Source organism: Indicator indicator, chromosome Z (assembly GCF_027791375.1).
Source record: "Indicator indicator isolate 239-I01 chromosome Z, UM_Iind_1.1, whole genome shotgun sequence".
NCBI classification, from domain to species: domain Eukaryota; kingdom Metazoa; phylum Chordata; class Aves; order Piciformes; family Indicatoridae; genus Indicator; species Indicator indicator.
In genome coordinates this window covers 33,772,179-33,909,087 of record NC_072053.1, presented here as the reverse complement: position 1 = coordinate 33,909,087, position 136,909 = coordinate 33,772,179, and the positions used below count along the sequence as shown (strand labels likewise).

The 136,909-nt window shown below is 41.4% G+C and overlaps 2 protein-coding genes and 1 pseudogene across 3 annotated transcripts; 1 reads left to right on the top strand and 2 right to left on the bottom strand.

The window, feature by feature from the left end:
* Positions 1-33,386: 33,386 nt before the first annotated feature.
* SCAMP1 (secretory carrier membrane protein 1) lies at positions 33,387-82,062 on the top strand. Of its 2 annotated transcripts, XM_054397468.1 has the most exons (9): positions 33,387-33,449; positions 41,927-42,004; positions 62,675-62,773; positions 63,039-63,150; positions 69,873-70,001; positions 76,132-76,291; positions 77,988-78,089; positions 79,916-80,033; positions 81,790-82,062. In XM_054397468.1, the coding sequence occupies exons 1-9, from the start codon at positions 33,393-33,395 to the stop codon at positions 81,952-81,954; spliced, it is 1,020 nt and encodes a 339-aa protein (XP_054253443.1). In that variant the 5' UTR covers positions 33,387-33,392; the 3' UTR covers positions 81,955-82,062. The 2 variants fall into 2 exon arrangements, with proteins under 2 accessions (XP_054253443.1, XP_054253444.1); XM_054397469.1 differs by lacking the exon at positions 41,927-42,004.
* A 7,476-nt stretch (positions 82,063-89,538) lies between these two features.
* On the bottom strand, positions 89,539-92,070 carry LOC128979341 (uncharacterized; annotated as a pseudogene).
* Positions 92,071-92,160: 90 nt separating this feature from the next.
* LHFPL2 (LHFPL tetraspan subfamily member 2) lies at positions 92,161-108,652 on the bottom strand. The gene is made up of 2 exons (XM_054398151.1): positions 108,223-108,652; positions 92,161-92,428 (listed from the first exon to the last, which is right to left on the bottom strand). Exons 1-2 carry the CDS (start codon positions 108,650-108,652, stop codon positions 92,172-92,174), a joined length of 687 nt encoding a protein of 228 aa, XP_054254126.1. The 3' UTR covers positions 92,161-92,171.
* Positions 108,653-136,909: the final 28,257 nt, after the last annotated feature.

The window sequence follows — 136,909 nt, the reverse complement described above, 5'->3', positions numbered from 1 at the left end:
TCCTCATTTATACATTACCATACCCATTCCCATTAATCCCCTAACATATAACCACTCTCATCTAACCATTATACCTACCCCCTCTCCACTTACACCATACCCCTTCTCTTTATATCCCCTACCCATACCCATAATACTTTACCCCCTACATTCTATCTATCCCTTAACCCATACCCCTCTCTCATCTATCCTAACCAATACCCTCTAATTTATTCAATCCCATACCCATTATCATCTCCCAAATACCCCCCTCATCTAATCCATACCAACCTTCTCACCTATCATAACCTACACAACCTCCTCATTTACCCCATACCCCTATCATTTATCCATCCCCCCATTTATCCATCCCCACATCCCCCACCCTATTTATCCCCTACCTTTTCTCATTTCCCCATTTACCCCCCACCCTCCCCATTCCACCAACTAATATTCCTCCCTTCTCATTCCATTCTAATTTATCCCTTCATCATTTAAGTTATCCCATCACCCCCCCCCCTCCACTCCTCCCTCTCCATATCCCCTAATTATTATCTTTCCTCCATTACTTATTATCATTCCCTCCCCCTACCCCCCCCCTACCCACCTTCCTCCACCCCCCCAACCCAAAACATTCCAACAAATTACCATCCCATCTAAACCCCCCCCCCACCCACCCCAATTCCACCATCATCCCCCTTTCATCCCCCACCCCCCAATTATTTCACCCACAACCCAATACACACAACCCCCACAATTTTAACAACCACCCACCCCCTCCCACTTATGCCCATTCCTCTGATGTCCCTCGCCTATTCCATGTTGCAGCTCCTCTCCACCATTCGTATGTCGGCTAAGACCCCATTTACCGTGCTATCCGTTTTGTCAGAATTCCCACTTCTATTCCCATCCCATCTATTTCTCTCCAGTTCCGTTTGGAGATTAGATCGCACCCCCCCTCCCGGTACCTAGTATGTCATCCCACTTCTTCCTTATGCGAGTTGCCCTGACCATCATTCTGAGCCACGATACAAAGCTAATGCGCGCGCAGCCACCCCTCTTTCCAACCCTACAATACCAACCTACCGACGTCGACGCCCCCTCCTCTCTTATCTGATGTATCAGTAGACAATGCTAAAAAATTCCGCCACCTGATGTAAGACCTGCAGCACCTCTTGTAAGACCTCCCTCTGTTCCCAACTATGTATGCTGATCAACTGCAGTACCATCGCCTGGTTGCTAGTTATGCTGTCCAACCGAGCCGAACAGAGATACCATGATCCCCCCTCCTCATCGCCACTCTGCTCCCCCCTCCCGCCTGCCACGCGGTCATTACTTCTAAAGTCAATCGCCTGGCGCCCTGTCCCTCAAACCCCCTCGGCAACCTGCATCACCCCTCACTGTCAACGCAATGTGAGATGTGTTACTTAATCTTTATGAATGCCCGTTCACCATATCATCTACACGGACTGTCATAACTCGCACACCTGCATGTCCAGTGAGCACACCCCCCCCCCACAGTCATCTCACATCTATCTCCCTTCATTCCCATTCTCATAATTCCTTAAACTACAAGAAGTTCTGACGCGCAACGTCAGCCAGAGTTAGATGCCCCTGCCTCTGTCTACTAGTACCAATCCCCATTCCCCCCACTCCCATTCGTTGTGTCTTCTTTATTCACTTACATGTCTGTCCCTATGAAGATGTCTGTTCTGTGAATGTGCACTTAGGCTAAGTAGTGCCTGACTATTTTAAGTGTATAACGATTGTTCTCGATTTATTGTGATGATCGACACTTTACGAATAATCGCTCATTCTATTGATTCATTTGTCACTTCATGTTTGGAACCACCTGATTTGTACTTTCGTTGTTCTTAGTACATAAGTGATAGAGATTTTTAAAAATAAAATGTAAACAGTTACTTAGTTGAATAAGAGATATAAAAACAGGATGAGATGTCCCCTCCATCTATCCATTCCTTCTAAACATTTCCCTTCATCGACTAACTGAGATCATGCATACTATGTAGGGTCTGTCATATCAATGAACAGTAACTGACTATAGAGATGCACCCGTATTCTCCACTAATGTTGTTTCTATAGTTGAATAACCAGGATCCCTTATGATGCCCCTTTATCTCATAATAATCCCAACAAGCCGCACGCCTCCCATGCACCGTATGTCTAGCACACCCTCTCTACTCTCAGCTGTCCCTACTATGTCATCGTGTTCTGCAGTCTACTCTCCCCCAACTTTCACATAGCGCGTCATATTTTCCCCATACTATTCCTCCACAACCCCTCCCAATTCTTTCGTCATTTCCACCTTATATATCCCCTTTTATTATGCTTAATTCTCATCTTCCCCAACAAAACATTCTTTATAGTATCCTCACCTAGTAAGATTCAATCCCTTTCCATCTAACCCGTTCTCTTTATTTATTTGACAAATGTAACCATCTCACGGCTTCATTGGTTGCAATCCCCTGCCTCCTCCACTACTACGAGATTCTCAGTCCCAGTCGTCCCTTGAGTAGATACTATGTATTATAGCATCATCGCTCTGTGTACAGATAAGAAAGCATTCCCCTGCTTCTCCAGTCTGTGCGCTCGTAGATAATCCCGTTAGATACGAGTGCCCCGCAACCCTGCTCGACGCTAATAAGATCATGCCCCCAGTTGATCCTCCCCCAAAAGGTGCTCTAAGCCTGTTATGTGATTGATCCATTCACGAATGTATCATTGTGCCTTTTAATGAGACCCTTCTATATTTGCTGTCAGAAGGTCTATTTTATCCCGTCTATAAGATCCCTATGTCGACCTATCGCCCGCTGTGAAAACCAATTCTAATTTGTAGATGCTAACCAACTCTTCACATCCAAGTTAACAATACTTCTAGACCCACCTCCTACTACATCGCCTATATCCCTCTGTCCCGAACCGTCATCCCTAAATGTGTCCTCCGCGTCATTCCCATTGCAGTATGAGTCATGCACCCCACCACCCCTTCACCTGCTCCATTCATCCATAATATCACCCATATTTCCACTGTCTACTGCCACATCCCCCAATTCCAATATTCCAATCATCCCGCCGATGTCTCAAGTTTGGAAAATTATAACATCGCGCGAGACAGACTGATCTAGAGAGAGACCATGCTACACCATAACTTGTAAGCTCCATGTAATATCTTTGATGTGTGATGATGTGTTGATTTCATAATCCCATTTTATAATCCGAATGACACATGAACCCCTTGTGTGAAGTACGCAATCCCCTTTTACCTCTTGCCCTCACAGATCTGTTGAGTATATCACCCCTGTACGTGATATTGAGACTCTTGTTCAGAACCTCTTAGAATCTCAATTTAGTTAATTGTGATTACCATACCCTGCTTGTTTCAGTCTCAACTACTCCTGTTCAGTTATCGTTCGTCCTGTCCTTCCTCGTTGCCCTATCCTTCAAAGTGTCACCGCATATTTATGTATGTCGCCATTTCATTCTTTACCCCCCAGCAAAGATTGTGTCACACTCCCCCTGCCACCCATTTGCACTGTACTCCCGCCATCCACCTCTACGCCATACTGTCTGTCTCGTTCAAGAACGCTGTATTCCTCCATTTTACTCTCCGATATTAACCCATACTCGATCCCTCACACTATATTTAATTCTGTCTACCCAAACCTGTTACTCTCTCACAGTCTAAACATCTCCTGTGACCCCCTCTCTTGTCGCTGAATCCCTGAGTGTCCCTACAGCCGTGCTAATACGACACCCTATGTTCGACCTCACTGTCAAGCTATACTCAATGTCATAATATCCTCCCACCTGTACTCTCTACATTGCCCTACCTCCACTTCTCTAATTGTTCCTATGTCTTGTTTTTCCCTCACCACTAGAATGTTGTCACGCGCACACCCTGTCCCCCTGTTGTCTGAAAGTGATACAACTCAGAAGAGACAATATTATGAGAGGAAGCACACCCCACACGTCCCAGACACCCAAAGAGTGTCCTCGCCCATCGCTCTTTCCCAGTGACCCTATCCGTTATACAGAAAGTCAAAGCTCTTATGTCAGATTAGCACCCATAAAACACCCTGTCACTATGTCCACAGAACCCGTCGGTATTCTCCCTCCTGTAGTGCAAAGACCACTTTCAGAAGTGTCCTCTATATGTCGTCATATAAATTTCCTCGAGTATACCTATATCTGGTCACTGACCAGATTGTCAGATCTTACAACACACGCTTGCCCCCATATATTCCCATGTAGACCGACTCCTGGTACCCTTATGCGTGTATATCGTGTCTGGCAGGTTTCTCTCGCCTCTACCTCGACCACGCATGTACCCGCTGTTGTCTGATGTCTCACTTTCTACGATCGTCATTGGAGCATTCCGCGCATGGAACAGGGGACCATGAGACATATTGAATGGTGCCTTGATATGTTAAGATCTTCCCACTATACCCCTAGACCTCTTACTACGACCACGTACACTCCCTTTACTCACCTCCAATATCAATAATTCTCCAGCTTATGATCTTTGCACTACTCATTACCTATTCCTTAGATTTTTGCGCCTCTCTATCTCCTCACCAGTCCTATGTGACTTCTATCAAATAGTCACTATCCCTTCTCCTTTCACATGTGGGTTATATTCTCCATTAATCATGTGTTCCTCACATCCTATAAATCCATTAACTACTCTTGCATTCTTAATCTCCAATACGAATAATGTAATCGTCATTGTTCATTACGATCCTATCCCTATATTATTGACCTGTGCGATTCCCAATCGTCATGCTAGCTTTTTTTGATACTCATGTCCCTCCTCGCCATATACCTAGTGTCTTGACCATTTGTTCTGTTTTTGGTGTTTGGTCTCAAGGTACATTACAGTGGCATAATAACTTGTATACCCACCCCCACCCAAAAAAAAAAAAAAAGACCACTGATGTTTAAAGAAGTTGTTTCAAAATGTTTTGCATTTACACATTTTCTTTTAATATTAGCTTGTTTAAATTATAATTTATTCTTCATGTGTAACATTAGCCTTTTAAGTCACTTTGTGCATTTATTGCCTTAAAACATTCTTTTAGCAATCTTAAGTAGTATTTAAATAATGACTACTGATATTACATGTTTTTTTCACTTACATTATTAAGATTTGGCATTGAAAAATCTTGTTCTCTTCAACTGGCAAACAGTAAGTTTATTTGGTCGTGGGTCACGTTGTGGTTTTATGTTAGATTGTAATGCATTTTGTTGCCTAACTGCCTTCCTTAAAATTCAGAAAAGTGATCTGCATTGTGATTTCCCTTTTTCTGATGGATGTCTAATGATTCAGTCTAAGGGCCTGACTTGCCTTCCTTTATTTGTGTGAGTACTCATATTGTTTCAGTAGTTCTCCTGTCTTAGTTGAGTATCCATACCAAGTAAGGGACGTTTCGGTTAAGCATGTGTCCCAGGTTACACCCATCCTTGATGGGGGCTGAAAAGAACCCAACCCCGAGGTGCACAAAAGAAACCTGGGCAGAGGGAGAGATTTGGTTTTTCCCCCTCCCAGGAGGAGGGGTCCACTGAGTCAAAGGTCTATTCCACTCTCCCTTCCTGTCCAGGTAGCCCATTTAAAGGCAGACATCTTTTGATTCTCACTCTTTCCACTGCCTTGCCTGCTTGAGAGAGGCCTTCTGCTGCTGCTGCTGCTTCCTCCACTCACCATGTGTCAAGCCTACTTCCAAGCTGCATCCACACCTTCTAAAGAACTGAATCCATTTGCATCAAGGGAATCCAATGCCAGCTGGGCCTGGTTTTGTATATTTTTCTATTTACCCTTTACCTTACACCTTTGTGACCTTCCCTGTTACTGCTATATATATATATTGTTTAAAAATTACCTTTTTTTTTACTTCCAAACCAATTCCAGACCATTTTCTTTCATGATCTTACCTCTCCTTTCTCCTGCTTAATTTGCTTTACCTTACCAGGAAAAGGGAGAGGGGAAGGGAATCCAAATCTGTTTCCAGTTGGGCTTTTGGACTCCAGGAAAAGCTCAAACAATCACAGCATGAAGGGTGTCATTCAGCTTTAATCACTATGCTTGGATTATTATTTTAATTTATGAATATTTGATATCTTAATATATTATTTTTCCTTTGCTCAATCAATTTCAGAAGTTGTAGTTTCATTTCTTTTTTCAAGATATCTGAGGGAAATGTTGCTGAATATACAGCATAATTTTTGTAATGGTCCAAATCAGAACAAAACGGGTCAAACCGAACCAGTGGGTTAACCTGGCTGTTTTCCCAACACAGAAGTGAGGGAAAAGTAACACACAAAAACTCAGGATTGAGACCAAAAAGAAAAAAAAAAGTGAGATAAGAATAATGTTTAATGAGCAAAATCAGAAAAACTAAATGCATACTTACCTTAGCCTATTTGCAGAAAAAGCATGGCGCAAAGCAGCAGCAAGCAGAAGCAAGCAAGCCAAAAGCTCAAGCTAGAAAACTACTCCTCCATCCCTCTTTGTCCCACCTCCATCCCAGCAGAAAAAAACAAAACCCAAGAACCCAGAACCAGAAGAAGCAACCAGAACAGGAAGCCTTCCAGGTTGCAATCTGAACTTCAAGCCCCATCATACTTGGCTCCAACGAGCACTTCCATTTTTTGAAGCTAGCATGACTGCAGCATGGTGTGAATAACAGCAGCAAATTCAACTCGGTCCATGACAGTGTTGCAGTTTTAGTGCAGTATTAAAGCAAATTGTCAAAAAGTCAATTTTAATTATTTCAGTCTGCCACGGAAGAAAAAGAGAGTTTTGTTTACACAGGTCTGACCTCTGATGCATGCCAGACATTGAGAAGTGTGCTATACAAGACCTGAAACAAATGTTCACTCTTCACAAAGTTAGGCATATTCCTCAGAAAGCTTTGAGCAATCACTCTCATCTGTCCATTTCTACATGAACTGGCTTGTTATTGCTATTACATTGGGGGTCTTCCTGGCAAGCAAGAAAAAGACTTTATTACTCAGATCATGAAGTAAGTACTTTGTATTGTAATTCCTGCTTCAAAAATAGAAACTTAAAGAGTAATTTTCAGGCAATATATTGTTTCACTTTCACAAGGCATTCACTTGATACAGTGGAGAAAGTCTCAGTAATTCTTTCTCTCTTTACAGCATTTCATGGCATCTTTGCAAACTTAGTTTACTGTGTCCTTTATTTATCAATAACTCCCCATTCAAGTTAGGGCAGTGTTAGTAACTTTCTCAGCTGGCTGTTCAGAAATGAGTTTGCCTTTGGACTTAAAGAGCTAGTTGGAACTCTTTTACAATTAATACTGCTTTGCTTGTTAGGCTTAGAATGTGAGGTTTTTATTAATCATCACTGGCTTGACCTCTTTTTGCCAACACTTACAAATATTGTGTCAATATTTTACAATATCCTGAAAATTAAACATCTTTCTAAAGCAAGCTTTGTGGGATCTAAATCTTGCTTGCGAGAATCAACCTGGTGAAAACTTAGACTGAGAAATCTAGAGCTTTCTTCCACACCCACCAGCTCATTTCTTCACATGGTCATCTTTGTTGCATAGTCATTCAGACTCTTACTGGCCAAGACCTGCAAATAGTGTAACTCATCCACAGTCATGGAACAGAAATACAATGGAGAGAATCATGAGCTCTAGCATCACTTCCAGTGGTGATCTCTAATGATCTGTCCACTTTGTAGGGTTTGTGTTTTCTATATATGCCTTCATTTAACAACAGATAACAGTGCAGGGAAAGTTGTGTGCCTTCCCTGTATTCTGTTAGATGTGTTCAAATTAAATTGCATAGGATCCTGACTTAGACAAAGAGTCAACAGCACACTGTCTTAACTGGAGAACTAGAAGAACTTTTGCAGCCAGCTTTCACTATTGTTTGTGTTTTGGTTTTGGGTGTTGTATTTGGGGTTTTTTCTTGTTGGTTTGATTGTTTTTTTAATTAGCAATAGAACTCAAGATCTTAAATGAAGAAAGAACATCAAAGGTTTCTCTACCATTGGATGTATTCATAATGCTCCATTTATGCATTTTCTGGTGCCTAACAATGTAGTTTAATTCATGTTGTGAGTTTTCCTCATTTGGGGGGCTAATATGGTATCTCATTTGTACACTTATTCCTTGAAACTTGGAGGAACATGACACTTTTAAGGGGTACTGATGAACAAACATGCACATGCATTAGCTGAATAACAGCAGTTCCTGAGGAAATATTTAAGGCAGAATTCCTATGTCTTTCTGTCAGCTCCCTCAAAGAAACTAGATGATCTTCACCATGAGAGTGGTGAGAGCCTGGAATGGGTTGTCCAGGGAGGTGGTTGAGGCCCCATCCCTGGAGGTGTTTAAGGCCAGGCTGGATGAGGCTCTGGCCAGCCTGATCTTGTGTGAGGTGCCCCTGCCCAGGGCAGGGGGGTTGGAACTAGATGATCCTTGTGGTCCCTTCCAACCCTGACTGATTCTATGATTCTATGATCCTCTAACAAAACTATAAGATTCATCTAAGAAACTAACACTAACAATTTTTTAAAACACTAACAGTTTTTAAATTAGTTTTATTATGTTCCAAATATGCCCAAGCTAGCACATTACACTGATTTCTTGCCTAATACTAGACAAATCTCACTTCATTCCCAACCTGCTTGGTGTACGCATATTAGCACACTAATGTGCTGACTTTTCTTCAGAAGGTCCTGCTTGAGAAGGTCCTGCTTGAGAAGGTCCTACAAAATAAATACTGTGTATACTCAGCAAGTCTAAAATTCCACATAAAGCAACAAATTACTAGAAAAGCAATATCCCTTTATACAGTGCAAACCACAGAGCTACATGAAGAGCAAAGAATCTTGAAGCAATAAAGTGGCTTTTTTTAATTTCATATATTTTCAATATACCAAAACCATACACGTGAAACTCTGGTATTTTCTGCCTAATAGTTGTAGTTGCACTATTAAGATATTACAAGCTAGCTTCAGAGCATATCTGTATTTTAATAGCAATTCAATTAAAATGTCAAAATGCATCAAACCTTTGGCCAGGATTCAAACATATTCAGTATCCAAACATTTTAGTGTGTGCAAGAAGAGCCAGACCTTCCCTGATTCCTCAGCTTTTTCCCAAGCCTAAAGCCTCCACCCCAAGTCAAGCAGGAGTTAACACAGTTTAACAGAATTTTTCAAATATTTCCCTGTAGCTGCTAGAGGCCTGGAAGCTGGCATGCTTCAGAATCTGGAAATTCCTGTTTACTGGATCCAAGAACACAAAAGAAATAGAAGATATTACCTTTTAGTGTAGGTAAATATATGCACTCTGGTCCTGAAATGCAACAATGTGCTTATTACGGTTCTTCATCAAAAAAGCACAGCTTTGATATACAAATGAGGTGAAAACTTCTTAAGATAGAGCAATCTGTAATTCTTGAGGGAGTATTTTTAAAGAAATATTTTTTTCAAAATGTTGGCATTCTGATAAAAGTGATTACAAATAATGTTTACTAAAAATAAACTAAAAGGCGGCTTCTATGCAAGAAAAAATACAAACACAAAATACAGAATTCTAGAGCTACTTCCTACTTTAACTTAGAAGAAGGGAAAGCATTTGAAATCACCGCAGGGCCCTCTGTTATCCAGAATATAGAAGAAAGCTGGTTTGTGGAACACTTTCAGAAGTGAAGTTAAAATAAAGACTCTTCAGTTGTTTGGAAAATAGTTGCAAAAACCAGAAAAAATGATATTATGGAGAAGAAAAACACGTGGACGTTTCTGAGCAGACTTTTTTAGTCATAAAGCCATTTAGGACATTTCAGTGAGGACACAAAAGAAGCTGAAGGGATTTACCTATTTGAAGTAGAAATTAAGATTTTATTATATCCTTTCATGATCTTCATGCAATATACTTAATAAAGTTGGGAAGGATTATAGGAAATAGAGCTTTTTTTTTCAGCAATGAGGATATAAGTTGAAATTCTTTAAGTCACAGATACGATGCTGTAGCTTAAAATAGTAAAGCATGCTAGAATGTATAGATGATAAATTTAGGTATTTTGGCAGCAGTGTTGTGAAGAAGGAGGATCTGTTTCAATGGAATTTGGAATAGCAATTAATTACTCTGATGTAAATGACACTATACTAATGCATGTAAGATGGGAAACAAGGAGTTAAGAGATGTGCACACGCCTACAGAGCTACGACCTTACTGGCATTACAGAGATGTGGTGGGAGGGGTCCTGGGAATGGATGGATACAAGATCTTTAGGAAAGACAGGCAGGGGAGGAGAAGGTGTCACCCTCTACATCAGTGCCCAGATGGAGTCCATGGAACGCCATCAAGGGAAAGATGAGGAACTGTCTGGGTCAGGTTTAAAGAGAAGGCAGGGGCTGATAATATCATAGTGGGGGTCTGCTACGTACCACCTGATCAGGAAGACGAAGCAGATGAGGCCCTCTATAGACCAATAGGAATGGCTTCACATTCACAAGCTCTAGTCCTCATGGGGATTTCAGCCATCTCAGTATCTGTTGGAGGAACAACACAGCAGAGCATCAGCAGTCCAAAAGGTTTCTGGAATGCATTGATAATAATTTCCTCACCAAGTGGTAGACGAGCTGACAACTCATCATCGAGGAGGTGCTGGTGGGCAACATGAAGCTCAATGGCAAATTTGGCTGCAGTGACCATGAAATGGTTTAATTTATGGTCCTTTGGACAAAAAGAAGAGTACATAGCAACAGGTTGGGACTTCAGAAAAGGAGACTTTGAACTCCTCAAGGACCTGCTTAGTTGGGTACCACAAGATAAAGCCCTGGAGGGAAGAGGGGCCCAACAAAGTTGGTTAGTATTCAAGGATTTCCTCCTCTGAGCCCAGAAGCAGTGCATCCAAACGAAGAGAAAGGTAGGCAAGAATGCCAGGAGGCCTGCATGGATGCTCCTGGATGTTATAAGTTGCAAAAAGAAAGCCTGCAGAGGGTGGAAACAGGGACAGACAACTTGGAAGGAATACAAAGAAGCTGTTCAAGCAGACAGGGATCAGTTTAGGAAAGTGAAAGCCCAATAGAATTAAATCTGGCTAGCGGCATTAAGTGTAACGATAAAAGCTTTTAGAAGTATGTCAGTGACAAAAGGAAGAACAGGGGAAACATGGGCCCTCTCCAGAAGGAAATGGGTGACCTGGTCACACAAGATACAGAGAAGGTTGAGGTACCTGACAACTTTTTTTGCCTCAGTCTTTAGTGACAAGGGCTCTAAGTACACCATCCAAGTTGCAGAAGACAAGGACAAGGACTGGAAGAATGAGGATATATCCACTGTAAGGGACAACCATTTTCAAGACCCTCTAACAAACCTTAAACTGCATAAGTCCATTGGACCAGATGAGATCCATCCACAGTTCCTGGGGGAACTAGTGGATGAAGTTGAAAAGCCACTTTCCATCATATTTGAAAAGTCATGGTGGTCTGGTGAAGTTCACACTGACTGGGAAAGGGGAAACATGACCCCCATTTTCAGTAAGAGAGATAAGGAAGATTCAGGGAACTACAGTCAGTCTCACCTCAGTGCCCAGCAAGATAATGGAGCAGATCCTTCTGAAGACTCTGTTAGGGCATATGGGAAATGAGGAGCTCGTTAGTGGCAACTAACATGATTTCACCAAGGGCAAATCCTGCCTGACAAATCTGGTTGTTTATGATGGGGTCATAGCTTTGGTGGATAAGGGAAGAGCAACTGATGTCATCTTCCTGGACTTGTGCAAAGCATTCAACACTGTCCCACATAACATCCTGGTCTCTAAATTGGAAGTACACAGATTTGATGGATGGACCACTTGGTGGATAAGGAATTGGCTAGATGGCCACTCTCAAAGAGCTGCAATCAAAGGTTCAATGTCTAAATGGAGATCTGTGATGAATGGAGTCCATGAGGGAGCTTGGACATGCTGGTTGATGAGGTGCTTGACAGGAGCTGGCAATGTGTGCTTGCAGCCCAGAAGACCAACTGTATCCGGGGCTGCATCAAAAGATCTGTGGCCAGCAGGTCAAGGGAGGTGTTTCTGTCTTCTGCTCTTGTGAAACCCTACTTGGAGTACTGTGTCCAGGCCTGGAGTGCTCAAGAAAACAAAGACGTGTATCTGTTGGAGAGGGTCCAGAGGGGAACCAAAAAGAGGATCAGAAGGCTGGAGCACCTCCCCAAGGGAAGAAGCTGTGAGAGTCGCAGCTGTTCAGCCTGGAGAAGACAGAAACTTATAGTGTCCTTCCAGTACCTGAAGGGGGCCTACAAGAAAGCTGGGGAGGAGGGACTTCTAACAAGGTCATATGATGATAGGACAAGGGGCAATGGTTATAAATGAGAGCAGGGCAGATTTAGATTAGACATTAGAAAGACGTTTATTATGAGAGTGGTGAGACGCTGGAATGAGCTGTCCAGAGAAGTTGTGGATGCCTCATCCCTGGAAGTGTTTAAGACCAGGCTGGATGAAGCTTTGAGTGGCTTGGTCTAGTTGGAGGTCTTCTGCCCATGGCAGAAGCATAGGAACTAGTTAATCTTTAAGGTCTGTTCCAACTCAATCCGTGCTATGATTCCATGTTCTGTGAAATGTGAAAACATTATTACTAGTGAACTCCAGGGTTCTAAATATATATAATTGTACTTTAGTATCCTGTTTTCCCTTATCCCACAGAAGAATCTTAAAGAACTCCATAAAAATAATTAAACAAGTTCAATGGTTAAATTGTAAGTTAACAAGCAAAAGAGAACTGAAACAATGCTGCAGCAGGACAAACCAGGGCAGTGCTGCCACAGAAGTCCTGGAAGAAATGCTTCTTCAGAAACACTGGTAGAACAGAACTTACTGACCTCAATATTGCAGTGCAGTTCTGCCAAAGAACTTCAGTGTAAAAATTCTGGAATTTAAAGCCAAAAGTGGCAGTATACAGAACTTAAGGCAATATGCAAATAGCAACCAGAAGTAAAATCTATGGATGCATACACATACATTTACATATACAAAGAAAGAGGGAAAGGAAAGAGATGTTTTCACTCAGAGACAAATGAAAACTTGCTCTAGTCTTGTATCAAGGGGAGGTATTTATTCATGACATACAACCTTTGATAACAATTTGTAATAGGAAATTTTAAAGGTAGTTCTTTATAAAGAAATCTAAGAAACAAACTGTTAAAACTATTTACCTCGTGAAACTTCACAAGGACATCTGAAATGTGCAAAGGCGATGGAATTTGTTTTCTAGTGCACTATTTCAAGCGTATGTTTTTAAAACACAAAATTCAAAGTCTGTAAATTTATGAAGGGTAGATTGCAAACATGAACCAACAGCAAAAGACTACAATGAGCAAATACTGAACACAACCAGTATCTCAAAATTAACCAGACAGCACAAGTTCAGTGCTATCCATTTCAGAACATTCTGATCTTTATGTAATTAGATAGTTTTCCCAGATAACCAGTATGAAATATAAAATTACACAGGCCCTACCACAGGATGTTATGGAGAAGGGAGGGCTCATGTAGGCTGCAAAACTGATGTGGAAATGAATTTTGGCATTATGGGAAGATATGACCAAGTTAAATCAGTTGGGGAAAGGTTGTTAGAGTAAATGGTATATGAGATGATGAAAACCTTGCTGAAGGTTTTTAGCATCTGTTTGGGCAGATGACAAAGTGGGTCCACTATGACTGCATATTGCTACCATTTTTACTTCAAGTTTAATTAATGCTTGGCAGAACCACAGACCAAACTTATCTTTTGGATGGGACAGCCAAGTAAGATTGCACTACTTTTAAACATTTCTTAAATTGTTACTAAGTGAATAGAGTATTTTTCTCATGTTGTACTTTTCAGATACACGTTCATTCAAATTAAAAGACAAGTATGTTTTGTTGAATGCATTTTCTCAGCATTTCTACAATGCTCCAATAGATGTCCTTTCACAAAAATAAGAACAGTATCATTTAACTACTAAGTATTTCTCAAATACTAAGCATATCTCACAGCAAAGGCATAGGGATGAAATAGAAAATATACTTCTTTATTATGTTACTATGAATATTGCAAATTGAGGAAAAATACATTACAATGCAATTACATTTTTTAACAGAAATTTTGTAAAAACAATATTCTTCACTTGAAATTTTGGTCTTGGTATTCTGTATAACATTCAAGTTCTATATTATTCAAATTTTCACTGATTGTAGATAAAGATTTTCTTCTGATTCATACAGCACACAAAAACTAAGCAATTTCGAGTTATATTCACAGTTTGCATCAAAAATAGAAACTTCTTTGAATCTAAGAATATACTTCTGTATACATTTTCTAAAAGCTAAAACATTGCAAAAGTCTCCATTCTTTGAAAGCTGGTCTAATTAAGTTTGTAATGTAGAAAAGCAATAAATATGGAAGAATATTGCAAAGTCACATTTCACAGTAGGTCCAGACTTTACAGTGCCACTACCAAATGTTTTACACATCCTGTAAGACGGTATATTTCTACGATGTGAATGTGTGCTGGTTTGAGGCCAGACAGATCCTCTCTTGCCCTGAGAGGGACAAAAGAATGACACTCACACAAATGGATTGGAGAGTGATGGAAAGTTTAAATGGAAAAGCAATTGGTGAAACTACAAAAAACTACAAAGCATAGTGCCAAGAACATCCCAAGGTGTACGGAGTCCCTTACATAACACCCAAAGGCTTCCCAGCTCTTCCCTTCTCCCACCTGAGGGTATACCCAAACCCCCAGGGCTCTTTCTTCCTCCCCCCCACTGCTAGGCAAGTCTCAGGCTGGCCAGGTCTGGGACTGCCCCCCCCACACCTCCTTTCTCCTCCTGGCATTAGGCCTAGACAGGCCTAAGAGGCCTTGAGATACTCCCCCACCATTACCTGATAAGAGAGCATCTCCCACAGGAGCAGAGAGGGAGGAAAGAGAGAGAAAATGACTTTGCAGATGGATTTATAGGGGGCAGGATTTATGGATAGCAATACGCCGTTTCCTGTGTCCACCTGATGAGGTTGGACACTCGGAACACCGAAGGTGTAGCTTATGTGGCAGTGACAGGAGGCACCCAGCCTGAACTGACACAGAATGGAATGCTGTTTCTATGGGAATTGAGTTGCAGACTCACCGACGTCACCAAAATACTTATTTCTTTCCTTGCTATTAATTTCTGTGGACAGAATTGGAAGGAAGGGCGGGGAAATAAAAACTGAGAAAAGTGCTTAAGACAAGATTTCTTGTCGTGTTGGTATACCTACATGGAAAAAAACCTGAAAAAACATTGGCTTATTTACAAAAAACTAATGGACCTGCTCCATGTATGAAACTGTTTTTTCAACTAGCTATTTAACATAACAGAGGCAAGGGCCATTCTTCTCAGTGAAAGCAAGCATGAAAACCAGAAAAAAAAAATAGGGTATTTTTGAGGAAAAAAAACTACCTCATCACACACACACCTACTTCAGGAGACACAGAAAACTCAATACATACAGATTGCAATTACTAAACATTGGGGAAAATAGGTGTCAATGTTGTCTCCTTCCTTCCCTAAAACCTTCCTTATCCTAAGATTGCTGAAAACATGCTGCTAAAACTGACACTAAGGTGTCTTTTCTGACTACTGTTTGCACTTTTTTGGGGAGGTATTTTAACAATTTTGAATACACCCTATATGACCTGGCAAAACCTAGACTGCATGTTAAGAGGGTGACATCAAGAATTTATGCTTGAAGCAAAGATGCCAAGCCAGAGTGGGTAGCGCTGGAAGCCTAGGTTAGGTGATGGGATCTCTGGGCTGATCAACTGATGATCTTCCCCAAGTTTTGTCATCAGGGTTGACAACAGGTGTTGCCGACGAGGGGAGGCTTATTTATTAATTACCCTCACAACAATAATTAATAAACAATATGGCAAACAGGTATTAATAAAAATAGTAACCCTTTATTAATGAAATATGCCAAAACCTGTTAAAAGGATCATTGTACGGTTGGAAGATATATTTACAATGGATTATGCAGTCTCAGGGCAAATATAAACTCTGTGCAAATTAGGAGGCAACAACTTGGAAAGAGAAAGCCCCTGAGAGCAGGTAGTGCTCAGTTACAGCAGGGAGGAGGCTCGGTAAGAACCATTAAACCCAAAGGGCAGTGAATTAGTTACTCACAGCTGGTTTCACCCATATAAGGGATGCTGCTGTTGCTGCATTGGCTTTGGGGTGCTCTCGTAGGGTGCGGCACGGCGGATTGCCAGCAAGAAAAGTTTACTGCATGGTCCCAGGCTGGTCTGGCTTCAGCGGATGGCAGGCAGTTAACGATGCTCTTGGCAAGTGGTGCTTGCTTGGTTCCTGGGTAAACTGAGGCATGGCACAATTCTGGTGGCAAGGGGAAGCAGGCTAGGCCACTTCAGCTTCTAGGCTTGTGGCTTCTCTGGCTTGCATGTGTATGGCTCATGGCTTTATTGCAGGCTCTGGACCAGGCACTTGAGGCAGGGCAACTCGAGGCAGCAAGGCTCGAAGCAAGGCTTCAGCAAGGTTGAGCAAGGCAAGGCAAGGGTACCTAGCCACTTGTATATATACAAAATGCCAGAGGTCAGTTGGTCCAATGGGGTACTCAAGCTAACATGTAGCTGCCCAACAGTAAGGCGTTCTGCCAGGCAGAAGCAAAGACCTTGTATCTGGGGGAGCAGTGGTCAGCTTACGTGCTCTCACTCCAGATAAACATCTTGTTTACGAGACAGGCAGGAGTCCTGTCCCGTTTGTTCCTTTTCCCACATTGCCCTGTTTTCCTGCAGGAAGGAGGGGAGAGAAAGGGACTGTCTAGACATGTTAAGGCCTGTCTGGATCTGTACTGGGCCATGTGATGGCCCTTCCACCAAAAAAGGTTGAGGACTGTTCTAGTTCAGAGGGCATCTTGGTGCTCAGGCAGCATGAAGGGTCCTAGTAGGAGTTAAAAAGGATGACTCAAAGCAAGAGAAATAGGTGCCCCCACTGACATTTTAAGCCAGAACATCCATCATTGAAATAAGGAGTTCATCAATGCTCAGCAAGCACAGTATTATAATCGTCAAGGCTGTTTAACAAGGTAATACCATGTTCCAAAGTGAGCTTCTTTACACTGATCAGATCATATACCTTCTGGTGACTTTATTTTTATTGAGCTTAGTGAAGATGCGCTTATCAAATGCCAACATAAAAAGAAAGGGAAGAGGGATTACAGTTTTCAAGGTAAATGTGCTTTGAGAGATAAAATAGAAGTTCATTATCCCATCTTTTTTTGCCACTTAGAGTACTTAAAACATGCTGCTAGTCTGTAGTAGTCCTTAACTATTTGTTTTTAGATAATGTTAAACCTTATCAGTATATAAACATATTTTGTGATGTAATTTTTAATTATCTTATTATCCATATAAAAAGCGTATATGGTCAAGAAAGGCAGTAGATTGGAAGGGAGATTACTGGGCTTTATTCACTATTTCTTCAATTTAATTTAAAGTGCTGCTTTTGAAACTACAGAAAATTCTTAAAATGGGGGATGAGAGGATGTGACCCTAACAAGGAATATCTTATGAATTGTGGACTTTCTTAGCATGTAAGCTCCTGAAAAAATGTAAACTTTTGAGCTAATAACACAGTTTCAATTCACTTTTATGCAATGCTTCAAAGATCCGGGATTTTTTTCAAAGACACCAAGATATGTGGGTTTCCTGTGACTTTTAATACTTTCCAGTGAGGCTTGATTCAGGCATCAAACAAACTAATTTTTGGTAACTGTTAAAACTTGAAAGATTATAATTGCAACACTTTTGTAAACTACAGACCAGGGTCACAATAAAATGGCTAATCTGGTTCCCTTCTCTGTTTCTTTCCAGCAGTTAGATTTAGTGATGTGCCTGCTTTCTTTACCACCCCAGACCCTTTTTATTTTAAAACAAACTCACCCTAATAAGGAATTAGTACAAAATGGAATTAAAGTTGAAACCTTCTACTCCAGAGATCTGAAATGCCTTAAGGAAAAAATACTTTTTCATCTTGAAAGCATGCACTGAGCTACTGTTACAAGAAAAGAAAGAGCAATTAGGACTCTAAATTTTAGGAAAGCAAACGTCCAGCTCTTCAAGGAGTTAGTAAACAGGACCCCATGGGAAACGGCCCTCAGTGACAAGGGAGCGGAACAGAGCTGGCAGATCTTTAAGGATGCTTTCCAGGGAGCACAAGAGATCTCAGTCCGCAAGTGTAAGAAATCAGGCAAGGAAGGCAAGAGACCACCATGGCTGAGTTGAGACCTGGTCAAACTAAAGGGCAAGTTGGGACTACACAGAGAATGGAAGAACAAACACGTATCCTGGGAAAAGTATAAGGACATTGCCCAGCTGTGTAGGGATGAGGTCAGGAAGGCCAAGGTGCAGCTGGAACTGAACTTGGCAAGGCATGTAAAGAAAAACAAGAAAGGCTTCTACAGGTAGGTAAACCAGAAAAGGAAGGTTAAAGAAATCATATACCCTACGATGAGCAACAGTGGGGAACTAGTAACAACAAATGAGAAGGCTGAGATTCTCAACAACTTTTTTTGCCTCAGTCTTCATTGGCAACCCCTCTCCTCGTGACTCTCATGTTGATGGCCCACAAGTTGGAGACCAGGGAGACAAAGTAAGTGAAGACAACGTGCATGACTGTCTGAGGAAACCGAATATATACAAGTCCATGGGACCTGACGAAATGTATCCCAGAGTCCTGAGGGAATTAGCTGATGTCGTTGCCAAGCCACTCTCTGTGACATTTGAAAAGTCCTGGCAGTCAGGTGAAGTCCTTGGGGACTGGAAGAAGGGACACATTACACCCATTTTTAAAAAGGGTATAAAGGAGAACCCTGGAGAAAGGAGAACCCTACCAACCTGTCAGCCTCACCTCCAAGCCAGGGAAAGGTCATGGAACAGATCCTCTTAGATGACATGCTAAGGCACATGGAGGACAGGGAAGTAATTCAAGACAGCCAGCATGGCTTTACTAGGGGCAAATCCTGCCTGACTAACCTAGAAGCTTTCTATGATAAAGTGACTGTCAGTGGACAAGGGAAGACCAGCAGATGTCATCTACCTGGACTTCTGTAAAGCCTTTGATACAGCCCCCCACAACATCCTTCTCTCTATACTTGCAGAGAGATGGATTTCATGGGTGGACTGTTCAGTGGATTAGGAATTGACTGGATGGTTGCATGCAGAGGGTAGTGCACAATGGCTTGAAGTCCAGATGGAGAGTGACAAGTGATGTCCCTCAGGGGCATGTACTGGAACCTGTGCTGTTCAATATTTATATCAAAGACAGACAGCAGGATCAAGTGCACCATCTGCAAGTTTGCAGATGACACCAAGCTGAGTGGTGCTGTTGATATGCCAGAGGCACAGGATGTCATCTGGAGGGACCTGCACAAGCTGGAGGTGATTCTCATGAGGTTCAATGAGAGCAAGTGCAGGGTTCTGTACCTGGGCCAGAACAACCCTCACTATCAATACAGGCTGGGGGATGAGGTGATAGAAAGCAGCCCTGTGGAAAAGGACTTGAGGATGCTGATGGATGAGAAGCTGAAAATGAGCAGGCAGTGTGTGCTTGCTGCCCAGAAGGCAAATCACATCCTGGGCTGCATCAAAAGGTGCATTGCCAGATCCAGAGAGGTGATTCTGCCACTTTACTCTGCTCAGTACTGTGTCTAGCCCCGGAACCCTCAAAACAGGAAGTACATGGAGCTGATGGAATGGGTCCAGAGGAAGGCCATGAAAATGATCAGGGGGTTGGAGCACCTTTGCTATGAAGACAAGCTGAGGGAGCCGGGGTTGTTCAGCCTGGAGAAGAGACAGCTCGAGGCAGACCTAATTACAACCTTCCAGTACCTGAAGAGGGCCTACAAGAAGGATGGAGAGGCACTGTTTACAAAAGCCTGCAGTGATAGGATGACGGGCAATGGCTCCAAACTAGTGAACAAGTTCTTTACTATGAGGGTAGTGGAACACTGGAACAGGTTGCCTGGGGAGTGCCCCATCCCTGGAGATATTCAAAGTGAGGCTCAGCAGGGCTCTGGGCAGCCTGATCTATTTGAGAATGGCCCTACTAACTGCAGAGGGGTTTTGACTAGATGATGTTCAGATGTCCCTTCCAAGTCAGACCATTCTATGAATTACTTAATTTTTAAGATAAAATATCCTTCTTTTCTAATTTTCTTTAAATCTGAAGAGGCACAACTTTAACAAACATTTCATATATGTTTCTTCTTCTTCAGAGGAAGCCTAATCTGTACACTGAACTCTGTAAATTTTCTTATTCATATTTTCATCTTCTGGAAAGGAACCTCTCAAATACTGACTGGGTGGATTTTTTTAGTCCTGCCAAGATGTCTTGCCTTTTAAGGACCAGACTAACAACCTGTTATGAATGTCAAAGGGCAGATTCAAAGGAAGAGTTTTTTATAAAAAGAATGAAAAGTATTTTTACATTAATCCTTGTGCAAAAATAGTCTCTCATCTCAAAGTATGCTGTGCATGAGTAGCAATGTGTAACGTATAGAGCATTTTTCTGTGTCCATCCCCACTGCTTGCCCAGTTTCCTCCTATTTCCTGCACACCTTTCGAACTACCCAGATAAGACCTAAAAGATTTTTTAAAGTCAGCCCTTAAACGGATGTACTTTCCTAAACTCTGTGTACAATTCCCATGAAAACATAAACTCCTGAAAAGAATACAAACTCCACATTATATATGCCACCAGCAATAGACCACCATCTCATTTTTTTATTCTTCTTCTTCACAAAAGTTCCTATGGATTATCTTATAAAGGGAAGACATATAATACAAGATAAATACTCTGCTTTATGTTATGTCCTTACTACATGTAATAGGCCACTGTTTCCAGTTCTGTCATTGCTCTAAAATGTTATCAGGAATAAAATTTGAGCAGACAAACCCAGGAAAAATCCTGTGTGCCATTAAAAAAAATACAGTCCTACATAAAATGAGATATCTAGTTACATAACTTATGGTTTACTGTCATCTTTGCTCCTTCTAATTACTGACATTTCTGGGAATCACTCCTTTTTCTTCTTTATATATGTGGTGAAGGCACCATATGCCCAAAATGATGCCCCCAAATACTGGCAAACTTGTCCCAACACGTTTTGGCAAGTTCCCCTCTTCCACCCTCCTTTCTGGAGAGGGGAACAAAGGCCCAGGTGCTAACCTGTCTCCTAAAGGGTAAACAACTACATGCACCCATCGCATAGCATGCTCATGCTTCTTCCATTTAAGGGCATAATGCTAGCTTCACACTTTCTATATGTTAAAGCAGGTTGTTGACAAGTGTGCCCATTGGCCAGATCGACCCTCAAGAAACTTATAAGTATTACCTCACTTGTTTACAATTTGCTCTCTCCTTTTGATCCCTCGCTTTGCTCAAGCCTTGTAAGCTCGCAGTGCTTAATCTTATTGTCTGTAAGTCTTCTCACTCTCACTTGCATGCATACTAGCAGCCTCTGCAACATGGAGAAGAAGCCAGCACCCCAAGCTGCCCGAGGAACCTGCAAAAGAAATCCATTCGCTGAAGCTACAAAATCCAGCGTAGTAAGCCCAGTTGTACTTCAATGAGGATTGGACTTCCCAGGGTAAGCTTTAGCCCAGAGGGGGAGGGACTAGCCCAAGCCCAGCAGTGCAACATCTGCTACAGCTATAAGCAGCAGACCAAGCAGCCACACGTCCTCTGCGACCCCGCTCTTTGCGGGAGACGAACGGAGCCACTCCGTAGCCCTGTGTCATCAGGGTAATGTAACTCAGGACTTCCTGAGAGAGACATTCTCCTTTGAGTTCAAGCCAAGGACTGCATTGTAACCTTAAATGGGAAGCAGTCGCCAAGAATCGGCATTGTCAGATCACTTTGAACTGAGGGGAACTGCCGCTCTGTGTAGCTGCATCCATTCTCTGAAGCTCATCTCCGGGATCGGAGACAGCCGATCCCGTCCACCGGGAACTGTTGCCCCACCCCACTGTGCGGGCCGACCCCGAAGGACCCGGCTCCTAAGTGCAGGACCACTTCCCAGCACTGGCCCTGCCAGTCCCGGGCTGCCGCAGTCACGCTGTGGGACCACCCTGGAAAGGGAAGCTGCCGGTCGGCGGAAAACTTCGCTCTTCCCGTGGAGGTGGGAGGAGAAAGAAAGTCACCATCTGGAGGAAAGCCCCCCCACGGCCCGCCAGCAACTCAGCCACAGCCTCAGCCCTGGGAGCCTTCCCTCCAGCCCCAGGCCAGCCCTGGGCAGCCAGCCAGCAGCCAGCCAGCATAACCCAGCAACTTGCTTCACTACAAAGACGCAGTGTGTCTTTTCACATGTGCAACACTCACTAAGATTCAGTTCAAAGCACCTGCACCGAGCCACGTGATACTCCAGCTTGAATTGCCTTTGATAACATTGTAAATTTCTCTCTGTACACAGTTAAAGGCACCAAGCATCTCATCAAGGCGCCATCAAGGCAGTGGTGGAACTGCACCCTTCATTCCGTTAATTAGACATTAATTCTGTAAATATTCTAATTGGCTCAAATTGTATACACTAAACCAGTTATGGGATATGTTTTCACAACCATGCATTAGAATCAATATATATTAAATAGTGATTAATCAGTTATTAATATTGTAAAATAATTAATATAAATTAATTTTCATAATTCATATTTCATAATTCATAAATAACCTTTGTCACAACATAAAAAGCAGACATCAACACATAAGAATGCCTACAGAAATTAACCCAAAATCTCCCTTATTTTCCTTAAATACTGTGTCTTTGCTACTTAATGTTTAAATTATAGAGATAAGAATCCTTCTGTTATCTTCATTTCATGTTTGCTATTGCATTCTTCTGAATATCTGCACCACATCATATTTCCCCAGCACTGTGGTAATCTGCAAGACTAATTTTACCAGCTGATCCTTAGATGTAATCTTGGAATTATTTTTTATATCTGACACTAGCTTTAAACTGCAGGTGACTGAGTTAAATTTCCCTGTTTTCTAGAGCTGTGGTTCCATGTTTGCACTTGTGCATTGTCGCACTGCCTTGCAGTACAAGTTTGAGTTAGTTCAGACAGAAGGGCACTGCTGCTTACTTAAATGGTAGAGGTTTTTGGACATTGAGAAGCCTAATGCTCTAACACTTGCATATGCAGCCTTACCTGTGGGGCTCCCAGTGGGCTGGCCTCTTTGGAATAGCTGGCCTTCTGTTTATAGTATCAGAGTTCCCCTATACTAGTAGCCAGAAACAACTGTCATTAAAGCACTGCTTCAATGCCAGAACATCACTCAGACTGCAAAAGCAATATAAAATTTTTGCTTTTGACTCAACACTGACTGCAACAGCAGATGCATGGGTTCTTGACTGATGACAGCTGTGGACGTCCTGATGTAGCTGTATCGAGACCCTCTGTGCCAGGTATAAGCCTTCTTTCCCACAGAAGTGCATGTAGAGATGTAATGACATGAGGTCAGGCTGCCCCAAGCCTAAACATTCTGAGTATTTTGTTGGGCTTTGTGTGAAGATTAGAAACTACTTGCACCTGTGCATCAGAATCAGGAGAGTCAACCTCTAAAGTATGGACTCTGAGCTATTTTATGCAAAATCCTGCATCTGTTCTACTAAACTGTGTACAGTTGCATTGACATGAAGAAACCATCATTCCCTGCACCTTTTGTTCTCAATCTTTTTTTCCTTGTCTTACTTGTTGCACAAAAGAACTGACATTTGGGGACCACAATTTTGAATCACTCCTTATATATAGAGAGAGTCCTCCAATAGTTGTTTTCCAGGTCCCAGAACTGCTGTGCAATTGCTTTCTAGTTGTAATCTAATTGCTTAATAATTGTAACTTAATAATCACTTAATGAAGAAAGTGCAAGTGATTAAAAAGCAATGCAAAACATAAAATAATCAAAATGAAGACAACTCTTAATGTTCGTCTATTTACGCACAGTTTTAAATTGGAAAGGATGAGAGACTCTGGAGTTATTTGCAGGATTATTTGGCTGGAAGGGATCATAGCTTTTTATCCAAGCTGTCACAGCTGTTATGTGAGCCTACCAGGGGTGCAGTCCTGCTCGACTTGCTGTTTACAAATAGAGAAGGACTGGTGGGAGATGTGGTGGTTGGACGCTGCCTGGAGTCCAGTGATCACAAAATAATTGAGTTTTCAATATACGGTGAAACCAGGAGGGGCAGCATCAAAACCTCCACATTGGACTTCCGAAGGGCAGACTTTGACTTATTCAAGGAACTAACTCGGAAAGTTCCTTGAGAAACAGCCCTTAAAAACAAAGGGGTCCAGGAAGGCTGGACTTACTTCAAGAAAGAACTCCTGAAGGCACAGGAACAGGCTGTCCCAATGTGCCGGAAGAGGAGCTGACAAGGGAGATAGCCGGACTGGATGGGCAAGGACCTCCTGAAGGAATTAAGGGAAAAAAAGAGGGTGTATCACCTTTGGAAAAAAGGGGAAGTATCCCAGGAAGAGTGTAAGGATGCTGCTAGGTCTTGTAGGAAAAAAATTAAGGACGCCATTTAGAACTTAGACTGGACACTGCCGTAAAGGAGAATAAAAAATATTTCTGTAAATATATTAATGGCAAAAGAAGAGGCAAGGACAACCTCCACTCCCTATTGGATGCAGAGGGGAATATCGTAACAAAAGATGAGGAAAAGGCAGAAGTACTTAATCTTCAATAGTGGAAAAGATTGTCTTCAGGACAACTGGCCTTCTGAACTGGCAGATGGAGTCAGGGACCAGTATAGTCCCCCTGTAATCCAGGAGGAAGCAGTAAGGGACCTGCTGACCCACTTGGATCCTCAAAAGTCCATGGGATCAGATGGGATCCATCCTAGGGTGCTGAGAGAGCTGGCAGATGAACTTGCCAAGCCGCTCTCCATCGTTTATCAGCAGTCCTGGCTCACAGGTGAGGTTCCTGATGACTGGAAGCTGGTCAGTGTGATGCCCATCCACAAGAAGGGCATGAAGGGGGAACCAGGGAATTACAGACCTGTCAGCCTGACCTCAGTGCCAGGCAAGGTTATGGAACAGGTCATCCTGAGTGAAATCACACAGCACCTACAGGATGGTCAAGGGATCAGGCCCAGGCAGCATGGATTCAGGAGGGGCAGGTCCTGCCTGACCAACCTGATCTGCTTTTATGATCTGGTGAATGTGGGGCAGGCTGTGGATGTAGTCTACCTGGACTTCAGCAAAGCCTTTGACACCATCTGCCACAAGAAGCTCCCGGCAAAGCTGTCAGCTCGTGGCTTGGACAGAGTCACTCTGAAATGGGTCAAGAACGGGCTGGAGGGCCGGGTCCAGAGAGTGGTGGTGAATGGTGCCACATCCAGCTGGCAGCCTGTCACTAGTGGTGTCCCCCAGGGATCAGTGCTGGGCCCCATCCTGTTCACTATCTTTATTGATGATCTGGATGAGGGGATTGAGTCCATCATCAGTAAATTTGCAGATGACACCAAGTTAGGAGTAGGTGTTGATCTGTTGGAGGGTAGAAGGGCCCTGCAGAGGGACCTGGACAGGCTGGATGGGTGGGCGGAGGCTGATGGGATGAGATTTAACAAGGCTAAGTACAGGGTTCTAGACTTTGGCCACAACAATGGCTGGGGACAGAGTGGCTGGAGAGCAGCCAGACAGAAAGGGACCTGGGGGTGCTGGTCGATAGTAGGCTGAACATGAGCCAGCAGTGTGCCCAGGTGGCCAGGAGAGCCAATGGCATCCTGGCCTGTATCAGGAATAAGTTAGCCAGCAGGACAAGGGAGGTTATTCTTCCCCTGTACTCAGCACTGGTCAGGCTACACCTTGAGTACTGTGTCCAGTTCTGGGATCCTCAGTTCAAGAGAGATGTTGAGGTACTGGAACGTGTCCAGAGAAGGGCAACGAAGCTGGTGAGGGGCCTGGAACACAAACCCTATGAGGGGAGGCTGAGGGAGCTGGGGGTGTTTAGCCTGGAGAAGAGGAGGCTCAGAGGTGACCTCACTGCTGTCTACAACTACCTGAAGGGAAGTTGTAGGCAGGTGGGGGTTGGTCTCTTCTCCCAGGCAACCAGCACCAGAACAAGAGGACACAGTCTCAAGTTGTGCCAGGGGAGGTATAGGCTGGATATTAGGAGGAAGTTCTTCACAGAGAGAGTGATTGCCCATTGGAATGGGCTGCCCAGGGAGGTGGTGGAGTTGCCAACCCTGAAGACGTTCAAGAGAAGACTGGATGAGGCACTTGGTGCCATGGTCTAGTTGATTGGATAGGGCTGGGTGATCGGTTGGACTGGATGATCTTGGAGGTCTCTTCCAACCTGGCTGATTCTATGAGTCTATGATTCTTTGACAGCACAAGTCCTGCTACTATCTAGACAAACCCCACTGAAGTCCACAGGTGTACCTCTTCTGAGGGGTACACATATAAGAGCTTGGGGAGGCATAAGAAAAGGGCTGCAGAGGCCATGCATCTATGGTATAGCACAGCAAGGAGAGTGAGAAGGAGACAAATGACAGGAGGAGCCAAATGAGGCATCTCCTCACTGTCTGAACTAGCTCTTCCTCTGAAATTCTGCTCTTCCTTCCACTATTGGATTGATTAAGGAACATATGCAGGCAGCAGAGATTCCTAGTGCAGCATAGCTTCCTTCCACAGCTGCTCAAAGCTCCCAAGTAGCATATATTCATTTTGCTGTATCTTCCCTCATGACTGCAGCTCCCATGGTAGGTTAGCCATCCTCTTAAAGGCAGTATTCGTGGCAGCATGTGGCTTCATCCACAGGTACCATGACACTTTAGACAAAAGGGGGGCAATTTCTACTGTTCTGTTCTCAGCTAGATGGATAGCTAAATCTTCATCCAACGGGAGTAACTGTTTTTACATGATTACATCCTGACTCTTAACCAGATTATGATTACTGGGCTCTGTAAGTGCGCCTATGGGATGGGATGAAGACACCTTGCTGGTGATAGAAGTGCTGTGCCTACAGTTTCCTAAAATATAGGCATACCCTACCATGGAAGAAGGACTCTGCTTCTTGGATGAAGACCAGCAACTGGTCCACAGGGAGAAGAGGCAGAAGAGAAAGAGGGTTTGCTGATGATATACTCTTTGCAGAGTCCCAGAACAGATATAGCCGAATAGGATTAAGGAGAATATGAAGAGCAGCAAAGAATAATGGCTCCACTGGGAACAGCTTTTACTTCTCATATCTAACCTTCATTTCAAAAGACCTGACATTGAGCAACGCCATTCTAGGTCAGTAAAAAAAGACACTTTGCTTGAGACAAGAATGACACAATTTTGTTATCATACAGCATGCCCTTAGAGCAATATGACATTAGTGAAATCAGTTACTCCACGTAGGAAATATGAGATGTTGGTTGAACTGAACTGCTGTGAACTGAAGTTCAGTTCTTATTCCTGTGAGGGACACGAGGAACAGTGGATGGACACTCCTTATGGCAGCATGGGTCTGGGGTAGGGCATACTGGGCAGAATCAGTGAGAGCAGCAGTTGGGTAGAGTATGGTCATGCAGGGCACAAGATCACTGGCAGTACTAAATTGACCTTTGACAAAATGACCACAGCCTGACTGTTACTAATTACCTGTTACCTTCTGCAATCAGCTATTGCCCTGGAAATCCTTTTCCTACCTCAAAAGAAGTGGCTGTCCACAAAGAAGAATCTCAAATCTCCTGCTACAATTCTAGAATACAATTCTAGAATTCTAGAATTCTAAGTGTGGGGCTTCAAAAATTAGTCAAGGTTCTCATAAAAAGAGAAAGACACTCACCAGCCTGTATATATTCACTGTTGCACTAGAGGTCTGGCTTGGTCATGCATTGCCTCTTGTAAGCTGGCTATGTTTCTACTCAGAAAAACTGTGCAAGTGTACTCTCTGACAGTGGAGCTGGCAAATCTGCCCACTCCCAGAAAAAAAGACTAAAGCTACCTCTTCAGACTATTTAGAATAAGTTTATATTGGCTCAACACTTTGTACAATGGAAATACAGAGACTTTGATACAGCAATTAATACACTAAAACTGGATTTATTATCTCGTGGAGTCAGGGCTTCACTAATTTTAAGAAAGAGATTAAATGGGAATCTATGTATAGCAGATATTTGGAGTTCTAAATGTTGTCGTAATTTCTCCCCTTTCTCCTATCTTCTTCACAAATTTTTCTTTTAAATTGAGGTAAAAGACTTTCCTGTGACTGGAGTATCAACGGCTACACACTCTTCAGAGGAGATAGGCTTCACATTTGCAGACCCTTGTCACGTTGGGGACCTTCAATGACCCTGACAACTGCAAGCAATCCAGGAGACTCCTGGGTGCTTTGATGCTAACTTCTTAAGCCAGTAAATAGACAGCCCTACCCAAGGAGATGCAATACTTGACATGATAGCCACAAACACAAGTGAGCTCAGGAGGAAGCCTGGCCTGCAGTGATCTCACAATGGTGGAGGTCACAGTCCTGAAGGTATGAAATGGGCAAGCAATATAGTCTCTGAATGTTAGGAAAGCAAACTTCCATCTTTTCAAGGAGTTAGTCAGCAGGACTGCCTGGGAAATCGTCCTCAGGGACAGGGGAGCAGAACAGAGCTGGCAGACCTTCATGGATGGTTTCTTTAGAGCCCAAGAGCTCTCAATCCCCAGGTGTAAGAAATTAGGCAAGGAGGGGAAGAGACCAGCATGGCTAAGTCAGGAACTGCTGGTGAAAACAAGGAGCGAGAGGGAACTACACAGACAGTGGAAGCAGGAACAAGTAACCTGGGAGGAGTACTGCAACACTACCCAGTTGTGCAGGGATGAGGTCAGGAAGGCCAAGGCACAGCTGGAGTTAAACCTGGCAAGGGATGCAAAGAACAACAAGAAGGGCTGCTGTAAGTACATCAACCAGCAAAAGAAGATTAAAGAAAGTGTACCCCCTCTGATGACACAGAATAGAGAGCTGGTGTCAGGAGATGAGGAGAAGGCTGAGGTATTCAGTATCTGAAGAGGGTGTGTAAGAAAGCTAGGGAGGGACTATTTACAGGGGCATGTTGCAACAGGACAAGGGGAATGGTTTAAAACCAGAGCAGGGTAGATTTACACTGGACATTAGGATTAAGTTCTTCACAACGAGGGTAGTGAAAGAAAAGTGAAAGGGGGGTTGGATAAGATGACCTTTGAGGGTCCTTCCAACCTGATGCATTCTGTGATTCTATGATTATGGGAATGCTGCAGCTCATGACCTTCAAGTATTATACTGAAATGCCTGTTCATCACACTTCTCTTCCCTCTCCTCTACTTTAAAATTTTTCCTCTTCTAATTTAATATCTTTCCAACATTTTGCAACTAAATTGCAACTAACAGAGTTCTTGCTGTTTCAAGTTTTTCAAGAGCTGATACTGAACAATTCTTCAGGTAGTTTTAACTAACAGACTAGGTGTCTTCTGCCTAAACTTTCAGTGTATCTGCACTTGGTCTAATTTGAAGCAGTAACTTGCAGTCACATTATTATAGAGTTCTTGTCCATGTTTCTACTAGATGAGTTTCTAGTTTTGCCCACCTTCTGTAGCAGAGCCTCAGCTACGTGCTCACGCGGCATACTGATATTCCCCAGCCCTGCTTTCTTTTACCAGTTATGCTTGCACCTGACACCGCAGAAAATGCTCCATTTTATGAAAGTAGACACTTATTTACAAGGCTTATCAGAGCTCATTTGTTATTGCTTGGTTTTATTTTTTGAAGTCACACCCTCTGTAAAACTGCTTTTCTTTACTGGGACAGAGAGCTGATCAAGATAAATCACTTGGTTGTCTACTCAGCAGTCAAATTTTTGGATCAAAAAAACCCCAAACTGATGGATTTTCTTCTCAGCTGATCTGAGCAATGAGTTTGGGGTAAACAATTTAAATTTTGCAAGTGATAGAAAATTGAAAGAACCAGGACTTGAAGCAATAGTGTCAAGTCAGTTTCTTACACAAGACTTACTAAACACAGTATACACACAAGCAGTTCAAATCCAGTTTGTTGAAGTTTAAAATTATCTTTCTGAGCAAATGGCCAATTCAGATTATTTTGTTTGCTAAGAAGGCAACTGTTTCAGAATAATTGAAAACCATGGAATGAAATCAGTTCCAGAAGGCTATAGAATTTTCAGTTGAGACATTTACATCTAAATAATGTTACCCATTGTCTACAAGAACTTATTTTTCAATGAACCTACTAACATACTACAAATCAGATGCATGTATTTATGAGTTATATCTTGTACCAGAATTAGAAACAGTTAATTACAAGTAGATAATTCTTAAAATAAAATAAAATAAAATCTGTATTTTGGAAAGCACAGTGTAGAGAAGACTTGTTGAGGGGGAACATCCTTGGCTACTTCTTTGGAAGATGAGGAAAGAATTGACAATGTCAACCCTCAGCATCGGATGATGACCATTTATATTGCCCATGTTGTTACGTATAGTACAAACTAATCAGGTAGTTGGAAGGATAGATTCTCATTTTCTATTAGCTGTCAGTCAGGTGGTGTCTCCTAAAGCTACCACTTCTAGCAGCAAGCAAAAACACATTGTCAAAGTACCATCATTTAAAGACAATAAGTATGTTGTCCTTTCAAAAAATGCCCTAATGCAGTTTTATTATTGTCCTGAAATTCATATGAGGTGACAAATTATTCCCCTTTGTGCACAACTTTTATTATCCATGTCACAATGTCCATGATCTGAAGCGTCAACAACCACAGAGAAAAACATATTCTTTTCATCCAAACCTTCATTCATTTAATTATTCATGCAAGCATTAATGCATTCATGTTCATCCGAAGAGGAGCAAATATACAGGTGCAAGTACACACAGTCTTTGAAATACCAACATATATCATTGAGTTTTGATATGTTGAGCCATGGATGAATACCGGAAAACACTGTGATTTCATTTGGTGTCACCATAAGCAAACTATATGAATGATTGTGACTAATATTGTAACGTACTTTAGCTGATCATACAACAGTTACCATTTTTTGAAATACAAAGTATTTTATACTTCATAGCGACAAAAAAGCTGGTGTTCTGTTGTTTAGAAGATAGGCTTTTATGATTTGTCCTATTTACCATCTTCTCTCTGACAGTCCTTCACAAACAATTGAGAAACTTCTGCATAAATTAGAGCAAGCCTTGAAGCAGTTATTGCTTTCTTCAGTGATCCATGCATAATCCTCACATAGACATAGGATTTTTCCTGACTTCTTGACAAAATACCACCACTGTAATGACTGCCAGTGTCAGGTCAGAGTAATGATATATGTAGAGCTATTAAAATATATAAAAGCTTTTACATTCTGAGTTAACCTTAAAAAAAAAAAAAAACAAACCCAAAAACAAACCAATGGATAGTGTGCCCCACAGTTACCCTAGGATTATCATAGGATAAAAAATCCCTGAAAGTTTAAAGGTCAGTTTTACTATCAAGCAGTTTCTTTCAGTTTGACCTGCCCCAAACCCATTTTTTTCTTTAAGTTATATAAAGAGAGATATAATATAAAGAGAGATATAATATAAAGAGAGATATAATATAGAGATATAATATAGAGAGAGATATAATATAGAGAGAGATATAATATAGAGAGAGATATAATATAAAGAGAGATATAATATAAAGAGAGATATAATATAAAGAGAGATATAATATAAAGAGAGATATAATATAAAGAGAGATATAATATAAAGAGAGATATAATATAGAGATATAATATAGAGATATAATATAGAGATATAATATAGAGATATAATATAGAGAGAGATATAATATAAAGAGAGATATAATATAAAGAGAGATATAATATAAAGAGAGATATAATATAAAGAGAGATATAATATAAAGAGAGATATAATATAAAGAGAGATATAATATAAAGAGAGATATAATATAAAGAGAGATATAATATAAAGAGAGATATAATATAAAGAGAGATATAATATAAAGAGAGATATAATATAAAGAGAGATATAATATAAAGAGAGATATAATATAAAGAGAGATATAATATAAAGAGAGATATAATATAAAGAGAGATATAATATAAAGAGAGATATAATATAAAGAGAGATATAATATAAAGAGAGATATAATATAAAGAGAGATATAATATAAAGAGAGATATAATATAAAGAGAGATATTTCCCACAAAGCATGTTGCATCAGTGTAGACTGTTGGTACCAAATATATGAGATTTCAGATTTAAACCATAGCTCTGAACAAAAGGGTCTTCAGTGCTGTGAACAACTGCTCCCATTTATTTGCATCATTCAGACTGGGTTCTTCAACCCAGTGTATTTCTGAACAAGCATTTGAAAAGTCTTTCAAGATGTTCAAAATGGTTCAATGTTTACAAAAAGCCCTTTGAACACGTCCGCCTGTGGAAGCACAATTTTGTGACCATAGTTCATAGCCATACACGACATACAGCCCTTCTTGAACCTTTGTGCAAGACATCTGAGAAGCCATAAACTTGGCAAGACACTTACCATGCCAACACGACAAGAGAACAAGAGTGTAAAATTCGTGCTCAAACAAATAAGCCTCAAATTGGAAGCCTTGTTACCTTGAATGTGCATGTACTTTTCCCTACGAGACAGCCCATCCTGACCGACTGTGAGTGGGGCGCAGAGGCGGAAGCCACGCACCTCCACCGTTTGGGTTCCGTCCGCACAGTACCGAGTTCCCCCGAGACACAGTTACCAAACGGGGGCGGCCCTCGGAACTGCCCGGCCGGGCACCACTGAGAGAAGGCACCCTGCTCCCGCCATTGCCGTTGGCAACGCCCGCAAGCCCCTTCCAGCTGTCGAGCCGAGCTGACCATTAGGCAGGATGCCCCGAGCTCGCTTGCCCCATGGCTCTTGGCTGGAGCTGAGAGGCGCGGGGACAGAACATGTTACCACGTCACGCTCCATCACTTCAGATGAAAGAGCGACAGCGATAGGCCAACAGCACGTCTTTAACCCTCTCTCGCACGATGAATGGACTCTTTCAGCCGTCGTCTCTCCCCGTCCCTGCTTCGTCCCGCCCCAGAAATGAACACCCCCCCCCAACACCCTTCCAGAGCCGCTCCGCCCCGTAACCTCCCTTCCGGGGCGGCCATTTTGGAAGGTGGGCGCTCCGTGGCTGGGCGGGGGTGGAGTGGGCGGGCTTGAGCCCCGGCCGCAGCGGCTGGTGACAGCGGCGTGGCGGGGGGTGGGGTCCTGCCCGTGAGCCGCCGAGCGTCAGGGGCGCCGCAGGGGAAGAGCCGCTACGCAGTGATCGCAGCGTCCGCCTGCCCCCGCCATGTCGGACTTCGACAGCAACCCGTTCGCTGACCCAGACCTCAACAACCCCTTCAAGGTGAGGCTGGGGGTGGGGAGGGGACAGTGGGCGGCCGTGAGCCGCACTCAGTGTCGCGGCAGAGGGAGAGGCGCCTGCTTGGGGGCGGTTCGCTGACACGGGAGGTGAGGAAAGGCCCACGCTGCGGCGTAGCGCTGGCCTCGGAGTGGGTGGCGAGTCCGGTGTCGCAGGCCAGCAGCGCCGGAGGGAGCTGGACTCTGTCAGGTTTAGGGCATGATGGCTCCGAGAGGCTTTTAAAATAAGCAGCGTTTCGAGAAGCTTTGAAAACACGCACAGCCGTTTCACAAGTTCAGGATTTCGTGCTTGCTTCTCTGCGAAGATGACTCCTATCACCTCTCAGATGCATTATTTGAAGAAAAAAAATTATTTTGGCGGTAACTTTGTGTGTGTATAATACTGCTACTTTTTTTTTTTTTCCTTCCCAGATAGTTAAGGTCTGTGAATTTACTCCTTTGCCCCCCTCTCTACCCTGCTCCCTGCCCCCGTCAAGCTTACTTTCTTCTTAACATATTTCTGAAGTGTACAGGACACTACTGATGGCTAGGCATAAATTTTCTACTGTGCATCTTGAAATGCTGTGTTGTATTCTAAACGTTTTAGGTTTTGCACTATGGACCTGTTATACAGCTGAGAATTGTTCCTCCATCTGTGGTTTTGTTTTTAGCTGTCAGAATGAACTGACCTCTTTGGATGTTTCCTCCCTGTCTTGTCTCTTTCTTCACTATTTGAATCAAGCTCAACTAATTTATTGGGAGCTACTTACTTTAATAATCTTACTGAACTTGTTTTTGCCTTATTTCATTTCATGATGACACTTTAAATCACATATGACAGAGAGTTTAGGATGCCAGCTGATATATTTAAGCCTTTAAAAACTGAACTGTCACATTTCAAGCATGCTTCTGTGCAGGTAGCTGGTGGAAGCATAGTTACTGATATTTATTCATTGGAGTCTGTCAGAATTGTTATATTTGTTTCTATGGGCATAAAATTTAGTTCATAATATTTCTGTGTTTTCACTTGGTGGTGTTCACAGTGCACTGACCTTCCAGATGAACAGCAGCCCTGGAGTTGAGGTTACTGCCAACAATAGTTTGGACTGGCACCAATGGCAGTGAGCACTGTTCTTTTAAATACCTTTTGGCACCAAGTACTGGAAATGTGTCATTGTTCTAGAATGTGTCCTCAGCAACAAAAATACATGATACTTTTTCTCACTTCTTGTAGTAATTATGAAAATAGCATGTAGACTATATTGTGTATAAATACCCAGAGTGGTAGGTGTGTTGGAAGCGGTATAGTTGCCCTTCCTTTGCTCATCAGCCCAGGTAACTTTACCTGCATACTGTTTCTGAGATCTCAGCTAGGGGTCTACGTCAACCTTATTTCCATTATGAAAACACTGCTTAAAGTGCAGAACTTTATTCCAGTTTTCTTTTTAGGGAAAGACTTCCATTGTAGCTGTCAGGTAGAATCCACATTGTACTTTTCATCTGCAGTGCATCACAATGAAAGACAGCTTCTCGGTTACTAGAAGTGCACTGTTAAACATAGTCCTGGATTTCTTCTATTTGCAGAAGTCAGATTAGGAAAGCTGCTCACTTTTTTTTGGAGGTGTTTTTCACTTCAGTCTTTGCAAACTATTGTCATGACCACTGCCCACAAAAGGTAATTTGGCATAACTTTACTCATTCACATGTTTAACTTGAAGGGGCAGAGAGCCTCATATGTAAGACAAACCTTGACTGCCATCTTGTTGGCATAACAGCTTTGAAATCCATATGTATTGTGATACCCACTGCATTTTTACATTTCCTCTATGTTTTAAAATACTTTACACATGGAACTAGTATTTCCAGACAGACTCTAACAACTTAGGTCATGTTATCTGAACACTTTATGCAAATATACTCATATTTTTGTCTTTGCTTGATAATTGTATGTATGATGTGATTAGTTCTTTTCCTTACTTTTGTAAGCATGTCCTGTGCGAATACAAAATCACAAAGTAGTTATGGCAAAGAAAGGAGGGGGTTGCATTACTCTGAAGAGTTGTTACCAAGGTTTAAAGACAGTTCCTTGTTTTTCTTAAATGCTTTGTTTTCACTCATTGTGATCTATTTTTGAGGTTTCCTGTGACCGTTCTCATGCCTTTCAATAATAAAGATTTCAGCAGAGATTATTCTTTGATAGCAGATCAAATAAACTTACTCTCTGCGAGGATAAAGATAGAGTAGAAACATATAGCTTGCTTAGTGGTTTTGGTAGTTAATTCTTTTGGAAACCTAAAATCGAATTATGTTTCTGTTCTGTTATCTACTGGAAGTAAATTTAATTTGGGTAACTGATTATAAAATGTTGATTTTGAGGCAGCGGCTACTTAACTTTTTCTTTTCCTTTTTTAAAAATTCTTTTAAAAATCCCACAAACTTGAACCAAACCCAAAGGCTGGTATACTTTTCAACTCATAGTATTCCTCTGTAAAGTGCTCTGGATGCAGTACCAATAAAACCAAGAGATATTTTAGGTTGAAAGACGTGAGATAGTGCAACAAACATTATTCTAGCATTAAAAACCTGTCAATCACAAATTCTGAAAGTTGTGCAGAAGAAAATGCGTCCATGTCATGCAAATGAAGACATGATAATCCTGCTCTAATTTGATGTATCAGCATTGTGAAGAAATACGCATTTGATATGATCTCAATTATGATTAATGAAAGCAGACTAATAATGAAAGCTATTTAATTTCTTTCACTGAAAAGCACTTGTCATAACTTGTGAGTATGAATTCACACTTGTAAAGTTCTGACTAACAAACGGTGCAGTCTCACATCACTCAGAGTAACTGTGCTCAAGCAAATCTAGCTAGTGCTAGATAAGCCCATAGTAGAGGGGAGGCAAGTCTGACCCAAGCTGGAAAGTCAGGTCTAGGTCATGATCAGGTTCAGTGAAAGCACGGCAATCCTGTGATGACCAGGCAAGTCCTTAGTGATGATGCATGTCTGACTACCTAAGAGGGGTTTGGGCATCCTTAAAGCCCCTGACAATTTATTCTTGAACAGACTAAACAAGTGTGAAGTAAATTTTGTGTGGCAAAACGAAGGCAAATTTCTAATGTATGTCTCCTTGTGCTTTTTTTTTTTCTTGCTAGTTACTTGGAAGAAGGGAGCAACACCTACGTCACTAGTAGTTGCAGAAACTCAGCCTTCTCTTCTGCAGACTAAACAACCCCAGTTCCCTCAGCTACTTATCATAAGACTTATCCTCTAGACCACCAGCTTTTTTGTCCTTCTCAGAACCAGCAACTCAATGTCCTTCTTATAGTGAGGGGACCAAAACTGAACACAGTTTCAGGGTGTTGTCTCACCAGTGCTTCCCTTTTCCTACTGGCCACACTTCCTGATCCAGGCCTGGATGCTTTTGGCTTTCTTGGCCACTGGAGCACACTGCTGGCTCATGGCTCATGTTCAGCCAGCCATCAGCCTGCACCCCAGGTCCTTTTCTGCTGGGCCTCTTTCCAGGCCTCTTTGCATCCACTCTGCCCCAAGCCTCTAGCATTGCATGAGGTTCTTGTGACCGAAGCACAGGATGGAGCAAGTTGTAGACCTCTCTTCTAGGAGGTGATACAGATACAGAGATTCTGAAACAGCAGTTTCCAAAAATCCAATGTCAATTTAATATACTCTGACACAATTCAGCTATTTGTTTACAATAAAAATGTGTTGGTTCTTTGGGGTTTTTGGGAGTTTTTCTCTGGGGCTTTTGGGGAGTTCTTTTGTTTGTGGTTTTTTTTTTTTGCCCCTTTCCTTTTTTTTTTTTTCCATCAGTGAATAATACCGCTACTAAGAAGAAATTTCTCTGGTTTTTTAAGTGGAGCTATGAATTTCACAGACATTTGTGGCTTGGCTGACTGTAAAATATTTGAGGGATGAGTGTTACAGTCATCCAAACACGTGAAATGTTTACTTACGAGCGTGGAATCATGCCTTTAAAAATTGAATTTTGTGATGAATTCTGTTGGGTTGATTCATCTGATGTGTTTAGAGCTTTGAGCAAGTGCAGGTATTTGATACTACAGAAACAGTAGCAGGATTGAAAACTAAGATACATTTCTCTGTAAATGTGAATGGTGACCTTCAGCTAAAAGCCAAACCAATGTGATGTGGATGAAGTGGAGTGATGATGTGGATGAAGTGGAATGATGATGTGGATGTGGATAAAATGTAGTGGCCTATGTATTGTTCAGCTTTAGTATAGAAGGACACAGTTACACTCAAATGTATGTAGTGTTGATCATGTGAGTAGTTTCTTTGGTTGGGATTATGTACCCAAGCTGTGGTTAGCTTTGATTTGTTGCTTCAAAACAACACATATATGTTCTGTCATGACTGCCATTCTTTTATGGATGTCTGAGATGTTCTAAGATATTTACAAATGGCATTAGGAACCTGAATTGCTCTTACTGAAGTCACAGGATTACTTGAGTCACCAGAGCTAAGTATATGTCAGAGCTTAAATTTACTACAGAGGCAGTTCCAGTCATAAGTTTGACATTACACTTAATCGGACTCACATGAGCCCAAATTAACCTTCTGTCTGGTTTAGCAGGAAATACAACCTGGAGATTTGATGCTGAAGCTAATAGTGCAAATGACTGCCTTGTGTCGCAGGAAAATCTGTGCAGTTTACACCTTGGTTTCTCAAGTGAAACTGAAGTAGTAGAAATTTAAAAGAAGAAAGCGAAATCTTAGTTACTTTTGAAGGCTCAAGACCCTAATTACTTAAAGTGTTTCTGCTGTGTTGTGTACCTACATGCATAACAGAGTTTAATTCTTTTGTATGACTATAAAATATACCTAATTAAGTAGTCTGTGTTTAAATTATTAAAGGATATAACATGTGAATATTTTTCTCACTTTAGTACCTGGTTTCCATTAAAGACTTAAAAAAATTAAAGATTTCCCTAGATATTCTATAATTTAGTGTTGAACATTATGGTCTTGGAAGGCTTCTTTAGATGTCCTACTTCGTAGTTAACTTTGAAGAGTACACTTCATCAGTGCTGTAACTGCACTGTAATGTATTAAAACTGAAGTTTTTTAATAGATACTCAGTATCAGTTACAGCTGCATTTTTTTTTCTCCAAATTTTTGGTGAAGTGTTCACATATGTTGCATTCATACTATTGCTGCACTATATATTGAGATTTAACATTAGAAAGAGGACCTTACCACACATTTCAGAGCTAAGGAAGGAGAAAGATTTGAGAGTAGCTGTGAGATAGAGATGATGGTTTGCTAGGATTCCAGCACTCCATTGCAAGACGGAGCTGGTGCGATCTTTAGAGCAAATTTGTCCTTGTGAGATTCCAAAATTCATTTTAGTTTCAAAGGCGGGGAATTTGTCTAGTTCAGTAGCTCAAAACCCTTCATAGCTCTCCTTCCATGAGATAATGTGGCATATAATGGGCACTGTTTGAGAGCTAAGTGAAGAAATCCCAGTTGGCTACTTTTGTGCTATCTTAGTCAATAATTGTGTTAGAGTGCTAAAGTGAAAATTTTGTGAGTGGCTATGAAATAACTTAGATGTTTAAACTTGAATTTGTGAAGAAAAAAACAAAACTTGTAGTCATAACTCAGATTTTTTAATTATTGTTAGAAGTGCAGAAATAGCTTTTATTTTGTCTTTAATTCCTCCAAGTGTTACATGTATAACCTTAGAGGAAAATGCTTTCTTTTAGTACATGATTTTTAACCATTGGTTTAAAATACACTGCTGTAGGTACAATGCAATAAGGCTTTCTTTACATGTAAACTAATGCTGATGTGCTACTAGGATAGTGAAATATAAAATCTCAATTTAATTGCTGTTTTTGTAGTTTCAGGACCTTTGTTTATTCTTGGCTCTGGTGTAGTTAAAAAAATAAAGCATATAGAACCAGCAATGTTTGACACTGCATCAAAACACTGCTAGCTTTCCTAAAACTTAACTTTTCCATGTGCAACTTGTTTGGGCATGAAGACGGAGGAAGTCTGGGGAGTTTAGCTGTTTGAATTATACCATTTACTGAACATGTGCAAACTGCAGTTTCAGAGGCTTAATCTGGATGGATGTAGAGTGTTGTGGGACTGAAAAACACATCCTTCATGGGCAGGCTGTCTTCTTTTCCAAGTGTCAGATCCTTATTTGAAAGTTGAAACCCAACTGTTGAGAGGAAAAAAAGATAAGATGGATTCTTAGAGCTCCAATCTCTTGGACTAACTCACATCTTGAAAATGTCAAATGAAATAACCATATGTGACTTAAATGCACTAATAATGTAGAGTAGGCTTTGGTTGGAAGGAGATAGAGGCAGGAGAGCTGACCCCAGATGACCAAAGAGATAGTCCATGCTGCATCATGCTCAGCAGTAACATTGCTGGAGCTGGCAGTGAGTATTCCAAGGTAACCATTGCTCAGAGGCTGGCTTGGGTATCTGTCTGCTGGTGGAAGGCGGTGAGTGATTGCTTTTGCATCACTGTGGGTTTTTGTTGTTGAGTGTTTTTTTTTTAGTTTGGTTGGTTTTTTTTTCTGTTGTGCGGTTTTGTTTTTTTTTTCTTCTACCTTTCCTCTTATTTTTCCCCACTTACTGAACTGCCTTTTTCTTGACATCTGTAAGTTTTACTTGTTTTTGGAGTGATTCTGTCCCACATCCTGCTAGGAAGGGCATTGAGTGAGCAAGTAGGTGGGGGCTTCGTTGCTGGCTAGGGTGGACCCATCACAGTCAGTTAAAAGTTTTCAGCTGTATACAACTGTCTACCATCCTGTTATTGACATAGAAAATGTCTTCTTTGTATTAATTTTATTTTAAATTAATATTTTTTGATTTTGTACTGACAAGTCTACTGAACTAATGCCTAATTCAAATATCAAATTTAAATATTCCCCTGTTTTTTATTATATTTTTATTCAGTGTTTCAAATGATTGATGGCTGAATTTTGACAACAAACATTCTCCTGCTCACATACGCTTTCACACAGGATCATTAAGGTTCTTGGGATCATCAAGTCCAACCGTTAACCCTACTCTACAAAGTTCACCCCTAAACCATATCCCAAAGCACCACACCTAAATGACCTTTCCTTTGTTTTTATTGCTGTTCATTGTCTTGTATTAGTCCATCAGTTTATGCAAAACCTGATGAGATGTACTTTGAACAGCACATTCAGGTCTGGTGTAGCGACTCAAAATATGGCAGACTTGTAGAGGAGATTGTCACCAAGGTGGCTTTATTGAGATAACTAATTATGGTATAAGAGAAGTATAGGAAAGATAATTTTGAATTGTATGTAATGTTGTGTATATACTTATAGAAAGGGTGATTTTCATTCAGTCACCATTAAAATACTGCTTTGCAGCTAAATGTGTGCTTTAGCCAAAATCAGTATCATTGTGTGTAACCAGAAGGGTAGTTTTTCTGTATGCTTAGGCACATGAATTTTATTAAAACACAACACTTTTTTTTTTTTTTTTTAAAGCAATTATTTTCCTATCTTAATTTTTTTTTAATTGCCTTATATTAATACATTTGTGACTATAATAGGAACAGACTGTTCTCATTTGCTGTCACCTTCAGGATTTGAGAGCTGATACCATAGGTAGTCTGCACCTTTTTTCTATCTTAAGTAAGCTGCCCATGGTCATTAAGAAAATACTATTCCTGCATCAGTAGATTAAGTAACTGCTCTCAGGACTAAGCTAATGCTGTACCAGATGCTGATTCTAAGAATATAGGTTCTGGTTTTCTGTAGTTTTATAGTTTATATATTTACTTAATCATAGATTATGTCACTTACTGTATTTTTCCTTTTAAAAATTAGGAAAATACTTGATATAGAAGTTTTACATGTAGCTGTCTTTAAAGGAAATACGAATGTAAAAGTATATAAATCATGGAATCATAGAATCATTTTGTTGGGAAAAGACATTTAAGATCATCAAGGGCAACCCATTATCTAACTCTACCAAGTTTGTTGTTAAACTATATCCCTTATGACCACACCCATCCTTCTTTAGGGCTAGGGGAAATGGATCCAAGCTAGAGGAGGGGAGATTAGATGTTAGGAAGATGTTCTTCACCATAAGGGTTGTGAGACACTGGAAGTCTTTTTTTCTGTTGTGGTTTTATGTGGTCAGCATAGTGACAGGTTCTACTGTGCAGTTTCCCTTCTCTACTGAGGGTTTTTTTTTCCTTAGAAATCGAATGTATGACAGATGGAGTTATTTGAGACTGTATTAATCGAGGTTTATAAGAAGCTCAGAAGATAATGATGTAATTTTGAAGACAGAGAAAGAGGTGCAGGTTTGCAGGCTTTTTTAGTGAAAACAAACCTTTATTACGTTGAAATAAAAGCTGAGTTTTATATAATATAATAATAAAAGTGTTGTTGCTTATATACACCTGCATACATTTACAGAACTGTTTTGTCTTCTAGGATCCTTCCGTTACACAAGTGACGAGAAATATTCCTCCAGGGCTAGATGAGTACAATCCTTTCTCTGATTCAATAACAGTAAGCACATTTATTTCTTAATCTTTTTAGGCAAAATTTGGAGGTATGCTTTCAAAATTTGGGACTGATGTTGTAAACATGTAACAGGCTAGGCAGAGGTAATGGAAGATGTGAGCATAGATAGTTCCATGAATTACATGAAGGATTCAGTGGGTATACTGGCCTACGTGAGGTTTGACGTGTTAAGAAAGAGTGCCTCTCTGAAAGGGAGTCAAAACAGTAAGACTTCTGGTAGTCTGCCCTTATGCTTTTCTGAATTTTACTTGTTTTAAAAATTGAGTGTGACACATATCCCCGGTGTCTTGCTTTTCATTTCTATTTCAGTTAATGAAAATGCTGCTCAGAATAAGAAAAAAAAAAAAAGAGACCACAGTCTATAAGTAGTTGTGCTGCAGTGAAAGGAATAGTTTATGTGAAACAAATATGACTGGGTTTTACCTCTAATCTGTATGGTTTAGTTTACCGGGGAGGGGACATGTGGCATAAAAGGCATGAAGTAGTGAATTTGTACTGTAACTTCATATTCTAACAGCATTTCTCAGTGGTTACTTCTGATAGTGAAGATCTTGTGCAAGATTAGCCAAATGTCTGGATGATTGCTGTTACTATAATTTGTAAATGTTCAAATACTGTACTTTTCCAAGGTAGGCTTATTTCCTCTAGCAAATCTGGTAATGCTGTTTGGAAATGTTGCTATATGAGTATTTGCAATGCAACAGTAAGATTTCATACAGTGTTAAAATGCTAGACTGAAAGAAGCCTGGTTTTGAATGTGTCTTGGATCAGCAGTATAAGGCAGAATGTTTACAACTAGCAACAGTACTAAATAAGTATCTAGATTTTTTTGTCTGACTCAGAATATCACAAATTATTTGATTAATCTTTCAGATTTTCAAAAATTCTTTGTATCGACCTTATAAATTCTAAAGACAGTAGGTTTTGTTAAAAAAAAAATCTAGATCTACTCTGATTTTTATTTTTTTTAATTTTATTACTTACATGATTATTTTAACATGCAGCTCTGTGGAAAGCTGCATGTATACAGCCACGGTTATCCAGCTTTGCACAGTCTGCAGTACACGAATAAAAAAATTCTACTTGCTCATTGCAGATGTCACTCATAGAAAAAAGTCAGTGGATGGATGAAGTCTTTAAGTTAATGTGCTATATTAATGCACAGTGATTCAATTAATAATCTATGGTATGTGACCAAATTTGTAAATACTCTCTGTTGAATGAGTAGTTCTTACTCTGTCAAGCAACAGAACTTTCACAAGTTTTCTTGCAGAAAGCAAGACTTAAAGAAAAAGGTGTGTATTCAGTGAAGAGTGCAGTAGTAATCAACCTTCAGATGATACTCCCCTTCTTCTCTCTGTATATTGTGCATGCTGAAGTATTTATTCTGTAATTATATGCATTCACAGGAATATGCCCACCTCTCTTTTCCTACCAGCTTTTCATGAAAGAGAAGGACATGCTTTGCCTGTACAAAAAAGCATGTGGCTGGAGTTAGGGAGGAGGCAGCGGAAGTGCATCCCTTTAAAGACTGGATGAACAGAGGGTCTGTGAATTTTAAACTTGGAGAATTACAGTGTTTGTCAGGGTACGGATCGAAATTAATCTGCATTTGTGTGCTGCTCAGAGTAAAAGCATCCAAATAGTTTCTGGAGGCTTTGATTTCCTGAGTCATCTGAAAGAGTTTTTTGCAGGCATCCCACTCCTCACATTTGAAAACCATGATGCTGCTAGTGGGCAAAAAATATAGAAGCTGATGGAAGCAAAATAGGTCCTGGAGGTTTCTGTGCTTTTTAGTTTGAGAATTGCTGGTGTGTAAGACTTAAAATGATGTTTGTTTCATTATGACTAATGGTGCACAGTTGTAGATTTTAAGGTATCCAGGAATGGTATGGTTCAATTAGAAATCCAAATTTCTAGTGGTAGTGGTGAGATGGTATCTTACAGTCTATAGCACTGCATAGCATTAGCCTTCTTTCACTCTTCCCTCCAAATTCAATTTAATAAAACGGGCAGGACTGCAAGAATATTTCTCCATTGCAAATCCAGACAGGGATGTTTCTTCTGGGAAAAAGTGACTTCTAACTCTGAATACTGACATTATGCTCTTAGCTCAGTTGTATTCTCCCTTTACCAAGGGGGATGTTTCCTGTAGTTCCTTCTTGGTTATCAGGACAGAATAGAAAGGGAAAAAAAAAAAAAACAAAAAAAGGAGGAAGAAGAAAAAAAGGTAAATTCTGCCTTTTCTTCTATCTATCTAGATATATAGATATAGAGAGTATTTAAATACATTTACCTTTCATCAGTCAATGTACAGCCTTCACAGCTGCAGTAGAAAATTTGGCAGGAAAACAACGTGAAAGATGTAATGAGGAAAGTGAATGGGCGCTAGAGATTTTAGGTCTCTTGTTACCACCTTGATAACTAACATGGCAGATCAGGAGTCTTCTTTTTTTGCTTCTCAAGACATTTCAAAGCTTGTATTATTTTTCGATTGCTATACCAACAAAATTTTCAGTGCATGGTATAAATGTCAGAATAAATACTGTTATCTGCATCTTCATTAGTGTTGTCTCCAGCTCTAACAGTCACCATGGAGATGGCTGTGTCTTTTGTCATGTTTCGGAAATCAACAAGGAACAGATGAGATTAGACAATTAATATTTCTGCTTTCCCATATAATGAAACTACCGTTAAAGAAGTCCTTTAATCTCCTCTGCTTCTAAAAGTTTTGCTAATGCATATTGAGCTCCTCTGAGCACTCTGAGTGTATATATATATATATATATATATATATATAACATGTATACATGTAACAATAGATATAGCAATTACTTTCAGATTGGTACATTAAAAATTTGGGAAAAATAGTGGAGTTGTGTGGTGGTTTTTTTTTTTGTTTATTTACTTGTTTTTTTGTTTGATGTTGTTGGTTGTTTGTGGGGTTTTTTTGGGTGTGGCTTTTTTGCTTGTTTGTTTTGAGTTTTTTTAAGAGATAAATATAAATGGAATATTTTTTTTCAGTAAATTCCTGGGCAGCCCCCCTTCTGTCTTACATCCAAACATGGTGAAGTGTTTATATGAAACCAGACTGATCACTTACAGCTGACTTCCTGTGGAAGTCTTCCTTCCCCCAGCAAAAAACGTACTTCACCTGCATGGGGAAATGTCTTAAAGAGAGAACTTCTTTGAGGCATTTATCTCCAGCCAACCTCTTCTCTTCAGGAGAGATCATACTTATTTACTTCTTCTCCCAGTGCAGCTGTGACAGCGAAACATGAAATTAAAAGTTCTATCCCAGAAGTACTATTTGGAGTAGGAACAAAAAGGAGTGTTGTAGAGTGTGGTTGGTTCAATTTCAAGATACAAGTACTTTATCTGTGAGGGTCAAAGACCATGGTCCTGTGATGTGAAGTAGAGTTTCTGTAAAAACCATTGGCTTAATTCCCTTGTTCAAACGCAAGTGGTGTATCATGGTATGATATAATCCAGTGATGTCTGGAGCTTAATGTAGTCCTCATAATGCAAGTCTGAGTAATTAGTGTTAAGAGTTGCACCCTTAAAAATACAGAATTGGTGATAATCTATCGTACTGTCAATGTCTTGACAGTTGTATACAGGCTGTAAGTCAGTTGTGTCTCCTATACTCAAATCCCTAAGCTACCAACAGCACTTAGGCAACCAATAAGACAGGCAGGTATGACAATGGAAGTGCCAAGTGGCGGGATACAAGGGATCTCTGGAGGTAATCTTTTCTAGTCCCCCCTAATCAAAGATGGTCACTAATGCTCATTGTTCAGCATCTCATCCTGCGGAGTTTGAAATATGTACAATTAAGATCCTGTGATCTCAATGGACAAACTGTTCCAATGTTTGGCAGTTTTTACAGTAATTTCCTGCCCCCTGCCCCCCAATGTCTTGTGTTCCAGCAGGTAACATGCATCATCTCTTCCCAGCAACCTTGTATGTATGCTCATCCATAAAGGAGTCAAAGTGTATATTTTGCATTGCTTTTACTTAGTAAATTAGGTGTTAATGATGTCAGAACTCCACAGTTTTATCCTGATCTGTGAGTAATCCAGACTTTGGTCCAGTAATTATGAAATTAGAAAATGAAATTTTTGCAGGATGACTGTGACATTCTGTTCAGGTAAGAAACATGGATCAAGCCTTGTTTTCAAACTTTCATTAAGCCTAACATGGGGCCCAGTCTTGCAGGTTCCAGGAGGATGGATTGGACTGTTAACTTTGAGAGAGGAAGCTTGATTTCTGCTGGGCCAAAGACACGTGAGAAGCCATTGGAGACAAAGGAAGGCACAGTAGTTTTTTTGAATATTCTAGTATGGACTGCATAAGATCTTTGTCAAGGTTAGAATTACCTGACACATGCCAGATTCTCTGATTTCCTTCAAAGACACCTGAGCAATTTTTATTCCAAGAAATTCTATGTCAAAAAAAATCCAAGTAACATAAATAAAAGTACACTGGCAGATGGGAATCCCTGGTTTGCTCACTTAATAGTAAAGGATCTCAATGTCTTTATGAAATGTCCGTTAATTCTCAAAAGCTGTTCTGGCAGTTAACTAGTTTGACATCTTCAGAATTTTAGTAGTTACTAATAAGTGTCTCACTCTCTCACTTGCATCTTTTGTGATGCTGAAACTTTTGAGATGATCCTAGAAAAGTGGATGTTTGCATTTGGCTCTAAATAGTGAATCACTGGGCCTTGTAGCTAGCTCTTGTCTTAGTAATAGTATTTCCTCGGTAAGATTTGCATTTACTATGTTCAGGTTTTGGCTGTGTTAAATACATGTCCTGTGCCAGCATTTAAAAAACCTAAATCTGAGCTACTCCTTTACAGAATGCCTCCAACTTTAGACTTCATGCATCTTGTACAGTAGCATTTAGGAATTTCAGACAATTTTTCAAAACAGCAGCTTGCAAATACATACCAGTTTCACAATGTAAGGAGCCTACTGTCTGCTAGCTAATATCCTAATAAATATTTTGCTAGGATTATTTTGCAGCTTTTTTAAAAATGAAGTTAGCTTAATTCTTAATTGAGCTAACTTCAGGCATGGCTTAAAGCAAACCTGTCCTTACTCTATATTTGGAAATTGATGTAAGGCATTAATTTTTAGAATTGTGCTTTGTATTTTTAATAACTGTACAAAGAATTCCTTACTGTTTTTCTATCAAGCCAGTAAATTATTATTTCTTTGACTTTGAGTATGTTTTAATTGCATGAATAAAGCAATGCTTGTTTTGAGTACTTTGTTTGCATTAAGGCTTAGTTTGCATAACCTCTATTCTTTCCAAATCTTGTTTGCTTGCCATGTATACATTTTTATTGAACTTAGAGTTTTTTCCCAGTGATAGCTGAATATTGGGAGATACATTTGTAGGACAGAAGTGGTTTCTGACAAAGTTATCACAAAAAACCTTTTTGTTGTTGTTCTTTTTTCTCTTGTACCCAACCATTTGTTACTATCTATGTCAGTCCAGTAATACATAATCTTGCATGTCAGCTGAACTTTATCTAAGTCTGTGCAGTTCTCCAGATAGGCTACACAATATTAGAGCTTGAAGATTCTCTGATTTGAGTGAAGTACTTCTTGCTTCTAGAAGAATCTCAGACTGTAAATCTATGTTTTGTGGGTTTGGGTTTTTGGTAGCTGCATGATTTTCCAAGCCTCTGGATTCTTGTTTGTCTCATGTTTTCCTAGCTGTGGGGTGTGGGCTGTTTGGTTTGTTGTTTTGGGGTTTTTTGTGTGTTCGTTGTTGTTGTTGTTTTGGTTGGGGTTTTTTTTTTTGTTTGTTTGTTTTTTTTTTAATTCTCAGCTTCGATTAGAGATACAAAATGTAATACTTCAGTTTGATAGCAAGACTTAGTGCAAGCTGAGTTTAAAATGCTTGCATGCTGGTTACTTTTTAAGAGCCATCTGTTAAGAACACTGAAGCAGGCAATTCTGAAGTGTTGGAAGTCAGTCAAGCAAGCCAGAAGGCCAGCTTTGCTGAGCAGGGATCTTTGAGAACTTAGGTGAAAGAGGGAAGTGTTTCGATGTTGGAAGCAAGGGCAGGAAACACAGGACTGCTACAAAGATGTTGTTCACCAGTGTAGGGAGAAAAATCGTGTGGCCAGAGCTCAATTAGAGTTCAAGCTGTCTGGCGCTGTGAAGGATGATAAAAACAGCTTTTTTAATGTGCTAACAGCAAAGGAGATTCAGAGGTAACATTGGTCTGTTACTTGATGAAGTCGTTTACCTCTTGGATAGGGATGCAGGCAAAACAGAAATGTTTAATGCCTTTTTCAGCTTTAACACCAGTGGTGGGCCCTGGGATCCTCAGAGCCCTGAGAATAGAGGCATGATAAAGTCCCAGCTGACTCTGAACTTGTTTGAGACTTGCTTCTCCTCATGGATGCTTGTAAGTCTATGGAGCTGGCCTATGTTAATGCAGAACCTCTCATCTGTTATTTTTTAATGGTCTTGGGACTCTGGAAAGGTCTTTGTTGACTGAAAACTGTCAAATGTTCCAGTTTTCAGCAAGGGTAAAAAGGAAGACCCTGGTAATTTCAGGCCTGTCAGTCTGACTTCATTGACCAGTAAAATTATGGACCAGGTTATTCTGGGAGATATGAAAATAAAACCACTTGAGAGACACTGCAGTCATTGTCTGTAGCTGGCATGACTTCACAAAGGGAAAGTCCCAGAATCACGGAATGTTAGGGATTGGAAGGGATCTCTACAGATCTTCAACCCCTCTGCTAAAGCAGGTTCCCCTAGAACAGGTTGCACAGGAACACATCCAGATGAGCTTTGAAAGCATCCAGGGAAGGAAACCGCCACAACCTCTCCGGACAGCCTGATGCAGTGCTTCATCTGCCCTCGAAGTGTTCAGACTGAACATCCCCTGCTCTAGTTCGTGACTGTTGCCCCTTGCAACAGTCTGTTGCACTGTGGCTGTGCACCTCTAAAAAGAGGCTGGCCCTGTCCTCTTGACCCCCACCCTTTGGATATGTACATGCATGGGTAAGATTCCATTCAGTCTTCTCCACACTCAACAGCCTCAGCTCTCTCAGCCTTTCCTCCTGAGAGCTTCTGCAGTCCCCTAGTATCTTTGTGGCCCTCTGCCTGACTCTCTTGATCTGGGAAGCCCAGAACTGGACACAGGTGTACAGTTAGCATACAGGCATTTCAAAGAGGTAATTGGACATGCAGGTTTCCCTGGAGGTATACAAGAGGATCCATTGTAGTTGTACACACCCTTGAGGTTATTTGCCTTCTGGTTCTCATCTTGGAAGGAAGCAGGGGAACATTTCCTGCTTAAGAAATTTAATTTTGTTTTATGACAAGATCACTGTCTGGTGGAAGCCAGAAGACGTGGTAGTTCTGGATTTTAGCAAAGCTTTTGATACTTAGAAGAGTAAGTGCTGGATTCTGGACCTGGGGTGGTGTAGTCCCGGTTATACATACAAAATGATGGACAAGAGGCTGGAAAGCAGTGCTGCAGGGAGAGATCTGGAGGTCTGAGTTGATGGCAAAGTGAATATGAGTTAGCTTGGTCTGAATATGCTTTGGCAAGAGGGGTTGGATTAGGTGATCTTCAGAGCTCCCTTCCAACCCTTTCAGTGATTCTGTAGCAGTATGATGTGACAGCCAAAAGGGCCAACTGTGTCTTGGGTATGCACCAGTTGAGGGAGGAATCAGTTCCACTCTACACTGCACTAGAAACTCTGTGCAGTTTTGGGTATCTTAGTATAAGCATGACATCAAACTGTTAGCATCTGTCCAGATGAGACCAATCAAGATGGTGAAAGGCCTCAAGAACAAGACTTAAGAGGAGTGGCTGAGGTCACTTGGTTTGCTCAGCTTGGAGAAGGCTGTGAGGTGGCCTTACGACTGCTTCAAGCAGGGCAGGAGCAGAAAAGGTGCTGATCTCTCTCTGGTGACCAGCAGTATAGCACAAGGAAATGAACTGAAGCTGTCATGTGAAGTTCAGGTTGAGCATGGGGAAAAGCTTTGCTGAGAACGTGGTCAGTCTCTGTGACAGGGTCTCCAGTGGAATCATTTAGAACAATTCTTTACCATGAGGGTGGTAGAGCACTGGAATGGGTTGCCCAGGGAGGTGGTTAAGGCTCCATAACTGGAGATATTCAAGGTGAGACTTGACAGGGCTCTGGGCAACCTGATCTAGTTGACAGATGTCCCTGCTTCCTGCAGCATGGGTTGGACTAGATGTTCTTTAGAGCTCGCTTCCAACGCAAACCATTATATTATTCTATGGTTACAACACCAAACCTATCAGAGTTCAAAGAGCATCTAGTTGATATTCTTATTCATATGCTTTAGTTTTAGGAAATCCTGTGAGGAACAAGGAGTTGGACTTGATGATATTTATGGATCTCTTCCAACCTGAGGTATTCTGTGATTAAGATGCTTTCTTCATTAAGTTCTTGATCTCTAGAAGATGATTTATAATAACCTGTGGCTGCTGTTCATTGAATTCTTTGAATAATAATTTGAAAAAAATGAACACATTAAAGCAGTACTGAACTTCTACTATTTGAGGCAGATTTGAGCACTGACACTTTGTTCCTGTGTGCACATATTATGAACCTAAGATATGTAGGTATGAAAACACAGTACTATACAAAACCACGCGTGGCTTTTTCTGTACTTAATGAAGAAACACTACTATATTTCAACAACTGGCTGTATCCTGTGAGTACAATGGCTGGAATACAACTTTTGCTGAGGTTATATTCTTAACACATATATCAACCTAGCAGAAATTCTGGAGCAGTACCCTGCAAAAATTAACACCAGATGTTGAAGTATACACATGATTTTTTTTTTTCTTACCTCTTCTTACTACCTCCAGCTCTCTCACAAACTTTTTTCTGCTTTTTCTACCATCATGCACTAATTCCATCAAGTTATACTAAATAAATCAGAAGTGGTATTAAACACACAGTAACATTCATGATTGGTGTAGATATCCTTATTTTAGCTCATAAATAGCTGCCTTAGATGCTCAGTAAGACAAGACTAATCATGCTGGCTTTTTGTTGCTTTGCCAAATGTGCTCCTGGGGAAAGACAGCCTTTAGAAAAGTGGAGGCAATTTTCAAAGAAAACTTAGGAGCTTAAACTCTGCCAAGCTAAGTATATAGGGAAACTCAAACCTCTGAGGAGAAACTTGCAGAAGCAATTTGGGAAACATTCTTTCCGGGAAACAGGAAGCTTCTGCCGTCTTTAAGGGTATGAGTTCCTACCAATAGAAGATAATGATGTAGGAAAAAGAAAAGGAATTCTTTCTATACCAGGAAAGTGTCTTAAACTTGAATTCTCAATAGAATAGTCTTTAAAGAGGTGTTAGCTTGACAGAAATAGGTAGTATCATGGGTTTGGCCAGTTGAATCTGCTGATGTCATGCCAGCTTTATAATAGAAGTGCTGGCTGGAGCAGTAACTTGTGACACTTCCTGTTTCTGGTGGAAAGGGCAGGCTAAGGCAAAGGATGGTAGGGGTTGTATTTTGGAGTATAACATGGTATATCTCCTGTTCCTGGGACTTTCTTCCAGTTTCTGGTTTGGGATATTGGTATTTTCCCCTTTGCTATCTGTGGGCTTGGGGCTGGTGTAATTTTTTTGCTGGCTTCTGCTTTTGCTTTTCTGTGAAGCAGGCTAAAGTAACTGTGCATTGTATTGTTCCATTAAACTCTCCGTATCAACCCACAGGGCCTTTTGTGTGTTTCTCTCATTTTTGCTGCCAATCTCAGGGGGTAGAGGGGTGGGGAAGAGGACTTCCTTGTTAGAGCAAACTGTCTTAAACCAGGACAGTAGTCTCACTGAGTGTTAAGAAAACTAAGACAAACTACATGGACTGGAGTGTACCTTAGCTGGCTTCACACCAGAGGAAGGAAAGTGACAGCTGTCACACTGATTATAGAAAAAGCTCTTAAAAGGATTCAAGAAATTGAGAGAACAGTAGGGGAATGGGGGTTGTGGAAAAGTCTACTAATCAAAGGGTTTTGTTTGTTCGTTGGGGTTTTTGTTTATTCGGGATTTGGGGTTTTTTGTTTGTTTTTAGCAGACACACAAGATAGAGGCTTTAACCTTCAAAGAGTCATGGAAGTTGTCTTGACTGCTGCATCATTCCTGTGTTAAGTAATGGACTATGGCACACAAATATAACAACATGAGACAAAGGGCAGCTGTTTACTTGCACTGCAGTGCTTGAAATAAACCTTGAGTGTCTTCCTTCATGTTACTACTATTGTGGTACTACTGTATGGTTTTTGAGGGGCTGAAGGAAGATGATAATCTCAGTCATATTATTTCAAAGTGTCCAAAGGTATGCCTGATTCTTAATCGTGTAGCACCCTTGTAAAAGTCATGGTAGTCTTTCATTGCAAACCTCTATTACGGTTCAAATAGTCAAGTCAGTCATACTGACTACTATAAGGAGAGGTAGAGTATGACAGCATCTGTTTCATTAAAGTGATACTTTTTTTTTCCATTTCAAAGGTAGTAGTAAGTAAAAGGGAAAGCAATAAATGGTGGCAGAAACACAAGCCTGATAAATAAATTATAACAGAGAGAAAAAGGAAGACCAAAACTCTTCAGCCGTTGACTTACAGGCTTTGAATAGGATCAGCCTGGACTTTTAAACTGATAATAAGGAAGAAAAAAGATAACCGTGAATATTATGTATAGTTCAGGGGAGCCTATGTGACTATACAGAGTTTATTAAGGACTGTTTGTGGGAATAATCAAAAGATTTGGACTGCTTGGAGGCTGGGAAGGAGCAAGGAAGAGACTAGAGGATGGATTAAAAGGGACTGGTTGCATATAAGATGTTACCAGTCAACACACTTGTATGACAGTGTTCCTAATCACAATAGTTACTATTAAATCTTTTCTTAACTACCTTCCTGGGACATTTCACTTTCTCTCTTACCTGTGAATGTGGCAAAGTCTAGGTCCCAGCAGCTGGAGAGACGAGGGTGAGAGGCTGAGGTGCCAGCAACATGGTCAGACCCCAAGTAGAAGTGGTCCATATGTCTGTGGTGTCAAAATTGAACATCTGGGTGTCAGCATTTGGAGGCATCTGTGTATTTTTTTTCAGTGTTTATATGTGTTAATTCACTAGCAAACTTAAAGGTGGACTAGCTGGCAAATTGGAGGAAAACCTCCCTCTATGAAGACTCAAAGTTTGAGCTGAAAGTGAACAAAGGAGTCTGGGGTCTAGGCATGGATATGTGGCAAGCTGAGAGCTTGTGCTGCTATGTGAGGGAGCTGCGAGTGTAGAGATCGCTTGTGATGTGAGTGTATGAGTGCATGAATCTTTCGAATGTCAAGCTGAGCTAACTGAATCACAGGAGGAAACCCATATAGCAGATAAGAAAGCTGCTGATTCAGGCAGGTACATCAAACAGGCTGTGAGGCCACGGCTTGTATCTGTGGGATCTGCCACTGCTGGTTGCTAGCACATCTAGAGTGAGACATGTGCTTTCAATAGTGAACTTCAGTGCTGATCATCTGGAGAGGAGGAATGGGGTATGAGTTTGTGTACCTGTATTCTGTGTAGTTCTGATAGTGTTATGTGGAGATGTTGCTAAAGGCAGTGCCTCAGCCTCTCTTGTCCTTCTTAGGATTCTAGGATGCACATCCCCTGCTACAAATCACTGCTATGGTCTCACTTCTTCCAGAGAACACAGGCTCTTAGTTAGGCACCAGGTGTTTTACACAATTGTCATTGCATGCCCAGTAGGCAGCAAGTCTAACACTGTATTTATGACCAGCTCACATACAGTGGAAGCTAAACTATGTAGAAATCTGAAGCAGATGCATCTTGTGCATAATTAATATCTTGTATTAATTGTATCATGTATGTTGTGGCTTCATCTTTGAGTATGTAGCTCTCCTAGTGGTTGGTTCCTTTATTCTAAGCATATGTGCATGTTCCAGTTACTAGTAGCACTGCAGGCTGTTTGAACAGAGCATCTTTCAAGGATAAGTATTTTCAATTTGTTAAAATGTTTTCTAGTCTGTCAGTTCACCTTTTCATGCTATTAGAGGTAGTATTACTATTACTTTTTATGGTATTACAGGAGGGCTACTGGAGTCCTTGCCAGACATTGTGAACAGTTAGCTAGAGACTCTGAACAGGCAGCTGCTTATCAGATAGGCTTTCAAAGGTACTGTTATTTCATCCATAGAGCTGCAATAAGCAGACTTCTCTTTCTGGCTTTTGTAGCATTATGCTGAACTACAATGCATAATGCATGGGAGTTTTTGTTCAGTAGCTTTTTGTTACTCTGGTGCAAGTTTTGTAACTTGTATTTGAAGCAGAAGATGATAAGACTTTTGAAGGTTGTCTAGTTTTTGTGCTTCTCATACAGGCCTTTTTCCTTACCACAAAATGGTCCAATGTAAGGAATAGCAGTATTAGCCATCTATAACCAGCTTCATGGAATCATAGAATCATTTATGTTGAAAAGACTCTTAAGATCATTGAGCCCAACTGTTTGCCTAACACTGCCAAGTCCACCACTAAACCCTAAATGCCATGTGTATACCAGAGATGGTTACTCAGTCACTTCCCGGTGGGGGTCCTATTCCAATGCTTGATAACGCTGACAGTGAAGAAGCTTTTTACTGATACCCAATCTAAACCTTTCCTGGTGCAACTTCAGGCTCTTCTTTTTTATACTATCACTTGTTACTAAGGAGAAGAGGCCAGCACCCACATTGTGATAACCTGCTTTCAGATAGGTTGAGAGAGTAATAAGGTCTCCCCTCAGTCTTCTTTTCTTGAAACTGAAAAGCCCCATTTCCCTGAGCTGCTTCTTCTAAGACTTGTTTTTTAGGCTCTTCACCAGCTTTGTTGCCCTTCTTTGATGCACTGCAGGACCCCAGTGTCATTCTTGTAGTGAGTATCTCAAGTTGTGGCCTTGTAAATGCTGAGAATAGGTGGACAGTGACTTCCATGGGCCTGCTTGTCATGCTATTTGTGATCCAGGATTGTGGCCAGGATGCTGTTTGCCTTCTTGGCCACTTGGGCACAATGCTGGCTCACATTCAGCTGGTGTTGTGGTTTAATGAGCGGACAGATTGCTCTGTTGCTGCAAAACGTGTAAAAGAGTAATGCTTACACAACTGGATTGGGTAGTAATGGAAAGTTTAAATGGAAAGGCTGTTCACAAACTACAATGCTACAGTTACGTAGTGGTGAGCATAGCAAAGCATATAAAATACAAAGAAATCCATAGCAAGCCAAAATTTCACACCCAGCCCCCTTTACACCAGGCCAACCAACCCAGGCTTTCATGCCCCCTGCCTACCAAGACCTCTCTGCCCTGCATACCACAAAGGCATTGTGATGCAACATGGAATTCAGCTTGGCAACTCCAGGCCCCAATTAAGCTGCTCCACGCTGAATTGGCAGTGTTGCCAAGGCCAGCCAGGCCATATCTTCCCACCAGGGAGATAAGAACATGCCTGTCCTTCCCAGGAGGAGAGAGATAAAAGGGGAAAAAGGATAACTTTGCAGTCAGTTTTATAGGGATGCAGGATTTATGGGAAGAAATACACTATTTCCTGTTTCCACCCACTGGGCTGGACACTGGAGGTCTCAACTCTGTGGCTTGCTTAAAGGCAAGCAGCACAAACTGCCACAGCTGAGTAGGACTGAATTCACCCCCAGGTCTTCCTCTGCTGGGCAGCTTTCTAGCCACTCTGCCCCAAGACTGTAGCATTGCATGGGCTTGTTGTGGCCCAAGGGAGTCATGAGAGGTCTGGTGGATCCTGGGAGCTAAGATCCAAGACATTGCCAGGAGGGTGGCACAACTCATTAAAAGCACTGACTACTACCCACTCTTACTCTTTTGTGTGGATGTGAATGGTACTGTGAGCCAGAACCTGGGCAGAGTCAAGGAAGATGGTAAAGCATTGGGGGTGCAAGTGGAAGACGGTACCCAAGTTTTCTTGACCATGTAGAGTAAAGGGGGAACCAGAAAAAACAAATAATGAGTATCAACTCCTGGCTATGTGGCTGGTGCCCTTGCAAAAGTTTTGGGGGTTATGACAATTGAATGCTCTTTGGTGACTGTAATCTGTTGAAGAGAGATGGAGTACACCTATCTCGAAAAGGTGAGGGAATCTTTGGCAGCAGGCTGGCCAGCTTGGTGAGGCAGGCTTTAAACTGAAAGACTTGGGGTGGGGGCAGGGTTCAAGATGGCAATGCTCATGCCATCCTATCCAACCAGGGAATAAGCCAAGCCAACAAGAGCAATAGCAAATGTTCCTTAGCTGCCTTCCAGGGGGAAAGCTAGAAGCCAACTAGCTCAAGGGTATGTGTGATTGTGATGGATTCTCTTGCACTGTCTTACTCAACTATCCCTCTGCAATGCCTATAGGTGAACACACACAGCATGGAGAATAAGCAGGAAGAACTAATGCTGTGGGCATGGTCTCAGGGCTATGATGTCATTGCAGTTACAGAGACATTTTGGAATGGCTTGCATGACTGGAATGTTGTCACAGATGGCTATGTACTTTTTAAGAAACAGCAGAAAGGTGAGGTAGTGGAGTTGCTCCTTATGTGAGAGAACAACTAGAATGTATCAAGCTCTGCCTAGAAGGGGAAGAACATGTGGAAAGTGTATGGGTAACAATTAAGGGGCAAGTTAAAGTGGTTAACATTGTAGTGAGTACTTACTGCAGGCCACCTGGTTAGGTGGAGGAGGTTGACGAGGCCTTCTACAGACAGCTAAAAGTAGTTTCATTGCATGCCCTGACTGTCTTGGGGGACTTCAACCATCCTGATATTTGCTGGAAAGACAACACAGTGATGCATACACAGTCCAGGGAATTTGTGATGTGAATTGGTGATAACTTTTTGGCGCAGTTGGTGTCAAAATGAGGAGAGGTTTGATGATGGACCTTAGGCTAAGGAACAAAGAACATCTGGTTGGAAATGTGAAGGCTGGGGGCAGTCTTAGCTGCAGTAACCATGACATGGTGGAGTTCAGGATCATACTAATAAGTAGCAGGGTGGTAAGTAAGATTCCAGCCTAGACTTCAGGAAAGCCAACTTTGACCTCTTCAAAAACCTACTTGGAGAAATTCCGTGGATTACACTCTAGAAGATAGGGGAAGGGCTGAAGAGAGCTGTTTAATATTCAAGCACCACCTCCTCCAATCTCAAGACTGGTGCATCCCCATGAGTAAGAAATCAAGCAAACAAGGCAGAAATCTGCGTGGATGACCAAGGAGCTTCTGGTAAAACTCAAATGAAAGAAAGAATTTTGCAATATGTGGAAAAAAGCTCTTGCCACATGGGAGGAATATAGGCACACTGCCAGAGTATGTAGGGATACAACATGCAAAGCTAGGGCCATCTTGGAAGTATATATGGCAGAGAATGTGAAAGCCAAGAAGACAGGCTTCTTGAAATACATCAGCAAGAAAAGGAACAGCAGGTGAAATGTGGGCTCACCGCTGAATGAGGTGGGGTCCCTGGTGACAGAGTTACTGAATACATCCTTTTCTTCAGTCTTTACTGCTGAGATTGGTCCTCAGGGCTCCCAGTCCTTGAAGGTAAGAGAAAAAGTCATAGAATCATAGAATCAACCAGGTTGGAAGAGACCTCCCAAGATCATCCAGTCCAGCTGATCAACCAGCCCCATCCAATCAAGCAGACCATGGCACTAAGTGCCTCATAAAGTCTTCTCTTTAACATCTCCAGTGATGGCAACTCCACCACCTCCCTGGGCAGCCCATTCCAATGGGCAATCACTCTTTCTGTGAAGAATTTCCTCCTAATATCCAGCCTAAACCTCCCCTGGGACAACTTGAGACTGTGTCCTCTTGCTCTGCTGCTGGTTGCCTGGGAGAAGAGGCCAACCCCCACCTGCCTACAACCTCCCCTCAGGTAGTTGTAGACAGCAATGAGGTCCCCCCTGAGCCTCCTCCTCTCCAGGCTAAACACCCCCAGCTCCCTCAGCCTCTCCTCACAGGGTTTGTGTTCCAGACCCCTCACCAGCTTCGTTGCCCTTCTCTGGACACGTTCCAGTACCTCAACATCTCTCTTGAATTGAGGAGCCCAGAACTGGACACAGTACTCAAGGTGTGGCCTGACCAGGGTACAGGGGAAGAGTAACCTCCCTTGTCCTGCTGGCCATACTATTCCTGATACAGGCCAGGATGCCATTGGCTCTCCTGGCCACCTGGGCACACTGCTGGCTCATGTTCAGCCTACTGTCAATCAGTACCCCCAGGTCCCTTTCTGCCTGGCTGCTCTCCAGCCACTCTGTCCCCAGCTTGTAGCGCTGCTTGGGGTTGTTGTGGCCAAAGTGTAGAATCCTGCACTTAGCCTTGTTAAATCTCATCCCCTTGGCCTCTGCCCACCCATCCAGCCTGTCCAGGTCCCTCTGCAGAGCCCTCTTACCCTCCAACAGATCAACACCTACTCCTAACTTGGTGTCATCTGCAAACTTACTGGTGATGGACTCAATCCCCTCATCCAGATCATCAATAAAGATATCAAATAGGATGGGGCCCAGCACTGATCCCTGGGGGACACCACTAGTGACAGGCTGCCAACTGAATGTGGCACCATTCACCACCACTCTCTGGGCCTGGCCCTCCAGCCCGTTCTTGACCCATTTCAGAGTGAAAGTCTGACTCTCACTTAGTCAATGAGGACTGTGTTGGATGCTGGCAAATCTGTGGTTCCTGATGGAATGCACTGATGAGTGCTGAGGGAGCTGGCTAATGCTATTGCTAAGCCACTCCTTCATTTTTCAAAGGTCATGTAGAATAGGAGAGGTGCCTGAGGACTGGAGGAAAGCCAGTGTCACTCCAGTCTTCAAAAACAGCAAAAAGGATGTCCCAGGAAGCTACAGGACAATCAGCCTCCCCTCCCTACCTGGAAAGGTGACGGAGCAGCTTATTCTGGACATCAACTCTAAGCATCTTGAGGAAAAGAAGATTATCAGGAGTAGTCCACATGGATTCACAAAGGGGAGATCATTCACCATCATGTTCACCAGTCTCATAGACTTCTTTAATGACGTGACCAGCTGGGTAGATGCATGAAGGGAGAGCAGTGGATGTTCTGTCTGCCTCAACTTCAGCAAGGCTTTGACATTTTCTCCCATGACGTGTAATCTTAGGAAGTGTGGGTTAGATGAGTAGACAGTGATGTGGATTGAGAACTGGGTGATTGACAGAGCTCAGAGGGTTGTGATCAATTGTGTAGGATCTCACTGAAGGCCTGTAACTACTGGTGTCCCCTAGGACTGAGTACTGGGTCCAGTCACGTTCAAATTCTTCATCAGTGACCTGGATGAAGGGATGGAGTGTACTCTCAGCAAATTTGCTTATGGTAAAACAGTGGGAAGAGTAGCTGATGCAGCAGAAGGCTGTGCTGCCATTCAGTGAGACCTGGACAGGCTGGAGGGCTGGGTGAAGGGGAACTTTGTGAAATTCAACAAGGACAAGTGTAGACTGCTGCACTTGGAGAGGAATAACTCCGTGCACCAGTACAAGTTAGGGGCTGACCTGCTAGAAAGCAGATGTGGAGAAGTTCACCATGAGCTAGCAATGTGCCCTCATGACAGAGGACCAGTGTTACGAAGGAGCGCATTAAGAAGAGTGTGGCCAAGCAGGCCAAGGGTTCTCCTTCCCCTCTACTCTGTCCTTGTGAGGCCACACCTGCACTATTGTGTCCAGTTCTGGGCTCCTCAGTTCAAGAAAGGAAGGGAACTACTGAAGAGAGTCCCAACAGACAGCCACAAAGTTGATGAGGGGGCTGGAACATCACTCTTATGAGGAGAGGCTGAGAGACCTGGGGCTCTTTAGCATGGAGAAGAGAAGGCTGAAAGGGAATCTTCTAATGCTGATGAATAGCTAAAGGATGGAGGTCAAGAGAACGGGGCTAGGTTCTTTGCAGTGGTGCCCAGTGATAAGACAAGGGGCAATAAGCACAAACTAGAACACAGGGGGTTCCATCTAAATGTGAAGGGAAACTTCTTTACTCTGAGTGTGATGGAGCACTGCAACAAGCTGTCCAGTGAGGTTGTGGGGTCCACTTCTCTGCAGTCTTTCCAAACCCACCTAGACATGACCCTGTGCAGCCTGATCTTGGTGAACTGGGTCTATCTGGGAGGTTGGAATCAACGATTTCCAGAGATCTCTTCCAACACTTGCCATATAGTCATTCTGTTAGAGCTGAAATTATAATGATCATAGAATCATAGAATGATTCTCATTATCCTGTTAGGAGCTGTTAGTATAAGGTGTAAAGGTAATTTTGAAATGCTGCAATCATTTATTGATGAGATAGGCTGCAATATCACACATGGAGGTAGAGTTTACTCAGGCTTGTTCTCTCCTCAGTGTGCTATTGTGTTTCTGCATTTCAAATGTTATTTGGAAAAGATGCAGATAATCTGGGCCAAACAAAAATTTGCCAAATTTAGTTGATTCCTGGATTGTTTTAAGGAACCTTTGTATCGAAAACACCACACATCACCGTATTTTTGTTCTTGGTTTCAGTTTTTCAGTTTTATTAGGAACAAGTAGTTCTCTGTCTTAGAAGACAACAGAATGGGGAAGTCTTTCCTGTTGCAAGCTCTACACAGAGGAGCAATTGTAGTTTTCTTCCAGGCATATTTAAGAACAAAATAGCATCAAAGTAGTGCTGTAATCATGGAATGCACTGGTTTGGAAGGGACCATTAGGGGTCATCTTGGCCAACTCCCTTGCAGTAAGCAGAGACATCCCCAACTAGATCAGGTTGCTCAGAGCCCCATCAAACCTGACCTTGAATGTCACCAGGGGTGGGGACTCCACCAGCTCCGTGGCCAACCAGTTCCAGTGCTCCTCTACCCCCATTGTAAAGAATGTCTCCCTAATGACCAGTCTGAATCTACCCTTCTCTAGTTTAAAACCATTGCCTCTTGCCTTAGGGCTACATGCCCTTGTAAACAGTCCCTCCCCATCTTCTTGTAGGCCCCCTTCAAGTACTGGAAGGCTGCTATAAGGTCTCCCTGAAGCCTTCTCTCTCCAGGCTGAAAACCCCCAACTCTCTCAAACTGTGCTCCAGCTCTGATGATTCTTGTGGCCCTCCTCTGGACCCTCTCCATCGTGTCACAGAATCACAGAATTAACCAGGTTGGAAAAGACTTTCGAGATCGTCAAGTCCAACGTATCACCCAACATTATCTAATCAACTAAACCTAAGAGCCTCATCCAGTCTTTTCTTAAACACTTCCAGGGATGGCCAATCACTCTGTGAAGAATTTCTTCCTAATACCCAGACTAAACCTCCCCTGGCGCAGCTTGAGACTGTGTCCTCTTGTTCTGTTGCTGGTTGCCTGGGAGAAGAGACCAACCCCCTCCTGGCTACAACCTCCCTTCAGCAATAAGGTCTCCCCTGAGCCTCCTCTTCTCCAGGCTAAACAACCCCCACTCCCTCAGCCTCTCCTCACAGGGCTTGTGCTCCAGACCCCTCACCAGCTTTGTTGCCCTTCTCTGGACACATTCCAGCAACTCGACAACTTTCTTAAACTGAGGGGCCCAGAGCTGGACGCAGTACTCAAGGTGTGATCTAACCAGTGCTGAGTACAGAGGCAGAATGACTTCCCTGCTCCTGCTGGCCACACTATTCCTGATGCAGGCCAGGATGCCATTGGCCTTCTTGGCCACCTGGGCACACTGTTGGCTCATATTCAGGTGCTTGTGCTTCTTGTGTTGACAGCCCTGGAGCTGGGCACAGTACTCCAGCTGAGGTCTCACCAGAGCAGTGTGAAGTGGCAGAATCACTTCTTTGGATGTGCTGGCAATGCATCTTTTGATGCAGCCTGGGATGCAATTGGCACACTGGCTGGTGTGCCTGCAAGTGCACACTATAGGTTCATATCTAGATTTTTGTAAAATTATCTGTTTTGGTAAAGTTCTGTGGTAACATCAATCTAGCCAGTAGTTTTCCCCCTTGTTTTGATAGCTACTGGTTAACATTTCATATAATAAGAGACATCTGGAGAAAGTCAGAGCAGATGAGAAATGGGAATAAGGAGGAGAGGATTTAAAAAAAGGGGAAAAAAAAAAAAAGGAAAAGCTTGAGCTACAAGAATTTTCTTGTAACTTGGATTCTTGTAGGATTCTTGAGGAAATTAATGGGTTGCCACTGGTGGTTGAAGATACTACAGTAGACAGTGGTGGAATAGTTAAGCAATAGAACAAGCCTTTTAAACTAGAAATCTCTGGAAGAGATTACTACTACATGGTAGTGTTTTGAAATATTAGTAGAGCACTGTTAAATCTTGCAGTTCTCTTGAACAGTAATTTTTTATAGTTATATTCATGTCTGAACAGAATTAAAATTCTATTTGCTTTCTACTGACCTCTGAAATCATGTGTGTGTTTATTGTAGGTAGCACAGTGTAACAAATAAGCAGAACAATGTACCATGTAATACAGTTAACTTAGTTTTCCTGAAGGTTATAAATATTGCAGGCAGCATATCAGATTTCAGTTTATCTATAACAATACTTTTCAAACAAATAGGTTCCTGCAGAATTAATGAAAATAAGTTTATTAAAATGGGAAACTTTTCCCCTCTAATTTTCTCTTATTTTCTTAGCCTCCTCCAGGAAATGTGAAAATGACGAATGTCCCCAGTACACAGCCAGCAATAATGAAACCAACAGAAGAGCCACCTGCTTACACACAAATTGCAAAGGTTTGTCTGTAACTTTCAGGCAGTAGATTCCTTTTAGTTATTTGAATACACTTCAGCAGTGACATCTTTTATAAAAAAGCACTTTTTTCTAATAATTTATTAAAATTAATACTGCCTCTAATTGATCAGTTAATGCAGGAATTTGTGCAATTCCAGGTCAGTCTTCATCCATAGCTGAAGGTGCTTAATTACAAAACACAGACTTGGAATATTTGTTTTGGTTTTGTTTTTTTTATAAATATCTTGCAATGCTTGTTTTGTTCAGGAGCATGCCTTGGCCCAGGCAGAACTTCTGAAGCGTCAAGAAGAACTGGAAAGAAAAGCGGCTGAACTAGATCGCAGAGAAAGGGAAATGCAGAGTCTCAACCAGCAGGGGGGTATGCCTGAAAAAAACCCACTTCTTTAAATCACAGAAATTTCACTTTTTCTTAGAAATTGTTTTAGTTTTAAACTGACATTGTGAAACAGATCAAAGAGGAGGATTTAGAGTCTCTTTAGGAGAAGAAAGTTTATCTCCCTTGGAACAAATCATACAGTGAATAAAACCTGTCCTGTCCTGTGCAGATTTTCGTTGTAAAAATGTTAAAAATAACCTATATTACCTGTCACTCTGCTGCCAGGTAATTTTATTCTAGGTTAATATCTAAGTAATACTATTGAGTATAAGTGAAGCATTTTGTGAAGAATAAATAACTCCCTAAGTAACATCTCTTTGATTTCTGTTCTGTCAGCATTTATAGCTGTTTCAAAACATTTTCTTACCTTTTCACCTGTTATAGAAAAAATACAGAAAGAGCTATTGCATTATTAATATTTCATTAAGTTTTCACACGCCACTTTGGAACCAATAGTCAAGACCAGTGTCACATTCTGTCACAAGATGTAAATGTGCTGTGAAAAACGGTTGGGTTTTGTATGGCAGTTTCACAAATGTGAAGTTTTGCATCCTCTTCTCATACTTTGCTAGAATGAGATCAATAGGAACACTCTGTTTCAGAAGGAAAACCTTCAGACTGAAGTTAGGAAAAAAAAAACGAAACTATGTGAGGTTGACTTTGTGTGGTCTTTTCAGTTCTAGAGTTCTGACTTTTATTTCAGCATGTGCTGGTATTTTGAATATTGCACAATTGCTTAGTAATGCAAATTATCATGGAATTTTGTGGAAAGGATGTTTTCAATTGGAAGGGACCTGCAATAATCATCTAGTCCAACTGCCTGACCACTTCAAGACTGACGAAAAACTAAGCAGCATATTGTTAAGAGCATCATCCAGATGCCCCTAAACCACAGACTTGGGGCATTGACCACCTGTATAGAAAGCCTATTCCTAAACAGGAACAGTTTCACACATCTGTGTTGTAGGGAACATAACTCTGGTAACCCATGCATGGTTTGGATATTTCTAAAGTGGGTATTTTTTATTTGGTAGCAGTTGTTCACATCAAAATATGTGAAGAATTTACAGGATTCTTTAGAAGGGCTGAGGAGAGAAGAGAGACTTCTTAAAGCATTAAGAAGACACTAGTTCTTTTTACCAACTGACTGTGTAAAAGATACTGCAAAGCAGGAACTCTGTATCATGAATGAGGAGAAAAATTCTATTTTCTGCTTTATTTTTTTTTCTTTTGCACTCTCATTTGAACTCCTTTGTAAACATTGTAGAGCTGTCTTATTTGGAGGACAAGGTCTTTTACAATGCCCTAGCTATTTGGATTCATTTTAAGATGCTGACTGCGAATCTGGGACACTGTCATCATATACAATGACTACAGTGTAAAGATCTTCAAACTGGTAGTTCAGCTTAGTTCAGTGTCTTCAGTCTTCTGTCATAGAATCAACCAGGTTGGAAGAGATGTCCACGATCATGCAGTTCAACCTGTCACCCAGCCCTATCTAATCAACTAGACCATGGCACCAAGTGCCTCATCCAGTCTTCTCTTGAACATCTCCAGGGTTGGCAACTCCACCACCTCCCTGGGCAGCCCATTCCAATGGGCAATCACTCTCTCTGTGAAGAACTTCTTCCTAATATCCAGCCTATACCTCCCCTGCCCCAACTTGAGACTGTGTCCTCTTGTTCTGGTGCTGGTTACCTGGGAGAAGAGACCAACCCCCACCTGCCTACAACTTCCCTTCAGGTAGTTGTAGACAGCAATGAGGTCCCCCCTGAGCCTCCTCTTCTCCAGGCTAAACACCCCCAGCTCCCTCAGCCTCTCCTCATAGGGTTTGTGTTCCAGACCCCTCACCAGCTTCGTTGCCCTTCTCTGGACATGTTCCAGTACCTCAACATCTCTCTTGAATTGAGGAGCCCAGAACTGGACACAGTACTCAAGGTGTAGCCTGACCAGTGCTGAGTACAGGGGAAGAATAACCTCCCTTCTTTGCTTAGCTCCTATGCCGCATTGCATTTGAGCTAATTAAAATGTGCAGCCTCCCATCTGAGCTATTTGGATTGAGTTCATTTTGATTTTCTGTGCTTGCATGAAGCTGGCTTGGGGGTGTCTGCATTCATATTGTGGGCAAGCCTTTGAACTCATGTAATAGACCTTTGAGTTGGTAACTTGTGTGGAATGAAATAACTCTGTCCTGGCTGTTTACTTAAGTAGAATTACAGAAGCATAAAATTGTTAAAGTTGGAAAAGACCTCTCAGGTCGTCAAGTCCAACCATCAACAAAACGCCACCTTGGCCACTAAATCACATTCCAGAGCACCATGTCTACATGATTTTGAACACCTTCAGGGGTGGTGATTCCACCAAATCGCTGGGCAGTGTGTTCCAATGACTGATCACTTAATAAAGAAATTTCTTCTAATATCCAACCTTAACCTCCCCTGGCTTAATGTGAGGCCATTTCTTGTCCTGTCACTTGATACTAGGGAGAAGAGACCACACCCACCTCACTACAACCTTCTTTCAGGTGGTTGTAGAGAATGATACAGTCTCCCCTCAGCCTCCTTTATCCAGACTAAACGATCCCAGTTCCCTCAGCTGTTCCTCATAAGACTTTTCAGACCCCTCCCCGGCTTTGTTTTCCTTCTCTGGACATGCTTCTGCAACTCAACATCCTTGTGATGAGGGCCGCAAAAGTGAACACAGTATTTGTGGTGCACCCTCACCAGTGCTGAGTACAGGGTCATGATCACTTCCCTACTCGTGGGTCATGCCATTCCTGATAAATACCAGGATGCTGTTGGCCTTTTTGGCCACCTGAGCACTCTTGCTGGCTCATGTTCAGCCAGCTGTCAACCAGCACCCCCAGGCCCTTTTCTGCTGAGCAGCTTTCCAACTGCTCAGCCCCAGGCCTGTAGTGTTGCAGGGGCTTTTTGTTCTTGTGACCCAAGTGCAGGACCTGGCATATGGCCTCATTAAATCTCATACAATTGTCCTTGGCCCATGGATCCAGCCTGTCCAGATCCCACTGCACACCCTTCCCACCCTGAAGCAGATCAATGCTTCCACCCAATTTGACGTCCACAAACTTACTGAGGGTGCACTCAATCCCCTCATGCAGATAATTGATAAAGATATTAAAGAAAACTGCCCCAAAACTGAGCCCTGGGGAGCACTACTACTTACCAGTTACCAACTGGGTTTAAGTCCCACTCTCCACCACTCTTTGGGCCCAGCCATCCATCCATCCAGTTCTTTTACCCAGCAAAGCATGCATGAGTTTACCCATCCAAGCCATGAGCAGCTGATTTCTCCAGAAGGATGCCATGAGTCAGATGTCTTACTAATGTCCAGGTAAACAACATCCACAGACTTTCCCTCATAGAATCATAGAATGGTCTGTGTTGGAAGGGACCTCCAAAGGTCATCTAGTCAAACCTCCTCTGCAAGGGCATCCTCAACTAGATCAGGCTGCCCAGAGCCCTGTCAAGCCTTATCTGGAGTATCTCCAGTGATGGGACCTCAACTACCTCCCTGGGCAACCTGTTCCAGTGCTCCACTACCCTCATATTAAAGAACTTGTTCCTAACATCCATTCTAAATCTGCTCTTCTCTAGTTTGAAGCCATTGCCCGTCATCCTGTCACTACAGGCCTTTGTAAACAGTGCCTCTCCATCCTTCTTGAAGGCACCCTTCAGCTACTGGAAGGTTGTAATTAGGTCTCCGCAGAGCCTTTGCTTCTCCAGGCTGAACAACCCCAGCTCCGTCAGCCTGTCTTCATAGCAGAGGTGTTCCAATCCCCTGATCATTTTTGTGGCCCTCCTCTGGACCTGCTCCATCAGGTCCATGCCTTTCCTGTACTGAGAGCTCCAGAGCTGGATGCAGTACTCCAGGTGAGCAGAGTAATCCAATAAGCATGTCATCTTGTAAAGGAGATGAGGTTTTTCAAGCAAGATGTGCCCTTCATGAACCTGTGCTGACTGGGCCTGTTCACCTGGTTGTACTGCACATGCTGCATAATGGCACTTAAAGTGATTTGCCCCATGACCTTCACTGGTATCAAAGCCAGGCCAACAGGTCTGTATTTTCACAGGTCCTCCTGGCTCTTCTTATATATACCTTCTAGGTATCAACCTACCTGTAGGTACCTTCAGTACCTTGGGTGTATGCCATCCAGCCCCACAGACTCGTGTGTGTCTAAGTGGTGCAGCAGATCACTAACCATCTCCTCTTGCATTATGGGGGCTTCATTCTGCTCCCCATCCCATCTTACAGCTTAGTGGGCTGGGTGTTCATCAGATAGCTGGTGCTGCCACTAAAGATTGAGGCAAAGAAAGTGTTGAGCACCTCAGCCTTTTCCTCATCTTTGGCCACTATGTTACCCCCCACATCCAAAAAAGGAAAGAGATTCTCCTTAGTCCTCCTTTTGTAGAAGGATTTCCTGTTTAACAGGTGAAGCCAAATTAATTACCACCTGGGCTTTTTCCTTTCTTGTTTTCTCCCTGCATAGCCTCATGACAGCCTTGTAGTCACCCTGAGTGGCCTGGCCCCTTCTTCCAACAACCACAGACTCTCCTTCTCTCCCTAAGCTGCAACCAAATGTCTCCATTCAGCCAGGTTGGCCTTCTTCCCTGCCAAGTCATCTTTTGACACATGGGCATGGCCTGTCCCTGGACCTTTAAGACTTCCTTCTTGAGCAATGTCCAGCCTTCCTGGACTCCTTGGCTCTTCAGGACTGCCCTCCAAGGGACTCTCTTGACCAGTCTCTGAATCAGGCCAAAATCATCCCATTGGAAGTCCATGGTGGCAGTTCTGCTGACCCTGCTCTTCTTCAACAACTGAGAACTCTGTCATTTCATGATCACTGTGCCCAAGGCAGCCCCTAGTCATTACATCACCCACTTGTCCTTCTCTGTTTGCAACAGCAGATCCAGGATCATTCTTCCCTAGTTGGCTTCGTCTTCAGCTGTGTCAGGAACTTCTGTCAAAATGTGATGCTGTAGGGCATCATCTTACAAGAACAAAAAAAAAAAAAAAAAAAAGTAGTTTAGAGCATTTTAGTATCTGCCTTCCTTGAGGTTTATGGGCTTTTAGGTAAAGCTTTGACTGTAAACTCACATTTGGAGCTAATTCAGTGTTAGAGGCAGCTTGGTGTGAAAAATACCAGGATTCTGAGAATGTAGTTTGCTTATCAGTCTGCACTCTTGGTATGTAACAAAGTTTGCAAGTATGGTGGGGCTTTAGGGAAATCACAGTATCAGAGTCTCACAGTATATCAGAGGTTGGAAGGGACCTCAAGAGATCATCAGGTCCAACCCCCCCTGCCAGAGCAGGATCACTTAGGGTAGTCCACACAGGAATGCATCCAGCTGGGTTTTGAAAGTCTCCAGAGAAGGAGACTCCACAACCCTTCTGGGCAGCCTGTTCCAGTGCTCTGTCACCCTCACTGTAAAGAAGTTTCTCCTCATGTTGAGGTGAAACCTTCTGTGTTCTAGTTTGAACCCATTGTTCCTTGTCTTATCTCTGTGAACCACCAAAAAGAGCCTGGCCCCCTCCACTTGACACCCACCCCTCAGATATTGATAGACATTGATCAGATCCCCTCTCAGTCTTCTCAAGACTAAACAGCCCCAGGGCTCTCAGTCTCTCTTCACAGGGGAGATGCTCAAGTCCCCTAATCATCCTCATGGCTCTCTGTTGGATTCTCTCCAGCAGGTCTCTGTCTCTCTTGAACTGGGGAGCCCAAAACTGGACACAGTATTCCAGGTGTGGTCTCACGAGGGCAGAGTAGAGAGGTAGAAGAACTTCCCTAGACCTGCTGGACACACCTTTCTTGATGCATCCCAGGGTCCCATTGGCTCTCTTGGCCACAAGAGCACATTGTTATTCCATGAAGAACTTGCTGTCCACCGGCACTCCAAGGTCTTTCTCTGTGCAGCTGCTTTCCAGCAGGGCAGCCCCTAACCTGTCCTGGTGCCTGTTGTTATTTCTCCCCAGATGTAGGACCTTGCACTTGTCCTTATTAAACTTCATGAGGTTTGCCTGCACCCAGCTCTCCAGTACTGATCCCTGGGGGACACCACTGGCCACAGGCCTCCAAGCTGACTCTGTGCCATTGATGATCACCCTCTGAACTCTGTTGTGGAGCCAGTTTGCAATCTACCTCACTGACCAGCCACCTATGCCACATCTCCTGAGCTTTTCTATCAGGATGTTATGGGAGACATTTTTTTTTTACTGAAGTCAAGATATGACGTCCACTGCTCTTCCCTCATCTACCCACTTGGTCATAACTTCATAGAAGGCTAGCAGATTGGTTAGACAGGATCTAAATGTGCATTTAAAAGTCAAGGAATTATGGAGAAATTATTTTCTGCCCATATTTGCTTGGTTTTGTGAAGAATTCTCTTTTCTCATTGCATTATAGGAACTGTCATATACCTGCATGGTCTTTTACATAGCTAAAATATTACGATTTCCTTAATCTTTCTTCACTTCATTGTATTCTGTTTCTGAAGCTTTTTAAAGTATTGTGTGAGGATTTCTGATAAAAGTCTTGGGGTTTCATAGCCTAAGTTATCCCAATGCTTGTGAAACTCATGCATAAAACAGTTTGGAGTGCAAATGCCTGTCTCTTCCTAGTATTCAGAAATTACAACTGCATTATAAAGCTCTTTTTTTTTTCTTTTTCCTTTTCTGTTTTGCAGGTAGAAAAAATAACTGGCCACCTCTTCCTGAGAATTTTCCAGTAGGTCCTTGTTTCTACCAGGACTTTTCTGTAGACATTCCTGTAGAATTCCAGAAGACAGTAAAGATTATGTACTATTTGTGGATGTGTAAGTATTTTCTTTTTTTAAAAGAAAAAAACAAAGTGCCTATTTAAACTTGACAATATATACCTGCTGTATACACCATCTGTAGTGAGAAATAATTTAAATCCGGAAGCCAAACGTTGAAGTAAAATCTTTTTGTTAGCATCAGTTTTAAAAGTACTGAATTGTTTCGTAGAAGCTTCCACAGAAAAACAAAAGGATAGTGGGATTATCATAAGGCAGTTTGGTTTCAGCATATTGCAGTTTTCCAGATTAAGTATCTCTGTTGTTGTAAAACGGGCTTTGACCATTTATTAACCTAGAAATAATTAACAAATAGTTTTAATAGACTGATGATATTAAGAACTATATATTTGTTTTATTATACATAGTTTTGTATATTTTAATATAATTTTAGTCTATAGTAGACATTTAGCAACATTTTAGTCTATTTAGAAAAAAAAAGTGTACAGTAAATTTGCTCAAGAATCAGTCCATGTTAAAACTATCTTTCATACACCAAGAATGCTGTACATTTTACATCTTTGTGGGGTTAATTTCGCCTTCATTCAGCTGATGTGTTTTGACTGGAGAAATGCTGGATGAACCATATGTGCCAATACCACAACATTTGCTTTTGCTGCCTTGTCCAGTGTGATGAGAGCCTAATATTTTCTCTGAAGAAATTCCAGAGGTGTAGATGCTTTGATGCCTTTAATATATTTTTAGCATGCTAATGGCATGTGAATTGCAGAACTTCTCTGTATCTTATTTAAGGCTTCAGATTGAGTTAGCAAATCTCCATTAACCTTTACCTGGTCCTCTTGTCAGTGTGGTTGAACCACATAATGGGAACACAAAAAAGAGCAGTCAGCATTCAATGAAGTGAGTTCCACTTCACATAATCCACAGCTTTCTGTAGTCATTGCTAGGTCATGAATCTTCAAACAAGCAACTAAACCTACTGTAGAACGTGTGACTAATCACTGTCATAAATCTTACAGACATTGAAGATTTATAAGTAATCTAAGATCAATTACTCAAAAATTTTAGCATAATTACATTTGCAGAACGGAGTTCTAGAAGTGCAGTATATTTTAGACACAAAGTAAGGGTGAAAGTTGGGCAGTGACAGTATTGTTTTTCTTTCTTGTGCCAATAAATAAAGGAGGTATTTCAAAATCTATAGGAATTGTGCTTATGACAAATTTTAATCTGGGTGGGCTGAGTCCTTTTTGCTTTTTTCCTTCTTTAGCTCTGTTACTCTGCTTAGGGATTTCATGAGAAAGAAGGAAGAGGGCATAGTAAAATAAAAGAAAGACACAATCTGCTTCACGGGGAAGGAAAAAAAGATGAGTAGAGAAGTCCATGCCTTAGGGCTGACTGTTGAATCAATTCTTGTGACTCCTCTTTCCCAGGATCATATCTACATGGCTCATTAGAGTGGCTATGCCTCCTCAGTGGAGGAACGTATTCCCACAATAAGCCAGCCTGCTTCTGCTTGCTGCCTAACCCTACATTTGATTTCTTCCAGAACTCCCTAGGTCTTGTAAGGTGGACGCTTCCTACACATACACTCCCTACAAGCCTGTTCTCTTGTAAGACCTAGGCATTATATGATCACGATCCCATTTGGATAAATCTAGTACTGCCTGCTCAGCACTCTGTATACTTAGGTTACTTTTCCTCTTCTTTATTAGCAGTTCTAGAAAAAAAACTTCTCAATTTTCTCTATGTTTCCAAGGTTAGTAACCATTTTTATATCCTTATTCTTGATCTTTATGTATCTGAGGAAAATGTTTTATCCTTTTCAAATCTACTTGCTCTTTATCACAGGAGAAAGTGAGTCTGTTTGTGACTGCATTCCATGAATTCATCCATCTTTTCTCTATTTTCATTAAAAGTCAGAGTTTTCTAGTTTTCTAATGTTATTTTTATTTTTGCACATGTTTTTGGATTTTTTTCCCCTGGGAAAGCCTTTGTTTTTTTTCTCTGACTGAGTGCTCCCATGTATTTTTGAAGCAATCGGTTAGAAATGACTTCAGTCAGCTGCCAGTAGTACTTTTCTATTCTATCTGTCACTTGAGACCATTGCTGTTGGTTTGGTGGGTTGCTGACAGAATGACAGTTTTCCTGGCTCTTCAGCACTGAGTACTACTTTTTACATCTTATTAGTGAAATGTCCCATGTCTCTTGACCTGTACCTGGCACTAAAAATTTTTTGGCTCAAAAGCATGTGTTTCTGAGTTTACTTTCCCCACAGACTGATAACAAAATGAGCAGTACTGAATTTCAAAGAATATTTCTTATTTGAAGTTATGAAACAAATTGCTGCTCTGACTCATGGAAGGCTTTTGTGGCATTTCAGTTTGCTACTTTGTATAGGTTGTGAGTGTTTCCCTTCTCTGTGAACAAGAATTTTAAAGATACTCAAAGAGCAGTGACTGAAACTGTGGATTGCAGTAGGAAAATAAAAACCTTAAGTGTCAGTTTTAGTGGTATATTTTGTGTTTAGCAGAGCTTAATCTCGTCCATCCTTCTGTCTAAGATTACAATCAATAGTACATGTGTCTATCTGTTGATTGACAGCTAGATGAATATGAGCCAGCAGTGTGCTCAGGTGACCAAGAAGGCCAACTGCATCCTGGTCTGTTATTAGGAATAAGTGTGATCAGCTGGTCTGCACTGGTGAGGCCACACCTCCAGTACTGTATTCAGTTTTGGGCCCCTCACTACAAGAAGGACACTAAGGTGCTAGAGCATGTCCAAAGAAGAGGAATGAAGCTGGTCAAGCCTTATGAGGAACAGCTGGGGAAACCAGGGTTGTTTAGTCCTCAGAAGAGGAGGCTGAAGGGGGGACTTCATCACCCGCTACAGCTACCGCTAGGGAGACTGGAGTAAGGTGGGGGTTGGTCTCTTCTCATATGCAACAAGCGACAAGACAGTGGCCCTGGAAGTATTTAAAAGACATGTGGATGTGGTGCTTAGGGACATGGTTTAGTGGTACAGGCCTAGCAGTAGTATGGGATTGTGAGCTCTAGGCAAGCGGGATGACTTGAACTCAAAGGCCTCATCCAACCTCAACAGTTCTATGCTTCTGTCTGTGTTGATGTTTGTTGTGCCTGCAAAGATGGACACTCCCTACAAGACTGTTCTCTAGAGTATTGTTGCCTTTTATCATTAGGAGATGTTTCCCAGTATGTAATTTAATTTTCTCAGTGTTTAGATTTTTCCTGTTGTGTTCACTGTTGTTACGGAGAACACCTCTATGCTTTCGGCTAAATTAACATTGTTTACTCATCCATTCTTTATAGGTTGTGTTTTCTAGAGGTCTGACTGGTTGCTGTCTTACAGATTTTCTGCTTGGTCCACTCCATATTTTTTTTGGTGTGTAGCCTCAAGAATTTTACGATGTGGACTGTGTCAAGTATTTCAGCTGGAGTCGTAATGTACTGTGAGAGAAAAAAACCCACCTTCACATATTTGATAGCATATGTTTATGTGGTGTGCTGCTATGAGCTTGTTGTAAGAAATTTTTTTTCTTATGGGAAATACTTCTGTTGTTTGTACAGCACCTGCTCCCTCTCCTGAAAGAACAGAAAGGACAAGGACAGAATCCAAAATTACATTTGAACCTCTTCTGTGCTTAAAGGTTGGGTGTGATCAAACATCACCAGCCTTCTCCTCACTGGTTAGCTGCCTGTGGCTTCCAAACCCTCCATCTTGTGGGCATCCCGTTCCACTCAAGGCAGTCCCTTATAAGGCAACAGTCCAGCTTTTTCCTGGGAAGAAGAGATTTCTTTTCTATGTCCTGCTCTGGATTCTGGTTTCCAAAAAATACCGTCACTAAAACATTACTGAAATGAAGTGTATTACAACAATTTCTTTCATACAGTCCCATGTGGAACTTCAAAATCATAGTCTCAATAATGTAGATGTGAGATAGCATTGGTGCATTTTGTCTATCTACAATTCACTTTCAGGCATTAATGGATGCTGAAGTGTAGTTAGGACAAGGAATATATATCTGATAGAACTCTTCTTTACAAGGCAGTTTGCAAGAATAAAAGTGAGTAAACCGATGTCATTGCCCATTGTTCACTCTTATTCTGTCATGTATGCTCCTTTTTTTTTTTTTTCTTTTATTTTAACATCAGCTGTTCCCACAGCTGAACTAGGAGAAAGCTTTTTTAGATCAGTTTGCACTGAGTACTGTCTTGGTGTAGCTCTGAAATCATGGACATAGACATATTGCAGACTCGTGCTAAAGCTTTAGGTCATTTTGGCCCCCAGATAGTCATTATCTTCTAATAACTCGTATCATGGTTTAATTTGATGGGGCAAGTAGGTGGAAGGAACTTAAAACTGTTACCTGTCTGTTCATAAAACAGCATCACTGCTCTGGGTCACATTGCGAAGGTGCTGCCTCAGAAACAAATGCCTTTCTGTACCTTGCAGCAGGCAGAGAGAAGGGGGAATTGTCACTGAAGTCCTTTGTCTTCATCCATTGCTTGCCAATACTTTTAACAACTGAGATTCTGTGACAGTAGTGAAGCAGACCTCCCTGTTGCTGGTTTTGTGTTGCTGATAATTATTAGTGGTGGGTGTGGTGTTTCAACTCTGTGCTGCAGTGATATGGCGTTCTTTAAAAACTGTTACTGTGATTGCAATTATGAAAAAAAAGTTTGAAATTTCAGAAAGTTCAAATTCCAGCAGGATGTGGGTGTTCAAGGTGTCTCCCTCTTTCCAGTATTAATTGGAAAAAGAAAGAATCCCCCTTGGTAAGTTTTCTTGTACTTATCAAAGGACGGCAGGAATTTGGATTTGTGTCCTTTGTTGTGCATTGTGAGGCATACACGTGAAAGTTCTCAAATGAGTTGCTTTGCTCACCCTTCAAACAGTCCTAAGATGAGCAGATACATTAAATGTATCTTATTTTAGAAATTCTGGTGACTCTTGGAGGAAAATTTGCCTGAGGGAAATGTTTTGTACTTCACAAGCCCTTCTTTCATGCAATGTTGTAAGCATTCTGTGTTTAAGATCTCTTTCCCACTAAGTTGATTTAGGACTCAAGTACTAGTTAAGAGGGCATCAAGGAGTTTGGGGGGTCTTTTTTTTTTTCAGAATCTTTATTATCTTGTTGGTTCTGTTCACCTCACCTTACAGCAGAATGACTAAATGTTTATGTGCTACAAGGAGCAGTTTCTGCAGTTCTAAATACTTTATCCTGGTCCATAAGGACAGAAACTGCCCTCTGAATGACTGTTTATTGCTGAATAAAAATAGGAAGTAATTTTCGTCTTTAAAGTCTGGCAGAACTAACTTCTGTGCCAGATAGCACGAAGGTAGTAGTTGTAACATTTCTTAATAATGCTGTATCTTTCTGTGTTCTAAGAGCTAAATATATTTGAATTAAACTCCGATGTCATAATGCCAATGCATTTTCTTCGGTAGGAATTACAGTTTTAACTTGTAAAAATGTCTGCCAATGGGAAAATTCTAGTCCTGAGCTAAGAATGGAGGACCAAAAAGGCAGAGATTTAAAATGAATATTATGAGACATATTCAAATATGCAATATTGAGTGTTAAATGCATCCAGGAGAGTGTCTTACAGATTTGTTTTACTGGAAAAAGTATTTTCTACCTGGGGTTCTTGTGCTTTATTACATGGAAAACAGCTTTTTTGCTGAAAGTTTTTTGGGGAAATGTTTGTTTTCAAACTAAGGTGTGAACAGTGCTGAATTTATGATGTATTTCACATAATTAATAAGCTTTCTCTCCAGCAATATTCAGTAGTCTGAGAAATACCTGTATCCAGTTATTACTGTAGTAAAAATATCAATTATTCCAGCTGTATAAACTTGTTTTTAAATAATGTTGTTTGAAAATGTTGTATTTTTATGACACTATATGCTTTTATGATACTATATACTTTATAGTACTTGAACTTCCCATGTTTGATACTTTCACTTCCAAATACAGCATTAATCTGGAATCTAGAAAACAGGATGAAAATCAACTTTTTGCTGATGGTATTGAGAAAGTATTGATTTATTATCATCTTTAAAAATGCTCTGTTTGGGTATTATTTTAACAGTTGAAATAATTTATTGTATAAACATAACTTAATTAAGCTTGTTTTGGCTTCTGCAGTCCATACAGTGACCCTCTTTCTTAATATCTTTGGATGCTTGGCCTGGTTTTATGTCGATGCCACACGAGGGGTTGATTTTGGATTGAGTATTCTCTGGTTCCTGCTTTTTACCCCTTGTTCCTTTGTCTGCTGGTACAGACCACTTTATGGAGCTTTCAGGTAAAAACTTCAGCTTGACTTAGGGTATTTGAAAACTTGTTGAAATGCGTTAACATTCTGAAATTTGCTTGATTATCGTTATGACAATCCTTTAATATGCTGTCATTAGAAACAAATAGTATGTTTGCCAATCAGTTAAGTTATTGTATTTGAAAGATATATAGTGATAGTTTGGAATATCAAGGAGTACTTTAAAGAGTATTTATAGCTTCCAACATTGACTGAATGGTTGTAGGAAATACTTAACTTTGTATTGGGCTGATAACAATTTTAGGGAAAGTTCTCCTTAAATCTCTATCGCTTCACACCAAGAATTTGAGTAGGTTAGTAGTTAAGAGTGTCTTAAATTATTTAGCTTCCTGAATTAATTTCATAAACCTCTAGACTTAAAAATCTTACATTGTTAGGTGACCTGCAGTGTCTGCAATTGAATTAAACTAAGACTGTTTAAGAATGAGTAAAGCAGGTGTGCAACAATCAAAGTCCAGTATTTTCCCTACCTTTTGGCAGTCTTTGCAGACTTCACACAGGTGTGGTAGCTTTGTGTTTAAGAATAGAATTAAACAGAAATTGTAGAGAAAATCAGCCTGTAATATTACTGGGAATCAGCCTGTGTTTATTTGGAACAATTTTTTTGCATTGAAGTGTTTCAGAATATTCTCATTTAAAAAGCACTGGTTAGTGTAGAGAAAGATTGATGTCCAGAAATTGCAGTTAAGCATGACCTTTAGACTAAATGAGAGGCTTCTTTTTGTACCTTTTGTACTTGCTGTACCCACACATCTTTGAGGAATCATATAGTTTAACTTGCATTTCTCTCTAGTAAATGCATAGCTTTTCTTAGTGAGTATTGATGTTTGGAAAAGAAACCCTGCTACTTGCATATTCATCTTTCAGTCAGTGGCTTAGCTGAAAATGAAATAGTTATTGAGCTGAACTAAATGAATAGAAATGGAGAAACTCTCCTTTGCAGCAAGAGCTGTTAATGGCAAAATCTGATTCCGTGGCTTAACTAAATGATTTCTACTGTCATAAGAAGTCCGGTAACAAGCATATCATACCACCATTGCTTTCAATAGTAATAAGTTGAGGGCATTGCTGGGATTTTGCTAGTACATTTGGTTTTTGTACATGTATTGTGTTTGGGTTTTTGGTGGGTGGTTTTTTTTTTTAATTTCAGCCTTTGTCAGGGTGACATTTTAGTCATTTAAACAGCAACCTGTTTTGTATATTTTACTTTCAGCCAATAGCTACTTCAGTATTACGGTCTGCACTATATTTCAGTAATTTCCAAATAGATTTTACTTCCTTTTACAAGTAAAATATTTTTTTCCCATCCTGCCAGGACTCTGAATGTTAGTCTGAAAGTGAATGAGAATTCTGTTCCTCGTGCATTGTAAATAAATCTCCTGTGTGTAGTCTAAGATACCCTGCTGTGTGCTGAACAGTACTTTTATTTGCTATTCCTACCTCTGTTAGAGGTGCAGGTGGCAAATGTGTCATCTTAAGGGGAGGCAGCTCTTGTAAAAAATGTGCTACAAACCCACAGAATGGCTGATACTTCAAGTCACTGTCGATAAATGAAAGCATTTTTCTGCTAGTTAATGCACAAAAGTTTCTTAGATTTATACTAGAGTATTTGCAAAAGGTTGTCAGTTTCCTGTCTGCTTTAATCTTTTCCCCCCACCTCTTTCAGGAGTGACAGTTCATTCAGGTTCTTTGTGTTCTTCTTTGTATATATCTGTCAATTTGCTGTACATGTCCTTCAAGCTGCAGGATTTCAAAGATGGGGAAACTGGTGAGTATTCTGTTTGTGTAGTGTTGCACTGCCTGTAAGACCAGTACATATTTGATAGAGCATATAAGACATATAAAAAAATGGACACATATTTGAGAGAGCAACTGCAATACAATCCCAGTGGACACAATACCTTGTGTTCACTGAATTGTTACATTTAGCACTCAAAAAAAAAAAAAAAGGCATTTTTGGAGTGCTCTTTAACTTGGAAAAGTGGATGAAACATACCCTGAGAGTGTGAATTACTTCTCTTACTAGGCTGGCCAAAGTTTTATCCTTCAGTATAAGCCACTTTGAATGACTTCATCTATTGTGGTGGTGTATGGAGATCTTACTTGCTTTACGTTTGTCTGTAAGATAGAGAAGCAAAACTCAGAGAAAATGAAAATAATTTTGACAGTGATGATATAGCATTTGGGTATTATTTTATATCATTAGTTATTTCTAATTATATTAATATATTTACTCCTTATTAATTTAATTAATGGCTAACATTTGTAGAATGAATTAAGAATGTGTTTGGGAGAATATAGTGATACACCTTTGATATTATTTGGAAAGCTTACTTGTCTGAGTCAGGTCCTTCTGCTGTAATAGTTCTTTTTTCTCTTTGATACTTGTATGTATAGAATCTTTTACATGAAACTTTTATGTATACTGTCTTTTATTTGAGTCTTTGGAGTCTCATACTTAGATTTTACAAGGAAAGCCTGTGGGGAATCAGTCACTGTCATTCGGGAAAAAACCCCAGCACTTGCTAATTAACTAAAAATGGTTGTGGTAGGCAGGGTATCATGGAGAACTGTGACTGGTGGTACTGTAGCTGTGTAGTGACCTCTGTATCACTGCTTTTTGCTGCTGACCTCCAAACATACAGAACCTTGCTTCAGAAATGGACTGTAAGGAAAGATCCTGGTTTATTGATTTTGCTCATGGGTGTACTGGTTTGCTTTTTCATAGATACACAATGACATTAACAAAATAAAAAGTGTTTCAGAAGGCCAGCTCTCCAGGTTCATGAAATGTGCACAGGATAGCTGTGAAAGGGCTGTGAAAATTGGCCAGATCATTAGAAAATGCTAATTACAGTTTTGTGGTAGAGTTTTGTGGACATAGGGGACAGCAAAGCAATTTCAAACAGGTAAAGGTTGTCCTTTTGCCTGTGGAAGAACCTTTTATGTCATGTTTTGTTTTTCTCAAGGCAACCTGCTTTTTGTGGTTTCAAATTTGGTACTTTATTTTTCTGTTGATGATTCAGTTTTGAAGAATGAGGAAATGTTTGAAGTAGATACTGATAGTGCAGTCTTTTCTATTAGGTAATCTGATGCTATCTATTTCAAAAAATGGTCATGCTGACCTCCATTGAGAAGTCACTGTGCATATACAACGGTACGAGTTTGCATATAAAAACTTCGTGTGTGACATGTTTTTGTTTTATATTTCAAGAAGTTAGAAGCTATCTTTTTAGGGACATTTTCATGAAATCATCTAGTCTTAAGTTAGTCTCAAATGACAGTATGGGGGGGGCAGGGAAAGAAAGTCGATGAGCAGTTTTCTAATTTCCTTACAGTTCTGCTCCAGGATAATCATCTCTGCTCCCATTTTTCATACAGTTCTACCACATGCACTGGGAAAAATGGAAACTAAGCTCTAAAAGCTAATTGTAGAGGTGAAAGACACTTCTGTATAATTCCCATGACTTTTCTTCAGATATATTCAAAGTCAGTCAGAAACAGCAGGTTGTAATGCTTCCCTTGGTGTGGATACTTGTGGTTGAATGGTTCGTGTGCTCTACTAATAAAATTTTTCCTTTCTTTTTCCTTCAGTGGGTGGATTTCATCCCTTACTGGTCTTAATAAGAGTATTCCTGTAGGCATTATGATGATAATCATAGCTGCACTTTTCACAGCATCTGCTGTTATCTCATTAGTTATGTTTAAAAAGGTAAGATACATGTTACTACCTCTCTTCTCTCTTCCGTGTTTGCTCTGGCTTTTGCTTTCCTGCTTGAGAGAGATGCTCTCCTGCAAAATAATGGGGATTAAATGTACCTATTAACCAGTATAGTTTTTTGCTTATACTGCTGTGAATTTTCTAACTACTGTTTGTACAACACACATAGTCTCTGCAATTTCTTCCCAAAAAATTGGGAGGTAAATCCACAAGGAAAGAGTCAGTGAATGCACTGAGCACCACGATGGTGCTTGTAAAGGCCATTGTTGTAATTTTCAAATCTGTGTTGATTCATCAGGCAGAGTGAAGTGTGGTTCAAATGATTGCCGAGTTTCAGCTCTTACTACTCCTGTTATCATTCCCATTAAAGTTCATAGGAGAGGGAGGTGCCTGGCACCTCAGAAAGGATTTTTATTTTCGTTTCTTTGCTTCAATTATTTTATTTTTTTTATGAATTAATGATTGTTTATTATGATAGTACAAAGAAAGATGCATTTTCCCCTTGCTTCCTTTTGTGAATTTCCATCCAGAAGACATACGCTTAGTTAACTAATGTGGAAGGAAGTTTTTTATACTGTTTAGATAAAATGTCACTGAGAATTCTGATGCTGGCAATTCTAATAATTCACCCTCAGTTATAGTTCCACTTAAATATTTTCTCTTATCCAAATTCTCCTGGCCTACTACAGTAAGCTAGAAATTTTAAGCGTTGCCTGGAGAGGTCTCTTTATTTGTTTTCTACATAAAATACTCAGGTGGGGGGGAAGAAACGAACAGGAACAGTGCAGTGGTTTTATACTTTTCCTACCGTATGCATTTGGATCATTTAAAAAACCCCACACATTCAGATGTGAGCTATTGTATCTTTACAGATGAGAAATAGCCATATTTCTAACAAGGAAAAAAGTTACATGAATTTTCATGCTGCCCTTGAGTAGAAATGTCTTTGCAGTGTTGTTTGACAACTTCATTGTGATTTGATTGAATATGAGTCAAAAGCATTTTAGTACTCAGGTAATTGGAAGTTACTCAGGATTTGTTTTTTTGTTGTACTAGAGATTATTTACTTTATTATTTTATTGTATACTAGAAATTTGCACTATTTCCAAGTCATGCTGTTGAATACCTCTAGTGATTATGCAGTGCTATTGACCATCCAACTAGTTTAGCATTATTCAGGTATTTTATACTTCTAAATACTCAGCCATAGCTTAGCTTGTTCTTGTAACAGCATCAATCAGAGAAATGAAAACAATTGTAGAAATCGGTGTAGAAAAAACTTCCCAAAAATTTTACTTACACCATGGTTTTGAAACTGCATTTTTGCTCCCTGCTGTTTTTTGGTTTTGTTTGTTTCCAACATACACTCTTACTAACTCTTTTAATGAGCTGTGTAAAAATTGAGACAGAAGACACTTCTGCAAGCTGTGAGTCCTGTGTGATGCTAAGGATGCAGCCTGTATGTGTATTTAAATATGTTGTTTCAGACAAGTGCCACACACATTTCAGTAAAGACATGTGAGACACCTCAGAGCTTGCAAAACATTACAGGTAATCCTGTGGTCACTGTACAATGCAGCAGGGCAATCAAAAGTTGTAGGATTTGTGGAAAAATACTTGTTTGATCATTTCTGGATCCTACCAAACACATGAGCAAACCGTATTTCCCCCCTGCACAGCTCTGCTGTAGCCTACCAAGAAATGTGGGGCTCCTCACCATTCCTTCACTGCTTTTCTGTCCCCATAGGTGCATGGGCTCTACCGCACGACCGGCGCTAGCTTTGAGAAGGCGCAGCAGGAGTTCGCAACGGGAGTGATGTCCAACAAAACCGTGCAGACAGCTGCCGCCAACGCTGCCTCCACGGCGGCAACCAGCGCCGCTCAGAACGCTTTCAAGGGGAACCGCATGTAGGGCAGCGTAAAACATCACCACCGTTCTTTTTAATTTCCAGTCACTGATTATATTCCCTAGACACCTAGATCAAAATCCATACAGCATGTTTGTCTCCTCTGCAGCTGTGCATGGGTAAAATGGAAAATGTCTGGTTTGGGTTTTTTTTCAATTTATTTATTTCCAAAAGATAACTCTTTTCTTTTTTTCCCCCTTCTTTTCAGATGTTGCATTCTAGAACTTAAAGCCTTCCGTATTTTATGGGGATAAATCATTTCAATAATTGGCCTGAGAATAAATGTATAAAGCATTTGGAAGGTTTTTAAGTGTCTCACTCCGGTATTTTTTTAACTTCAGAAAAGCACTTTGGATCAATTATATTTCCTTGTAAGAACTGTTTTCCCTATTTCAAACAAGAAGTGGGGTAGACTGAGAGATGTAGAAAGTTAGGTTTGGCTGCTGCTTTTGCAGTTTCAGCAGCTGCTGGAGAATAAATAATAGAGTAGATAATATTAATTCTGTACTTGCGGTTTTTTTAGGCTAAGTCTTTTGATATAAACCTGTAAGTTTGCATGAACACTGCTGAGTAACCTGATCTTGTTTAAATAAATAGTGTTTTAGTCCAGAGGTTACCCACTCCACTTTATAATAATGTTTGTTTGATTGATTTCGTGGAGTATTCTCTACCCGTGAGAAAAGGCTGTGGTGCATAGACATTTCTGTACTGGAATGTGAAATGCAGTGTACAGTTTAAGGGAGGTAAAATGATGGGTTTGAGTAAAATTGATGTTTTCAGTCACAGAGCTAAACGATTATATATTTGGGTTTTGGTTTGGGGGTTTTATTTCTAAATTTCAGTATTTGTGTCTTGGGGTAATAATTTTGCTGGAAAAGAAACCAGTAGTAACTTTTAGAACACTAATTTCTTGCTCCCCTTCCCTCTCCTACATGCAGTATTTTTGTTGTGTATGGTATTTTTGGGGGCTTCTGGAGTTCTTTTTAAGTGTAGATTTGTGTTTAAAATGGTACTAAATCTCTAGCCTAGTCAGTTAGTCTGTTTACTGCTTGTCCAGAAACTTAAATACAGTATTTAATTTTCTAACAGGAATATTGTTTAAACCCAGGCTTTTTAAGGTATTGCATTCAACAGATACTTGAATTCATTTTAACTTTAACTCAGCCACCTCTGTAATGTGATTTAAGCTGGGGAATAAAAGCTTTTGAACTATTTTGTGTTGGAAAGGTGAGAAATCCTGATCTTCAACAAAGTTAAATTTTAAATTCTGGAGACCCAGGAGGTTGAATTGGTGCTGTGGAACTGAACAATCCATAATCATACCATCATCATGTTCTAGAACATGGCCAGGTAACCTTTAGTAAGACAACATAAAATAGTGAGGTTCCTTAATTTTTTGAATGTGCACCAACTCACATAGATTCTTTACACTGTATTCATAATAACAGAAGAGCATTATGAAATTAACCCCCCTGGCTTATTCCCTGGATCAGTATTGTACTGTTGGCATGAAGTCCCTATTAGTCCCCTTTCTTTTACTAATTTATTTAAATCTAAATTTAATTTGGAGAAATTCTGGTTTCACCTATGCTGAAGTTCGTATTAATGACAGTAACTGCTCCTAAATGTCCTCTGCATCATGAAGCTAAAAGCAATTTAAATATTCTGTGTAATAGGGGCTCTAAAATTCCGTACTAGTGGACATGCTAGCATTGAACTTAAATTTGTGTGGAATGTTATTAAAAGCTTTCCAGATAAAAGCCATGGTTTTCAATTGAGATCAGGCATCATCCTTCTAGCAGCTGTATATCCAGACTGTTCTTTTTTATAATCTTTTAAACTTTACTTGAGATATTGTAGCTAGGAACTCTACTGTGGACGACTTCTAAATGTAAATTTAAAAAATTCTATTGGTATCTCTTGCATAGGCATTCCAAGGACGTTTTCCTTGCAATTTAACTTAGTTTGAAGATTGTGTAATAATATACATCACTGGAATATATTATAGAAAAAAAAATTAGGCATGAAACCTGAATTTGGCAGGTAGATTTTTTTCCCCCAAATGTTTAAATTTTTTTGGGAAACCCCGCATATTTAATGTTCTTTGTATAGGGAGCATTGGTTTGTAACATCATGGGTTGAATGTACTGATTTAAAACTCCTCAGTGAAATTCAAGGTTCAGTAACATGTGAATTGTAAATCATTTAAGCCAGAAATCTCTGACTAAAAGGGGAGGGAGAAGTTAAGAGCTTAGCTTTGACAACGGAATACTTGTTATTTTGTACCCAATGAAAAGTAGATTTTACAGTCTCTTACTAATTTAGCAGAGTATGGCGCCCACTGGAGTTGTCATTTTGTAGTATTGTGGCAAATTGAGTACAAAGTATGGAGTTTAAACACTGGAACGTCAGTAGTCATTGATCTGTAATTTAGGAGTTGGTTTTATTTATCTGAGAGATGTTTGTATATTTTGTAAATTACCAACAATGCTCTGCCATCCTGGTGAATGTCATGGTTCTGTACAAATGCACTTCCTCTGTCCCTCTGTTGCATGTTTCAGTAGTTCAGAAGTTTTGTATATTTATTGTATTAATACAGTGTCATAGAATAAAAAAGGACTTTTTTCCTGGGTGTTTGCTCTGTGTAGTTTTGATCAACATTATCAAGGGATAATGAGCAGGGCAGATGATCTGTGCAAAAGTCTCACTTAGTTTTTGTAATTCTGTACATAAATGCTGTAGTTCTGCTGAAATGGAGAAACTAAATATCTACTATCAAAACATCAGGATATTAAGAATTCGTCTGTTCAGCTGTCAGAAAGGAAATTCTGAAAACACTGCTGCCTACTTTCTTGTGCTGTAAACTCAGGAGGATTAAAATCTAAAATCCAAACAGGTTCTGTCATTACCAAATGAAGCTCTACAGGTACTAAGTGAATCCTAAAACACTACTGGAAGTAAAATTAAATTGCTGAAAACAGCATTGCTTTGATAGCATTTGTTTTCCTAATTGACATTTCTGTATCACTGCTGGGTTTTCTTTGAAGGGCAAAATGATTTCAGCTAGGCCATTGTGGCACAGTTACCTTTGTAAATGTACAATGCAGAGATCAGTGCTCTGAGGTGCAGTCAGGGTTATTTGGAGAGGCTGCAGACCTGAATTTTTGAAGACAGTTGTGCATGCATGCATCATTTTGAAATGAAATTCTTCACCAGCTTGTTGTAGTTCTTTCTGATTTGCAGATCTAGAACAGCAGTGGCAGCAGACTAAAGGAACAGGCTTTGCACTTTGATGTAAATGGTCAGCACAGTTGTTCAGCATGATCCAGTCATGGTTTATGGTTAGAATTATTGCACAATTTGAGTGCTTTTGTGGGGAGACAGTTCTTCTGGATTGCGAGGCTAGTTTTCCTCAAGAAGCTGTAAGCACAAAGTTGGGAGGGTATGCACACAGAGAAAACAGCACAGGGAAGATAACCGTGATTAAAAGCACTCAGTGATTCTTCTGGAGACATAAAAAGTGAGTGCCGAGAGGATGGAGTCAGGCTCTTCTCAGCAATGCCCAATGACAGGGCAAGGGGCAGTGGGTGGAAGTTCAGGCATAGGAAGTTCCATGGAAACAGGAGGAATTATTTCATTGTGAGGGTGATAGAACACTGGAACAGGCTGCCCAGGGGGGTTGTGAAGTCTCCCTCTCGGGAGGTATTCAAGACCCACCTGGATGCATTCCTGTGTGAACTGCTATAGGTGATCCTGCTCTGGCAGGGGATTGGACTAGATGATCTTTTGAGGTCCCATCCAGCCCCAACATTCTGTGATTCTGTGTTTCTGTCGAGGAACAGGTGTGCACCAAGGGCATTCTGGTCATGACTCAGTAGCAAGGCACAGTGCATCAGATAATTAAAACAAATGTGCGCTAGGTTTCACTCAGTTACATTAAAATGTGTAAGAATTAGTTTGTCCTTTTCTTTCCACAAATTAATGTTACATTTGCAAGTCGCTTTTACGCATTTCAGTAGGAAAATCAGGAAGACCTACAAAGGAAATGGTGCAAATTTCTTACCTCAGCAGTGGAACATTGGTTTGACTTTATGCTAGAGCTGAACTAGGTACCACATCACACAGTACTGAGTGAAAAACCACGTGTCTGTGGGAATTGTGGATCGTGCTGCAGTACATTCTGTTCTGGGAGAAATTAATTGTCCAGCTGTTTAATGAAAGCTTATATGGAATATATGATGCATATATAATGCAATATATAAAGCATATGTAATGGAAGGTTGTCTAAAAATTGCTTTTTGTTGGATGAGTGGATAGTGATCACACAGACCAAACAATAGTGCTTTTTAGTCTGTGGGTTTACTCTCAGCGCACTCGGTGCTGTAACGTGACTAACACATACATACACGATGTACTGAACTGCTTCAGTGAGTGTTCCTGCACATTGCTGTTACATCACTCAGGGTGAAGGAGGACACTGCACCACAGAGGAGCTGCTGCACAAATTGCTGAGAGCAGGCTTCTTTGTACCCACTATTCATGAAAGGAAGCTTCAGCTGCTGAGATGGGAAATTTCAGAGGCTGATTTTTGGTGCTGAAGACAGAGGTGGTGTTAATAATCCGCACTGTGCTTGGACCAGGGCTGCTTGTATGCCTGGATGATGCAGCCAGCTTTGGAGTCCAGTTACCTGTGACCATTTTCTCAGCCTTGCAGATGTGTACAACTAATTTAGGTGGGATACACTGCCCTGAGCCACAGCCATTATGAAAACCATCTGCTGATGATCACTGATGCCTCTGCAGGATCAGCCATCAACTGCTCTTCCAGTTGACAGGGCTGCAAGCAGGTCTTAACGATGATTGTAATCTAATTAAAACAATCTTAACATCAGCTGAGCTGCAGTCCATGGCACACATGCCAAAGCATGCATGGTTGTTTAGCACTGCAGGGCTGTTGTCTTTGCTGTGCATGTATTTTTGATGTTTTAAGAGGAAAAGAGTGCTGGATTGGGCAGTGGGGTGATACTGCTTGTCCAGTAGGAACCACTGGAAGCAGTGAGAAGGATGTGAATAAATTTGAAATCAATTTTTCTTCATGTTTCTGAGCTAGACCAAATTACAGATCCCGTTGCATCTGAGTGATACCTAAAGCTCCTTAGGGACACTGATTCCTGTGCTTCCAGATACGAAGATACCAAAAAATCACCTTTTAAGGCAAGGTTTCAGTGAATCACTGGAGCAAGTCAGCACCTTCATATTTCTGTCTGTCTGTCCGACAGCGGTAACAGACATTCGCTTTCTTATGGTGGCACCATGCTAAACCTAGCTGGAGCGTTGGGGAGAAGTTACTAAAACACAGAAATCTGTAACACATAGGCAATTAGAGACTAGATCTCTGCACCGTCTATTGCCAACTCCATTAACTTTACTGAAAAAGGATTTAATATTTTTAGCTAATTTTGTAATTTGTTTCAACACAATTCTAGCAAATTTTGTAATTTGTTTCAAGGTCATGATTTTATTTGTAGGAGAACTGCTGTAATAATCTAAACCTACTTCGAAATCCATGATGATCAACGTGGTGGTGCACTGAATGGTACCTGTCCTCTAACTCCTTCTAGACCATTGTTTCTAAATGGTCCCAGTTCTAACCAACAGCTACTTCTTGGAAGTTTAGAAACCGTTAATAGTGTAACTACATGGCAGCCAATTAATGATATATAAATTTAACAGCAAGAGACCATAGCAACTATGACACAATAATCATGTCTTTCAGCCACCGAGGGCCTTACTCCTACTTTGGCCATAAATTGACTTAGAGAACAGTATGTAACGCTTCTCCAGTGGTTTGTCAAATCTCAGGTGGTGAAATGTAAGACATGGTGGCAAACACCACTTTAAAAGTCTGTGTGGTTAAGCAATATTTGTTTTGCAACCCTTTTCATGAGGAAGTGCAGTGCTTTAGTTGCAAAAAGAACATTTGTCAGACCAGCAAGATTCAGTAAGAAAGTCTCTTTAATGCTACTGTATTGTATAACACATAACTACAATTTCAGATCACATACTTTTTGATCAGTAAGTGGTAATAATAATTAAAACAAGATGGAAATCTGAAACGTTAACAACCTCTGTGAGCTGGGGTCTTAAATGCCATTGGAGCTGCAATTGCTACCTTGCAATTGCCCAGTTTGACCAATAGGTCTGAATTAAGGTAGACAGAGTCCAGTTTTGAAAACTCACATTTTAATTGAAACCTAGATTAAAAATAACACATTAGGTACATCAATCATGCTAAGAAATCTACATAGTGGTGACTCAAGAACAGAAAAACAGTACCACAAATAAACCATGGCTCAAAATCTACTCTAGTTAGATGGCCACAGCCACTCCTCCTATACAGAGCGGCTGTGTTGTTACAGGTTGCTGCCATGCTCTGCTTTTGTTGGGTTCTGTCCATCCCTTGAGGTAGGCACCAGCGCCCACTGCTTTCAAGGAAGACTTGAGCTCCTCCATTTACCACTTTGGGCATGAGATGTGGGATAACAATGCAGAATGGAAATGATTTGGCTGAAAAAAAAATTCAGAATCCAGAGAACTTTATTGAGTAAAACAGATACAAAGGTGATATAGACAACCCAGGAGTAGCTCAGTAGCAATGTTTTTCGCAGTGCCACATTACAAACAAAGCAGACTAAGAAACCTTGCTGAGCCTTTTCAGCTTTTAGATTGTATATTGCCAGAGATGGACACAGCTTCACATTTGTTTGTATTATATAGATTGAGTGTTTCAAATCCATCTAGAGTTCTGTTAAATCTTTAAGCCACTGTTAGTACTGTTGTTTTAATCTTTAAAATCAGTGATTCTGTTGCTTTACTCTATGCTTTAGTTTGTCCACACCACCAAAACTCCAGCCACTTCTTCCCTGGGAAGTCCCTTTTCAAATATTTTGTTTAAAAGCAAAACCTAAAGGAAAACAAAACAAAACAACGCACAACAAACCCCCATTCCTGGTATTGCACATCTCACACAAGTTTGTGTATATATATATATATATATATAAAATTTTAAAATATGCTACAATTTTTAGAAGTCTATGGCACTTTACAGAATACAATTTTCTGAAGTTCATCAAACCACAGATGTTTGAAGAATTCCTCAATACCACAAAACATTAAACTGAAGTAATTGGCACACAGGTTTTATAGAATCCACAGCAAATTCTTCTAGATCCTATGCAGTGCATGTACATTAAGAAGCAGTTACACTCCACAGCCCCCTCATGAAATTAATGAAATTAGCTTTAAGCTGATTTATTTTTGTAGGGTTGTTTTTTGGTTTTCCTGCAAAAAGCTACTGCTGAGGTGAACTTCAGGAACAACTTTAAACAGCTGTAAGACTGAATGAGTGCCACTCTATGCCTGAAATCTTATCTAGAAAACACAATCTGCAACATATACCATCTTATCACTTGCTAGAAAAACAGAACCCTGAGAAAAGAAATTCTGAATACTTTTTTTCTGTATTTCTTCCCAGCCTGTCTTCTATTTGTGCTCTGTGATGAACATGGCTATTCTTGCAAGTTAGTTGATTACGTTGTTGCAGAGCAAGTTGATAGTATACCAGCGACAAGCAGAAAAGATGGTTCTTGGTTACAAATGCAAACAAAAGCAAAACATGCCACTGACAACATGCCTTCTGTACTTAAAAACTGCACTATTAAAAATTTTTAAGCCTTCTGTAGTTCACAGCAGAGGCCTGCAGACAGTGTGAGTGAAGCTTGGTCATTGTTTACTTGTAAGCCAAAGCAGTATATGACCTCTCTGCATTTTGGAAGACCTGACCTTACCCTGACTAACCAAGTGTTCCAGCCACAGCAGTATTTGTCGTTCCAGCATAGCGTCAGCGTTTGTTGGCAGTGGCAGCACGGACACTGGATTGCAACCCACCTAAGAAAAGATGGAGCTGTCAATCGATATCATAATTAATTTTTAGATGCTTTATAGGCTACTCTTATTTTTCCTAGCTGCCTTTTCCAAATGCAGAGCCTATAAAGGCAAAGCTAATATGGTGGCTGGGCTCCGAGATGCATGCCCCAGCAAGGGGCTCGAGAGGAACACTGGCTTGGGCTGCCTGGCAGACCCGAGGTACAAGCCACCTGCTTGCCCTACAGATTAGGATGAAAATACAGGCATGGACAGGAAGAACTGGCTGTCATTTTCATCCTCAGACACCATTTCGTGTTAGTAATTTCGATTTGCTAAAAATCTTTGTGCAGGCAGTTGGTAGAAATGGTTCCAGACCATAACTTCTGGGTTTTTAAAATTAAATATTTCAAGGAAACGTGAATTACCCGTTTTAAACTATAATGTGGTGGATGTTGAGTTGCAGGAACAAGTAAATGCCAGAAGAGGCTAAAACAATCCCTTTTTTAGTAACAGCAGAAGTTGACCTCGTCTGTTGCACAGCAGCTGAGAGATCATCTCTGTATCCATCCGGCATGTGGCTTGAAGGCACCTTGGGTAAGGACATGTGCAGGCTGGGAGCTGAGCATGGCTTGCTCCATAGACTGGCCAGGCCAAGACAGTGTCTGTGCTGCACTTGCGGGGTGCTGACACCACGACTGCTGGTGATCACCCATGCTTGAGGCTGGCGCTGGGCTGGTGGTCATGACTGATGAACAGCTCTTGTATTGCAAATGACTTGAGCAGTGTACTGAAATTAGCTATCTACCTCTACAGTAACAACAATTTTTTAGTTCCTATAAATAACTAATGGCAGATCTTAAGGGACTGACCAGGCATAAACAAGAGTCTCTGCTCCCTATTATACAGTGAAGTGACAGAGATCAACACTGTCATTGGATGGTGTCAAACAACCAAGAAGTAAGGAGTCTAAAATTCACTTAGTATTTCCTTAGAACTACTTCTTAGAGAAATTATCCCCAATGCTTCTATACTACAGCTGCATCACTCCTTTGTTTTTTAAAATAACTTCAAAATTCGTGTTCAGAAGTAGTTCTAGTAAGTGATGCAACACCACAAGGAAGTAATACGACCAACTGCCTTTGAGACAGGAATGTCATTTGTGGCAAGATCTGGTTTATTTCGGCTGATTTAGTTGGAATAGAGTCCATACTACATACAGTTTAAAAAAACTAAAAAAAACGTGGGTAAGATTTTCCCAGCCACGAAGAATTTGGCATGACTTCCTGAAAAATGTAAATTTCTTAAAGACTCACATGGCTGTGAGTCATGAGACAGACTTATCTGTAGGCTGGGAATGAGGTTTCACTGGCAAGATAAAGAGTAATACTGTGGAAGTCCAACATGCGGTCTACATTTGTAGGAGAAGCTGCAGGCCAGGCCCAGTTGTTGGCATTCACAGCTGTGCTGTGAGGAACTGCCATCTGCTCAAGATTTCAGGAGTTTTAATAAAGGCTGTAGAAATATTTCTAACAAAGACTATTTCAAACAATTAGGTGAAAGCCAATGTGACAGCTTCTCTGGTGGTCAATGGAAACAAAATAATCTACCTGCTTAAGTGGCACACTTCGTACTGCAAATTTAAGACCAAAATAAAACAAAACAAAACAAAACTGGCAGGGACTTAACTTTTTAAATGTTTAAGGACTGGTGTAAACTGCATCATGTTAGTGCTTTGCTCTCTCCAGCATATGCTTACTATCCAAGAAGGCACTGTACTTTAAGTTCAATATCAAAAAGCACCTCAGTGAAAAACATGGTACCAAATCAAGCAGTGGTGAAGTATTCACAGGTGAGAGGAGCCCTTGGAAACAAACCCTAGTTAAAATAGGCTTGTCTTTTGTATAAGGAGAAAAAAATGTGCTGGCTTTTAATATTTTTAATCAAACTTCTTCCAAGTGACCAAGGTGGATGAGGCAATCTGATCAATCAGAATTTGTCATTAAAGCACATTCCTGCTATATATGTGATTCCTCACCTCCCCGGTCTGATTAGCATGTTCCACTATGTCGTGATCACACAGTGTAACAAAAAAAATCCCCAAATATTTACATTCTGCTTTCTTGAGATCCTTTCTTGGATCCTCATTTCTCAGCAAGGAAGAAATACTATTTCAGTAGTTCAGGGCTGGAATGCATGGGGCTCAATCACACAAATGGTAAAAAACAGGTAAGCAGATCTGCTTGTCCAGTCAACAGAAAGCAGACTGATATCCAGGTGCTATTTTTCCCCACTGGAGTTAAAGGAGGCAGATAAGGTTTTTTCCTTCTTCTATTTCTTCTTGAACTTTGTCACTGGACGTAGCTATTTCAGCTTGTGCTGAGAAGACCGCACAGATGAATGTCAGAATAGTGCCACCGATAGCTGTGTAGAAGGCCCAGCCCAAGGAGCAGTCTCCTAGTTTGTAAGCAGAAGCGTAAGGTCCGCAATAGCTTACTGCTTTCTGGCATCCCCAACCTGCAGGGTAAAGTATCAAGCCTAAAATAAGGAAGAGGCCTAGAAATAAAAACAGAAAGAGTTTAGCGAATGGTCAGTTTAACATTAAGCACAACACAGAGCAATGGTTATCATGGTCACTGCTCACTAAGTACCCAGGATCAGGAGATGATTCTTCATCCATTCAACCCTCCTTTAGTGGTTGCTCCCTAGTATGTACCATGAAGTGTTTCATCTAAACTTGGAGCTATTCTGTGTTTTCTCTTCTGAAGGACTTCATATGACAATGGCCTAACTCCAAATTTAAATCTCAGTATTACTTCTACATTCTTTGTTTTCACATATTATTGCTATGTATACAGAGCTTGCATACGTGACTATCTCTGCCTACTGCTTATACCTGCACACTTTTCAAATACTTAGGAATGTTTGCATCCACTTTTGAGTTTGTATTTACCTAGCCCTCATTCACCTTTAGTTACACTAACCATAAACATTTTTGCCTGTTTCTCCTCTAGACTTTTTAAAGATAAATTTTCTTTTTTTGGAAAAAAACAACAAGCAAACAAACAAAACCACCGCAAACCCAACAACCACTGCATCTGCTTATTTGCCCACACAGTAGAAAAATCATAACTGCCATTTCCGTAAGCTGCTTTCATAATGAAGGGATTCTGGAGTCAGCTCCAAACAAATGGATCCAAGAACCCACAGCCAGGGCATAGGTAGCTCCTGGATCCTCCAAACACACAGCCAACTACTACAAAAGGAACGCACGCGTCTAGTAACGCAGAAGCAAAAGTTTCAACTCCTCATCAACACCCCAGCATCCCCAGATGCTCACCGGCCTGAACACCCTGCTGTGCCTCAGGCTAGAAGTAAAAAGCTTAGACTAGCTGTTTAACCCATCTGATCATCTCTCACATTCAGTCTTCTGACCTGTGAGAATGAGTCTTTATCCAAGCAGTGAAGGGCTTCATTGAGAAAATTAAACATGACATTAGAGTCCCTGCACATGTGATATGTCTTTGCACAGACACAAGATTTCACCAAAATGCCCAATATGCTACTGGCTACAGTGCTTCCTGTGGGCCCCTGACAAAAAAAAAACCCACTCTCAGGTCTCCCTTTTACAAGGTATGTATGAAGGATACATTCAATATATTCAAATAGGTATTGAACTTTGCTGTTTTCTTCGAAATTTTGTTCAGAATGGACAGAATTATGAAAAGCAGTTTCATTGTAGTAGTTTTAGTATTTTACTAATTACTATTAGTAATTAGTAAATGCAACCAATCTGTCCAGAAAATGAATATGGCCCTCCAGATCCTGTAAATTCACAGGTTCACAGGGGGGTTGGAAGGGATCTCTGGACATCATCGAGTCCAAACCCCTGCCAGAGCAGGACCATAGAATCTAGTGCAGGTCACACAGGAATACATCCAGATGGGTCTTGAAAGTCTCCAGAGAAGGAGACTCCAAAATCTCTCTGGAGAGCCTATTCCAGCACTCTGTGACACACACAGAAAAGAAGTTTACATCCATAAATATTACTGATTTATTTGCCCTGCACTCTAAAGTCCTTTATTCAGCCTGGAACCTTGATGAAAACAGCTGGTTAACAGTGCTGTCACCTTCCGGGAGTGGGCTGGAGGTTGTGCTTTTTTATGCCCAGTGCTGGTTCCTCCATTAGATTTCACCTAATCTCAAAATTTCTACCAAATAATAAAACAGAAAACAGTCCTTTTTCCTTCCCTGTACTAAGAGACTACAAAGAACTGCTGTGAAGAGTTGTTTGCATCTTCCGCAATTCCAGACTAGCCTACTTGGCAGTACACTAGGTTTCCTGAGTTGTTTGTTTAAAGAAATTCAGCTAGATGCAAGAAAACTTCCTCATGGAGAAAGAAAAGCTGGGTGCTAGCTAGTCAGCAGTTAATTTACACAAAGTGGAAAACTTGTCATCCAACTGTCTAAAATTAATGCCTGCCAGTGCCAGACATTTCACAAAAGAAGCCCTTCCTCCAGTGTTTTTCTATCAATGATACAACACCACAGGCATGAATGAACTAAATGTCATTATTTCTCTGGGGCAGCAAAATCCATTTAGTGAGCGATCTCCATTCTCTGTGCAGGGATTTCACCACTGCTTACATTTAAGAACCAATGACAAATTCTTTGCAGCGTTTCCTGGCTGACTGACCAAATGCTTTCTCTTGGACAGACCTGGATGAGCTGTCCTCTCATCCTGCTGAGCCCTGCTGCCGTTTTAGACTAAACACCAGTGGTTCCTTCTCCTCTGTTCATCACTAGTTTCCTGTTCTGCATTAACTAGTATGTCTGCACTGTGTATTTTTTTGACCGTGTGTTAGTATGGCCCAGTTGCCATTTTCTCTAATGATCACGAGCCCTTTGGTAGTCAAGAATCACCATCACTGAATTAAGAAGCCAGATCTGAAATGACAATGTTGCTGCTGCCAACAAGGAAGTTTATAAAGTTTACCACTCCATCACTCACAAAACTAGAGTCTATGTATCATAGCAAACTTGGATTATGACTGAGTCACAAGCAGAATTAAGAAGCAACATCCATGTCTTTTTACCAGAACTGAAAGTTAATGGTTCATGATATGTATGGCCCAGTGAAAAGCCACTACCCAAAAGGTAACTCAGCCCCTCAAAAGGCTGTGAGCACTGCTGCCAAGGGTAGTCATCTGGACTTCACTCAATTAAAACCTTTTTTTTTTTTTTTTTTTTTTTATAAGAGTACAGAAAATTCCTGGAGAAATATTGGCAATAGTTCATAATTTGATAAACAACGTAAGTTTTCTCACAAATGAAAATAAAATTTGGAGAAAAGTCTGAACTCTGGACTGTAATACAGTGATTCCCATCTGACTTTTTCCTTCAAATAGCTAATTTTGTGATTCCTATAATGGAATAGCATAATAAAAATAAAAAGTACTGTCTTCACTAGCAAACCTACTTTCTCCTACCCTTTTCAGTGCAAACGGAAAGCTTCTCAGGACATGCATTTTTTCCTATCACTAGTATTTTTCATCATTTCTCACTTCTTTAATGCCTGGTTTCTCCTTGCTAGGAAAAGTGAATAAAGACGATTCGATTAGGCCAATTCAACATCCTCACAACAGAAACGGCACTTCTGTGTTTCAGCCAGCGGAGAGGCACAGATGGCGCCCCAGATTATCTGGCTCCAAGCTCCGACACCTGGAGCAACGGCTGAGCTGAGCAGGGTGCAGAGGCCCCTTCCTGAACCTCCCTAACTGCCCGAAAAGGGGCGCTCAAGTTAAAACATCAAGAGGAGCTTTGCCGTCTGCTTTCCAGAAAATACAAGAAACAGTCACAGGCTACAGAGCCCATTTCAAAGACCCTTGCAGCTTAAACAAAACAGAGAGGATGCTTTCCCACCTTCCAACGAAGAAACCACGGGCTAAAGCAGAAGCCAAAAATCCAAAGCACCTGACTATCCAACTAACTGTACCCAAAAAAGAACTGGCTCTCTGCTCCTGCAAACAGATGCAAAGGCAAGGGGAAAATACCCACATAGAAAGAACAATACATAACAGGGGTAGAGAAAGCAGGAGGTTATGATGCTGCTTGGAAAGTCATGGTCTGCTTTCAAACAAATGGAAATGGTTACATGCAATACAAATAGCTCAACACTCTCTGTACTTTACCACCTTTGAGCTAAGGAACAGCACACAACTCTTTTACACAAGACAAGAAAGCCAGGACGCTGTTTCCACAGCCTTCATCACATCCAACACGTTTGCAAGCAGCTGCTGTAGAGCCAAAGACACCGACAGGCCATTCTGGGGTGAAATGGTCCACACTGGGAAAATGCATGTTAAATTGTCAGCACTGATTTATCATACCAGTGTCCAACAAGGGAGAGCCAGGCCAGCTCCCTTACCTCACCTTGCTTGTTCGATAGAAATTTAAGATTAACTGCCTATATTCTTGTCTTTCTGTAGCTGAGGCTCAGTCCCTGCTGCTCTCAAGCCAGCACCTCTCTTCCATTACCACAGAGCCTGGCACCTCTGCTCACAGTTTCTGTCTCAAATAGCTGACAATCTGCTTTGCAGACAAGGCACACAAAGACGGAGTATAAGGCACAAGTGACATAACCCCTAACAGCAATAGCTTCATCAAATTCACAGCCTGCTGGTTACAGAGTTCTGCAACAAAGCAGTCTCAAGAAAAATCTTAGAGAAATGCATTTTTTGGTTGCTTATGGACAGCACAGAGCAGCATGGGGATGTCTGGTTTTGTTTTCTGAGGAGTCCCTGGGGGGAAGACAGAGGAAGGGCACTTGAATGGGCTGCACAGAGTCAGGAGCCAAGTATCTTGCCAGTGAATGAAATAGAGTGGAACACATGGACTAGAGCTTACAAGGGTCTGTGAAAGGAGAGCCAAGTACCCAGGATCCATTTATACTAACTCTGCATAAGAGTACAAGACCAGCTCCTAGTACAATCTATGGACTGGTGTACAAAAGCTGGTCTCTGGATTGATTAACTGCTACAGTTTTCAGGTTTCTTGACCTTGATTCAGTTATTCTTGCAGTTGACTCTTTCAAATATTACTTCTGTATTTAATCTGCATTGTGCAGCTTTCTAAGCCATTCAATACTGTAAGTTAAGATTAATGAACTTAAGCTTTTGTTAGCCACAGAAATACAAAGCTCAGTTTTGTGTAGTGTAATTTTATGTCAGCATAAACTGATAAAGCAACAATTATCCCCTGTCAGTCTGCCTTGAGGTGTATCTGTGTGGTAGTAGGGCCAGACCGGCTCAGCACAAACCCAGACGGGTCCTGGGATGTCTAGACATGGTCCCACCACTCTGCCCCCTCCCTCCTGCAGGAGTCTGGGGACATGTGGATCAAAAAGGACAAAAGAACAGGCACCAAGAAGTCTGGTAAACAAAGTCTTCTCCCTTTAGGGTAAGAGCACATGTGCTGGCCGTGCTTCTCCCAGACCAGGCCTGTGTTTCTGCCTTCCAGGGTCTTGGCCTGGCAGAGTCCCATTTCACGGCTAACCGTTTGCTGGCTTCAGTTGCCCTATTGGCCCAAACTGAATCTCAGGCAAGTGATAAATATAGGCCAGCCTGTATTCACCTTGCCTCATCCATGATCTGGGAGTGAAGCCACGAGCCCTACTTACTGCAAGCCGAGAAGCCAAGCCTCGTGGGCCTTGGAATCCATGCCGTGCCTCAGTTTACCCAGAAAGACACAAGCGCCCTTTGCGGAAGCGCATCATAAAGCTTCAAGAGCCGCTGCCGTCGCGCTGAGGCCGGGCCAGACATCGACCAAAAGCCTTACCAGCTAACATACAGCAGCAGCACCCTCCATACTTGGGTGGAACTCATTTGTGAGCAATTAGTTTATTGCCTCCTTTGTTTACCAGTTGGTGTCGAGTCTCCCGCTGTGGGCAAGCGCCGTATTGCACCCAGGATTCTCTTTCCCAGTTATTTTTCCACCTTAAAATTGTTAAAATTTTTATATTGCCTAAATACTGTACATTCCCACTGTAAATACATATTCCTGCTGTACAACGAACCTATTGATAAGTTTTGGACAGTTTTAAAATAATTATTAATAAAAATTATTATTTTTATTAATATCATATTTGCCATATTAATTTTCATAAACCCATAAACCATAACAATCTGGCCAGAGGACAGTAAATATTAATGACAGAGATTTGGTTTTGTTAATAAAGCAGATTTTTGCTCATGTCCCAGTGTTTTTGAAGAGAAGCCAATCTTCAAGAGAAAGAGAACAACAATGCCATGCTCTGTCTGAAGAAAAAAATTATGCAATGAATACATCCAGTTCTTCATGCTGATGTACAGTAGATGAGAGTTTTGATTCACAGCCAAGCTACCTGTGGAATTACTGTTGTTTGTTCCCCAGCTGGGAAGAACAAATTCAGTTTGAAAACATTAAAAGCTGTTTTCCACTGTGGTCTACAGGCTTGCAGAGGCTCTCAGGCTTGCATTGTTCTAGATTTAACTTCCCTCTCTGAGCACAGCTGCACTGCAAGACTTCACAAGAAGTTTTGTTCCTACTTCTTAATTAGCTTTATCCTACTTCCTTAAATCAGCATATTTTTTCCTAATTACATTTTCCTTTTTGTTAGTTCTTGCCAGCTCTCAGTTACCTCTTATGATTCCTTAAAACGAGGTCTGAAAAAAATGCTACACAACGTTGCCTGATACCTAAGAATGATAAACAGAAAATAATTCAAATTACTTTTCAAATCCAGAGACCTCATCTAAAATTCTTTGGTAAAGTCTGTCAGCAGAGAACATTTTCCCATATTTCAGTGAAGGCAATTTACCCATACAGCATTTTACATTACCATTCTCTAATGACAACACAACCCATTAAACATAGGGTAAAAAAATCACCAAAGCAAAATGCTACAGCATACAGTATCAGTATATAACAGACCACACTGCTGGGCAACAACATTGCTGAAGACAATTCAATAATACCTTTTCTAGAAGAGAAGCCTTTTTATATTTGTGCACCGAGAACTTTTCCAGTTTTAAGTGCCTGGAACTGCAACAAGCAACTGCTCCTCTTGGTTTTATAGCCTAGCACAGCACTGCTAGGCTAATATAATGAAAAAACATCATCAGAGCTGTCTACTGCTAGGGGCGTTTGTATGTTGCATTATGTGCTGTGGCCAGATCTGAGTAAAAGCTTTTTAATTTCATCCTTAGAAGCAACCCTTGAGACAGGGGTTAGGCAGATGCTTGTTTAGCTAAGTGAAGGCATGCTATTTAGTTTTGACAGTCTCCTGTGCAGCTGTTGTTGTGCCATATTAAACAACGGTGTATACTAACAAAGCCAATTTCCATTGCAAAGCCTGAAACTATCTTCTCATTTCCTAGCCAAACAGGAAAAAAAAAAAACTTTTAAATGCTGCTGAAGAAACAGGAAATTAAGCAGCTGTGATCAATGAGGTAGCATTGCAATAAGCTCCCATGGAGCAAACACAACTGAGCAACAGTGTTTTAAAAGAGGAAGAGCAAAAGGGTAAAGGCAGGGATTAGCCTTGCAAAACACCATGCAAGCAGTGCAGGAGGGTCGCTTCTTCAGTGGCAGTGATCCTGATCATTCTCATCTCCTGCACAACCACAGAACATTAACACTCAGCACAGCACCAGACAGGCAAAATAACTCTTGCCTTTATTGCTCGTATCTCCAAATGTGTCAGCATGCTACCCAAATACCTGAACAGTTCAGTGTGTACAATATTTGTACAAATTCACTATGTTAGCTTATCCCAAGGGGATTCCACATATGCAGAATTGCCTTGGAAAACCCCTGCACACCAGGTCTCCATCTGAGTGCTTTTGACCACTTCATCCACCAACAGACAACCAAGGGACAACATCCCACTTAACAGCTATTTAACAGACACCTTCAGCCCTGTGAAATGATATGGTAATCCCATTTTAATCAGTATAAGAGCTAATGAGGCAGGCTCAGGTCAGCTGATGTGTTGGTCTCAGCACTCCACACTGGTGATAGGAAAAGGATAAGGGTAGTGCCAAGATGTGGAAGGGAGTGGCAGTTCTTGTAGCCACAGCACAGGGCCCCAGACTTGCCTCTACAGATGTTCTCCACCCCGCTGGATGACTACCAGACCCACTGAATGCAAGCAGCTGACAAGAAAGTTATTACCCAAAAGCATAAAGAAGATTTTGCATGTCCTGGTGCCTTGGAGACAGCCTCTGGCACACTTGGAAATGAAGCACAACACACAAAAGAAAAATGCATAATATTAAGAGGTTCAGAGCTTAAAAAAGCCTACCTGGACACCACACTGAATGCAAGTTTGCACAAGCAGAGCAAATTTGGGATAAAGTGGAAGCAAGGTTGTTAAGGGAAAGGAGGGTTGCTGGTGGACCAGGTCTATACCTCCATACCCGCAGTCACTACAGAGGGCTGCAGCTGTGTACAGAGTTCAGTGTACCTGGGATACCCTAAGATGAGGTAGGAGAGTGAATTGTTTACAACTGTGATGGGGTGGTGGCTTAAAACCTGCAGATTATTTTTTTCCTTTTCAGATTGTCTCAGGGTCACACAAAGGTATGGAGTTGCCAGAAGAAAACACAGTACCCTAAACATTGCCTTCCCCACACTGAGGAAGAGGATAAGATCCCTGCTGTTTTCAGCAGTAAACTCACCATACCATTTGCTCGTTTCCCATTTATTAAGCAAATAAAAGATGCTCATTCATAACCAAGTCTATGCAAATGTAAGTAAACTTCTGATGGCATTACTGATGTTGGGATGTGGAAGCAGGGACAGGAATACACTAAATCATACCACTAAATCACAGTAGTGTGACTTAACTACTTGGACTTCTCTGTAACATGTATATTCCTGGCTTTAGGAGAGGAAAGGGAAAATTTGCTCTTGGCTTTTAATAGTGTTTATCTATGTGGTGAGAGTTCCCATTAGTTGGGAAATGCAGAGACTCGATCTAAGTAAGATTTGTCCCAAGCCCTGAAATGACACCACTGTCCCTCTGCTGGCCATCAGGCATGTAGAGTATGCAAACACACTATGCAGGCTCCTGCACAGCTGATGCTAATTGCAATTTAGTCAACATAAAGTACCTTATAGGGGGAAAGCCAAATATTTTCAGCAATGCAAGGTAACCAAAGACCTCTCAACCCACAAGGCCACTGCTTAGTCACAGCCATGAAGGGCTGGTCACCTCTCACATTCTACTTTTTTAATCTAGAATGGCCCAATTAAAAGGCTTGAAGCTGCTAAAAGAGAATTGTGGAGAGTAAATTTGATAGGTTACTACATCAAGGAAAGAAATTTCAGGCTGTGTCAATTATTACATCCATAAAATCAGTAGAGAAGAAAACCCAGTACACATTTCACATCATCCACCATAACCTTGTCCACTGCTATTTGACCAGGGAGCACCATGACCTCCACATCATCAATCACTTATGCTGAATCATCAGAAGTAAATGAAAACCACCACCTACCAACAAAAGCTCCCGGTGGGAGGCTGAAGTAACACCTGGCCTCAGCTTAAAAGAGGTAAAAGGACTGCATGGCTTCATGGGTCATATAGCGGCAGAGTACAGGTCATCTGCATTGGAGGTGGAAGCAAAACTCAAATCCATTCATTTCTTTTACTACCGCACCAGGCACACCAAAGACAGGAGCTAAGTTAACTCCCTATCCTACGAGTGCTATTTCCTTATTTTTTTTCTTACATTTGTGTAAAAACAAATACATTTTCCTACATACATCCTATACACAAACAGTAGCACAATTCTTGGCTAAGGTCTGGAAACAGAAATCTGACAGAAAGGGAGCCTTACTACACTTCCACTATCCCCTGACAGAAAGGGAGCCTTGCTACCTTTCCACTATCCCCTCACAGAAAGGGAGCCTTGCTATCCTTCCACTATCCCCTGACAGAAAGGGAGCCTTGCTATCCTTCCACTATCCCCTGACAGAAAGGGAGCCTTGCTACCCCTCCACTATCTCCTGACAGAAAGGGAGCCTTGCTACACTTCCACTATCCCCTGGCCTCTCAGGGAGTAGAAAGCACATAAGAGGTTCCACCTGTAGGGAGGAACAGAGAGGAAACTCAAAAGTGGCCAGCTAGGTATTCCATCTGATAGAGATCATATGCAGTATAAAGCTGAGGGATCACAAGGTTTAACCCCTCTTTTGCAATGGCTGGCATCCCAGTAGGTCTCTGTTCTGCCTGCAATCCTAACCCATGTGTTCCTGAACCCAGTTCCAGAATCCACCTCCAGAATCCAGTTCCTGTCTAGTGCCGAGTTCAGTTTGGGACTTACCCAGTGCCTGCACAAAGCATCACTGGGGACAGTGATGTAACTGCCATCAGGGGTGCTGGGTTTGATATTTGGGTTGTATCTATTTGTATATATTTCATTTTATTATTACTATTTTCAGTAGAGCTGTTTTAGTTTTCTTTTCCAATCTGTAAGTCTTTCTCCCTTATTCCCTTTCTCCTCCCCCTTTGGGAAGGGAGAGGAGTTATTAGAGAGCAACTGTCACTCATCTAGTAGCCAGACCAGCCCTAACCCTTGACATATCAAAAACCTGATTTTTTGTGTACTTTTCTATTTTATTTACAATATGCTGAGTGTCTAGTGGTTCCCATGTGCCTACCTTGGTAGCATAGGAGATGAGCTTACCACCAAATCTAATCTAACACTGTAGTCTTCCTTTTATTTCTTTGAAGTTACTAAAACTCTCCCTCAGGCTCAACAGCAACTGAGCACTTGAACTCAGTTTTCCTTCCCTGGCATATTCCAGCACAGCAGTCCCCTTCACTTGAACTTTCAGCAGCCAAGTGTGTATCAGATATTGTGCTGGCATTTGGCCATATAGGTTACAGGAAGCACTATACTCCAGACAGCGAAAGCAGCTCAGACTGTCAGGATTTCCACTAGAAACCCCCTCCCCCTTTTTTTCTTTCTTCCCACCCCAAGAATTCAGAATTCTGGCATCAGAAAAGAAAAATCCTGAATCCAAGAGGAAATACGCTTTCTGCAAAATGCGTGCTCTGCATTTTATAAAGACAAATAAGAAGCTTCCTTGCCTTCAAGGGCAGAACCACTCTCACTCTACTCTCTGCTGCCTGGGCTCCTCTGCCAACCAACAGCTTCCTTTGCCTGCAGGCAGCAACGTGAGCTCACAAGGTGCTTTCCTCCTTGCTTGCCGGCTTCACCCTTCCTCAGACAAAGTAATGCCTTTGTACAGGGTGCCACTGCCTACAGCAGAATATCCTGAACTATTCTGTGACTATCCTGACACTTCATGTCATGCTCTGAGCATCAAACAGCTCTAGAAGCCTCATGCCCCCTTCACAGCAGATCCTTCTGTATTTTTTCCCTTTTCTGAGGAAAATCCTGGCCAACCTCCTGCCTCCCCCTCATCTTCCTCCTCCACAACCCACAATGATCACATTACCTTCCAGAGGCCAGAAGCATGCAGCCACATGGCTCCAAAAACCACAAGCCCTCCTTGCACAGCCATACTCTACTTTATACACACCCAAATCCTCTTCCCCTTCAGACAGTCCCCATCACACTCTGCACAGGCCATGTTCCCATCCACTCAAATGGAAATGATGACCAATGAGTACAACATGCTGAACTATTTCTTAGTGCAAAAAAATGTAGAACAAACTCTTTCAGCAGCAAAGGCACACTGTTGCAGGCACAGACTGGGTTTCACAACAGACTTCAGACTACGTTTCACTTCTTCATTTTATAAAATTGGGGTGAAGTTTCCTTGCATTTGAGGAATTGAGGGCAATGATACACTCCTGGAACTGAAATACTGTTCAGGTACTGTGATAGTTTCTGATGGAGGAACTCCCCATGGTACCACAGCAGGGAACAGGAGAGGACACGAAGAATAACGGAAGGGAGAAATCCAAGAAATTCTGGAAAAGACAAAAGAATGAATGCAGGAAAGCTTGTAAGAATCATGAAAAGAGAAAGTACCATGGAAGAGATTTCACTGGTTGGGACTGTGCAGAGAGAAAAAAAAAAGAAAGTCTCCCAGTACAAAGCAGTAGTATCTGGGCTCAAGCAGATCTGACAAAAAAATCTCCAGGGAAACCTAATGCTGCTGGCCTGCCTGCAGTGGCTTTGAAGACACAAACCTCTGCTTGGTCTGACTGGACATAATTACGTTAAAGGTGTAACCGCCAGCAGCCCAGTGTGCTAAGCCTCACAACAGGAAAATGCAGCCATGCATTCACCTTACCAAACCAGAGATGCCCCCTCAGAGCATGGCTGGGACACAGCTGGCTTCCTGACTGACACAACCCGACTTTTCCACACTTTTTAACGCTTCTGTCAGAAACCCATTTAGTCAAGCTCTCTCTGAACTATGAAACAGTGGACCATGGAGAGATAAAAAGATAATAAGAGTGTGACCTGTGAGAAGGCTCCCAATGTAATCATTAGCACTCTGGAAAGACTTCAGAGAAGAGGAAATACTTTCTTCCCTTTAAATAAACCTGTGCAGCAATACAGACCCAATCCAGCAATGCAAAGCAGGGGTGACAAAAGCTGAACTCCTAAAACCAGCCACCATTCTGACACACCAGCACCCTTTCCCCTCTGCTCTCCTCAAAGACTTCTGAGGCACACCTCAAGGAGACAGAGGGGCCTGCTCAAGTTTTGTGGTTAAGACAATACATGTCTTGCTAATTTAGCTTCCACATCCTGTCTCACTGTTAAGGTGCTGCTGGCAAGTTGTGGCTCACCTTGCAAGTCAGGCAGCCACCAGCTGTGGAGAAGGAGTCACGTCTGCCCAGCCATGAAGCCAGGTGCCAGCTCTGCCCTTAGAGGCTAAAACAAAACCCAAGAAAAGCTGTTGATGATGAACCCCATAAAGAAAATTGTCCAGAGATGGAAGCCTGTTACAGGCTCTGTCCTAGGCTCACCCCTACCCTCCTTTGAGGCCAGGCAAGGTTTACATTATATTACTTAGCACCAAGTTAAGTACTCAAGCCCACGTAAGGCTTGTAAACACATACACAGCTATCCTATATGCATACCAAGATATGTCAGAAACACAAATTATTTACTTCCTCTAACTAAATGATTACTGTGAAAATCTACTTTTAACTGGTTCTTATAAGCTACCATATTATAACATGCTGCCTTTTCTAGCCTGTGCATTTGAAGTGATTCACAGACTGTAAAAATAGAATACTTTCCACAAAAAGACATTAAAATGAAAGTCTGCCTGATCTTCTTGCTGATGGGTACTAATTATCTAAGTGCATGGCTCCATTATTTGCAGTCACCATGGAAGAGAAAAGATGCTTTTCCAGATGAAACAATCCTCAGGCATCTCCAAAGCTGATTACTGTTTCTAGAGCTCCAGAATGAAAGGCATTGCAGGCTGAAAATAACCAGTAGAAGATCTTGCTCTACAACAAAGCAATTATAGGGGTTTAAACAAGACCCATATTTTTTTCCATTCTAATTTTCTGCCACAAAAAGAACACTGCCTCCATGGACCAGATATGTGTATGGTTCCTTCACACTAAATGAGTGTTTGCAGATTTGCCGAAGGACCACAGCAGAAGAGATACTGCTTTCTGTTCTGTTATTTTACTGTAAGCATCATCTGGTGTTGCTAGACTTAAAAAGATATATCTGGTGCCTGTTACTGGTTTGGCTTTGTCTTGGTTGTTTTTTTTTTTTCATGAAGAATTCCAGGAATAAATTATTTTTTATGTTTTTAATTCTATTAAATTTCCATTGCACAGATAGATAGATTTTAAAAGTCTGCAAGAGCCTGTGTTCCTGTAGATTACTACGTGTGCATCTAATCTTTGAAAATGAGACACTGAAATACTTGCAAATATTGGACTGACTATAGTCTGACAAAACTACTTTGTGAATTCTTCTCCCATGTTTACTAAAACCATAATTGTTCATATTTGAAAGGATGATTTTATGCTTAAAATGATTAAGGCAGGGTTGCATCTTGTTCTCTGGTCAGGGCATTAACCTATCTGTCACAAACCCTGTATGGATTAACCACACCGACAATGGTTCTTCTTGAACTTGCTTAAGCATTTTCTGACAGTCAGGAACTGAGAAAGTTGGAATTAACAGCTGTGGTAAGTCACAAGAAAAATAATTTCAACTAAGTAAACAGATGCTGTAATGCTACTGGCATGAAAGTAGTACTGGACCCAATAAAACTAACGTTGAGAACGAGTTGCTAGCCACAAGGCATCTGGCAGCAGATACTGGCAGACGTACTTCTCATAGCAACGGTTTCAGTAACATGACCTTTCCTATTACTCAGTTTCATGCTGTGTTATTTATCTGAATTATAAAAAAAAGAAGTGCTTCTATCCTCAGTAAAGTTCCAAAAGGACTGACCTATCCTGCTACACACACAAAATGCTTTGTTGATTGTATTATTCAATTCACAAGGCCACAAGCCCCATTACAGGTACAGCTGCTTAGGTAACAGAACATAAAACCATCTTTGCACATACCTTCACACAAATTCATGTTCTTAGAACATTATTCTGTCATACAAGAACTTCCTGCTAACCTTGATGTCAGACTAGGCCTGTGAGATGATATCAGAGTTGTAAGTAAAGTTACCTGAAGTTAACTATGTAACAGACCTGAGTCTATGTGCCAAGTGTCTACTTATGCTGCCAACCAATCTCTCCCATATAAATGTCTCTCCAACAGAAAGGAAGTAATGTCATCTCCCAAAAAGTGAGTCTCATGGATTATTTCTGAAGTACAGGGCAAGAAAGCAAGGAGCTAAAACCTTAATGTGCACTGCAGAGCTGCTTCCTTGTTGTGTTTGTTCTGGCAAATTCCAAAAACCAGGAGTAACTACAGCAAAATCTGTAATTTTTACCTGAAGATCATTGATCTGCTAATTGTATGCCACCGTGTGAACAGTGGCATCTTGAGCAAACTTAAGGATTTAATTCTGTCCCAGAGCCTTGTGGGTGACATGAAGTAAGCAGTACACTCTTATATCGAAGATGCATGAAGCGGAGGACAGAGAGAGCCACCACGCCAATGTCAGCTGGTCCCCAGCCTATACCACTGGCTCTGCAGCAGGAAGCAGACTCAGGTTTTGGCTATTTTCCCATGTGTGCTGAGAATAAGATTAATTTAGATTTCAACTGAGCAAATGAAACCAACCAGCTTCATAAAGGTTTGAACACCTTTGATTACGTTGGCTGTCTAGGTACAGCCACCATAGACATTTGGTTGGGCCACCTCAGTGGAAGTGAGGAGGGAAAAATTCAGATTCAGATTTCGAGCAAACGAGTTAAGTTTTGTTGCAAGAAAACCCATCTAATGAAAACATCTGCTTAAACGCAACACCAAGACAGAAAGTCCCTCCCTCCCCACAGCTCTCTGAGGGCTGCCACAGATAGGGCAGAAGACACACACACAGCACAAAAGAAGAAAACCTGCAGATGGGACAGATACTCCCTACAGCTCACCAGCAAGTTACAGAACACCAAACATTTCTTTAAGGAGAGCTGTCCAGTGTTGGTTTACTAAGAGTCACCTAATCTCTGTAAAATCCATGGGTTTAAGCAGAAATAGCAAATCTCTAGAACCAATCCATCTTTTCAGGCTGATCCTTGGACAGTGAAAAGATAAGCTCACTAGGCTGTGTAACTGCAGCTTAACAATAAGCTGGGTAAAGGCAGGGTTTATTGTAAGATATCACTGGTCAAGCTCAAAGCCTTGAAGGAAGCTGCTTAGCATGAAATGGTGGAGAACTGGGTATGCAATTGCAAGCTCTTGTTTTTGGAGTGGTATTAGTATTTAGTCTCACCACAGTCATGAAGCCTCTGAGACACTGAGAGAACAGCCATGGAGAAGAGACACTGAAAGAACAGTCCATGGAAAAATTACAAAACTAGCAAGAGGGATATAGACTGACTTAATCTGAATTTTAACTTTCCTCTCTGCTGGTAACAAAGGAGGGAAGTTTTTGTTACTAAAAGAAATTCAAACAGAAGGAAAAAACTGAACAGCAAACAAAAGCAACAACGGTCAGTTCGTTTTGGCACACATCAGGCTGCAATTCTGCTGCCAATGTCAATGTATTACATGCTGCATCGCTATAAATTTCAGTTGTGCTTGAACAAACACCAGCAGTTTGAACAAACACCTGCTTTGGGTCTGCCTAACGCAGTCTATCTGCAGACAGGACAGAACTGCTGTATTTCGTCAGCTGAATTGTCCAAAATTTAAACTCTTTAGTTGCTCTCAAAGTACACGTACCTGCAATCCCTTGTAGCAGACCACAGACATTAAAAATGCTTTTCTTCATAATGCTCTGCACACACATAGTAAAGACAGACACAAATGCCACAGCACAGAGAATCATGATTCCCATGGCTAGGAAAATAGCGGTTGCTTGCCAGAAGCCACTGGCGATCTCACTGAAGTTTTCAGCATAAGGACCACAAAGCGTGTCTCGTCTAGAAAACTGCATGTGGGAGATCCTGGTGCAGCGCCCGTAGATGCCCAGTGTCGGACGGTAAGGCTCCTGTGACCCCCCTGTTCTGTTGTCCCCATCCTCGGAGCTCGAAGGCTTTGCTTTGCCAATCAGCCAGTCTGCGCTCATGAAAGCAATGAGCTCTGCAAAAGCCACCACAATACTCAGGAGAGTCCACAGCATTGACCGACACGTTACAATGACATGACACATATTGATGTCCAGTGCTTGTGATCAGTGCAGCTGAGAGTCTAAAATCCAGACACAAAGGGGGAAAAAAATTAAATTAAGAAAGGAAGAAACAGAAGACCTAAGAAAAATCACTGTGGCTGTTCTGCCTGCTCTTCCAGCTCTCTCAGAAAGGCCAAGATGAAATTTCTCAGGAGAAAAAATGAATGGCCCCAAGTTTTGCAAGCAGTGCAGTCATTCGTTCTCTCTGTTTCGTTTTTCTTTTTTTCTTTCTGGGATGCTGAGGTCTGAAGTGTGCTTTTCTTTCTTAACACTCATACTGGCACATGTCGCTGCAGGCTGTTGGGAGAGGCCACAAGAACTGCCCACTGCTTGACATCACACACCTACAAGTAAAAACACAAAGCATCAGCAGAGAGAAAATATCTTCATTTTTATCCCCACAATGAGCCAAGATCCTGTACAGATGCACATCAACATGCAAAAGCTCTAATAAGTCCCATCAAAGAAAATCTGCTGGCAACCTCCTGGGTTTGTCCCAGGGAAGTGATTAATTTCCCACTGCCTGGCCACACTTTACAGTATCTGTTCTGCCCCACCCCATTTCGGGTATTTGTTAAGCGATTTGCAAGCAAAGGTCTCAGTAACACCCAGTGGTCCCTCCCACTTCTACTACCACACCCCCATCATCTTTCTCTGGCCGAAATTACCAAGGTTGCTGGCAGTCACCCAGCAAAATGTTCGTAGGCACTCAAGAAGTTTCACAGACATGATTCTTGCCTTCGGCCTGAAGAGGCAGCACGGCGCACCTCCAGGAAGCAATGCAGACACAGCTCCATGTGCCCGTGGGCACCGGGGTGCAAGGGTCAACCAAGGAAACTTGTTCTAACCTTCCTGAGCTTCTGCTGATTGCAGCTACACAAATTGCAGCCTCCAGAGGAGGTGAAAAGGATTGCAGCTGAGGATGTCCTGTCTTGCAAAGTGGTGACACAGCCACTCTTTGAAGTTAGCAATTTTGCAGAAGTGGTGCTTCCCAGGGTTCTGTACCTATCTTTGCAACAGTGTTTAGAAAAGCAATCTACCTGCAGGTGTGTGACACACCATTTTAAACTGGTGCCAATGCCAGCAGCCTCTGGTGACTTACGCTGCTGTGTACAGGAATCTATGGAAAACGGCCCAGTTGCTGCCAAGTGGCCAGGAGCTCTGGTAAAAGGGGTGGTGAGTCAGCCTTGAGCTTCCTGACTCCTCTCAATTTCCCTCCTTCCACAGGCTGGGACTGCAACAAAATATTCCCCAGGGCTTTCCCCAAGCCTTTATGCTGCTTTTCAACAGTAGCAGATGACATTCCCAGAGTTACACTTAAATCAGAGATCACTGTCCTTCCAACTTGTAGCCAAATACTCTCCTCAAAATAACAAACGAGTCATCGCATATGCCTCTGCACTTGAACTAAAACTGTGCTGCCTGAAAGCAAGGGCAGGAGCAGGAAATGCACTCATGTTACCCCCTCCATGATGAGAACCTAGCACTTCTGGGTTTTCCGCACAAAAATCAAAATACTGACATTGAACTGGAGGCAAGAGAGTCAAGAACCAGAACTGGACCTCACCGCTGCCAAATACAAAAGGGTCAGCAGATCAGCAGATGCTAGAAAAACAATTTTTTTTTTTTTTAGCTTTGTCATGGCGTTGGTATTTAATTTCTTGGGAGTTTTGACTCCCGTGGTTGAATCCTAGTCCCACTTCAATGCAAAACGAAACACACAACCACAACTTCTAACACATTCAGAATGCCATCCAGCACTTTCCACTCCCTCCTAAACTAGTTGTAGTGAATCATCTACAAAACTGTATTCACATTTCTCTTCTTCATCTACATCTGCCGACACACAGACTTAAGCTGTCTCCCTTAGCTTGATATTAAGACACTGCCTTAGGAAAAAGGCAAAACACACCCACTCTAGCCACGCTAGAGTAACAGTTCAGCTCATTTTCCATTTTTGGGGGAAAAGCATCAAGTTTCCAAGCAGCCTGACATAGTACTGATGACTCGAATACACCCTTTGTAATAACAGAGAGCTGAAGTGTCAGCCTGCCAAAAAAATGTTGATTCTCTCAGTATTTCCACTTTAAATAACAACTGGAATGTAGGAAATGTCCACTACAAACCTACATTCTTCTGATGTTGTCTGCATGGCTAAACAGAATGTAACAGAAAATGCCTTTATTTTTTCTTACGGGAAGTTCCAAAAAGCTTTAGAATCCATATTTCTGTGCAAGCACCACACCCATGGTGCAAAGGACAACAGCTGAATACCTATCATGGATGCTACTGCTTATTCTGTACCTGCTGAACATAAAAAAACTGCTCATTGAACACAGATGAAAACAAAGGTCATATTTACTTAAGTAGGTGGAAACTCCAGGTGAACAGTGGCAGCCACAAAAAACATGGCACTGATAACAAATGTGGGATGTATGTTAGAACCAGAAGGAAAGGCCAAAACATTGGATTCTTTTCCACTTAAACTCCAAGTGCATGGATCAAATGCAATACAATTTTAAAACACATTACCTCTAGAAAAGTCCCTCCATAATCAAAAGAGCCTGTCTAAAGATGATACGGAGGCTGTGTCAAACTTCAGCACTTGACTGAAACATACATTTCTTCATTTTGCAACAATAGGAAACTTCACAGCACCTGAAAGCTAGTGTCATCGGTAACTACAGTTCAACAGAACTGCAATAGAACCTTTGCAATTCTGCTTTTCTATTTTGGGTTTGTGCCTGGTGGGGGTTTTGGTAGTGCGGGAGGGGACTACTGGCATGGACTCCTGTAAGGAGCTTCAAAAAGCTCCCTCAGATTCAAAGTCAAACCCACCTCTGGCCAACATTTAGCCTATCAGCACCTCTGTGATAACATTTAAATGGAGAAAACCTGTTGGGTGAGTTCTTTTGGTTTGAAGGCTCTTTTGTTTGGGAGAGGAGTGGGATGTGAGAAAAACAACTATGCAGACACTGAAGTCAGGCAGGAAGGATAAGGAGAGGTGGACTGGACATGCCATTTTCCTTTGACCCAAGAGAAGATGGCAGGCAGATTCCTTGCAGCGTTAGAGATCAATGCTGGGACAGAATCCCATCTGCAGCCCACAAAGAACCCCGCGCTGGGGCAGGGGACTGATCCTGAAGAAGACTGTAACTCTGAGGGAAGCCCATGCCAGAGCAGTCTGTCAGTGGGGAGAATTGCTGCCCATGGGAGGGACACCACATTGAAGCAGGGAAGGGCTATGGGGACCTTTTCCTGAGGAGGAGGAAGTTAGCAGAAACAGCATGGAAGAGAGTGACTGCAACCACTGTTCCCTTCTCTGCTGGACCACTTAGATGGAGGATATAGAGACTCTCCTACAGCTCCTTTTCACAAGTAGATGGACAGAAACATACAAAGTAGGATAGCACGCAGACCACAGGAGGGGCAGGGGCATTTCCTCTTCATAGGACTTGGCAGTGAATGACTAAAGGTAAAGTACATGAAAGTGGCTTTCTACAATGGTGTGACTACATCAGTGGGCAAGGGAAGACCAGCAGATATCATCTATCTGGACTTCTGTAAAGCTTTTGACACAGTCCTCCACAACACCCTTCTAAACTGGAGAGATGGATTTGGTGGATGGACTGTTTGGTGGATAAGGAATTGGTGGACAGTCTCATCCAGCTCAATGTCCAGCTGACAAGTGGTGTCCCTTGGAGTCTTCTATGGGACCAGTGCTGTTTAACATCTTCATCAAACTCATAGACAGCGGGTTCAAGTGCACCCTCAGCAAGTTTGAAGATGTCACCAAGTCAAGAAAGATGTTGAGATGCTCGAGCAGAGAAGGGCAACAAGACTGGTGAGGGGTCTGGAGCACAAACCCTATGAGGAGATGCTGAGGGAGCTGGGGTTGTTTAGCCTGGAGAAGAGGAGGCTCAGGGGAGACCTTATTGCTCTCTACAACTACCTGAAAGGAGTAACTGGCCATTGGAATGGGCTGCCTGGGGAAGTGGTAGAGTCACTGCCCCTGAAAGTGTTTAAAAAAGGACTGGATGAGGCACTTAGTGCCATGGTTTAGTTGATTAGATGGTGTTGGGTGATAGGTTGGACCTGATGAACTTGAAGATCTTTTCCAGCCTCGTTAATTCTGTGATTCTGTGAAGTGGTGTGCCTGACAAGCCCTGAGGGATGGGATGTCATACAGAGGGAGCTGGACAAGCTGGATAAGTGGGCCTAGATGGACACGAGGTTCAACAAGGCCAAGTGCAGGGTCCTGCACGTGGGATAAGACAATCCTCATTATCAATATAGGCTGGGGGATTCACAGACACAGATTCACAGACTGTATGTGATAGAGAGCAGCCCTGCAGAAAAAGACTTCAGGCACAAAAAAAGGACTGGTGGACAAAAAGCCAGACATAAGCCAATAATGTGCACTTGTAGCCCAGCGGTGAATCACATCCTGGGCTGCATGCAAAGAAGCATGGCTAGCAGATCAAGAGGTGATTGATCTGCCACTCTACACTGCTCTGATGAGACCTCACCTGGAGTATTTTGCCCAGCTCTGGGGCCCTCAACACAAGTAGGCCATGGATCTGATGGAGAGGGTCCAGAGGAGGGCCATGAAGAATGATTAGAGGGCTGGTGTACAATCTGTGAGAGTTGGGGGTTGTTCAGCCTGGAGAAGAGAAGGCTCCAGGGAGACCTTATAACGGCTTTCCAGTATCTGAAGGGGCCTACAAGAAAGCTGGGGAGTGACTGTTTACAAGGGCATGTAGTCCTAGGACAAGAGGCAATGGTTTTAAACTAGAGAAGGGTAGATTCAGACTGAACATTAGGAAGTAGTTCTTTGAGGGTGGTGGAACCCTGGAACAGGTTGTGCAGCAAGGTGGTGGTGGCTCCCTTCCCAGAGACATTCAAGGTCAAGCTTGATGGGGCTCTGAGCAACCTGAGCTTCTTGGGGATGTCCCTGCATACTGCAGGGGACTTGGACTAGATGACCTCTGGAGTTCCCTTACAACTTAGTGCACTCTATGACTATGAAAGTAGTGGAGGTAAGTCACAGTTAGATCACAGTTGTAGAGTTAATATTTTCATTCCAACATACCCAACCAAGCCTTCCCACCTACATATTGTACTAAGTAAGTGTGCTTCAGAAAGCCTCCTTCCAGCACTCTCTTCATCCCTTTTCTTCCACTAGGCCATTGCAAGGCTGAAAAGTGGCTGTTCGCTCCTCCTCTCTGTTTCACATCCCTTGACAAGTTTTTTCCATGACAGAATTGTACTCAATATCCACTTCTGACTGTCAAAATATTTGCTTGGACAGCCCAACTTAAAAATATTAAATAGTTCTTTAACCACTTTCATGTTAACCCATTCAGTAACTCTGTTTGAGGACGCAGTCTACAAAACCCTTTAGTCTTTTGGGCCTCCCTCTGTTTTACTATTGCACTTGATAGTTACAAGTGTGGAAGGAGGCCACCTGCACTAGGGAAACACTGGGGAAATGGGTGCCCTAGGAGGAAACCAGTCCTGCACAGCAAACACCCGCATAAACTGCACACCACAGCAGCTCCCCAGCATGAGGGTCTCAGCAGTTCCATACCACCACACCACACAACCCATCATTCCTTGGCCAGACAACACAGCTCTTGGCCAGGTCAAAATGATACCTCCAGCCTCATTTACTCTGTTCCCTGAACATGGTCTTGGTCAGGGAAGTGAAGTCTAGCATAGTGAAAAGACATCAGTGGGAACACCAGCAACCAGAGATAATAAAACTGAGTTCTTGAATGTAGAACATTGAAACAACCTAATGAAACAAACAATCTTAAAATATCACTAAATCTTTCTTCCTCTTTAGAAGCAATTTTGACAGCTAAATACTGGGCCTTAGGTTATACTTTTAACATCTCCAGCTAAGTGTTCAGCTGTTGCCTTTTACTGCAACCATTGTAATATGCTAAGTAAACAAATAACATCTATTTTTCTGAACTAGATAAAGAAATACATATGCCTCCAATTTTACTTACTCTGCCAAAACCATAAAGTCAGAAGCTGATTCAAATTATAAGATTTGAATTCAAGTTTTCATTTTAGAGTTGAACTGCAGAGTTTTGCTTTGGCATACCAGGCAGATAGAAATATCTGCAAAGTTCAAATCTGAGTCAATCACACACCCCAGCTGTTTATTTTAAAAAGGTGCCCTACAAGTAATGTACAAGAGGCCCACAAGTACCTTCCAGAACAATGTTACACACAGTTCTTCTTGCTCCCCTTATGGTTTGACCCAGGACAGGGACACAGATGAAATCCTACAATTCAGCTCTTGCCTTTCCCAGCCTAGTTGTCAATTTAAGAGTGAGAATAAATCATCTTTAGATAAGTGGCTTTTGGCTTGGCTTAAACAAACAGCTGAATGGAAGGCCACACAGACTGCTGAAACAGTCCCAATTATAAAATAAATCCAGGCACAATTAGACATTTTCTTCTGAAGCTTGCTACAGGCCAAAGCACAACTACAAGGAGGACTTTCTAAACTTTGTTTACAATACAAAAGCTTGAGCTTCTCATAACCCAAAATGTGCAAATCTTGGAAGCCTGGTTACGCTTTCTCTGAAACATTTTTATATTAGCAGTTATAAACATTGTGAAAATGCTTTGAATCATGAGAATGGAAGAAGCTCCTATTTATGTTGGTATTTGTGGACTCAGTATTTAAAACAAACAGAAAGAGGCTCACACACTACGACAATTACCTCAAGCTGACCCCCACCCAGGTTGATATGGCTGGTCCCTCACAAGAGGTGTATTCTTACAGTAGCTGCTCTTCAGGAGGAAGGAGAAGGCTCCTGCCAATTGCCACTCAGTCTTCAAAGCAGTGGGCCAAACACCAAGCAGCATTTCTCAGGAGATACCACCATGAACACCAACCTACCCTACTAAAGCTGCACCTCTGTGTTTCTCTGCCCACACACTTAGAGGAGACTTGCAAATGTAAGAAAAGCTATGTACATCCCATCCCCTTGTCACAAAAGAACAGAGGCAAAGTTTAGTACTCAAGAAAAAACATGCTGTCCCAAAAGATTTGGAGTAAGCTTTCTTTGCAGACCATGAAGAGCTCTGCTGGCACTGGTTTCTGGTAAGTAGTGCATACTCACCAAGGGAAGCACCTGAATTGAGAAGAAGGAAGGACATGTCTTTGGCATTAAATGCAACACATTTCAATGTCTCAAAAAATATTCAGAGTCAGATAACAAAACAGGAGAAGATGCTTTAAAGCTGAAATAGTTGCACAGCTTCAGAAAAATGGTAGAGAATAAAGCAAAGGATTCCATCTCCCTCCCTCTGCCTTCATTATTTTCATCAGATTATTGTCAACCAAAACAACATTCCAGAGCAGAACATTTTACCTGAAGAACAGAAAGCAGAGCTTTGATTAGTCATAATTTGTGAATTAAAGGATAGCACATATTTGCATATTTCATAAATATTTACCTCTTATAAACTTGCACAGGCCTATTAATAAGTGCATTATTGTGACAGGCTGTTAAAAGCATGACATACTCTGTTCATAGATGCATTTCACAGATAATAGGAGGAATACAGACTTACAATGCCATCATGTTGCTACAATCTAATATGTGAAATACAACTAAAATATTTTGCAGAATAGTGAAAACCCACTGAAGTAGCCTAATCAAATACCTATTTCCTTGCCTTTCATTTGATTTGTCTTTCCCTGTTTATTTCAGCATCCTGATAACAAAGGCAGAGCTTGTAGATCATAGAATCATAGAATCAGAATCCGTCAGGGCTGGAAGGGACCACAAGGATGATCTAGTTCCAAGACCTTGCCATGGGCAGGGACACCTCACACTAGAGCAGGCTGGCCAGAGCCTCATCCAGCCTGGCTGCAAACACCTCCAGGGATGGGGCCTCAACCACCTCGCTGGACAACCCATTCCAGGCTCTCACCACTCTCATGGGGAAGAACTTCTTCCTCATGTCCAGCCTGAATCTCCCCACTTCCAGCTTTATTCCATTCCCCCTAGTCCTATCACTACCTGATAGCCTAAAAAGTCCCTCCCCAGCTTTCTTGTAGGCCCCCTTCAGATACTGGAAGGCCACAATAAGGTCACCTCGGAGCCTTTTCTTCTCCAGACTGAACAGCTCCAACTCTTTCAGTCTGTCCTCATAGGAGAGGTGCTCCAGCTCTCTGATCATCCTCATGGCCCTTCTCTGGACGTATTCCAGCACCTCCAGAGCCTTCTTGTAATAGGGGCTCCAGAACTGGATGCAGTACTCCAGGTGGGGTCTCACCAGAGCTGAGTAGAGGGGGAGAATCACCTCCATCGACCTGCTGGCCACACTTCTCCTGATGCAGCCCAGGATCTGGTTGGCTTTCTGGGCTGCAAGTGCACACTGGTGGCTTGTGTTGAGTTCCTTGTCTACCAGCACCCCCAGGTCCTTTTCTTCAGGGCTGCCTTCCAGCCAGTCACTGCCCAGCCTGGATTTGTGCTGGGGATTGCCTTGACCCATATGCAGAACCCTGCACTTGGTCTTGTTGAACCTCATGAGGTTGGCTTGTGCCCACCTCTCCAGCCTGTCAAGGTCCCTCTGGATGCCATCCCTTCCCTTCAGCGTGTCTGCTGCACCACACAGCTTGGTGTCATCAACAAACTTGCTGAGGGTGCACTCAATGTCACTGTCCAGGTCACTGACAAAGATGTTGAACAAGACTGGTACCAGGACTGATCCCTGAGGGACTCCACTTGTCACTGGCCTCCACTGGGACATGGAGCCATTGACAGACACTCTTTGGGTGCAGCCACCAAGCCAGTTCTTTATCCATCTCATGGTCCACCCATCAAACCCATGTGTCACCAGTTTGGAGACCAGGATGTGGTGTGGGACAGTGTCGAAGGCTTTGCTCAGGTCCAGGTAAATGACATCAGTTGCTCTCCCCTCATCTATTAATGTTGTCACCTGTTCATAGAAGGCCACCAGGTTTGTCAGGCAGGATTTGCCCTTGGTGAAGCCATGCTGACTGTACCAAATCACCTCTTCACTATTCTTCTGTCTCAGTAGTGCCTCCAGGAGGATCTGCTCCATGATCTTAACGGGCACAGAGGTGAGACTGACTGGTCTGTAGTTCCCTGGTTCTTCCTTCTTACCTTTTTTGAAAATGGGAATAATGTTTCTCTTTTTCCAGTCAGCGGGGACTTCCCCAGACTGCCACGACCTTTGTAATATAATATAGAGAGGAGTTTAGCAACCTCATCTGCCAGTTCTCTCAGTACCCGTAGGTGTATCCCATTGGGTCCCATGGACTTGAACACTTTCAGGTTCTTCAGGTGCTCATGAACCTGATCTTCACTTATGATGGGCAGTTCTTCCTCCCAGTCCCTGCTGTTATCTTCCATGACTCCAGGAGTGTGGCTGTAGGCCTTTGCAGTGAAGACTGAGGTAAAGAAGTCATTGAGAACCTCAGCGTTTTCCAAGTCACTTGTGACCATTTCACCTGTTTCCTTTCTGAGGGGGCCTACACCTTCCCTAGGCTTCTTTTTACCATTAATACACCTGTAGAAATTCTTGGTGTTCCCTTTGACCTTCCTGGCTAGATTCAATTCAAACTGTGCCTTGGCTTTCCTAACCATTCTTGCTGTTCTTTCCTCCACTCCTTGTAGAGTTTCCCTTTAAGTGATAGCATGCCCAGGAGCTCCTTGTTTTTCCAGGCAGGCCTCCTAGCATTCTTCCCTGCTTTCCTCTTCGTTGGTATACATTGCTCGTGGACACAGAGGAGGTGGTCCTTGAACACTGACCAGCTGTCCTGGGCCCCTCTTCCCTCTAGGGCTTTGTCCCACGACACTTTGGCCAGCAGATCCCTGAAGCAATCGAAGTCTGAATGCCTAAAGTCCAGGGTCGTAAGCTTAGAATATGTCCTCCTGGTTGCCCTGAGGACCTTAAGTTCAACCACTTCATGATCACTGCAGCCAGGGCTGTCCCTGAGCCTCACACTGGCCACCAGCCCTTCCCTGTTGGTGCAAACAACATCCAGCATAGCACCTTTTCTTGTTGGTTCCTCTACCATTTAGAGGAGGAAGTTGTCATCTATGCAATCCAGGAACATCCTGGATTCCTGGTGCCTTGCTGTGTAGTCCCTCCAGCAGATGTCAGGGTGGTTGAAATCCCCCAGGGCTTGTGATGTGGAAACTGCTTCTATTTGCCTCTGGAGGGCCTCATCTGCTTGGTTCTGCTGGTCAGGTGGCCTGTAGCAGACCCCTACAGTAACATCACCCTCCCCTATCTTGCCTTTAATTTTAACCCATACACTCTCAATCAGCTCCTCATCCTTCCCCAGGTGGAGCTCCACTGATTCCAGCTGGTCACTGATGTAGAGGGCAACACCTCCTCCTCTCCTTCCCTGCCTATCCTTCCTAAAGAGCTTGTACCCATCTATCCCTACACTCCAGTCATGGGAATCATCCCACCAAGTTTGAGTAATAGCCACTCTGTCATGACATCCCAGCAGCACAGTGCCCCTTAATTCATCCTGCTTTTTTGCCCAAGCCCTGTGCATTTGCATAGAGGCACTTCAGCTGGGCTGGCCCTGTCCTCCTCTTGTGCCAATTCCCCTTGATTTCCACAGAGTGTCCTGGTGCATCATCTGTGGCTTGCCTCAGGGCAGCAAGTTGAGAGCCCTCACTAGTTCTCCATCCCTCTGCCTCTGCTGAGCGCCCCTCTGTTTGCCACCAGCCAGCAGGAGACTATTAAGCCCTTCCCCGTTCAAATCTACTTCAAAGCCCTATCAATGAGCCCTGCCAATTCCTGCCCCAGGATGCCAAATCTTAGATAAAACTATCCCTCAGGTGCTCAACTGAACAAATTCTACATATGCCAACAAGTAATAAATAAATAAACAACAACCCAAAAAAGTGCTCATGGTGATCATTGTCCCGAGGCTGCACAAAACAGTTATTTCACCCCATCTTGCAAATGGGCATCTTCATATCATGCTACAGAAAATGCCAACTAATTACAGGTGGATTTGTTTCTAGAATGCATTTCTGATAAACAAGTATAAAACTCATTTCCAACTTAACAAAAAAAGTTGGAATGTACTATTCTCTTTCTGACCTCATTAAAAGCTGTGGCAAAACTCCCACTGACTTTAATGGGGCCAATATATCACTGAAAAATCACTAAAAGTATGAGAGTTTCCAAATTTTCAGACCAACTGCAGAGGAGGTTTAGACACAGGATTCATCTCCCTGTTCCCTCATCCAGAGAAAACTTTGCCAATTGCCCCCCCACTAAGAGAAGATCAAACTAACTTGGATTTCCAGCATCTCCTCTGAACCGCAATTCCCAAGCAGAAGATTTGTTCCCTTGCTCTCTATTTATTGACTTACAAAATTCCTTAAACCTACAGCCATTATGCTGTGTTTTGAAAACTTACTCAAGATCTTTTTCAATTCCAAAATTTATTAAAACCTATGAGGCTAAGAAAAGCTCATGTGTAGTATTTCTGTTGTTGCTATCTCAAGAGAAAATTACACATCACATAAAAAATCACCGCTAAGAGAGCAATCTTGGCTACAATTAGTGATAGCCTAACTACTCAGGAATTTACCAACTGGGAGTGGAATCATGAGTTTCTTTTCCTACTTTAATTTCTCACTAGCTCACTGAAGTCTCAGACTCCAAGAGTCCCATCTGAAGACCCCTGTCTTGGTTACCTACAATATCCCATTTGTCAAGTGGACTCAAATATTGTGTTGCAGTTACTTCTTTCAACAGCTCTTAATTACAAGTTCTAAGTGACTTTTGTGGGGGACAAAAAGTGATTATGAGGAAAATGTGAAGTCAGAAGGAAAGTACTACTAATATTTAGTAGCAAACAAATCCTTATTATTTTTGTACTAAGGGTTTTTCCTTAAAAGGAAACTAGTCTTCAGCAGTTTAAATAGTTAATAGCGTGTGCATGAGTTAGAGCATCAGACCAGAAATACTTGCAATCTGTGCTTGCAAAAAGCAATTCCCTCCCATGAGTTCACTGTGACAGACTTGGAACTGCTTTTAATAATATATCAATATTGTATTAATATATTTATTATACATTTCTTATTGTTTAATATTAAGGCAGGTGAACTAAACCAACAGGAATTCAGTTGTGCCAATTTTCAGTAAATTCTGGAGAACTGCTCACTAAAAAGACAGTAAGACATGAAAAGCCCTGCAACATAGCAGATCAAAGATGAAGGACTGTTTAGGTAGGAACAGTCTCTTAAACTGAAGTGAAGCTACTTTGGACAAACAAGCTTAAAAAAAAAGGGCACTTATTGGAGGGGCCTATTGAAATTAGACCAACAGAGGACACCATATTGGGCCCCATATTTGCCTTTGGGCAAAGCAGGCACCCCTGCAAATAGCCTTGGCTCCTTGTATGATGGAAAAAATGCTTGAGTTAATTCTCAAAAGGAAACTGTTGCTTTATCTCCTTTCACAGCTGGCACTGCATTAGCAGACTGACCACAAAGGCTTTGGAACTCCAGCCTATATGAGCAGCCTGAGGTCTGTCATTCTTCTGCTGAGACAAGATCTAACTTGAGAACTGCCCTTTGTGAACAGGAAGGACCCAGAGGTATTTGCACTGTTACCACTGCATATGCCTGTAAACAATCTTCTACGTCAGTCTCTCCAGAAAGCCACCAGTTACTGAGTCACCTCCCAGGTGTTGATTGTTCCCCAGCTTGATGATGCCAATGGAAAGGACACACTTTTGGCAGAACAGGACGCACTTTGAATCTGGGCCATACAGCTCAAGCTGTGACACTAGTGGCAGATGAGATGGAGAGCTAACCATGTTTCAAAATGTATGCATTTCTTCATGTTCCTCTTAATTCAAACTGAAACATTCTTCAAAATAATCAATACCTAAGAGTAGCTCAAAATAGCAACGCATATGAACTTGTATGCCTGGCAGGCACACCTTTGTTAAGCAAACAGTGACTTTTCATTGTACTAGAGATGAGAATAATCAATCAGTAACATAACTGTAAAGGCTTCTGAAGGATCTAAACTGTAGACATCTGAAATATCTGGTCACCTCATACAACAGTAAATTAGAATAAAGGGCATAAAAATCCTTTTATCAAGTCTGGAGAAAGCCAATATACTCAGAGGAACAGACACACACTATCTCTGCAAACACCTACTGAACATGAGCTTTAACCGTTAACAATGGCTAACCATTTAACCACAGCCAAGAAAGGAGGACTGAGAAGGTTTGATATTGCATGTTTTACGAATTAGTAATTACAGGAAGGCTTTGTTCAGTTGGGATCTCTAAACTTTTAAAATGGAACTCAGATTCTGGAAAACCCGTTTTAAAGCAAGAAACAAAAATAAACAGATGATTTCTTTTAGGAACCGTATTCAACTCTAAAGCCATGACTGGACATACTTCTACAAGCTGAACCATGCACAAAATTCTGGCTTACTTTATCCATTTTTATTTGCTAGACTAAGTATTGATAACAGTCCTTTTTTTGTCCTTAAAATGTGTATGGCTGAAAATATTAACTAATATTAAGTTTTGAAAGCTGAAAAGGCTAAAGGGAAAAACCACCTGCACCTTTCTCACTTCCACTTTCTCTGAAAATGCTGTATCATCTTTCTGTCACTGACATCCTGCAGTTTGTGTCACAGCAGCACGTGAGGCAGCAAACTAAAACTGGACCTGAGAGGGTGGGATAAGCATACAGGTAAGTTAGTGATGCACCTTCCTGCCATCTAGATATATAGGAAAAATTAAAGGAAGAAAGCATTATTAAACATCCCGGTTTTCCAGATGAGATATTCCTCAGTCTGTAGCAGCACTTGGGGACTCAACCTGAACGCTGCCGTTACGAACCCCAAAACCTTTGGGAGCTTGACATACCCTTCGGTGTCATGCACAGTGCCAACAACTTCTCTTGTCATCCTTCAAACAAAATCCTCAGCTATTCCTCTGTCACTTTCAATCTCCAGCCCTGCCACCCTGCCTGCAAGGGAAATTTCCTTCTCCACAAAGTACGACCACATAGAAATGACATCAAATTAAATGATCATATCTCTAACAGTAACTTTGATTTTCCTGGTCACTGAGAAACAGTTTCGTTATTAAACTACAATGTTTTCCTACAGTATTCACTGTTGAAATACATAACCCACAAAGCAACATGCTGTAACAGCTTGACCATCGCATCAGGAAACACAAATTCACCTGCAAAAAAAACAAAACTGACTTCTATGACTAGCCTTCTCTACTTGTATTTTGGAGAATAATCTAACTTCAGTCAAAACATCTATGGGAGTAATTCTGCCCACATGCGTACGTTATTGAAAAAAATGAAGCTATAGGACAACAGCAGGTATTCAACAGGTCCCATAAAGTTGTAGGGAGCAGACTTAATTCAGAACAGAAACTATTTTATGCATTGGGTTGGTGAGCTTTCTTTTTAAAGGTTTCACTGACATTATTTCCCTGGAAAGCAAATGTAGTATAAACACTACTGTGAATGTAACATCTGATGGTACTATTGCCAAAAGGTGGAAAGTTTTAGATTCTGTCTTCCCCTTGGTAAATGAAAATAAATCAAAATCAGACCTCCATATCTGAAGATTTCCCAATGACCGGATAGACATTATTGCTAAGAAAAAGTCCTTGCATATTACCAGCTTTAGAGAAAAACTGTCTGCTCTGTAAGCTTCAAACATTCCCTTGGATTCTGAAATGTTGTTTGAATATAGAGGTATCTATTAGATCTCCTTGTTGCAGTTCAAGCCCCCTATAAATATAGAACTTAAGTACAAAATTAAAAGTGCAGTGTACATACACAGTAGAAGAAACAGTTTCATTAACTGTGTTTCATACAGTTTGCTCTTTCAAAACAATTCTACGCAGTACACTTCATTCTGTAAATTGATGTCAATTACTAGCATTAGTTGGCTACTTAAAATATATGGTTCCAAATAATATATTTTATCTTCTATTTCCTAATAACTGCCCTCTTAGAAAACAAGATCATTCCACCAGGGACAAAATCAAGCAGATCAGAATAAAAATTAACAGCATTTATAGAACGGAAAGGTAATACGGTCATGCAGACCACACATTTATTTAAACATTTATTGGAACTGTATTCAGCATCTTACCTCACAAATCCAGAAAGGTCTGGATACTCCTATTCACAATGTTACCCTCAAACACCTAGTTTCAGTTATGTTCTGAAACAAACATACTAAGTCATATAAGGGCATTTTTATCTCTATCTCAAGTGGGAAGGACACGCTTTTCTGACAGACTCTGTCTGTTTGGCTACATGAAGATAGTGGAATAAATAGCTCAGATAAAGCAATCAAATAAACCCACTAAAACATCGAGGCAGTGAAAAGAAAGGAAAAGTCAAACCAGAATGCCTACGTAAGGAAGGGACAAAAATGTGCAGGTAGAAAGCAAAAGGCCAACGTTGCAAACTCTGCAGTCAGCGTCCTTTGCCAGCAGAACTGTTTTGTTTTTAAAGCAGCATTCCTTCATGTACGGAAATGCTTTGCAATGACTACTACCCACTACTAAGCTTCAGATCTATGACAATGTGCAAAATCTTCCTACTGACAGAGTTACATGTTTATCCTGTAATAAACACGGTATGAAAAGCTTGGGAACATTCTCTCCTTAAAAAATAACTTTCCATTCCACTCCATATGAAAGTGGAATCAGGAGATTTATCTATTTTCGGTTATAACTGAGAAAAGATTAGGGGACCCCGGAGTGCTTAAAATACCTATATAAAAATATGAATTAAAAAAATTATCATCCTCGCAAAATCTGTTACAAATTCAACACTCCATTGAACATATCAAAATGGAAGCAAAACACTTTGCAAGTGTATCCAGTACCACCTCAGCCTCCAAGCACTGCTGGATGAGCAGTGTCTGCAACATACACAGGAGAATGTACATTTGGCATCTACTGCACCAAAACGGCAGAGCAGTCTCCCCATTCTTATTTATATGACGGAGGACATAGTTCTACATGAAACTGGACATAAAATTATTTAATTTGTGTTCAGCTAATGCCATCCTTAAAAAACTGAGTTACTTCATTTATGGTATTGTTTTTCTTTTAAACTTTTATTCTTTGTCTATGATAAGAGTTGACAGATCACTGCAGTGTTTTGTGTAGGATAAATTCCAAACCCCCTTGTTGGTGTACACTACACTATCTGTAGTAGGGTAAATCAGAACCTTGCTCCTACAATCACTTTTGTCTGTGTATTCTCTGAGCTGTCAAGAGGGCACAGGAATAACAAATCAGAAGTTCTCAAAGCTTTTTGGTGCAGCCTGTCCCATTTGCAGCACAGCCGGAACAGCCAAAATATTTAACTGGACTGACTCATCATTTGGATAATGATCTCATCTGAATTGAAGCTGTAAAAATACCAGTGACTTGAAATGACATAATTGCTGTTGCAAAATCTAGATTCTTCTTTAGTCCTCCTAGAAAAAGGATTTTGTTGGAAGACAGATGGCTTCCCAGAGATGCTGTCTGGGATGTGACCACAGGCCAGTTGTATGTGTGCACGGCTAGGTCAAAACTGTCATTAGTGTCGTGGCAGCCTCTTATAACCTCTGTCCTCTCCCAGTTTCGCTTTGCAGACTGTGTCCCTACTGCTTCTGGCCTTGCAGGACTGAGATCCACATCAGTTGCTCACCTTATTATTTATGAAAACTTACCACATAATAGGCTTTTATAGTGGAGCCATTGCCATTGCTGGTGGTGTATGCACTGCTGGTGATGCCTGCTTTGGTACTGAGTCTTTTTTGCAGCTATATTTTAAGATGTTGCCTGAACAGCTCTGAATAGAGCACTAGAAAAAAAAGCTTATCTTCCACAAAACTTCACAGGCTTATCTTCTCTGGATTGGAAGAGACCTACTTAAATTTCTGCAAGAAATGAACAGCAACTGTGCTTCTCAGTGTTCAAGGTGCGTGTCAGTGACCACAGGAACACTCACATTTGTTTACTGCATATCTTTTCCCAAGAAATGAAAGAACTACATTATTCCGTTTTCCCTATAATCAAAATCCACTATCCTATTCAGGAAAGGGACTATAAGAGGCAGAAGATATTAAATGGACAAGTCATGTTTGTTTCTCTCAGTATAGTGCTGCTAAACAGTGAATGGCTTCTAAGGCAACCTTAGTATAACTCCTGCCTTCTTAGCAACTGTTTGTATTTATTAATCATGATCATAAGGGTGTAACTCCACAATGTGATATGATATAAAAAGACTTCTGTGAGAGCCTAGCAGCTGTATTGAACTTTAAAATGCTTTTTCAAAACACACAGTTACGAAAGAAGAACTCTTCAGGGGGGTTAACATAAAATTACTAGAAAACACTAAAGCATTTTGGAAGAATTTCAGGAGTCTGTTCACCTAGGAGATGCCAAATATCTTGTCTCCCAACTGCTGGTTTAAACAAGAAAGTGCAGGAACTATGCAAGCAATGTACCTTCACAGCAACATTGTGCTCAGTTGCCCTAAGCTGGAGCCAAATACTGCTGCCAGCATGTGTGCAGCCCTGACTCTCTTTGTTATTCCACAGACACTGTGGAAATGAGGGCTTAATAGCAGCTGAAATAGCTATGAAATAGGCTGCAAGAACAAGAGTGCATATAGCTTCTATCCCCAAATGTGGAACAACTTCTGTGTACTAGATTTTCATTTCTTTATGAGCTGTTATAGTAAGACTGCATGAAAAGGTACTTTGCAAGTTGATTGATTTGCAGAAAAAAATCCTCAAACAAACATGACAAGATAGCTTATATGAGCTGTGTGTGTCTGAAATGCAGAACTAACATGCCGGTCATAGTTACATCTAGTAAAATGATCCTCTCCTTTGTTTTCAAGCCCATATTTATGTTTAAGGATTTATTTTTTTTACAGGAAGTTATAAAAAGAAACAATAAGCTGAAAGTACTTAAACCACAAGCAAATGCAAGGAAGAGATAAGGCAAAATACTAAAAATAGATCTGGAGCAGTTGTGAGTTGGTGAGGAAGGAAAGCAACAGTAAAACATCTATGTTGTTATGCAAATATGGCTAAAAAGAAAATAAAGAAATAGGAATCGGCTGGTGACAGGAAGAGCATAGTGGAATGAAGCACACTAAGGGAATACAAACACAAGCTGTTAAAATAACCTGTGCAGGAAAGCTGCACACATAAGAGAAGGTCAATGCATTATTACTACACTCAAAGACAATGACAGCATCCTAAAATATGAAAAGTAACAATAGAAATAATGGACACAGAGCTGCACCTGTGTGGAGACTAATGCACTCGTTCATGCTCCAAGAGCTTGGCTGCTGCAGGCCAACTGAGAAAGCCTGTGCCATTCTCCAAGGAAACTCAGCAGGGCAGCTTAGCAGCAGCACCACTTCATAATGACACTGGAGAGAAGTAAGTTTTGCTTGATCTGAGGAAAGTCTGACACAAGAAGGTATCCCCCCTTCCAGGTGTCTCTGAGCTTCTTTACACCACCAGTACAAAATCTGATATAATCAGAAGTCTTATAATGCAAACATTAAATGATGACCTAGGAAAAGTAATACTGAATTTTGTAAGAAGTTGTAGAATGGTAGGTAACTGAAATGTGTACAAAAGAATGGTCAGTGATGGTTTAACCTTTGAAAAATCTTGAGGAATTTGTAAAAATAAGTTTAATGAAAGGAGAATGGAATTTATCAAGCAAAGCAGTAACTTTTCAACACTGAAGAATGTAATGATAGATAAAAACAAAGATCAACCAAGCCTCAACTAAGACCAAGAAATAGGACCCTTACCAGCAATTTCCTTAAACTCATGAAGAACATGAGATTATGGAAATAAGTCTAACCTTTCAATGGTGTGTTCTTTTAGAATGACAGGCTAAAATCCAAAGCTTAAAGTATTATTTCTTTGGGAGGAAAAGATCAAGAAAGGTCTTGGGACAAGCAAGAAATTATCTGGCCATATAATTTTAAAAATATTTTGCCTCCTGAAAGTACTTGGAAGACCTGCATAGAAGAATGCTGCTGAAGACACTCTAAGTTAGGCTACAACTGGATACATGCCTTTATCAGGCCCTAAAGAACCCAGTTTCTTAAGGGTTCACTACCACTGAAACTCTTAAAACTGAGTGAGCTAAGCATTCAAGAGTTCAATACAGCCGTTAGGATTCACAGAAGTTTTGAATCACGCTACAGATTCATGCCCTTATGATCATGATGAGCAAACATGAATACTGCTTACAAGTCAGGAATTATTCTAAGCTTGGGTTTGAAACCGTTAAAAAATAACTGTTTAGCATCACCATTTTGAGAAGGAGAAGAAAAAGAATGATGTGTCCACTTTCTGTCTGCTTTCTTGAAACAGCAGAGAAAAACGCATTTGTTTGATTTTGTCGGTATTGTACTTGTGTTATATATGTTATACTTAATTGCTAAATAACAAGCAATGCCTTTCTAAGACAAATGAAGCATGGGAAAAATACCACAGAAAACCTCTATTTGCCTTTCCCCCCCCCCCTACTTTGGTAGACATAAGCCATATTTGCACTGATAGTGAAATCAGGGGATACTGCAACACTTCCACCGCTGCATCTTTCTTGAAAGCATCTATGTTTACTTAAAAATATACTATAAACCCAGCTGATTAACTAAAGTAGCACATAAAGAACGTATCTTAAAAAACAAATTATATAGTTAAGCATTATTTTAGAGCACCTTTTTAAGCCCAACAATACTATAGCACAGACATCTAAATTAATTTAGTCATGCTCCAACACAGATCTCAGGAAGGTAAGTTACTCCAGTACTCAAACTGTTATGCGTGCTGACAAAAACTGATACACTGTGAAAACCAGACAGAGATAAAATAGAGGATGCATCCTATCCACTTTTTTCCCCCACATACATGAAAACAAGAAACTGAAGGCCATTTGATTCCAACAACAAAATCCAGGCAATGCTCCCTGGGAAAGAATGATAGAGTTGTGTATTTAATTTTGAAAATATTTGCTAGATGTTCTGTAGTAACATGTAATGTGTAGTATTATTTAGCTCCTAGTTAAAACTGTGGCTTAAAGCACAAAACAAATACAGACTACAACACTGATCTTTCAGTTGGTAAAATGCTTTCATGTTCCTATCAGAATATTAGGACACAAATCCCTTTAACTAGTGGCAATTGTTTGAATTCAATTCCCAGAAGAAACTATGTCAAGACTGCAGATAATACAGAAAAACTTTTGAAACAGTAAATCAGTCTGGGTTTTTTTAAATCCTGATAAGAAAGGTTTCATAGGATATACTTAGAAATGCTCAGGATCATTTACAAATTCTAACTATTGCCAACATTTTATGAACTCTTTGTTTCCATAAGACTTGCTTTGCTATTTGATCACAGGAAGACAAGCTTCTTTTGTGCATTAACATGCATTTACAACTGTAATGTTGGAAACAAAGCAACAAACTGACTCAGTTACCATGTTTTAACTTAGATGGGCTGGTATTCTGGAATTGACACCAATCACCTGAGAAAGTCTTTGAAATTCATGAGTAACCTTTTAAAAGTTCAGCATAATAAACACGTGTCATGAAATCACTGGCAAACAGCTTCTTAGAGAAAACAGGTAAAGGAGAAATTTAGTTGAGTGTGAACATATCACTGAGTCCCTGTCACATCCTGACTTCAATGTTTTGAACACAACAAGGCTGCACACAGGCCCTCTCCAAAAAACCAGAAGTGCTTGGTTTTCCTCTTCACATCATATGCTTGAACTAGAAGACTACCCATGTCAAACTATTAATGTGCTGTACTGCAATACTGTGAGCTGAGACAGAGGTTTACACCAAGTCCACCAAACAGCTACCAGAATTTACAATTAAAGACTTTTCAAGACTGCATTTAAAAGAAACAGACACATCTGGAAAGACAATGAAAAAATAGAGTAAGCTTAAACTGATTAAATCAAAGGTAAGCCTTATGGTCTCTCCTTGTGAAGCAGATATGATCTCAAGTAAAGGAACTGAAGAGGCATCTCATTAAAATAAGTCAGTAATTGGACCTGCCTATAGCAATTATGTATCAAAAACACAACAAACTTAAGACTTGATACATATCAAAGACTATGAATTAACTAACATGAACAAGATTGAATTAGGAAAAGTGCAATAACAGAACACTGAAGCAGAATACTGGCCAGAGATCTTAAAAATGTGACATGAGGAAAGATCAAAGGAGCTTTAATTCATATGGAAAGAGTAGACCTATAACACGGCATTAGCTGAGGTAAGTAGCACAACAGTGTTCACAAGCAGTGTACAAACCCTTAGCAGGTAGATGTTTTATCAAACAAACAATTTCATCCTCATAAATGAGACACATGCTAATCTGAGTACTTGTGAAAGTAACTGCACCACTGAACAAAGCCTTAAAAAACCAGAATGGAACACCAACAAAAAAATCCTATATGAGGTTAACATTCCAAAATCTGCACATAGAATTTCTATTCCTTTCTCCCCGTTTCAAGTTTCAGCAAGAGCTACAAAAGCCACTTTGGCTGGGGTAAGCTTGCATGGCTGGTTAGAAGCATGGTAAGAATTTCAGGGTGACTTGAAAAGAGCTTTCTTTTACAGTGCAATCAGTCAAACTTGAGACTCATGCCCTTCACATGGCCAGTCTATAACTGACAGGACAATCAATCAATCAAATCAAAACAGGATGTTTCTAGAATACCTCCTCTGGGATGCAGATGCAAACACCTAAGGGGTTTTGCAGTTAGTTCCAGCCCAGGTGATGCACATGCTCAAAACAGTCCAGAATTAATTATAAAACTGAATGCTGTAACACAATTTGCTGCTTGGCTTTCTGGCAGTGTTAGCAGTGTGCTGCAGAAACCTGCAAAAAACGTTCTGTATGCCACCACAACCCAAAGATACCCTTTCTTAAATTTTAGTTATGCTAGCTTCTCCACATTTTACTTGGTAATAGCTAAAGCTACAGAAAGCAAAAAGTTCAGCTGGCATGATTGTCGTTGGAGAGTTTCAAGTGGGGTAAAGGCTTCCCCTTACAAGAATGCAGAATTAAAGTTAGAATCACAGAATTGTAGAATTATTTATATTGGAAAAGACCACTAAGACCATGAAATCCAACTGTCAACCTAAGACCCCCATTGCCATTAAACCATGTGCAGAAGTACACATCTTTTTAACACTGCCAGGTATGATGATTCCACAACCTCCCTGAGCAGCCTGTTCCAATGCCTGACCACTCTTTCCGTAAAGCAATTTTTTCTAATATCCAATCCAAACCTCCCCTGGTTCAATCTCAGGCCATTTCCTCTCATCCTATCACCTGATACTAGGGAGAAGAGACCAACACCCACCTCACTACAATCACTTGTTTTGTTTGATAGTTGTAGAGAGCAATGACGTCTCCCCTCAGCCTCTGCTTAACCAGACTAAACAGTTTCCTCAGCCCCTCCTCATAAGACCTGTTCTCCAGACCCTTCACCAGCTTTACTGCCCTTTTCTGGACATGCTCCAGCCCCTCAATGTTCTTCTTCCTGTGAGAGGCCCAAAACTGAACACAGTGTTGAAGGTGCAGCCTCACCAACGCTGAATGCAGAGGCACAATAATTTCCCTACTCTTACTGGTCACACTATTCCTGATACAGGCCAGGATGCTGTTGGCCTTCTTGGCCACCTGAGCACACTGCTGGCTCCTGTTCAGCCAGCCGTCAACCAGCATCCCCAGATCCCTTTCTGCTGGGCAGCTTTCCAGCCACTCTGCCCCTGGCCTGTAGCATTGCATGGGGTTGGTGAGACACACATGCAGGACCCAGCACTTGGCCTTGTTAAATCTCATACAATTGGCCTTAGCCCATGGGTTCAGCCTGTCCAGATGTCTCTGCAGAGTCTCCCTGCCCTGGAGCAGATCAATGCTCCTGCCCAATTTGGTGTCATCTGCAAACTTACTGAGGATGCACCCAATCCCTTAGTGCAGATCACTGATAATGATATTAAAGAGAACTAGCCCCAGCATCGAGCCCTGTGGAACACCACTCACCAACAAGATTTAACTCCACTCACCACCCCTCTTGAGCCCAGTCAGCCAGCCAGAGAAGCTGGAAGCATCCTTAACCTAGAGAAGCATCCACCAATTCAAGCCATGAGCAATCAGTTTCTCCAGGAGGATGCTGTGGAAGACTGTGTCAGAGGCTTGCTAATGTCCACATAAACAACATCCATAGCCTTTCCATCATCCATTAAGCAGGTCACCTTGTTGTAGAAGGAGATCAGGTTCATCAACCAGGACCTGCTCTTCATAAACCCATGCTGGCTGGGCCTGATTGCCTGGTTGCCCTGCACATGCTGTGCAATGGCACTTCAGATGATCTGCTCCATGAGCTTCCCTGGCACTGAGGTCAGACTGAAAGTTCTGTAGTTCCCTGGATCCTCCTTACAGCCCTTCTTGTAGATGGGTGCCAACCTCCAGTCAGCTGTGATGTGACCTCCTCCCCAGTTATCCAGGAAGTTGTTGAATTTTAGCCTAAACATCCAGAACAAGCTCCCTTTATTCACCAAAATTTTTGCCTTAGGTACAGAGATTGTTCAATACTTTCCACTCTTAAAACACATTTTCATTGCTTACAACTTTGCCAAAACAGCAGTTTGAGCTGAAACTTTCCATACTAGATGCCTGCCTTAAGGCTGAATTAACTTGTGCAAGTTTAAGCCAAAGTGTTAGAATGTTTTAGAAAATTAAGCCATATTTTTTCATCATTAAAGCTGCTGGTGCCCTTGTCTTTAAGGAGGAAAAACATTCCTGCCTGTGATAGTTTTAAGGCTACACCTTTAATTTTTCTTCACACAGTTTGAGCAGAGAGGTGAAAGAATGTAAATAAATCACAATTAGGTGTAAGAAAGCAAAATAATGATTATTCTAAACACTTCCATTGGAGAAATAGAAATGTTTAACAGTCAGTACTCAAAACAAGGTACAGGCAGTCTCCCTCAGTCTGTCTGCTCTGCGTTTGTCTTCTGACTGGAGATACCACACACACTTGTATACTGACCTTGACAAGCTAAGTTTAACAAACCTCTCTGCTTCTTGGTTTTCTTCCCCCTTCCATGCTTGCTCTGGGAAGGAAGGGGGAAGAAGCACAGCCATTCTGGGGGCCAGGGGGCTTTGTTGTGTTTTTCTGTTGATTGTACATATTTATAAATGTTGTGAATAGTGTATATTTGTACATATTCATTGCATTCCATCACAGATTGTAGTTTTGCCTATAAATACAGCTTCATCTGCTTCTGAACTCAGTTAGCCTGGTTATTGTTAATGTGGGAGGGGGATTCCCGCCCACCACACTGTAACACTGCCAGATTTCAAATGCTTGTTAGCTTGATAAAGAAGATTTGTAATGGGGGATAAAATCTTCTATTCCATCAGCTGGCATGTGATGCTGGGGGATGTATATCTATCCTTATTTGGCAGTTGTAAGCCTTTCCTAAGTTTGCCTTGTGACTCAAACCTCCACAGACTGCACCCTCAATTTGAACACCTCTCCCTCAAGCTGGAGTCCTGACCACAACAGCAGAGCAACATGTGATTTCAATCAGCTGTGCACCATTACAGACCAGAGCTAGAATCAGAGCTGAAGATAGGGCATGCTTTTCTCTCTCCTGCCAGCAACTTGATTATGCAGAGAGCCAGGCTCTGGGGATGCTTTGCAAGGAAACAAAGAGTGAGCTTTAAAAACTGTACCCCAAGAAAACAAACCAACATACCACACACATGCAAACAATAACAACAACCACAACATAGATGGAAACTGGGTGGGCTGAAGGAATGAAGTGAGCTGGAAGAAGATGGAAAGTCTGGATCAGGGAGACAGGACTCACTAGTGAAGAAATAGGGTCTGTTCAAGAGACATACCAACCAGGTTATTCAGAGAGAGTGACTGTTAACAATATGAAATGAAAAGCACCTAGAAGCGTACAGAATTTATTTTGCAAGAGCAACCTCAAATCCAGAATTTTCTGGCCTTTTAAAACTATGGAAAAGAGCATTCTTAAATCTCCCTGTTCTGCACCTGAAATGCTGCTTTAAAATGTTCACCTGCACTATTGGAAAGAGGGAACTTAGATGTTATAGCTGAGCCAGCCTAGTGGGGAACTACTTGGAAGCTGAACCTCACCATTTTCTTCCCAAGCCCAGAAATATTTTCCTTCCGCTGACCTCAACCATTCTGATGACCACTGGATCCCTCCACAGGGTGACTGAACTCAGCAACCCAGCAAGAAGTTAATCCAGGAAAGAAGGGGAGGAAATAAAACCCAGGAAGCAACCACAGGTGCAAGCTGACCTAGCTCCCCATGGAGATGAGAAGCACTCCAGCAGCAGTAGGAGTGGGGCAGGACCACACAACAGGGAGTGAGCAGGGAAGACAGCAAAACCTTTCCCCATTTTCTTCAGATGATGACCTTCACCATCACAAGTTGAAGGATAATTGTTACAAAAACTACAGCATGACAGATTAAAGCTTTAGAAGCAAGAATACTGTTGGCTTACCTAAAGCTAAGCCACTATCTCTGTTTGTAGACAAAGGTTTCACAACAACTGCTTAAACCTCCTCACTGATTATGGCCCCTAGAAAGAGGAGCTTCCTCCAGAAAACATGACAGAAATATCGATATTTCTTTGTTCACACTCACAACTCTGGAATTACATGCTGAAATTATTCCACTTCAGCATTGTTTCAACGACTAACAGGCTGGTGTGTAGAGTATTCGCCACAAAGAACTCATCTTTAGTGTTTCTCTCATATCAGTGATATTTAAAAGCAACATAATTTTATTTAGTCTCTCCAATTTTTCTGTAGTTCACCCATATTGGTCCAGTTGTACCTGGTGGGTACCACAACCCCTTCAAGATTAAAACTAGAAAAAGAATCTGTTTTCATTAAAAGGTTCTTCCTTCTTCACCCATGTTACAACAGAACTCACTACACTCAGACAAAGTTTTAAAGAGTCCTTCCACCATTTTTTCCCAAAATAACAGCCTTCTAACCCCACCCTAATCCTAAACCCTGACAATTCTTGCAAAAAGACACATTTAAAACCATCTCAAAACAGAGGTCATTCATCCAACTTCTAGTTTTAATATGAAAATAATAGCCGTAGAGAAACAGTGCCTCTGGCTCCAGACGAAACAGCCGAACCTTCACTTGGCTACAACACCGAGCAGGAAGGCTGCTGTGACTGGAGCAGATGACCCTGGTGCTGGCACACCAGAAGCCTCATGGACTCACCAGCCACAAGACACCCATTGAAGAACTCTGGTGCTGGATGAGACACACCCTCCACCCCCTCAACATTTCAGAGGATTGGAGAGGGCAGTTTCCTCCATGCCATGGGCTCAATGAAAGCATGCTAAAGGTAAACAAACATGAAGCTATTAAACATTCTGGTGCATGCAGAGAGATATGCCCAACTTAGCTTCCCAAATGGTTCCGTACACTTTGGTTATTATTTCACAGGCATGCAGATGTGACCGTGGCCTCTTCCCTTGCCATGGTCCTCCCAGACAGTGTATAGAGTGACGTGTATTGGAGTGTATGGAATGACAGTGTATTGGAGCAGGGAAGCAATTGCCACACCACTCTTCAGCTACAGACTAGTGCTATTCATCACTCCAGGTGACAGAGTAGACTTTGTGCACTGGGGGGAAAAAAGCAAAAGCAAAAAAACCCCCATCACTGAGTGATCTGTAGCAAGAATGAAAGATGCTTGCATCACATTCTTCTTATGCTGTATTCAGGGCTCTTTTGGCCTGAACTCTCTTCCTGACCTCATCTACCATGACTATCCTCCAAGCCTTGTCTCAAAACTCATTTCCTCAAGGGAGCTCAACAATACATGTGCACATTAGGAAAAAAAAATATGCAGACTGTCCAAGCAAGCTTTCAAAGAATGAGCTTCCAGTTGGTTTAGTCACCTAGCCAGCAATCTATTTTGTTTCAGTCTGTTGTTCTTATCTTCAAGACATTAATCTTATTGCAGGATACTTTCTGGGGGCAGAGTACTTCTGAAATTAGAATATCAGACAGCAAATCCTGACATGAGATTAATGACAGGAGGTCTCTCTGCTGGAGGCTTCTCTGGGCTCTTGGAAAGTAAAATATACTTGTGGAGAACCTCCATCTCTATCTAGCTCATCAACTGCCAAGTGCCTTTGTTGCTACATACATAATTGAAAATACCTTTGCTTTCAGTCATGTGAGTTGGGTATACTAATCCTAAATGCAAAATGTATCCCCTAAGAGTTTTAAAGAATCAGGGTGAATATCTTACATCTGAAAGTTCCAACTGCAATAATATTGAAAAATTAATAAATGCTGCAAGCATGTATCAGATAAGAAAACAAATTACATCTTTAAGTGCCCACTGTAAAAAAGGCAACAAGACTCAGGTTCCAGCAAATAATAAGCAATAGTAAAGTTGTACTTTAAAAAAATGCATCACCTTTTACTTTTTCCCTTCAGAAAGAGCTTATACTAACCTAAGAAACTTGTTTTTCAGATAATCAACAGGAAAGATTTCTTTGTGAGAGATGAAAGAATTTAGGCAACACTATAGATACAACTGGAATTCTCAAACGTTTGCATCACTGGCAGTTCCTGCAGGTGCTTGGGAGGAAAGATTAAACTTGATTAAATTGCAGATTGTGCAAGTTTATTTATGGACTCAGCTGTGAAACAGAAAATAAAAATTTCTTTGAAAGAAAGCTATCACCATTAATCTGCTTTTAAAATTCCTGAATTCAGTCTCCCAGTTATTTCCTACCTAAAATCCATTCTTTTAACATGAGCCGAAAAATAAATGAGGTCCAGTGAGAGTGCTATAGATAGGGAAATAAAGGGACAAGCAAATTATTTCAGTCCAAGAGTCTGAAGGAGAGAATTCACTGGCTATTTGGCTAAAATACGCAGCTCAGATGTGTTTGTCTCATGGTTCTGATTTATGCAATGACCTCCTCAACTCTAGCACATTTATTTTCAACACTAATTACCCATTTTGTCATGACAAGATTTTGCTAATATGAAAATACTTCCTGGATAGTTTGAAAGCCTTACCATATTCTAAGCCAATGCCTAGAAGG

Coding starts and splice junctions, on each gene's coding strand:
- SCAMP1 (XM_054397468.1), top strand. CDS start 33,393: ATGTCGGACTTCGACAGCAACCCGTTCGCTGACCCAGACCTCAACAAC. Junction 33,450..41,926: donor ACCTCAACAACCCCTTCAAG/GTGAGGCTGGGG, acceptor TTTGTCTTCTAG/GATCCTTCCGTTACACAAGT. Junction 62,774..63,038: donor CTTACACACAAATTGCAAAG/GTTTGTCTGTAA, acceptor TGTTTTGTTCAG/GAGCATGCCTTGGCCCAGGC.
- LHFPL2 (XM_054398151.1), bottom strand. CDS start 108,652: ATGTGTCATGTCATTGTAACGTGTCGGTCAATGCTGTGGACTCTCCTG. Junction 92,429..108,222: donor TCTGCTACAAGGGATTGCAG/GTACGTGTACTT, acceptor TTTTATTTCTAG/GCCTCTTCCTTATTTTAGGC.